Source organism: Neolamprologus multifasciatus, chromosome 19, assembly GCF_963576455.1.
Source record: "Neolamprologus multifasciatus chromosome 19, fNeoMul1.2, whole genome shotgun sequence".
Lineage (NCBI taxonomy): Eukaryota > Metazoa > Chordata > Actinopteri > Cichliformes > Cichlidae > Neolamprologus > Neolamprologus multifasciatus.
The window spans coordinates 25235706-25378723 of record NC_140457.1 but is presented as its reverse complement, the minus strand read 5'-3'; the positions used below and the strand labels follow the sequence as shown (position 1 = coordinate 25378723).

Below are 143018 nucleotides of genomic sequence, written 5' to 3'. Positions count from 1 at the left end.
ACAGTCGAGTCTTAATAGCTTACTTACAACTGGGCTCGTCAGGCACTCTTCTTGGCTGCAGTGGTTATTATTATATTTACATGCTTCCAGCTCCCGTTTCTGCTCGATGACAGCTCGTACTTTTCCTTTTTCTCCCTCCCTCGCTCACAGACACATAACGTGTATGGCAGTCCATTCTCCCTGCAGCACGGACTACACTGCCTATGATGCTACATTCTTTAGAGCTATACCTGTAGCATTCTGCCTATTAGCTTAGCACAACAACAACAGGCGCTCTCTCACCCAGGAAACACGCAGAGAGAGCGTCACCCTGAAACCATGGCAACCATAACGCTGCCACCTGGAACAACAGAACGTAGCTGTCAAACAAAACCCAAACAGTCCTGACCCGCCACAATATGAAACAGGGAAGTACCGCCGTGTAATCCATTTATTTCAACAAAGTAACTGTATTCTAAATACCACCTTTTTAAACGGTAACTGTAACGCAATACAGTTACTCATATTTTGTATTTTAAATACGTAACGGCGGTACATGTATTCCGTTACTCCCCAACACTGGTTGAAGCAGACTTTGGTGTTGTGCAAGTAAACAGTCCATGCTAAAATTGACTGACTCAAAAAGAAAAAAGGAATTAAAAAAAAATCAGGCTTTTGTGCAGCAGGCTTTTTCCTCATGTGGTGAGTGCATCAGAAGTGTTTGGCAATCAGCAGTAAATCAGCGTACACAAACGTCTTAAAAAGGGACACAGTCAATCAGGTGTTCAATGGACTTCAGTCTCCATTTAGATAAATGTTTTGCTATGTTTTGTTAAGGCTGAGGGCAACTCTGGACTTCCTTAAATACAGCCTTCAATTATGCAAGAAGGACGGGGCACTTGGTGGCCTGAGAGTAAACAGAAAACAACCCAAACCTGTGTATATAGATGCAAAAAAGATAGAATGAGACACAATGATAATGTAAAATAACCAGATGGCTCTGGAAAAGAAAGTCTGATGGTTGATAAACATTTCTTTTACTTGTTCTACCTTTTCGATTGATTATGTATGAAAGCTGCTTGTTTTAAAAGGAGGGCACCTGTTAAATATGGAAAGGTTTTCTTGAATTTGTCAACATTAGGCAAGACAGAAGTTAACATATCCCGAATCTGTAATATATTCCACCCTGTTACATTATTCATCTCTCTCCTCAGTGACAATTACTTGCACAAAGAAGAAAAACTGAAAACACATCTATCTCTTTTTTACCTCCTGGGTCTGGCACAGAGGGGGGAGAAAAAGAGAGAAATAGCTGGCAGAAACACAATTTGACAGAATACACTCAGGAAACAGTGTTTTATGTACATGTGAAGTTTTCCCATGAGCCGAGGATGAGAAGCTTCACCTCATCTCCTCCCGTCTGTCTGCTTCATTTCCTGAGCTGAAATAGAATTGACTTCCTGATACAAGGTTAAATGAGTTTGATGTCAATTCTCCACAGAGGCACGCACAGAGAGAGCGGGTTAGTCGGTGAAATTAATATGTTGAGTGATGGGTCGACATCATCCCGCTGGGTTTACCTGCATGTGTGTGTGTGTGTGTGTTTAGCATCCATGATTTCAAAGCAGCGGTGTGCAGTCAGACATCTTGCGATCTCAGCTCTCAGCTCGCACACCATAAACTGAGAATCATGACAGTGTCTCTAGTTTACGCAGAATAGTGTAAAGACTGAAGTGATGGAGCTGCCAGAGAGGCAACAGTAACTCAGATAAGCTGTTTGTTGACCTGAGCAGAAAAGCAGCTCAGGCTCACAACGCTCACGTCCAACCTTGAGCCAAAGCCTTGTGTCAACAGTCTGGAGCGCTGCTGGTGGTTTAACGGTGCAGCGAATGCTTTTTGGCACACTTTGTGCTCCTTAGTACCGATCGATCATTGTTTAAATGGCAAAGCCTGTCTGAATATTGCTGCCATAGCTGCCATGTGGTCACAGTTTAGGATAATACAATGTGTCAAAATTCATATCAAAATAGTCCGATGAACATGACAGAATTCAGCTGACTCCTCAATCACCTGAGCTTAATCTAGAATCACATGTCTGACATTTAGCAGCGTGAATGTGCAGCTAAGTGTGCTGAATGTGCAGAAATGTCATGCAGCCATGTCAGCTATGGAGAAGAATCCCAAAGGAAGGTGTTATTGTCATGGTGCTGGGTCGTTGTTCTAGTTATTCTGATTTTGGTATTCTGTGTCCTCCCCCCTTGTGTCTGGTTCGTGTTCTAGATTTCCTGTTTTATTCTGAAGGTCTCTGTCTGTTGTCATTGTGTTCAGCTTGTGTCCTCCAGTCATCGGCTGTATCCCAATTCAGGGTCTGCATCCTTAAATGCCGCATTTTAAGGCCGATTACGTCACAGCGACACGACGAAGGCTGTCCCAATTCGAAGGCTGCTCGAAATGCGGCCCTCAAATGCGTCCTTCATTTCCCTGAATTTTAAGGACGTGGCGGTGTAGACTTCATGGCCCAACATATCCCAGAATGCATAGCGCGGCGGTGGGTGTGGATAATTTTGCCGAAAAAAATGGCGGAGCGGAATAACGAAGAACATTAAAACATTACTGTTGGCCACATGTCGGCAACGTTATGTGACATTAGTGACATTTGTACTAACTTGGTTTTAAAACCTTTACTTTAAAATATACGCCGTTCAATAGCTGAGCTTAATCAGAGAATGATCAAAGCTCATGTAGAAACAAACAAACAAATGAACAAAAGATTTTCTCCTTCATTTCTGTCAAACAAAGCTGTATGAAACCTTTCCAGCTGTTAGTATCATGGTTGCTAGGCAACCTGGGCAGCGCAACGGAGGCTAGACCGTCCCATTTCACAGGCCTCGCACTTCCGGCCTTAGCGGTCTTTAAGTACGTGGCCCTTGAGGATCGTTTAGGCTGCGTACTTTAAGGCTGCAGACCCTGAATTGGGATACAGCCATCATGTGTATTCGGATCAGCTGTTCTTCCCTCCTGTGTGTGATTACCCGATTACCTTGTGTGTGTAAATATAGTGGGTGTCGGTCTGTGTTCATCTGTGTATCGCTGCGTTTTTGGTATCCTCCGTCAGGCTGCGTCTCTCTGCCTTTCACCCCGTGTCCTGAGGATTTCTAGTTGCTCTTTAGTTTTCCCAGTTTAGGTTTCCGTTAGTATGTCTCATGATTCGTTGTCTGTTCCTGCCACTGTCACCTGTAAATAAACTCTCACTCATATCATCAGTCGGCTGCCTGCATTTTGGGTCCTCCTTTCATTCCACAACACGACTGCTGCCCCAGCCGTGACAGTTATCTCGTGGAGTTGAACGCTCTCCTATTTTTGAATAGCTAGTTTTTTAGTAACAGTAGTTCATCTTAGACTTCTTTTTTCTTCCATTAGGATTATAATCAAGTGTTGTGATCCTGATTAGATTCATCCAGTGTGTTATTTGTAGAGAATTTTCAAATCAAAGAAACCAGGCATGGAGCACCAAAAAGCCCCTTTATGTTCCATGTTGCTGCAGGGATCATGGGTGCCTAATTCAGATCCCCAAGTGAAAGTAATTAGTAATTCACTGATGGAAAGTTAATCATTTATTCACAGAGAGAAGTTAACTATACACGATAAAACACAAAGCAGTACCATGACACAAATCCAATCCATGGAAAACAACCTCATTAGACTAAAAACAGCCTGAAAAGGATGCAGAACAACCAAAAAGACACAAAATAATACCAAAGAGATTTTTAAAAATGAGACGCAAACAGATGCAAAATTACCTCAAAGAGAAACCAATTAAAATTACCCTAAAGGTTTTTAAAAACCTTGTTTTAGTTCAGTCGTATTTGGTGGGGGGTCCAGACCTTTTGAATTTTGTTTTCTGAATCATTCAGAGGTGGCCTTATAACACGAGTGTGCTTGAGCTTGACAGCGCAGAATAATCCTTCAGGATCTTCTGGTAAAGAGCAGATTATGGTTTCATCAGTTATGACAAATCATCCAGATCCTGCAGCAGTAAAACAGCCTCAGACCATCACACTACCACTACCTTGTTTGACTGTTGGTATGATGTTGTTTTTATGAAATGCTGTTACTTTTTACGCCAGATGTAACGGGACTTGAACCTTCCAAAAAGTTCCACTTTTGTCTCGTCCACATAATATTTTCTTAAACTCTTGGCGAGTTTGGGGAAAAGTTAGATGACCCTTTGTGGAACTTTTATGGTCAGCAGTGGTTTTGGCTAAGAACTCACCCATGGATGCCATTTTTGTTTTGTCACTTTTCTTATTGTTGAGCCATGAACACTGACCATGACTGAGACAAGTGAGGCCTGGATGAGTCATCAATAGAGTAATTCTGGTAGGCCAACCACTCCTGGGAGGTTTTCTCCATTTGTGGATAACGGCTCTCACTGGATTCTCTGGAGTCTTAGAAAATAAAGTCACTGGATTATATTTGACTGAGATTCAAAACAAATATGCAAATAAAATAATAATTACGGAAGGAGGAAAATACTTTATCATAGCACTGTAAACGTTTTGTTTCATTTTGTATTCGTGTTACATCTATTTTACATGTAAAACGAAGCAAAAACAAAAAGCAGCCTTCATTCTTTTGTGAAAAGCAGAGAGGCCTTTGTGTACGGGCTGATTCACACACATACCGAGAGGGGAGGGGGAGTTCTCTGGAAAACTGACAGAAATCAGCAGACAACTCAGATAAGAAATCATTGTTCATTCCTTGTGTGAATGTGTCTGTGTATGAACCTGTGTCACTGTAATGCTGTGGGGATGAACAGAAATGTGCTGAAATTCTTAGTTGAGACGAGTAGCAGCGAATGTAAGGTCCTCTAAAGTGACAGAAATGTGTGTTTTATGTGTGGGTGTAGTTCTACGCCAACACACTCAGACATTTCACAGCTGTGGTCAACAGTTTCTGGCAGAGAGCGTGTGAGAAAAACGCCTGTTTTAACCCAAAGACTCAGTCTGGTCCTGTCACTGACTCCCTCCTCTTTGTTTTGTGCCCCTTAAAAGTCATGTGACTCTTTCCTGGTCAAAATAAATAAGATTTTAATATATTTAATGATTGCAGCTATCATTAATGAGCTATTGCACTTTAGCTTGTCTCTGAAGCCATTCTTCATCCCCATGTCTCTTTATCACCTTTACTATAGTAACAAGTTTGGGCATTTCCTAAAATACTGCAATAACAGCAGTGATTCAAACCCCTTTAAATAACAGCAGACATTTAGCCTGTTATAGCACGACACTGTGAACACAATGCAAAAGGTGAACCCGCGAATAAACAACGACTCATCAGTTTCACTAGAAGAATAGATTTTACAAGAAACCACATGTCATTAAATTGGCTTAACTCTGACTGGATGATGACTAGTATAGAAAAAGATGACCACAAACACACACACAAAATATAAAGAGGCACAACAAAAAGCCCCAGAGACACAAATATACACCAGAGACACAAATGTACACTAGAGACACAAAACAGCACTAAAAACACACAAAAAAGAACATCAGAAAGACACAAAACAGCCACTGACACACAATTAAAAACACACACACACACACAAAACAACATCAGACACACAAATATACACCAGGGACGGACAACAACACTAAAAAGACACAAAACAATCTCAGAGAGATACAAATGTACACCAGAGACACAAAATAATATAATTTTTAAAAACCACACACACACACACACTCGCAAAAACACACACATACACACAAAACAGGAGTGACACAAAATGACACAAAACAATTCTAAAGTGACATTAAATAATTAAAACAACACACAAAATGACATCACGAATACAAATAGGATAACAAAAAAGACACTAAATAACCTAAGAGAGGCACAAACACACACTGGAAACCGAAAACAACATCAACAGGAGACAAAAATGCACACCAGAGACACAAAAGAAAACACAAAACCTCAGACACAAAGAGTAACCACAAAGAAACACACTGACTCAAAACAACCCCAGAGAGAAACGCACTGACGGCGGAGATGCAAAAACGCCTTCAAAAAACTACAAAAGGACACCACCAAGACAGGAAACAACCTCCAAGAGACACACAACAACCTGAGAGATACAACATCCTCAGGAGACACAAAATGACACTGCACAGGCACAAACACCAGGAAGACACAAAACAACCTAGGAGCAAACAAGGACAACTCCAAAAAGAGACAAAATGTCCAAAAAGCAAACATACGACCTCCTGAAAACACCTCTGCAGACACACAAGAGAAATTGTCCCTATAGTCATTTGCCACATAAAAGAAATGCCTTTAGTTTCTTGGCCACCCCGATGTAAATACTGCCTGGGCATCAAACTCTTTAAATCAGCAGACAACTCAGATAAGAAATTATTGACTCTGAATCCTCCCTTAGTTATGCTGCAATAGATGTAGGCTGCCGGGGGATTCCCGGGGGAGTTTTTCCTTTCCAGTCACCTTTCTCACTCAATATGTGTTAACAGACCTCTCTGCATTGAATCATATCTGTTATTAACCTCTGTCTCTCTTCCACAGCATGTCTTTGTCCTGTCTTCCTTCTCTCACCCCAACCAGTCGCAGCAGATGGCCCCGCCCCTCCCTGAGCCTGGTTCTGTCGGAGGTTTCTTCCTGTTAAAAGGGAGTTTTTCCTTCCCACTGTCGCCAAAGTGCTTGCTCATAGGGGGTCATATGATTGTTGGGTTTTTCTCTGTATCTATGAAGCGCCTTGAGGCGACTTTTGTTGTGATTTGGCGCTATATAAATAAAATTGAATTGAATTTATCGAGTGAACCCTGACAGCATGACGAGGGAGACTTCTGACCTGTGTGGAGAAAAGATGAACACAGAATAACAGCCAAGAAAATCACAGAGTGGCCAGAAGAACAGCCAGAAAACAATATGTTTCAGGTTACACATCCTGATGGGATAGAAGCCAGTGTGCATTTATTTAAATGCACACAGCCCTCTCTGCTGGTTACTCATGGAACTGCATAAACCAGATGAAAAGGTCATTTTAGTACAGGATCTATCACTTTGACTCTGTATACAAATAAGAGAAATACTTCATAGAGGCAAAAATCTTTGATGCTTTTATTACTTTGATTTCTCACTAAAATGACAAAAACAAACCAGAAAAACAAATTCAAATTGACTGTTAAATCACTGTGTATATCATGATGCAGACAATTATCTAATACAATAATATTCAACGCTTTTGTCCGCAGGAAAAGAAAAGGAAAACAAGACAAAGGAATTATTATATTACTGTCTTTACTTTACTGGCATCCAGCTAATGTGCTGCCATTTATGGCCAGCAGCATGCAAGCAGATCAGAAAGGGTTAAGACTAGGGTTGTGTAGCTGACCGTTTTATGATATGCTGTCAGAGAACTACATGGACACACAATAAAAATACTGTTACAACATGGACAAGAATCGACATTCTTTTGTGCGTTTTGGACAGCAGATGACTTTGTGCGTCAGTCTGTGTTCTGTATACGTGTCATTCAACGTCTTCATGCGTCACCGGCTGACTTCATCTTGAAGCCGTCTGTCAGCTGACTTTCTGTAGTCTCTGGACCACAGCAGACGCCACCTTCCTGTATGCTGCTGCCTGGACAGTGAAAATAAAATCAAGTTACACCTCAGTGCTGGAGTGTAGCTGAGCAGGTATATGAACAGATTTCTACTGAAGCTGAAGAATAAATAACTAGGACATAATATTATATTTTTGTTGTATTGTGTTATCTGCTTTCAGTGAGTGGTTTACCGACAAAGTTTTACTCATACTATTTTGTTCATTTATAAAATAAGATTGAGTAAAACAAAAGAGAGAAATGTGGGGCAGAATAGAAAAAATAAATCAATATTTTCTTTTTTGAAAAAAAGAAGAGCAAAACAGAATACAATAGATTCAAACAGAGACCTCAGGGCTGTTGGGAGAAGAGATGACCACTGGCTGTCCTCTGTCTGATGTCTCTCTGATGGTTATGTGAAGAGGGATGTCACCTGGAAACAGTCACATATACATGAAATCACACGTTAAATATAAAAGAAATCAAAAAGTGGTTTCAATGTTTTCAGAAACAGAAAATCAAAAGCTTTACTTTGTTGTTTTCAAATGAAATAGTTCATAAAACCAATGTCAAATCATCCTTGTGACGGCAATGACATCCAAGTCACTCGGTTCATTCCAGATATGGGGGTGTTGAGGCAAAAAGCTTTTTTCTTTGCAAAATTAATGCCACTTTCCAGACAGGTCTGGGTTAGGACTCTATAGTAGTCTAACAGTCAAAACATAGCAACTAGAGGCATTTGCAAAAAGCAAGTGTTAGATCTTCAAGGTCATACAAACATCTACCACAGTGTGGATAAAACTGTCTCATGTGACAGGCCAGGTCCATGAAAGTTGTGTGCTATGACTATCCACAGCTTTGCCCCAGGGAATACAGAGAGTGCTGCTGAGTTCATGCTGTCAGGCTACTGTGGTAAATGTGAATCTCTAAGCTGCATTCCTGTTGGTAATCTATATGAACTATAGCTTTTGGGTGCCAGTTTAGCAGACTGATTGAAGAGGTACCCTTATTCCTTCCGACTGAATGTGATGGCCCGGGTTTGAGTCTGACAAAGGTAAAAAGCCCAAAAATAAATCTTAGCTTTTAACAGATAAAAGAAAAATCTGATTCCTGAGTCTTACTTTGTCAAAAGCCCACTAAAGAATTTAGGAATGACAACATGAATAAAAAAATTATTATAAAATATATATGTTCCCTCAACTTTATGCGTGCCACTTTTACTGCACCTAATGTCTTGGAGCATACGAGGGTTAACACGGACAGCAAACTACTTCGAGCACCCTCGGACATCACTAAAACAAATGAAATGAAAGTGTCCAACCTAAAAATGTGACTCCCAAAGTGTCTGCAAGCTGTCGGGCCCCATCAGAGCCGAAGATGTGGGTCTCATGATTGCATTTGGGGCACTGGAAGACGCTCATGTTCTGAACCAGACCCAGAACCTGCAGGAAAGAAAATATCACTTCCTGTTGTATTCATCCACCCAACCTGAATCCAATAGTTTATGCATCCACTGACACACACATCAACACATTACCGGCACGTTCACTTTCTTAAACATCTCGGCTCCTCTGCGAGCATCCAGCAGAGCGATGTCCTGCGGCGTGGACACAATAACCGCACCTGTACAAGACAAACATCACATGACCCGACTTAACTTTGAACTAAACGTGTTATTTACTTCTGGGGGCTACAGCAATGAGGATAGTTTTAAAAAGTGAAGTTATGTGTGTTTATATTAGGTGATGTGTGACAAACCCACCTGCTATGGGGATGTTCTGGGTGATCGACAGCTGGACGTCTCCAGTCCCAGGAGGCATGTCCACTACCAAATAGTCCAACAACCCCCAGTCCACCTACAATCACAAAACATGTTCTCATGTTTCATCAGCTTCCTTTAAATTCAATAAACTGACAGTGCAATCCAAACTGGTCTCACCTGTCTGAGCAGTTTCTCTATACCAGACATCACCATGAGCCCCCGCCACACTATCGGAGCCACATCATCAACCAGAAAACCCATAGACATGCTGGCAGAGAAGAAAGTGAATCAGAAGAATAGGTCACATAATAGACATGATTTAGGGCTATTTATGGGTATAACAAAAAGGTTGTGATGTAATGTTGATGACAGTCTCACCAAGGAACCCCATAGTTGGTCAGGGGGATCATCCGATTATCTGAAAGATATGTAAAAAAAAGAAAAAAAAAAACACTTTTCTGTTATAAAATGTTTACTGAAATTTTAGAAACCTTCAGCTGAATTGAACTAGCCATACTGTCACTGAGCTCTGGGTTTCCTTTCAGGTTCATAAGTTTGGGAATCGATGGACCAAACACATCGGCATCCAACAGACCCACAGACTTTGACTGGAAGAGAGAGAAAAAGTCATACAGTATAGCTCAGAGGAGGACAGACTAACAGCTCACTGTCATATGAACAGCTTTAGAACCCAAAACACTTTAAAGTTGTCTTCCAGTGAAAGGCCACTCTAACCCATTTGAAGTTATCTGATTAGAATTCTTAGTATGGGAATTACACATGGATCTGTGTTGTTTTTTGTTGGCTGAAATTACATACATATATAGTATATAAAATATATAATGATAAAGCAGATTCCTTACCATGTCATTGGCCATTAATCCTAGAGCCAAATTCACTGGCATGAGAGAAAAACAGACCAAATCAAATCAAATACTTCTCATTGAAAATGTTCAAACATTAGGCCACATGAAACATGATTTTCTTTTAATATTTTTCTACTTAAAGATCTTTTATGATCAGTGCCAAAGTAAACAGTATAAGATCTTACGTTCAAAATGTTTTCTTGTTAAGGAACGTTTAGCAGGAAACACTGCAATAGCAGATGAAATCTACATCACCAATTACTTTTTCATTTCAGAACTTTATTTCTTCCCTTTTTTTTGGCATTGCTCTATAAACTCCAAACAAGGCCATACCTAAAAAGGAATTCATTCAAAAGCACCAATTTTACCCTCTTAAATAAAATAGCTCTGGAAGAAAAAAGATGGTGAGAGAATTTTCCATTGTTTAGTATGAGTTTTACTGAGCACCTGCAGTAGTGGACTTCCCAACACCACCTTTTCCTGAAGCCACAACAATGACTTGCTTGACCCCTGGGATGGGCTTCTGTTTGGGGAGACCTCGGGCCATCTGCTGCTTCTGCCTCTCCTGCAATGCCTTACTGTCCACTGACCTCTGTAAAACAACAAACCAGTAAATAATGTAAACAACGCAAAAGTTTAGTTTGTGTTTGAGAGATTAAAAGACCAAAAGACACATTAACGCTGAAATTACAGATAGTCCCAGATGACACTGTGGTCTATGATAAATGGACTTTGATCTGAACATAAAATTTAAACAAACCTTTTCTTGATGCATGCTCAATCACGCAGGTAAGTAAATCCCAGAAGGTTGACTCTATTCATCTGGACATTTTTCAGTGGGAGAAATGTTTCATCACTCATCCAAGGGACTTCTTCAGTCTCAGCTGACTGCAGGTTTCCCCAACCTTATAAAAAGACCCCAAAGTCCATCTTTTAAATGAACTGCAAAAGAAATTTCCCTCGTACCAACCATAGCTGGACTGGCCATCGGGCATACTGGGCATCTGCCCGGTGGGCCGATGGGTTTTTTTTTTTTTTTGTAACGGTATAAACGATAAAAAGGTGGTGGATTGGCCAGATGCTGGCCGATGTGTAAAAATAACTCAGTTGTTTGGTGGTGGCTGTGGCGGAGCTTCGACAGAGGCCGGCAGGTGGATGAGGGAAAGGGGAGGCAGGAGGAGGAGATACCCGAGGCGGCCTCCGGTCCGAGTGTCAGCTGATCGGAACTTCAGGTAAGAAGTTGTGACCTGCAGTCTATCTGGGTCAGATGTAGGGATGGGTACCGGTATCCGGTGCCATGATGGCACCGGTTCTGACATAAACGGTAGTAACCAGACCGAAAAGCAGCGCACATTTCGGTGCTTTATTTCGGTGCTTTTTTTTCCTGAGATGTGATACACTTTGAATTCTAGCCAATCATTTTACGTTTCCGGGGATAGTAGGCGGGTCCAGGTACGTACGTTCTTTTAGAGCAGAGCTACAGATTAAAAATGCCCAAGGCGAAGCGGTCAAAAGTCTTGCTGTACTTCACAGCAAAAGATGCAAACTCAGCAGAGTTTGCATCTGGTGTGAAAGACCCCAGCCTCTATGGATCTTGTACTCAGAGCTTGTTCTTGTGTCGCCATGATTAGTGCCTCAGTATATAATACCCTGCAACAAGTGCTTTAAGGTGATACTGTGGAAAGGAGGTAACACCTGAAATCCGATGAAACACCTGGCGACGCATAGCGTTTTTTTTAAAAGCCGAAAAATGCGCCGTATTGGATAGCTTGCTGGGAGACCTCACACCGAGTGCATCTACTGCAGGTGTGGTGCCTGTTATCGGACGAAGAGTTAGCAACATCCCCCAAAAAGCTGAAGAGTAGAGTCCTGGCCCCTAGCCCTGCCAGTGTAGCAGAAATGATGAGGATGATGATGGCAGCAGCAGCAGCCGTTCTTCTCTGCGTGAGTAGCTTAATGTTGTTAGTGTATAATTTACGTTGAGTAGGCTAACCACGTTATTACATTAATGCATGTAAGGTGAACTAGCAAACATCATCATAGCTACATGCGGCTGTCTTGTTTGATGGCAGATACTCCCTTCACCCTGGCCAAAAAGGCTAAAATGACCAAATAAAAAGTGGGAAACAGTTAAACATGAGAGGTCTTTGGACAAAGTTTTTGTTTTTTCCATTGTTTAAGCACTGCTTCCAGCCAAGAGTGATACCATATATGCCCTATAGCTGCAGAAAAGGCTAACGTTGTTATCTTTTTACAAAAAAAACAGCTGAACATGAGAGGTTTTTGGACCAATTTTGTGTTCTCCATTCTTTAAGCACCGGTTCGAGCACCGTTTAAGCACCGGCACCGTTTCAAAAGTACCGGTTTGGCACCGGTATCAGATAAAACCTAAACGATACCCATCCCTAGTCAGATGTAAACCAAGTTTAGGTGTAGTTTATTTTCGTTGTGCTGACTTTTTACAGTCAGTTATAATAACTCATACTGCGTACTAGCTAGCATGACGGAGTTTCTATACATCTGGGTGGGTGCTATGATTTTATTGATGTTGAACTTTATTCATAAGGTTAGTTAGTAGAGTTGCCAACCATCCCGTAAAAAAACTAATCGTCCCGTATTCAGAGAAAATATTACACATTTCATATGGAGGTGAAAAGGAACACAGTTTGTCCCGTACTTCAGCTAGAATGGAAAAAGACACAAAGCTGGAGTTATTCTGTGTCTTTAAGCTGTCAGCTGTCTCTTCTTCTCTCATTCTCTCCCCCTCCCTCTCCTGTTTCTCCTTCTTTAGTCAAAATGCCTGGGCCGATTTTATATATTTCTTTAAGCAAGTTATTCATGACTGAGCCAAGTGTCCTCTTTTTTGGAAATCAAAGTATGGTCACCCTAGCATAAGGTTGGAGGAACCTGTAATTAGCTGAGACTGAAGAAGTCACTTGAATAAGTGACAAAACGTTTCTCTTACTGAAAACGCTACGTCCAGATGAACGGATTTAACCTTTTGGGATAAACAAACCTTATACCATCCTCTTCATGAGGATTAATTAGAGACTGCACAGAGTGGGATTACTATGCTTGCTACTATTCTTAGAAACATGTTCACGATATGTAATTGGTTGTTAATAGTATTACAGTAACAGTATATATTCCTGTCCAACACATATACAGTTGTTATATATATATATATATATATATATATATATATATATATATATATAGACACACACATAAATATATCTGTGGTTCTATAATTAACAGTCAAGTATTTATGAAATCAATAACCACTTCCGGTTTAAAGTTTCAAAATTATTTTTCGTGTTCTAGATGTGGGTGTTACAACTAAAGTTTAAAACGCTACATAAAGGAGAACAGCGACGTCTGATCAAGTAAAAGCATTTTAACTCTTGTGTGCGTTAAAATAAAGGTGTGTTCTGGATTGTTTAATTCCCTCGGTATATTTTACGATTGTCGATTTTATTCTGAACATGTTATTTCCGGTCGTGTTGTTGAGTTTTCGTTTAGCTTATCACCAACAGAGAGCTACATTAACTGAAGTCGTACGAAGAGAGACAGAAAAAAAAACATTACCTGGCAGCGTTTAAACTGTACACAGCACGTAGCTCCATGTTTTATTTCGCTCCCCGTTCGTAAAACCGAAGATTTATAAACGGATATTGTCAGTAAACGTGACAGTCTGCTGTATGCGAACAGGGCCATGTTTACTTCGTCTTCTTCTTCTTTCTTACATATGTATTGGCGGTTGGCAAACAACTGAAAGGTGCATTACCGCCACCAACTGGTATGAAGTATGGTCTGGAACGACGCTCAAAAAAAAAAAAAATCCTCAAATCCTTCCAAACAGGTTCCCCTCTTTTAAAAACTGAAATAAGCAGGGTCATGTTGAGCTGTTTAGATGCTCAAGTCGAGGCATGTTTTGCGCCATAGTTGCGCAAAATGCGCATGCTCGTGGCGGGTGGGAGTTTTGTTAATCCATCGTTAGTCCGTGAGAAGTAAATAAGCGCTTTTTAAAATTTAATATGAAACATTTAAAAATGTACGTTAAAAAAAGAAAGGAACTCGTGTATCAACAACACAGGTTTTAAAAATTATATTTTATTCTTCATTTTTTTCACCTTTTTGATCCTGAAACCCCGAACTAATTCTCTGAGTGGTGAAAGGTGCTGAAAAGTCAATTTAAGGACGACACGACAAGTACGGGGAGGAGCAAGTAGGTAAGGACGGTATGCGAAAATAGCGCGCAGTCGTGAACATTTCTGAACAGTTTCAGTTAACGTTGACACGGAAGTGGGTTAAATGGGTCATGTTTTCTTCTCATTCATTAATTTATAACAATAAAAACATATAAGGCACCATTAGTTATCCATGCATCTAAATATATACGGTTGAGCATTGCAACAGGCGAAAAAGAGAGATAAAAAACGAAAAATAACAAAAGAAAGAAAGAAAGTAAAACAGGGGCAGTGTAGAATCTGAGAACCTATGCATAGTGTGAACAGAAAGGGAAATCATGATCCACATCTCATATAGGGAGGAGGCGTCCTTTTAACATGAATTGAACTTACTGAAAAGTGTTCAAAGTTTATGGGCTTTGTTTCATTTACAAGTTTCAGCGACTTACTCAAGAGTTTAAGGTCATTCAGCCATCAGTTTTTTCTTTGAAATGTCTGCATTTAAGAATAAAAAACTTTCCCACTAACAAGACATTTCTAATCACCAATATACTGAATCTTAGCATTGAATGTCCAGTATATGCTAATCAGTACAATTTAAGCATTCACTGCACCTGTATATACACCTGTGCAGCAAATGTATGATAAAGATACAGCTAATGAAACTTAATTATTAATAAAATATACATCATGAAAAACAAAAGCTGAAATTGATTCAGTTTAGTAATATTTAGTGTGCTTATAAAGGCCCCAAATGCTGTGATATATACAGTAAATGATGTGGAAATAATGAATAATAATGAAATCACTGCTGATTGTCTGGTTGTTTATGTTTTCAAATGTTTTTGTGTGTCTGTAGGTCTGTTTGATGACAATTTGGACTCCTCTGAGAGATGAGAACACACCCACATCTGTTTCATAGATGTGGGGTGTTACGGTTCTGAGTCATGTTTGTGGCATCAGACACACACCCCTGAAAACCAGCACCTGGACTTCATGCAGGAGAAACTGCCTCAGTAATGATGGACTCTGCTCCTCTACTGTTACGTCCCCACGAAGGAGGTCTAGGGGTGTGTGTGTGGAGCGGTAACAAATGGGTCCGGAACAGAATGAAGAGGAAAACAGACAGGTGTTTAGCATGCAATATGGCTTTTATTGTAGATAATCTTAACATAAAGAGACGGCAACACCTTTAAAACCAAAAGGGTGAAGAGGTCACAACAAGAAAGGAAACAACCAAATCAAACAACTCCACAGCCAGGACACGCACGCACTGGGACCTTTCCAACACCTAGAACAACAGTGTAGAGTCACAGAAACAAACCAACACCCCATCACACAGTTCTTCCCCAGCCTATATAACCTCAGAGGTGATTGCTGTCTGGGTCCAGGTGCCAAACGAGGGTAACAAACAGCAGGTGCATTTTTTGTATTTATTCTTTTGTAGGGATGGGTATTGTTTAGGTTTTATCCAATACCGGTGCCAAACCGGTACTTTTGAAATGGTGCCGGTGCTTAAACGGTGCTCAAACCGGTGCTTAAAGAATGGAGAACACAAAATTGGTCCAAAAACCTCTCATGTTCAGCTGTTTTTTTGTAAAAGGATAACAATGTTAGCCTTTTCTGCAGCTATGGGGCATATATGGTATCACTCTTGGCTGGAAGCAGTGCTTAAACAATGGAAAAAAAACACCAACTTTGTCCAAAAACCTCTCATGTTTAACTGTTTTCCACTTTTTCTTTGGTCATTTTAACCTTTTTGGCCAGGGTGAAGGGAGTATCTGCCATCAAACAAGAAGACAGCCGCATGTAGCTATGATGATGTTTGCTAGTTCACCTTACGTGCATTAATGTAATAACGTGGTTAGCCTACTCAACGTAAATTACACGCGAACATTAAGCAACATCATCATCCTCATCATTTCTGCTACACTGGCAGGGCTAGGGGCCAGGACTCTCCTCTTCGGGTTTTTGGGGGATGTTGCTAACTCCGGGTCTGCTAACAGGCACCACACCCGCAGTAGATGTGCTCGGTGTGAGGTCTCGCAGCAAGCTATCAAATACGGCGCATTTTTCGGCTTTTAAAAAAAAAAAAACGCTATGCGTCGCCAGGTGTTTCATCAGATTTGAGGTGTTACCTCCTTTGACAGTATCACAGTACCAGCTTAAAGCACTTGTTGCAGGCTGCTGGACCCGCCTACTATCCTCGGAAACGTAAAATGATTGGCTAGAATCTAAAGTGTATCACAGCTCAGGAAAAAATAAAGCACCGAAATGTGCGCTGCTTTTCGGTCTGGTTACTACCGTTTATGTCAGAACCGGTGACATGATACCGGTACCCATCCCTATTCTTTTGTATTATGTACCACAGTCATAATGAATTACGCAGTGAATTTACATTTTATATATACATATATATATATATATATATATATATATATATAATATATATATATATACATATATATACACACATATATACTGAGGCACTAATCATGGCGACACAAGAACAAGCTCTGAGTACAAGATCCATAGAGGCTGGGGTCTTTCACACCAGGCAAGACCCAGGTGCAGGCTGTGTAAAGATGCTCCAGAGACAATCCAGCACATAACAGCAGGTGCAAGATGCTAGCAGGCAGGCAGGGCTCGCAAAATCGCTAGCCCGCGTCCCGGGGCTAGCGATTTTTTCCAGTTGGGCTACCAAAATCTAACTCAACCCTACCCGTCGGGCTATCATAGGAAAATATATGTCAGTGCTTTTGCATTCTTTCGCCAATGTAGCTGAGTAATTATGTCATTGGCATCGATGAGCCACTGTCAATATGTGACATATTGAAATCGCGTTTGAATTTGCGCTTTCTTTTTGCTTTCATTTTCATTTTGCGATCGCACGAACGGTGTATAGAGAGCGGCAGCACTGATTGGTGAGTGACGATTAATTGCGCACCAATTCCTCTGACATCGTCTTATCACTCATTAGCTTACTATTCAAACGCGACAAGTGAAATCTCTCGCAGCAAGCTTAAACATGTGAGAGGTTGAGTGCGCAAAGAATCGCTGATCATTATGTAAGTACGTGTGTAAAAGCAGCAGGATTTACGCTGGTATTTTAGTTCTGCAGAGCCAAATAAGACAGGTCAGGGTGAAGAAGTGGCAGCCAAAGAAAAGCCGATCACAAAACGGAAAAGATATGACAAATCGAGCCCGTTCTCACTCCCGAGGCGTAACATGGCGACGTTTTGTCACGTCCCGCGGCGTTCCTGAGGAACGCGAAAGGAGGCTTTCGGCGTTCTTATGGTACGCGGCGGGTTATGGCTGAAATCCAGTGCAATGACGCTCCCGCGGTAACCAACGTTCCAGCCTTGTATTCCAGCCCTAAACCTAACCTTATCCCTAGCCCTAACCATAACCTTTTTCCTCACCTTAAACAGGACTTAAATGATGTTAAATAGCGTGTTTCTAAGCTATTTGAAGGAAAAGAGCGAACATGTGTAGATTGAGTCCATACGGTTCTCATATTTCCTCATTTTTTCCGAGGTCGTCATTTAGGTATGTGGTGGGTAGCCGAAAACGTAATATGTTGACGATTTGTCACCTAGCGTAAAGACTATGAGGCAAAAAGAAAGTGCAGTTTTTTTGGTTTCATGGACAAAAGAATTTCTGTGGCTGGAATATGACGAGCTAAATATCATGATGTTCTGCCAGGTGTGTTGTGAGTTTCATTTGATTTCTGAGTCGACAAACGCCTTTGTTACTGGGACCAGTCATTTTAAGAAAGACCCCATCAGAACCCATGAGAAATGCAAGAAATGCATTATTGCCCAGTCTGCAGTATCTTTCCCAGAACAAACACCAATTGCAAAAAAAACATACTACAAATAAATCAAGCACAACAAGAACTCCTGAAAAAGCTGTTTAGAACAGCGTGCTATATTGCAAAGAGTGAACTACCATTGGCAGAATTTAGCAGTCTTTGCAAACTTCAAAAAGCAAATGGCCTAGATCTTGGTTCCACTTACTTCTTACCTGTGACTTCAGTGAAAATTTCAGATTCAGGATCTGACACAGACTGATTCATGTTCTACACAGTTCTTACAAGTTCATAGAAATTTCTGTTCAATTAGAACCAAGTATTTGAGTTGATGGTTTTAATTTTTATACAGTTGTTGTGATTTGTATTTTAACAATTTTTTTTAAATTAATTTTTGTTTCCGTTACAATATTATACTTCAATGTATAATATTGTAAAGGAAACCAAACGTAAAAAAAATTTCTTTTTTTATTCGGGCTACTTAAATTTATTTTGGGCTACCAAAAACTGAAGAATGCCTGCCCGAAGGGCTACCAGAGATTTTGAAATTTTGCGAGCCTTGGCAGGGCATACATGGAACGCCATAACCAAGTGGCCGGCATGGTATACAGAAACATCTGTGCCGAGTATGGCCTGGAAGTTCCGAGGTCAAAATGGGAGATGCCCTCAAGGGTGATGGAGAATGACCGAGCTAAGATCCTTTAGGACAGGGGTGTCCAAACCTTTTGCAAAGAGGGCCAAATTTTATAAAGTGAAGATGCCTTGGGGGCCAATGGTTCCTTTTGGACCTTTTTTTTTCATAACAAAAGTTACATGAAAATATAATGAAGAACAATTTAATAGTCACAATTACCTTTTATTTTTAAAATAAAAATGTACCTAAATAAAAGACACATCAGGCAAGCATTTACAACTCTAAAGACACAATTCCGCCTTTCATTTATATCTGGAGAATCAGACAACATTGAACAAACTGTATAGAATACCCTAAATTTCCATGAGTTTGCAATATCTTTGCCTAATGAACATTTAAAACAGGAGTTCTAAGTAATGAAAAGTGTTCTGTTATCAATAAAGTTTTTTTTTTTAAGTGAATTTCACCCTTTGACTTTTACAAGTCCTTTCAGGAAGCCAAAGTTTTTTCACATCTACTGGAAAGATTGCACAACTGAAAGTTCACTTGCCGCAAGAAATAAACACATTTGTAAATTTACACAATATGTACACAACACACTCAACTATGAATTAAGAGCATAACATCAACAGTTAAAACCAAATCTTAAGAGTTTAACAAAATACGTTTTCCTTTTGTGTATTGCATTAGCGTGCTTTATGCTTTTTACTGTTCAGGAACACATGCGTAATGCAGGGATGTCACTCCTGGAGGCCTGCTCTTCATTTGATTCAACCATGCTAAACCAGAAAGAACTAAAACATGCAAAGCAGCTCTCCAGTACAGAATTTGGGCATCCCTGGGACTAATGAGAGGGGTGATACTGAGATCTAGATTTTAATAAAGCAATTAGGTCTGGTTTGAGGGCAGTGGTTGAGATGCGTAAAATATCACGCAAGTGGGAGTCACTCATCCTTGATCTCAATCGGTTCTTGTTTAAGTTCATGACAGAGAATGTTTGCTCACACAAATATGTGGAACCAAATAAGCTCAGCATTTCTTAGCAAGAGATCGCACTTCAGGAAACCTGTCTTTGTCTAGCTGCCGATAAAAGTCAACAAGAGAACACTGCCGGTGTTTTCCGCGGGCAACTCATCGTCACACTGCAGCTCAATGAGCTCCAGCTGAAGCTGCGGAGGAGCATCATCAGGGTCCACGGAGAAGGGAGATGAGAAAAGCAGCATGTCTTTTTCAATAGCTGCAAAGTCCTGAAAGCGTTTATTAAATTCTCCAGAAAGAGACGCGATAGCTGTTGCGTACCTCTTCATTTGGACATTAATGTCCACTGGGAAACTGTCAATAACCTCTTTCAAAGCTGGGAAGTGTGCGGTACAGGGCTCTGTTACGGGACAAGTGTCTTTGGAAAGAGTTGCAGTTTGGTTCCAAAGGCCTTGATGTGAGCGTATAGTTGGCTCACCACTGCGTCTTTTCCTTGAAGATTAACATTCAGCGCATTCAGATGCTTCGTAATGTCAACCAAAAAAGCCAGATTTGCCAGCCATACAGGATCAGACAGTTCTTCCATTGGTTGTCCCTTCTCATCTAAAAACTGTCTGATTTCCTCTCTGAGAGAGAGAAAAATCGCTGTAGTGCAGACCCCCCGACTTAGCCACCTCACATCATTGTAATAAATTACGTCACGATATTCAGCCTGGATGTCATGCAGAAACTGCTGAAACCGTCGGTGTACAGAGCTTTAGAGCGAATAACAGTTGATTGTCTTTGCTACTGGTTTAATAACATCATCAAATTTGAGATGTTTTGGCACAGAGAGCCTCCTGATGAATGATACAGTGAAGTTTAACAGCGTTACCTGGCTTCTTTCGCTGACTTTATTGCGATCAGTTGTGGACCAATCCGCTTCGCTCAACCAGCCATGGCAGGTGCAACCATCAGTAATGATCCCAGAAACTTTACTCCATGGTAGCTTCATATCATCAACAGCTTCACAACAGAAAATGAATAAATCCTTCCTCTGGTTTGACCCTTAAGGTCTTTTGAGATCCAGCAGCTCCTCTGTCACGTTCATCTTGTCGTTGACATCCTCGTAAATAAATCAGCAGTTGCGCGGTGTCCAGATGCATCGGTACTTTCATCGCAGGCTAATGAGAAATAATCAAAATCCACTCCTCTGTGCCGCAGCTGTCTGTGAATGTCTGACGATATATCCTCAACTCTTCGTGCCACAGTGTTGCGTGCCAAGCAAGCATTCAGAAATTCTTGCTTCTTCTCGGGGCAAATGTTCTCCACCATCTTCATGACACAGTCTTTGACAAACGTTCCTTCAGTGAAAGGTTTGCCATGTTTAGCTATTAACATAGCCACTTCGTAGCTGGCTTTCGTGATATTTTCATGTGTCTCACAGGCCCGAGTGAAAAATCGCTGTTGCGAAGCCAGAGCAGCTTGGAGTTGCTTCACTTTTTCAGCGCGCTCACTCCCTGTTAGCTTGTTATATGTTGCAGCATGTTTAGTCTCGTAGTGTCTCCTAATGTTAAAATCCTTAAACAAGGCAACAGTCTCTTTACAAATCAGGCAAACACAATTGCCTCAAATTTCAGTAAAAAAAACACTGCAATTCCCACCGCTCCTGAAAGCGGCGGCCCTCACCATCAACCTTTCTCTTTTTTCGTACAGTCGCCATGGCAGAGAAGGGCGGGCTCGCAGCACAGGTGCATGTAGCAGAAAAAATGTGCAGCCACCATGTGGTGAAAAAAGGAATTACACGTTTAAAGCCAGGATTTATTTATTCAGACTTAGAAAGTGAGCCATAAATTATACATAATTAGACTGAAGCTGTGGGCCACATGAAATCTGACCGCGGGCCGGACTTTGGACATGCCTGCTTTAGGACTTCCATATACAGACGGACAAAATGGTGGTGGCTAACCAACCGGACATAGTGGTGGGAAATAGTGATGTGTCAGTTGCGAACGAAATGGCTCTTAGAGCAGGATCTTTGACGTGAACGACGTGAGCCGGCTCCTTATCGCGAGCAGTGGTTTTTTTTTTCTTTTCTTTCTCGCACTTCTTTCCCACTTCACTCTGCACGCGAGCCTTGTGCTTGCGCTGGGAAGAGGGGAGAGGGCCGGTAGTTACACTCAGTAGCACAGGAACAGAGCAGGAGGGAGAGACAGAGAAAGAGAGCCAGGGACAACAACATCACATTAGAAAGGTATAGTAATCATCCACAACTGAAAGTAGTTGTGGATGATTAAAGGATACAGAAAGTTTATTCATGCAGGTTCATATGACAGAGAATATGCATCTTCTTTTTGTTTTCATATTTTAATTTATATTTAATTGTGTTGTGGTTTGCAATGTTTTGTGTTGTTTCACTTTTGTTTAAAAGGAAAAAGCTGAAAATTTAAATAGTTAAATGTGAATAGTTGGTTTTTGTATTATATGATTTATTTATTACATTTTATGTGGAGTGAATAAATAAAAGTATATTTACGGTGGCCCCTCGAGACAAAGCACGTACAAAACTCCGAAGCACGTACAAAACTCCAAAACACGTACAAACTCCAAAACACGTACAAACTTCGAAGCACGTACAAAACTCAAAAAACACGTACAAACTTCGAAGCACGTACAAAACTCCAAAACACGTACAAACTCCGAAGCACGTACAAACTCCAAAACACGTACAAACTTCGAAGCACGTACAAAACTCCAAAACACGTACAAACTCCGAAGCACGTACAAAACTCCAAAACATGTACAAACTTCGAAGCACGTACAAAACTCAAAAACACGTACAAACTTCAAAGCACGTACAAACTCCAAAACACGTACAAACTCCGAAGCACGTACAAACTCCAAAACACGTACAAACTTCGAAGCACGTACAAAACTCAAAAACACGTACAAACTTCGAAGCACGTACAAAACTCCAAAACACGTACAAATTCCGAAGCACGTACAAACTCCAAAACACGTACAAACTTCGAAGCACGTACAAAACTCCAAAACACGTACAAACTCCGAAGCACGTACAAAACTCCAAAACACGTAAAAACGTACAAAAGACAACAGAAGTGCTCCAGGTTGCTATGCTAGGGGCAGTGTTGAGCTTTTGTTACCTAGTGGCTACACAAGCCAGCAAGTACCAACGACCGGATTTGGTGAGTAGTAGTAGCAGGTAAATGAACATTTTTTTTTAAAATTATTTGAAAAATTATTTGTGCATAATTTTATATTGTTGTTAATAATAAATTAATTAAAGCAATAAAACAACCTAAAGAGCCGGTTCGGAACCGAAAGAGCCGGCTCTCTAAAAAGACCCGGAAATCCCATAACTAGTGGGAAACAAACAGAAGAAAATGGCCGTAGTGATCGATGTAGCGGTTCCGAATGACAGCAACATCAGAAAGAAGGAACACGAGAAGCTGGAGAAATACCAAGGGCTCAGAGAAGAGCTCAAGAGGATGTGGAGGGTGAAGGTAACGGTGGTCTCAGTGGTAATCGGAGCACTAGGTGCAGTGACTCCTGTTATGTTTATATCAAACTTTTATCCTAATAATAAGAAGAGTCTTTCTTAAACATTCAGATCCTTAGAGATTATTTGAAAAGTGGATCAACAGCTATCACTAAATGAAACACTGTAAACCTGCACTGGAAAAATGTCCCTTATTTCACCTGTGATCACACACTTTGGTTTTCTGGTGCAGAGGAATGGCCAACAAAAGGAAAGACTGAGTGAAAAAGGATGAAGATACAAGATGCTGATGGTGCAGTGCAGCTGGTCTCAGGAGATGAAGACAAAAACAAGGTGAGTTTAATGTTGAGATTGATTTAGTTTGTGCAGGTTTGTATGTTACTTTAATTATAAACTGCTCATATTGCAACTGTAAGCTGTTATGTGTTTGCAACTCTACATGTATTTTAGGAAAATTAATAATGGTATTCCACAGCAGATCTAACCAAAACTAAAACTGTTCCTTCTTGCTGGCTTTCAATGGTAGCGTGTACAGATTAAGTTTATTTTGAAGTCATTTCCCACCTTACGTTTCTCAATACTAAACTTTGTACTTTTATTTTAGCTTAAATGTAAACAACAGCACCAAAAAACAAACTTCTCAAAATGTCTTTCTTTCGTTTCTTTTTTCCTCAAAATAAATTGTGACCGGGCTCATTGGCTGAGATGGTGGAGCAAAACAGCGACACGTTAAGTGTGATTGCTCAAGTTCCTGTATGAACCGAACAACTCTGAAAATCCAAGGAAAAGCTGAGTGTATTTTCTTTAAAGCTCAGATGGAATTTGATGGACTACCAGGACTTTATCACACAGGTATATGAAGAGTGGTATCACTAGAAAGTGTGCACACAATGTCTCACTTCATGGTTGCTCTTCACCAACCTCTGGTGTCACTTTGTAGTCACTTGTCTTATTATTGTCTTATTTGCTGCTTTTTAGGGTTTGTGAGCACAAGCAGAGGTTTTTGCTTGGGAAGTAACCGTGACCTCTTTTTGAGAGGCTTCTCTAACATTTAATGGTCGTGAAATATGTCAAACTTTTCTCCTCTACTTTAAACAGTTGAGAGCATTTTGAACACAGTGGACAAACGGTGCGCATTGAGGATTTTGAACTATGGCGTTTCAGTGTTGTCACTGCCGAGGATTTGTGAACACAGATCCTTATTCACTTAGCTGCTGATTACAGTTTAAAAGTCTTCATCAGAACAAACACTTATAGTTGTACTTTTCTCCTCAATGTCTTTGAAAAGTAAGAGCTGATAAACCAAATCCACTAAATGCACGTTCATCTTTAAGTTTGGTAAAGTAATCTGTCTTAAGCTATTTTGTGTTTGATTTATTATATGGGGAAAAGTCCTGTCAGCCATGTACTGAGAGGGCTGTGGTCGTCCATCCATCCAAATTTCAGGAGCACCTTTAGATCTGTTCAGTTTTATTCATAGCACCAGTTAACAGTCAACAAATCCTGTCTCAAGTAACTTTATATTGTAAAGTAAAGACCCTACAGTGTTAATGTAGGACAAGTATTCACTCCGATTCATTGATGAAGTGAATGCAAGTCAGTAATCAAAGGTGAGTTTTTGGCCATAACTGACTACATATGTATAGCAGATCATGGGCCGGTGTCCTGCAGGTTTTTGATATTATCAAATGATCAATTCATTACCAGGCCTCTGGAGAACTTTAAGACATGTTGAGGACGTCATTTAGCCATTTAAATCAGCTGTGTTGTATCATGGACACATCTAAAACCTGCAGGACACATAATACTTGTCCTTAGTTTAGTTCTGTATTATATGAGATGTAAGAACGCAGTCGAAAGAGAGCAAAACCTTTTATAATTGTGTGTGCCACAGGATCTTAGACAGACACAGTTTTCCATTCTTCTGAGCGACCCCCTCAACCCGTCTGTCTTTAAAATGGACATCAGGGACCAAAACAATTATATTTTGGAAACAGTGCAGTGGGAAGAAGCGCCTTCCACTCCTGAAGTTGGCATTCTGGGCAAACATCCTACCCTCTGCCTCTCCCTCCTTTCCCCACTGGGACACCTGCCCCCCCTCAGCCAGCATCAGATCCTCAGACTGGAGGATTCTTTAGCAACATCCTCCCAAAACCAGCTCCTCCTGTGTATCAGCAGCTGGTTCCACTCATGGTCTCAGCACCAGCTCACCTCTACAGTCAGCCAGGGACAGATAGCCAGGGACAGCTGAGACAGGTCTCATTGAAGTTTTATTGATAAAGATGCTTAAAACTGTTGCATTCTTCAGTCCACATGAAAGAAAAAGTTTTATTTGACTCTAAAATGCTGAACAGTAAACTTAGTCGCTGCCAGTGAAACATAATTCCAAAGAATAACGCAGGAGATCAAAGTCCAGCTATGTATGAAATGTAGTTTTTATGCACATCTTCTCCTCCCACTGATTACTTCTTCCACCGTGTGGATAGATCATAGCATTCCAGCTTTTCTCATCATCTGTTGTGTGTTTTGTGTGTTTCAAGCGTAATGTGCTCGGGATTCCTCAAAACATGATCCAGTACCTGCATCCTGCTGGAGAACTGTACGTAAAACACACAAACACACCAGTGAACACAGCTGCTGAACATCTGTATCTTCATAAACTCTGTTATCTCGTATCCGTCTCTGCATCTGTGTAGGCACGGTGTTCCAGTCTGGGATTTTGTCCTTCCTGCTCCCCCATCCAACACCTCCACTCCAAAGTAAGTTTCTGTGGTGCTTTGTGTCAGTGATCTGCAGGAATCTGTCTGTCTTTCATCTGCAGATGTTTGTGCGAATTATTGTAATCAGCTTCCTTTAATGGTGCCTCCTTACATTCAGTTTCACAGCTTTACTCATGTTTTTAAACTACTTTGCTCACAGCTGTACACAATGCTAACATGTGCTCTGAGTCTGTCTTTTATTCCTGTAGAAAAAGGAAATGTGAAGCCCAACAGGATGCAGACCGACTGTACATAAAGAAGCCACCAAACGCCTTCATGATTTACCTGAAGCAGCAGAGGTCAAAGGTGACGGCGGAACTGAACATAACTGGCAGTGCAGCCGTAAATGCAGTTGTGGCAAAGAGGGTAAGTGTGTAACTCTGCATATATTTATGCATCTGTTAATGCTTTATGCTCATGTTTGTGCATGTGTGCCAGCTGCCCTGTAGTAACAGTGTAGCTGAGTATTTATCTATGCTGACAGTGGCTTCTCATGATTGTCTGTCTTCAGTGGAGGTCTCTCTCAAAAGACCAACAAGCGAAATATTTTGATCAAATATATTGAGTCAGCACATGCTATATTGTATTTAGATAGAAGCTAGCGAGCTAACTTCCTGCTAACTTCTAACTCCGTTAAATGTCATAAATTCCGTTTTCATGGATGCCTGGATGTTAAACTCAATTGTTAAACCTTGTATAGCAGAACGCTGATCATTTCGTTCAGTTCAGTTCATGCTAGAAATGTGTTTTGGAGTTTGTACGTGTTTTGTCTCTAGGGGCCACCGCATATATTTATATATAAACATCCATCCATCCATTCGCTTCCGCTTCTCCTTTTCAGGGTCGCGGGGGGCGCTGGAGCCTATCCCAGCTGTCATAGGCGAGAGACGGGGTAAACCCTGGACAGGTCGCCAGTCTGTCGCAGGGCCAACACACAGGGACAGACAACCATTTGCGCTCATATTCACTCGCACATTCACACCTAGTGGCAATTTGGATTTTCCAATTAACCTATCCCCACAAGCTGCATGTCTTTGGACGGTGGGAGGAAGCCGGAGTACCCGGAGGGAACCCACACAAACACAGGGAGAACATGCAAACTCCACACAGAAAGACCCCGGCCTGATGTTGGAATTGAACTCAGGACCTTCTTGCTGTGCGGCAACAGTGCTAACCACCGTGCCACCATTTTATATTATTGTTAATAATAAATTAATTAAAGCAACAAAACAACCTGAAGAGCCGGTTCGGAGCCGAAAGAGCCGGCTCTTTTTAGTGAGCCGAACCTGACTGAAACTCTTCAAATAAGTCATTCCTCTGCAGATGATCTGTTAGCTGTGTGACAACTACTCTTTCAAGGAGTTTTGATATGAAAGGAAGGTTGGAGATTGGCCTATAATTAGCTAAGACTGCTGGGTCTAGAGATGCTTTTTGAGTAAAGGTTTAACTACAGCCAGCTTGAAGGCCTGTGGTACATAGCCGATTATTAGAGATAGGTTGATCATATTTAAGATCGAAGAATTAATTAATGGCAGGACTTCTTTGAGCAGTTTTGTAGGAATGGGGTCTAAAAGACACGTTGATGGTTTGGAGGAAGTAATTATTGAAGTTAACTCAGAAAGATCGATTGGAGAAAAAGAGTCTAACTTAACATCAATGGTACTAAGAGTAGCTGTAGATAATATTACATCTGTGGGATGATTATTGGTAGTTTTTTCTCTAATGATAAAAATTTTATTTGTGAAGAAGTTCATGAAGTCATTACTAGTTAACGTTAAAGGGATGGTTGGCTCAACAGAGCTCTGACTGTTTGTCAGCCTGGCTACAGTGCTGAAGAGAAACCTGGGGTTGTTCTTATTTTCTTCAATCAGTGATGAGTAGTAAGATGTTCTGGCTTTGCGGAGGGCTTTCTTATAAAGCAACAAACTATTTCTCCAGGCTAAATGATGATCCTCTAAATTTGTGACACGCCATTTCCTCTCCAGATTACGAGTCATCTGCTTTAGGGTACGTGTTTGAGAATATACACATGGAGTCAGGTACTTCTGATTAGAGACCTTAGTTTTCACTGGAGCTACAGTATCCAGAGTCGTACGTAGTGAGGAGGTGAAATTATTAACAAGATAATCGACCTCTGTTGGGGTAGCGTTCAGATAGCTGCTCTGCTCTATGTTGGTACAGGTCATTGAAGATGATAACAGTGGCTGGATTATATTCTTAAACTTAGTTACAGCGCTTTCAGAAAGACATCTACTTTGATAAAGTCTACTCTCCACTGCTGTGTAATCAATTATTGTAAATGTAAATGTTATCAGGAAATGATCAGACAGCAGAGGGTTTTCAGGAAACACTGTTAAATGTTCAGTTTCTATGCCATATGTTAAAACAAGATCTAGAGTGTGATTAAAGTGGTGGGTGGGTTCTTTTACATTTTGAGAGAAACCAATTGAGTCTAATAGCAGATTAAATGCCATGTTGAGGCTGTCATTTTTAGCATCTACATGGATGTTAAAATCACCCACAATAAGTATTTTATCTGAGCTCAGAACTAAATTAGATATAAAGTCTGAGAAATCAGACAGAAACTCTGTGTAAGGCCCAGGTGGACGATAGATGATAACAAGTAAGACTGGTTTCTGAGTTTACAGCTGGGGTGGACAAGGCTAAGCATCAGGCTTTCAAATGAATTAAAATTGTTAAAACTAGCAAATGAATCTATGCCTTTTAACTAGACAAAACTGTCTAAAATTTATGCTTAAATGAAGAAAATTTGACTTATTACAAGGAAAGAGACTGAATTGTTTCTTTCTTGATTGAGTTAAATATAAGAATTAAATCTCAACTCTGAGAACAATAATTAGAAAAAAGTGCTGAGAATAAGACACCATCTGCTCAAAAAGCTTCAAAAAAATATGGGACTTTATCTTAAAGCAAGACACCAGAAGCACTCTTATTTTCTGCACTTTTATTGACACAGCAACGGGTCAGTAACTCAACTTTAACAGTACTGAGGTCTAATTCCAGGAGACTCATGTCTAACATTACCTACATTTGCTGCAGCTTGAAGCAATCAGCATTCAAAATCCTAGATTGCATAACTTTTTAGAAGAACAGCTTTAAAGATCACACAAACAAACGTGTCTTACATGAAGATGCAGCGACTGAGCATAAGAGTGGAAAAGGTTACAGCACCTGGTATTGCATAAACAGATTATTTTGATTTTGTGCAAAAATTATGATTACTTCTCTGTCAGTGCGTTCCGGGGTGGCTGTGGCTACAATGTAGCTTGCCATCACCAGTGTGTGAATGGGTGGATGACTGGATGTGTAAAGCGCTTTGGGGTCCTTAGGGACTAGTAAAGCACTATATAAATACAGGCCATTTACCATTTACTTCACATTTTAATATTTTTAATGATAACATTATTAGGTTTTTAATGTCAATTACTGCAGAATAAAGATTTCTTATGAAAGTTTTGTTTTGTTTTTATCTTTAGCTCCATTCTAAGAAAATGACCAGTTTCAAGTGTCCTCAGTGTAGGACACATACAGGATGTCATGCTGAAATATAAAGCACTTACAATAGAAGCCACTAGAAACAAATTATTCCAGCCTAATTGATGACATTTATGGCATTTGTTTCTGTGCTGACTGATATGCTGCTCAGTGCTTTGCTGCCTGTTTTTAAATCAGATGTCACTCTGAACATAAACACAAGCTACATGTGATGTCTCTGATGTGTATCTGTTTCTACCCGTGCTGATGCTAGCATGACTAAAGCTAGCCAAGCAGCAGTAAATATGTGAAGTAAGGCAGAAGGATATACTCATCAAATAAACAGGATCATAAGAATATAAGACCACGAGCACTACAAATGTAACAGAAATATGTTGACATAAAATGGCATGTTATTTGAAATCTACACGAAACAATGACACAACTACTTTTTTTCAATTTTTTCAATTTATTTATTTTTTTACCAATTGTCCAAATGAGTCTGTGATTGGCCTTAGTGTGACAGAAATCATATTTATATACAACTAAATATGACTCAGCAAACATGTTTTAAATGGATGATTCCTCACTTGCTGACGAATGATCCATTTCCATATTTGCTGAGTCTTAAATTTGATGTCAGTGAACTTATCAGTGGTTGGTGTTAAAAAAAAAACCCAAATCCCCTATGAGCAAGCACTTGGCGACAGTGGAGAGGAAAAACCCCCTCTTAATGGGGAGAAACCTCTGACAGAACCGGGCTCAGGAAGGGGTGGCCTTCTGTCTCGACCGAGAGGGGTTCAAATGTTCACTGACAATTTAGTTGTATATAAATATGATTTTTAGGACTTGATGTTGAGACCAATTATGTGAAATTGGGGACGCACACAGTTCCGCTTCTTCTTGTTCTTCTTCTTACTTGGCGGAATCTCTGGCAGGCTCTTAACTTCACTCTCGAGTTCAGCCACCTTGACATTGAGCATTTTCTGTTTGTCTCGTAGACTTTGCAAAGATTCCTGTACAGAGAATGCAGCTGACTCTTCTTTTTCTATCTTCTGTTGTTCTGTGGTGTCTTTTTCTTTCTGAGGCCCCTGCAGAGACATTGCAGTGGATGGCAGTGAGTCCTCTTTTTCCATCTTCTCCTGTTCTCCAGTCTCGTTTTCTTTCAGAGGCTCACATTTATGCATTTCATTTGCAGCAGTGGAATTTTGTTCTTTGTGCTGCTGTGGGATTTTAAGTGAGGAAACTTTGGCCTCTTTCAGCTCTCGCTCAAGAGACTCTACCTTCAAATCATGAAGGGCCTTGTTGGGGCAGAGCTGGGATTTCAGGTCACTGATTTCCAGGTTGAGTGTCTCCTGCTCCTGCCTATGTTTAACGGCCTGCTCTTCAAGCTGATTTTGAGCTGCTAGGAGCTGTTTCTGGAGCATCTCAATCTGCTCTTGCTGAATCCTACATTTGAGCTCAAATTCAGCCTCCTTAGAGGACTTCAGTCCTACAGAGTCAGTGTGTGAAGCCTCTGTGGTTGGAGTGGCAGACTCCACACACTGCTCTGTGGTAGGGTGGCTGATTTGGTCCTGCAGGGTAGCCATCACCTCATCCAATATGACAATAGCTTCATTGTCATTTGCGAGAGTGTCTGTCTCACTGATGTCATTGGGCTTATTATTAGAAGCCTCTTCCAGCTGCTCTATGAGGTCTTTAATCGTTTCCTCATGATTACGCTTGTTCTCGTGAATTTGTTCATGAAGTTTGTTCACCTGAAACTGGTGATAAGAGGCCCTCTTGTTTGCACCTACCATTTTCCAGTAAAGGTTGTTCTGATGGTATTGGGAGGCTTCCAGTTGGTGTCTGAGAGCAGCAATCTCGTGCCAGGGATTAAACGGGGGTCTAAGAATGGGATAGGGTATATATTGCCAATTCCATTCATTAGGCACAGGGTTTGGTCTGCTGGGGTTCTTCCCATTTCCCTCTCTCTCCATGTCCTCCTTTGCATTTGAAATGGGGAGGGATTCAGCCTTTTCTTTTTCAGAAGTGGCTTCAGTGTTTTTTTGCATTTCTTCATTTTTCGGGTTTGCTCCATCACCCACGCTGTTTTGAGCTTCAAGAAGAGCCCGGGCATATGCCCGAGTAATTGGTCTTCTTGGTTCTTCAGCCACTCTTTTCTGTTTTTGCTTTTTTTGTTTCTTTGGTTTCACAACCATTTCCTTTGGTGGTTGTGCCACAGGAGACTTTTCAGTATTTGGTTGTGCGGCTTTATCAACCTCAGGTTTTGGTCTTTCTAAGATTTCTGGTGTGATGACCATTTCTATTTTTGCTTCTGCCATTGTAGATGCGTCAGCGTTTGCGTCTGCGTTTCTCTGCGTCTGCCTTGTCTTTGTTTTAACAATCAGGTTGTTTTGTGTTTCTGCCATCCGAGATCCACTAAAGTTGGTTGAATGTCTCTCCTATTTAAGGGTTTTTCCAGTAGAATGTGCACTGTGACATCACAGACTGTTCCTTTGATGTGCTGTTCCTTTGAAGTGCCATGATTGGAACAATTCAAAATAAAATGCCCACAAACCTAATGTAAAGGAAAGGCTTTTATTTTGTAGCACATACTGAATTAACACTATAAAAGCTACTCTACAGAAATTGCAGTAAAAAATAAAACAAAAGCAAAATATGTTTTTTAAATGGTTGTTAAAAAAACTAACCAAATTTGAAGACAACTGTTTAGTGGAAAGTATTTGACATTCTAGAGATTCTCAGGCATAATAACATATTTCATAATTTAAGCAAGGACAGGTAGAAAACGTTCATATTTAGTGAAAGATATTTATTAACATTATCCAATGAGAGTTACTGAATGTCTGTAGGCAGTGGTTGCCGAGGCGACAGAATGTCATCTATGTTTTGTTTTAAATTCAGTTTCAATGCTGAATCTAAGAAACAACAGACTGCAGAGGGAGATTTTAATAGAGGTTTACTAACTCTTACTATCATATCCATTGTGGAAAAAGTCTGTCTTTATTTAGCATAATATATTTGTTATAAGCGCTAAATATGTTTTATGATTAACTGATGAACACTAACGTACCAAGCTGAAAATTCTGCTCACCAGTCAGCAGCTTATATTCACAAAAAACTGATAAATCTGCGATCCATGCAACTCTAACCAGCCAACAAAAACATGTGTTCATAATACAAAACAAGTTTACTTTGTGAAATGTTAAAAGGTACAAAAAATAAAACAATAAAATCAAACAATATGTTTTCAAGACTTTTTCACAAGTTCCTATATCTCACTGAAATGTTACTCTGTAGCTGATTTCTCGTATTTTAAGTGTGATGAGAAATTTTGACTAGAAAGAAGGCAAATATACTTGATAAGATTTTGAGTTTTTGCAGTGTATATGCAGCTGATTGATTTGGTCTTTAACCAACATGGAATCATTTATGTTGGGCAGGTGTGGCTGTGTGTACTAATCAGTGCTTCAGTCTCCAATGCTATCAGTCCACACGTCAAAGGGCAAGATACTGAACCTTCGATTGTCCCCAATGCATTTGGGTGTGAATGAAATGTATGACTATGACTTCTAGTTCAAAAAGGGCTATTTATGTATTTAAGTCCAGTTGTTGGTCATTCACTGTTACCCTGAACGTGTCATGCTATCACCACTCTATGTAACAGATATTTCCTATATAAGCAAATATGTTTTACACTATTTACCTACTGAAATGAAATCGTAACACCAGAAAAATGTTTAACTGTTTATTTCTGGAATAATAATAATGCATTTCTTGCATTTCTCATGGGTTCTAATGGGGGCCTTTCTTAAAATTACTGGTCCCAGTAACAAAGGCGCTTGTCGACTCAGAAATCGAGGGAAAACCAACAACACGCAGAACATTATGTTATTTACACGGGTGCACATAAGTGGTCCGCAGGTGCGCATTCGCTGTCAAAATAAAAGACGCGCACCAGATAAGAAGTTGCAAAACGCGTTTGCGTCCATATAAAAGGACCTGTTTTTGTCCCCAGAGTGGGATTTTCACGGCACATTCTGCACCACATCTCTGTGCGTTCATCATTTGTTTGAAGCCAGCTCACCTCCTGCAACCACTTTTCCGAGAATACGCGCTTCTTTTGTGGTTCGGACTCCTTCTGACATTTCTTTGGAGGTGGAGGAACATCACAGTAGTTGCTTAAAGGAGCTTCTTCGACATCTTTAAGAGTTCTAAACAAATGTCTGTCCTCCTCCAGAAAATCTTATGTACGCAAACACGCGTTGCAACTTCTTATCTTGTGCGCGTTTTTTATTTTGACAGCAAATGCGCACCTGCGGACCACTTATGTGCACCCCTGGTTATATAGCTTGTCATATTGCAGCCACAGAAATTCTTTTGTCCATGAAACCATAAAGCTGCACTTTCTTTTTGTTCTTTTCCGTTTTGTGGTAAGCTTTTCTTTGGCTGTCACTTCTTCACCCTGACCTGTCTTATTTGGCTGAACTAAAATATATATCCTGCTGCTTGTACACACGCACTCACGTTGTCAACGATTCTCTGCACGATCAACCTCTCACATGTTTAAGCTTGCTGTGGGAGATTTCACTTGTCATGTTTGCTAGTGATGTGCGGATCGATTCTGAAATATCGATTCCTCCGATACCAATCATTTATGTTCTAGAATCGATTCTCACATTAAAATATCGATATTATAGTAACTTAGTAATTTGTAGTTTATCATTAACAGGAACACAGTGGAAAAAAACTATATCATTCAACTATATCAACTATATCATATCATTGTCTACATTCAAAGGAACTACTTCCTCTTCCGCCTTTCATAGTCATTTGCGAAATTACAGCTGTATAAATGTCTCGCAGCCGCTGGCGTGCGCACTCACAACAATGGCTGAGCGTAATTGGAGTCATATGTGGACTTATTTTACCTCCACAAACCGGTGAGACGTGGTTTGCGATATATGTGGCAAAAAAGTGAGCTGTTGTGGACATACTAGGGAGACATTCAAAAAGGCTGTTGGCATTTTACAGTGTTTATTTATTGGATAAAATACGTTAAATGTCACCGTTTTTATTGGCCGGCCCGGAAACAGCGGGGGTGTCCAAATTCAGAGGCTGCTTCCACCTGATGACCCGGAAAGCCGGGTAGTAGTGATGTGCGATACCACTGATTTCCTTTCCGATGCCAAGTAATATTCAGGGTGGTATCGACGATACTGATCCGATACCGATAATTTGTACAAAAACTTATTTTATTTATTGTATCTCAAATTATAGCGTAATATCAGATTACTTGTTCTCATCACTTAATAATGCAGAGTTAATCATATAGAAATGAAAAAACTGAAGTTGTGGCTATTTGAACACGTTGCCTGCCTGCAGCACTAAAGGACTCGTGAGGGACATCTGTCTCGCCCTAGCAGCACCTGTCCCTGTCCTCCTCTTCACTTTGCCTCAACATACACTCGTCATATTCTGTGATATGATTTACTCTGAGGTGTTTGACGAGGTCAGTGATGCTGCCACAACCATACATGCCAACCCTCCCGATTTTTCCGGGAGAATCCAGAATTTCAATGCCCCTCCCCAATATCTCCCGGAGCCACAATTCTCCCGTATTTCTCCCGATTTTCCACCCAGACAACAAAATTGAAAAACCATATCGCAGAATTCATAGCGCGGCCCAGCCAATTCCAGTTTCCAACAATGGCGGCAGCTACTTAGTTTTAATATTACTCTTATTTCTCTTTCTGGGTCGCAAAAAAACTTTTAACATATTTTCAGGTGAGAATGTAGCTGTGTAAACTTCAAATATCTGAGCCGACCGACACATCGTCTTCAAACCCCCGCGGTCTTTCACTACTCGGGTTAAACATGATATATAAGTCACTTTGATAACTTAAAAATGTTATTGTTTGGCTTTTTCAGTGTTTTATTTGTTCGTGAGTAAATCAGTTTGGCTGAGATTAAAGTTATTAGATTAAATTAAATTAAACTTTATTAATCCCTCGGGAGGGTTCCTCCGGGGTTTTCACACAGCAAAATAAACGTCAAACAGAAAACTGATTAAACATAGTGTGAGACGGTCGAGAGTTTACGCCAGTGCCCGGTTATATTTTAGATAGCAAGGAGCAGACGGCAGAGTTTCACTCCACCGAGGGAGCTCGTGACGTACTACCCGGCTTTCTTTAGACCGCGAAGGCCGGGTCCTCAGGTGGAAGCAGCCTCTGAATTTGGACACCCCCACTGTTTCCGGGCCGGCCAATAATAACGGTGACATTTAACGTATTTTATCCGATAAATAAACCCTGTAAAATGTATTTTGAATGTCTCCCTAATTCTGAGGTCTCAAGGTTGGCAAGTATGTCCACAACAGCTCACTTTTTTGCCACATGTATCGCAAACCACGTCTCAGCTGTTTGTGGAGGTAAAATAAGTCCGCACATGACTCCAATCCGGTTGTTAAGTAATGACGTGACGAATCCTACTTCTGGGCCTAAAGTAGTCTGCGTTTAATATGGCTTTTGTGTTGTTAACATGTTTAATGTTTTGTATTTTCTTCTATTTAATCTCAAAAAGCTCCTAAAACAGTCAGTGATCACTGTTGACCTCCCTCGGCTTTTATTACCGCTAATCATTCATTTAAGCTCAGTTTTTAAAACCTTAGGATGTAACTACAGCCCAGCCCATGCAGCAGTATATGAATGACTAACCTCGTATTGTGGATGGATTATCTCAGTTGTTCTCCTGCTGAAGTTTGGTCCGTTTACAGCATCCTGCCATGTGATTACATTTGTTCCTGACCACCGAGAACACTCACGTTAACTTTTATCGAGTGGAAAAAAAGTTAGCTTGTTTATATTATGCTAACATAGCTGTGTTGCTAGCGGTCACGTAGCACATCATTATATACCAGCTAGCCAAACTTCAGTAACCCTACAAACGTCACTGCTGTTTAGTTTTCTGTCTTCATTTATGTTGGAAGTGATAACAGAGCAGTACTTTTTAATTTGTTTCCAAAACCCCGCAGTCAGGACATGCTATATTGTATTTAGATAGAAGCTAGCGAGCTAACTTCCTGCTAACTTCTAACTCCGTTAAATGTCATAAATTCCGTTTTCATGGATGCCTGGATGTTAAACTCAATTGTTAAACCTTGTATAGCAGAACACTGATCATTTCGTTCAGTTCAGTTCATGCTAGAAATGTGTTTTGGTGTTTGTACGTGTTTTGTCTCTAGGGGCCACCGCATATATTTATATATAAACATCCATCCATCCATTCGCTTCCGCTTCTCCTTTTCAGGGTCGCGGGGGGCGCTGGAGCCTATCCCAGCTGTCATAGGCGAGAGGCGGGGTAAACCCTGGACAGGTCGCCAGTCTGTCGCAGGGCCAACACACAGGGACAGATAACCATTTGCGCTCACTCGCACATTCACACCTAATGGCAATTTGGATTTTCCAATTAACCTATCCTGCATGTCATGCAAGCTGCATGTCTGTGGACGGTGGGAGGAAGCCGGAGTACCCGGAGGGAACCCACACAAACACAGGGAGAACATGCAAACTCCACACAGAAAGACCCCGGCCTGATGTTGGAATTGAACTCAGGACCTTCTTGCTGTGCGGCAACAGTGCTAACCACCGTGCCACCATTTTATATTATTGTTAATAATAAATTAATTAAAGCAACAAAACAACCTGAAGAGCCGGTTCGGAGCCGAAAGAGCCGGCTCTTTTTAGTGAGCCGAACCTGACTGAAACTCTTCAAATAAGTCATTCCTCTGCAGATGATCTGTTAGCTGTGTGACAACTACTCTTTCAAGGAGTTTTGATATGAAAGGAAGGTTGGAGATTGGCCTATAATTAGCTAAGACTGCTGGGTCTAGAGATGCTTTTTGAGTAAAGGTTTAACTACAGCCAGCTTGAAGGCCTGTGGTACATAGCCGATTATTAGAGATAGGTTGATCATATTTAAGATCGAAGAATTAATTAATGGCAGGACTTCTTTGAGCAGTTTTGTAGGAATGGGGTCTAAAAGACACGTTGATGGTTTGGAGGAAGTAATTATTGAAGTTAACTCAGAAAGATCGATTGGAGAAAAAGAGTCTAACTTAACATCAATGGTACTAAGAGTAGCTGTAGATAATATTACATCTGTGGGATGATTATTGGTAGTTTTTTCTCTAATGATAAAAATTTTATTTGTGAAGAAGTTCATGAAGTCATTACTAGTTAACGTTAAAGGGATGGTTGGCTCAACAGAGCTCTGACTGTTTGTCAGCCTGGCTACAGTGCTGAAGAGAAACCTGGGGTTGTTCTTATTTTCTTCAATCAGTGATGAGTATTAAGATGTTCTGGCTTTGCGGAGGGCTTTCTTATAAAGCAACAAACTATTTCTACAGGCTAAATGATGATCCTCTAAATTTGTGACACGCCATTTCCTCTCCAGATTACGAGTCATCTGCTTTAGGGTACGTGTTTGAGAATTATACCATAGAGTCAGGTACTTCTGATTAGAGACCTTAGTTTTCACTGGAGCTACAGTATCCAGAGTCGTACGTAGTGAGGAGGTGAAATTATTAACAAAATAATCGACCTCTGTTGGGGTAGCGTTCAGATAGCTGCTCTGCTCTATGTTGGTACAGGTCATTGAAGATGATAACAGTGGCTGGATTATATTCTTAAACTTAGTTACAGCGCTTTCAGAAAGACATCTACTTTGATAAAGTCTACTCTCCACTGCTGTGTAATCAATTATTGTAAATGTAAATGTTATCAGGAAATGATCAGACAGGAGAGGGTTTTCAGGAAACACTGTTAAATGTTCAGTTTCTATGCCATATGTTAAAACAAGATCTAGAGTGTGATTAAAGTGGTGGGTGGGTTCTTTTACATTTTGAGAGAAGCCAATTGAGTCTAATAGCAGATTAAATGCCATGTTGAGGCTGTCATTTTTAGCATCTACATGGATGTTAAAATCACCCACAATAAGTATTTTATCTGAGCTCAGAACTAAATTAGATATAAAGTCTGAGAAATCAGACAGAAACTCTGCGTAAGGCCCAGGTGGACGATAGATGATAACAAGTAAGACTGGTTTCTGAGTTTCACAGCTGGGGTGGACAAGGCTAAGCATCAGGCTTTCAAATGAATTAAAATTGTTAAAACTAGCAAATGAATCTATGCCTTTTAACTAGACAAAACTGTCTAAAATTTATGCTTAAATGAAGAAAATTTGACTTATTACAAGGAAAGAGACTGAATTGTTTCTTTCTTGATTGAGTTAAATATAAGAATTAAATCTCAACTCTGAGAACAATAATTAGAAAAAAGTGCTGAGAATAAGACACCATCTGCTCAAAAAGCTTCAAAAAAATATGGGACTTTATCTTAAAGCAAGACACCAGAAGCACTCTTATTTTTTGCAGTTTTATTGACACAGCAACGGGTCAGTAACTCAACTTTAACAGTACTGAGGTCTAATTCCAGGAAACTCATGTCTAACATTACCTACATTTGCTGCAGCTTGAAGCAATCAGCATTCAAAATCCTAGATTGCATAACTTTTTAGAAGAACAGCTTTAAAGATCACACAAACAAACGTGTCTTACATGAAGATGCAGCGACTGAGCATAACAGAGTGGAAAAGGTTACAGCACCTGGTATTGCATAAACAGATTATTTTGATTTTGTGCAAAAATTATGATTATTCTCTGTCAGTGCGCCCCGGGGTGGCTGTGGCTACAATGTAGCTTGCCATCACCAGTGTGTGAATGGGTGGATGACTGGATGTGTAAAGCGCTTTGGGGTCCTTAGGGACTAGTAAAGCACTATATAAATACAGGCCATTTACCATTTACTTCACATTTTAATATTTTTAATGATAACATTATTAGGTTTTTAATGTCAATTACTGCAGAATAAAGATTTCTTATGAAAGTTTTGTTTTGTTTTTATCTTTAGCTCCATTCTAAGAAAATGACCAGTTTCAAGTGTCCTCAGTGTAGGACACATACAGGATGTCATGCTGAAATATAAAGCACTTACAATAGAAGCCACTAGAAACAAATTATTCCAGCCTAATTGATGACATTTATGGCATTTGTTTTCTGTGCTGACTGATATGCTGCTCAGTGCTTTGCTGCCTGTTTTTAAATCAGATGTCACTCTGAACATAAACACAAGCTACATGTGATGTCTCTGATGTGTATCTGTTTCTACCCGTGCTGATGCTAGCATGACTAAAGCTAGCCAAGCAGCAGTAAATATGTGAAGTAAGGCAGAAGGATATACTCATCAAATAAACAGGATCATAAGAATATAAGACCACGAGCACTACAAATGTAACAGAAATATGTTGACATAAAATGGCATGTTATTTGAAATCTACACGAAACAATGACACAACTACTTTTTTTCAATTTTTTCAATTTATTTATTTTTTTTACCAATTGTCCAAATGAGTCTGTGATTGGCCTTAGTGTGACAGAAATCATATTTATATACAACTAAATATGACTCAGCAAACATGTTTTAAATGGATGATTCCTCACTTGCTGACGAATGATCCATTTCCATATTTGCTGAGTCTTAAATTTGATGTCAGTGAACTTATCAGTGGTTGGTGTTAAAAAAAAGCCCCCAAATCCCCTATGAGCAAGCACTTGGCGACAGTGGAGAGGAAAAACCCCCTCTTAATGGGGAGAAACCTCTGACAGAACCGGGCTCAGGAAGGGGTGGCCTTCTGTCTCGACCGAGAGGGGTTCAAATGTTCACTGACAATTTAGTTGTATATAAATATGATTTTTAGGACTTGATGTTGAGACCAATTATGTGAAATTGGGGACGCACACAGTTCCGCTTCTTCTTGTTCTTCTTCTTACTTGGCGGAATCTCTGGCAGGCTCTTAACTTCACTCTCGAGTTCAGCCACCTTGACATTGAGCATTTTCTGTTTGTCTCGTAGACTTTGCAAAGATTCCTGTACAGAGAATGCAGCTGACTCTTCTTTTTCTATCTTCTGTTGTTCTGTGGTGTCTTTTTCTTTCTGAGGCCCCTGCAGAGACATTGCAGTGGATGGCAGTGAGTCCTCTTTTTCCATCTTCTCCTGTTCTCCAGTCTCGTTTTCTTTCAGAGGCTCACATTTATGCATTTCATTTGCAGCAGTGGAATTTTGTTCTTTGTGCTGCTGTGGGATTTTAAGTGAGGAAACTTTGGCCTCTTTCAGCTCTCGCTCAAGAGACTCTACCTTCAAATCATGAAGGGCCTTGTTGGGGCAGAGCTGGGATTTCAGGTCACTGATTTCCAGGTTGAGTGTCTCCTGCTCCTGCCTATGTTTAACGGCCTGCTCTTCAAGCTGATTTTGAGCTGCTAGGAGCTGTTTCTGGAGCATCTCAATCTGCTCTTGCTGAATCCTACATTTGAGCTCAAATTCAGCCTCCTTAGAGGACTTCAGTCCTACAGAGTCAGTGTGTGAAGCCTCTGTGGTTGGAGTGGCAGACTCCACACACTGCTCTGTGGTAGGGTGGCTGATTTGGTCCTGCAGGGTAGCCATCACCTCATCCAATATGACAATAGCTTCATTGTCATTTGCGAGAGTGTCTGTCTCACTGATGTCATTGGGCTTATTATTAGAAGCCTCTTCCAGCTGCTCTATGAGGTCTTTAATCGTTTCCTCATGATTACGCTTGTTCTCGTGAATTTGTTCATGAAGTTTGTTCACCTGAAACTGGTGATAAGAGGCCCTCTTGTTTGCACCTACCATTTTCCAGTAAAGGTTGTTCTGATGGTATTGGGAGGCTTCCAGTTGGTGTCTGAGAGCAGCAATCTCGTGCCAGGGATTAAACGGGGGTCTAAGAATGGGATAGGGTATATATTGCCAATTCCATTCATTAGGCACAGGGTTTGGTCTGCTGGGGTTCTTCCCATTTCCCTCTCTCTCCATGTCCTCCTTTGCATTTGAAATGGGGAGGGATTCAGCCTTTTCTTTTTCAGAAGTGGCTTCAGTGTTTTTTTGCATTTCTTCATTTTTCAGGTTTGCTCCATCACCCACGCTGTTTTGAGCTTCAAGAAGAGCCCGGGCATATGCCCGAGTAATTGGTCTTCTTGGTTCTTCAGCCACTCTTTTCTGTTTTTGCTTTTTTTGTTTCTTTGGTTTCACAACCATTTCCTTTGGTGGTTGTGCCACAGGAGACTTTTCAGTATTTGGTTGTGCGGCTTTATCAACCTCAGGTTTTGGTCTTTCTAAGATTTCTGGTGTGATGACCATTTCTATTTTTGCTTCTGCCATTGTAGATGCGTCAGCGTTTGCGTCTGCGTTTCTCTGCGTCTGCCTTGTCTTTGTTTTAACAACCAGGTTGTTTTGTGTTTCTGCCATCCGAGATCCACTAAAGTTGGTTGAATGTCTCCCCTATTTAAGGGTTTTTCCAGTAGAATGTGCACTGTGACATCACAGGCTGTTCCTTTGATGTGCTGTTCCTTTGAAGTTCCATGATTGGAACAATTCAAAATAAAATGCCCACAAACCTAATGTAAAGGAAAGGCTTTTATTTTGTAGCACATACTGAATTAACACTATAAAAGCTACTCTACAGAAATTGCAGTAAAAAATAAAACAAAGGCAAAATATGTTTTTTAAATGGTTGTTAAAAAAACTAACCAAAGTTGAAGACAACTGTTTAGTGGAAAGTATTTGACATTCTAGAGATTCTCAGGCATAATAACATCTTTCATAATTTAAGCAAGGACAGGTAGAAAACGTTCATATTTAGTGAAAGATATTTATTAACATTATCCAATGAGAGTTACTGAATGTCTGTAGGCAGTGAGATCTTGGTGACTGCCGAGGCGACAGAATGTCATCTATGTTTTGTTTTAAATTCAGTTTCAATGCTGAATCTAAGAAACAACAGACTGCAGAGAGAGATTTTAATAGAGGTTTACTAACTCTTACTATCATATCCATTGTGGAAAAAGTCTGTCTTTATTTAGCATAATATATTTGTTATAAGCGCTAAATATGTTTTATGATTAACTGATGAACACTAACGTACCAAGCTGAAAATTCTGCTCACCAGTCAGCAGCTTATATTCACAAAAAACTGATTAATCTGCGATCCATGCAACTCTAACCAGCCAACAAAAACATGTGTTCATAATACAAAACAAGTTTACTTTGTGAAATGTTAAAAGGTACAAAAAATAAAACAATAAAATCAAACAATATGTTTTCAAGACTTTTTCACAAGTTCCTATATCTCACTGAAATGTTACTCTGTAGCTGATTTCTCGTATTTTAAGTGTGATGAGAAATTTTGACTAGAAAGAAGGCAAATATACTTGATAAGATTTTGAGTTTTTGCAGTGTATATGCAGCTAATTGATTTGGTCTTTAACCAACATGGAATCATTTATGTTGGGCAGGTGTGGCTGTGTGTACTAATCAGTGCTTCAGTCCCCAATGCTATCAGTCCACACGTCAAAGGGCAAGATACTGAACCTTCGATTGTCCCCAATGCATTTGGGTGTGAATGAAATGTATGACTATGACTTCTAGTTCAAAAAGGGCTATTTATGTATTTAAGTCCAGTTGTTGGTCATTCACTGTTACCCTGAACGTGTCATGCTATCACCACTCTGTGTAACAGATATTTCCTATATAAGCAAATATGTTTTACACTATTTACCTACTGAAATGAAATCGTAACACCAGAAAAATGTTTAACTGTTTATTTCTGGAATAATAATAATGCATTTCTTGCATTTCTCATGGGTTCTAATGGGGGCCTTTCTTAAAATTACTGGTCCCAGTAACAAAGGCGCTTGTCGACTCAGAAATCGAGGGAAAACCAACAACACGCAGAACATTATGTTATTTACACGGGTGCACATAAGTGGTCCGCAGGTGCGCATTCGCTGTCAAAATAAAAGACGCGCACCAGATAAGAAGTTGCAAAACGCGTTTGCGTCCATATAAAAGGACCTGTTTTTGTCCGCCAGAGTGGGATTTTCACGGCACATTCTGCACCACATCTCTGTGCGTTCATCATTTGTTTGAAGCCAGCTCACCTCCTGCAACCACTTTTCCGAGAATACGCGCTTCTTTTGTGGTTCGGACTCCTTCTGACATTTCTTTGGAGGTGGAGGAACATCACAGTAATTGCTTAAAGGAGCTTCTTCGACATCTTTAAGAGTTCTAAACAAATGTTTGTCCTCCTCCAGAAAATCTTATGTACGCAAACACGCGTTGCAACTTCTTATCTTGTGCGCGTTTTTTATTTTGACAGCAAATGCGCACCTGCGGACCACTTATGTGCACCCCTGGTTATATAGCTTGTCATATTGCAGCCACAGAAATTCTTTTGTCCATGAAACCATAAAGCTGCACTTTCTTTTTGTTCTTTTCCGTTTTGTGGTAAGCTTTTCTTTGGCTGTCACTTCTTCACCCTGACCTGTCTTATTTGGCTGAACTAAAATATATATCCTGCTGCTTGTACACACGCTCTCACGTTGTCAACGATTCTCTGCACGATCAACCTCTCACATGTTTAAGCTTGCTGTGGGAGATTTCACTTGTCATGTTTGCTAGTGATGTGCGGATCGATTCTGAAATATCGATTCCTCCGATACCAATCATTTATGTTCTAGAATCGATTCTCACATTAAAATATCGATATTATAGTAACTTAGTAATTTGTAGTTTATCATTAACAGGAACACAGTGGAAAGAAACTATATCATTCAACTATATCAACTATATCATATCATTGTCTACATTCAAAGGAACTACTTCCTCTTCCGCCTTTCATAGTCATTTGCGAAATTACAGCTGTATAAATGTCTCGCAGCCGCTGGCGTGCGCACTCACAACAATGGCTGAGCGTAATTGGAGTCATATGTGGACTTATTTTACCTCCACAAACCGGTGAGATGTGGTTTGCGATATATGTGGCAAAAAAGTGAGCTGTTGTGGACATACTAGGGAGACATTCAAAAAGGCTGTTGGCATTTTACAGTGTTTATTTATTGGATAAAATACGTTAAATGTCACCGTTTTTATTGGCCGGCCCGGAAACAGCGGGGGTGTCCAAATTCAGAGGCTGCTTCCACCTGATGACCCGGAAAGCCGGGTAGTAGTGATGTGTGATACCACTGATTTCCTTTCCGATCCGATACCAAGTAATATTCAGGGTGGTATCGACGATACTGATCCGATACCGATAATTTGTACAAAAACTTATTTTATTTATTGTATCTCAAATTATAGCGTAATATCAGATTACTTGTTCTCATCACTTAATAATGCAGAGTTAATCATATAGAAATGAAAAAACTGAAGTTGTGGCTATTTGAACACGTTGCCTGCCTGCAGCACTAAAGGACTCGTGAGGGACGTCTGTCTCGCCCTAGCAGCACCTGTCCCTGTCCTCCTCTTCAGTTTGCCTCAACATACACTCGTCATATTCTGTGATATGATTTACTCTGAGGTGTTTGACGAGGTCAGTGATGCTGCCACAACCATACATGCCAACCCTCCCGATTTTTCCGGGAGAATCCAGAATTTCAATGCCCCTCCCCAAAATCTCCCGGAGCCACAATTCTCCCGTATTTCTCCCGATTTTCCACCCAGACAACAAAATTGAAAAACCATATCGCAGAATTCATAGCGAGGCCCAGCCAATTCCAGTTTCCAACAATGGCGGCAGCTACTTAGTTTTAATATTACTCTTATTTCTCTTTCTGGGTCGCAAAAAAACTTTTAACATATTTTCAGGTGAGAATGTAGCTGTGTAAACTTCAAATATCTGAGCCGACCGACACATCGTCTTCAAACCCCCGCGGTCTTTCACTACTCGGGTTAAACATGATATATAAGTCACTTTGATAACTTAAAAATGTTATTGTTTGGCTTTTTCAGTGTTTTATTTGTTCGTGAGTAAATCAGTTTGGCTGAGATTAAAGTTATTAGATTAAATTAAATTAAACTTTATTAATCCCTCGGGAGGGTTCCTCCGGGGTTTTCACACAGCAAAATAAACGTCAAACAGAAAACTGATTAAACATAGTGTGAGACGGTCGAGAGTTTACGCCAGTGCCCGGTTATATTTTAGATAGCAAGGAGCAGACGGCAGAGTTTCACTCCACCGAGGGAGCTCGTGACGTACTACCCGGCTTTCTTTAGACCGCGAAGGCTGGGTCCTCAGGTGGAAGCAGCCTCTGAATTTGGACACCCCCACTGTTTCCGGGCCGGCCAATAATAACGGTGACATTTAACGTATTTTATCCGATAAATAAACCCTGTAAAATGTATTTTGAATGTCTCCCTAATTCTGAGGTCTCAAGGTTGGCAAGTATGTCCACAACAGCTCACTTTTTTGCCACATGTATCGCAAACCACGTCTCAGCTGTTTGTGGAGGTAAAATAAGTCCGCACATGACTCCAATCCGGTTGTTAAGTAATGACGTGACGAATCCTACTTCTGGGCCTAAAGTAGTCTGCGTTTAATATGGCTTTTGTGTTGTTAACATGTTTAATGTTTTGTATTTTCTTCTATTTAATCTCAAAAAGCTCCTAAAACAGTCAGTGATCACTGTTGACCTCCCTCGGCTTTTATTACCGCTAATCATTCATTTAAGCTCAGTTTTTAAAACCTTAGGATGTAACTACAGCCCAGCCCATGCAGCAGTATATGAATGACTAACCTCGTATTGTGGATGGATTATCTCAGTTGTTCTCCTGCTGAAGTTTGGTCCGTTTACAGCATCCTGCCATGTGATTACATTTGTTCCTGACCACCGAGAACACTCACGTTAACTTTTATCGAGTGGAAAAAAAGTTAGCTTGTTTATATTATGCTAACATAGCTGTGTTGCTAGCGGTCACGTAGCACATCATTATATACCAGCTAGCCAAACTTCAGTAACCCTACAAACGTCACTGCTGTTTAGTTTTCTGTCTTCATTTATGTTGGAAGTGATAACAGAGCAGTACTTTTTAATTTGTTTCCAAAACCCCGCAGTCAGGACATGCTATATTGTATTTAGATAGAAGCTAGCGAGCTAACTTCCTGCTAACTTCTAACTCCGTTAAATGTCATAAATTCCGTTTTCATGGATGCCTGGATGTTAAACTCAATTGTTAAACCTTGTATAGCAGAACACTGATCATTTCGTTCAGTTCAGTTCATGCTAGAAATGTGTTTTGGTGTTTGTACGTGTTTTGTCTCTAGGGGCCACCGCATATATTTATATATAAACATCCATCCATCCATTCGCTTCCGCTTCTCCTTTTCAGGGTCGCGGGGGGCGCTGGAGCCTATCCCAGCTGTCATAGGCGAGAGGCGGGGTAAACCCTGGACAGGTCGCCAGTCTGTCGCAGGGCCAACACACAGGGACAGATAACCATTTGCGCTCACTCGCACATTCACACCTAATGGCAATTTGGATTTTCCAATTAACCTATCCTGCATGTCATGCAAGCTGCATGTCTGTGGACGGTGGGAGGAAGCCGGAGTACCCGGAGGGAACCCACACAAACACAGGGAGAACATGCAAACTCCACACAGAAAGACCCCGGCCTGATGTTGGAATTGAACTCAGGACCTTCTTGCTGTGCGGCAACAGTGCTAACCACCGTGCCACCATTTTATATTATTGTTAATAATAAATTAATTAAAGCAACAAAACAACCTGAAGAGCCGGTTCGGAGCCGAAAGAGCCGGCTCTTTTTAGTGAGCCGAACCTGACTGAAACTCTTCAAATAAGTCATTCCTCTGCAGATGATCTGTTAGCTGTGTGACAACTACTCTTTCAAGGAGTTTTGATATGAAAGGAAGGTTGGAGATTGGCCTATAATTAGCTAAGACTGCTGGGTCTAGAGATGCTTTTTGAGTAAAGGTTTAACTACAGCCAGCTTGAAGGCCTGTGGTACATAGCCGATTATTAGAGATAGGTTGATCATATTTAAGATCGAAGAATTAATTAATGGCAGGACTTCTTTGAGCAGTTTTGTAGGAATGGGGTCTAAAAGACACGTTGATGGTTTGGAGGAAGTAATTATTGAAGTTAACTCAGAAAGATCGATTGGAGAAAAAGAGTCTAACTTAACATCAATGGTACTAAGAGTAGCTGTAGATAATATTACATCTGTGGGATGATTATTGGTAGTTTTTTCTCTAATGATAAAAATTTTATTTGTGAAGAAGTTCATGAAGTCATTACTAGTTAACGTTAAAGGGATGGTTGGCTCAACAGAGCTCTGACTGTTTGTCAGCCTGGCTACAGTGCTGAAGAGAAACCTGGGGTTGTTCTTATTTTCTTCAATCAGTGATGAGTAGTAAGCTGTTCTGGCTTTGCGGAGGGCTTTCTTATAAAGCAACAAACTATTTCTACAGGCTAAATGATGATCCTCTAAATTTGTGACACGCCATTTCCTCTCCAGATTACGAGTCATCTGCTTTAGGGTACGTGTTTGAGAATTATACCATAGAGTCAGGTACTTCTGATTAGAGACCTTAGTTTTCACTGGAGCTACAGTATCCAGAGTCGTACGTAGTGAGGAGGTGAAATTATTAACAAAATAATCGACCTCTGTTGGGGTAGCGTTCAGATAGCTGCTCTGCTCTATGTTGGTACAGGGCATTGACGATGATAACAGTGGCTGGATTATATTCTTAAACTTAGTTACAGCGCTTTCAGAAAGACATCTACTTTGATAAAGTCTACTCTCCACTGCTGTGTAATCAATTATTGTAAATGTAAATGTTATCAGGAAATGATCAGACAGGAGAGGGTTTTCAGGAAACACTGTTAAATGTTCAGTTTCTATGCCATATGTTAAAACAAGATCTAGAGTGTGATTAAAGTGGTGGGTGGGTTCTTTTACATTTTGAGAGAAGCCAATTGAGTCTAATAGCAGATTAAATGCCATGTTGAGGCTGTCATTTTTAGCATCTACATGGATGTTAAAATCACCCACAATAAGTATTTTATCTGAGCTCAGAACTAAATTAGATATAAAGTCTGAGAAATCAGACAAACTCTGCGTAAGGCCCAGGTGGACGATAGATGATAACAAGTAAGACTGGTTTCTGAGTTTCACAGCTGGGGTGGACAAGGCTAAGCATCAGGCTTTCAAATGAATTAAAATTGTTAAAACTAGCAAATGAATCTATGCCTTTTAACTAGACAAAACTGTCTAAAATTTATGCTTAAATGAAGAAAATTTGACTTATTACAAGGAAAGAGACTGAATTGTTTCTTTCTTGATTGAGTTAAATATAAGAATTAAATCTCAACTCTGAGAACAATAATTAGAAAAAAGTGCTGAGAATAAGACACCATCTGCTCAAAAAGCTTCAAAAAAATATGGGACTTTATCTTAAAGCAAGACACCAGAAGCACTCTTATTTTTTGCAGTTTTATTGACACAGCAACGGGTCAGTAACTCAACTTTAACAGTACTGAGGTCTAATTCCAGGAAACTCATGTCTAACATTACCTACATTTGCTGCAGCTTGAAGCAATCAGCATTCAAAATCCTAGATTGCATAACTTTTTAGAAGAACAGCTTTAAAGATCACACAAACAAACGTGTCTTACATGAAGATGCAGCGACTGAGCATAACAGAGTGGAAAAGGTTACAGCACCTGGTATTGCATAAACAGATTATTTTGATTTTGTGCAAAAATTATGATTATTCTCTGTCAGTGCGCCCCGGGGTGGCTGTGGCTACAATGTAGCTTGCCATCACCAGTGTGTGAATGGGTGGATGACTGGATGTGTAAAGCACTTTGGGGTCCTTAGGGACTAGTAAAGCACTATATAAATACAGGCCATTTACCATTTACTTCACATTTTAATATTTTTAATGATAACATTATTAGGTTTTTAATGTCAATTACTGCAGAATAAAGATTTCTTATGAAAGTTTTGTTTTGTTTTTATCTTTAGCTCCATTCTAAGAAAATGACCAGTTTCAAGTGTCCTCAGTGTAGGACACATACAGGATGTCATGCTGAAATATAAAGCACTTACAATAGAAGCCACTAGAAACAAATTATTCCAGCCTAATTGATGACATTTATGGCATTTGTTTTCTGTGCTGACTGATATGCTGCTCAGTGCTTTGCTGCCTGTTTTTAAATCAGATGTCACTCTGAACATAAACACAAGCTACATGTGATGTCTCTGATGTGTATCTGTTTCTACCCGTGCTGATGCTAGCATGACTAAAGCTAGCCAAGCAGCAGTAAATATGTGAAGTAAGGCAGAAGGATATACTCATCAAATAAACAGGATCATAAGAATATAAGACCACGAGCACTACAAATGTAACAGAAATATGTTGACATAAAATGGCATGTTATTTGAAATCTACACGAAACAATGACACAACTACTTTTTTTCAATTTTTTCAATTTATTTATTTTTTTTACCAATTGTCCAAATGAGTCTGTGATTGGCCTTAGTGTGACAGAAATCATATTTATATACAACTAAATATGACTCAGCAAACATGTTTTAAATGGATGATTCCTCACTTGCTGACGAATGATCCATTTCCATATTTGCTGAGTCTTAAATTTGATGTCAGTGAACTTATCAGTGGTTGGTGTTAAAAAAAAGCCCCCAAATCCCCTATGAGCAAGCACTTGGCGACAGTGGAGAGGAAAAACCCCCTCTTAATGGGGAGAAACCTCTGACAGAACCGGGCTCAGGAAGGGGTGGCCTTCTGTCTCGACCGAGAGGGGTTCAAATGTTCACTGACAATTTAGTTGTATATAAATATGATTTTTAGGACTTGATGTTGAGACCAATTATGTGAAATTGGGGACGCACACAGTTCCGCTTCTTCTTGTTCTTCTTCTTACTTGGCGGAATCTCTGGCAGGCTCTTAACTTCACTCTCGAGTTCAGCCACCTTGACATTGAGCATTTTCTGTTTGTCTCTTAGACTTTGCAAAGATTCCTGTACAGAGAATGCAGCTGACTCTTCTTTTTCTATCTTCTGTTGTTCTGTGGTGTCTTTTTCTTTCTGAGGCCCCTGCAGAGACATTGCAGTGGATGGCAGTGAGTCCTCTTTTTCCATCTTCTCCTGTTCTCCAGTCTCGTTTTCTTTCAGAGGCTCACATTTATGCATTTCATTTGCAGCAGTGGAATTTTGTTCTTTGTGCTGCTGTGGGATTTTAAGTGAGGAAACTTTGGCCTCTTTCAGCTCTCGCTCAAGAGACTCTACCTTCAAATCATGAAGGGCCTTGTTGGGGCAGAGCTGGGATTTCAGGTCACTGATTTCCAGGTTGAGTGTCTCCTGCTCCTGCCTATGTTTAACGGCCTGCTCTTCAAGCTGATTTTGAGCTGCTAGGAGCTGTTTCTGGAGCATCTCAATCTGCTCTTGCTGAATCCTACATTTGAGCTCAAATTCAGCCTCCTTAGAGGACTTCAGTCCTACAGAGTCAGTGTGTGAAGCCTCTGTGGTTGGAGTGGCAGACTCCACACACTGCTCTGTGGTAGGGTGGCTGATTTGGTCCTGCAGGGTAGCCATCACCTCATCCAATATGACAATAGCTTCATTGTCATTTGCGAGAGTGTCTGTCTCACTGATGTCATTGGGCTTATTATTAGAAGCCTCTTCCAGCTGCTCTATGAGGTCTTTAATCGTTTCCTCATGATTACGCTTGTTCTCGTGAATTTGTTCATGAAGTTTGTTCACCTGAAACTGGTGATAAGAGGCCCTCTTGTTTGCACCTACCATTTTATAGTAAAGGTTGTTCTGATGGTATTGGGAGGCTTCCAGTTGGTGTCTGAGAGCAGCAATCTCGTGCCAGGGATTAAACGGGGGTCTAAGAATGGGATAGGGTATATATTGCCAATTCCATTCATTAGGCACAGGGTTTGGTCTGCTGGGGTTCTTCCCATTTCCCTCTCTCTCCATGTCCTCCTTTGCATTTGAAATGGGGAGGGATTCAGCCTTTTCTTTTTCAGAAGTGGCTTCAGTGTTTTTTTGCATTTCTTCATTTTTCAGGTTTGCTCCATCACCCACGCTGTTTTGAGCTTCAAGAAGAGCCCGGGCATATGCCCGAGTAATTGGTCTTCTTGGTTCTTCAGCCACTCTTTTCTGTTTTTGCTTTTTTTGTTTCTTTGGTTTCACAACCATTTCCTTTGGTGGTTGTGCCACAGGAGACTTTTCAGTATTTGGTTGTGCGGCTTTATCAACCTCAGGTTTTGGTCTTTCTAAGATTTCTGGTGTGATGACCATTTCTATTTTTGCTTCTGCCATTGTAGATGCGTCAGCGTTTGCGTCTGCGTTTCTCTGCGTCTGCCTTGTCTTTGTTTTAACAACCAGGTTGTTTTGTGTTTCTGCCATCCGAGATCCACTAAAGTTGGTTGAATGTCTCCCCTATTTAAGGGTTTTTCCAGTAGAATGTGCACTGTGACATCACAGGCTGTTCCTTTGATGTGCTGTTCCTTTGAAGTTCCATGATTGGAACAATTCAAAATAAAATGCCCACAAACCTAATGTAAAGGAAAGGCTTTTATTTTGTAGCACATACTGAATTAACACTATAAAAGCTACTCTACAGAAATTGCAGTAAAAAATAAAACAAAGGCAAAATATGTTTTTTAAATGGTTGTTAAAAAAACTAACCAAAGTTGAAGACAACTGTTTAGTGGAAAGTATTTGACATTCTAGAGATTCTCAGGCATAATAACATCTTTCATAATTTAAGCAAGGACAGGTAGAAAACGTTCATATTTAGTGAAAGATATTTATTAACATTATCCAATGAGAGTTACTGAATGTCTGTAGGCAGTGAGATCTTGGTGATTGCCGAGGCGACAGAATGTCATCTATGTTTTGTTTTAAATTCAGTTTCAATGCTGAATCTAAGAAACAACAGACTGCAGAGAGAGATTTTAATAGAGGTTTACTAACTCTTACTATCATATCCATTGTGGAAAAAGTCTGTCTTTATTTAGCATAATATATTTGTTATAAGCGCTAAATATGTTTTATGATTAACTGATGAACACTAACGTACCAAGCTGAAAATTCTGCTCACCAGTCAGCAGCTTATATTCACAAAAAACTGATTAATCTGCGATCCATGCAACTCTAACCAGCCAACAAAAACATGTGTTCATAATACAAAACAAGTTTACTTTGTGAAATGTTAAAAGGTACAAAAAATAAAACAATAAAATCAAACAATATGTTTTCAAGACTTTTTCACAAGTTCCTATATCTCACTGAAATGTTACTCTGTAGCTGATTTCTCGTATTTTAAGTGTGATGAGAAATTTTGACTAGAAAGAAGGCAAATATACTTGATAAGATTTTGAGTTTTTGCAGTGTATATGCAGCTAATTGATTTGGTCTTTAACCAACATGGAATCATTTATGTTGGGCAGGTGTGGCTGTGTGTACTAATCAGTGCTTCAGTCTCCAATGCTATCAGTCCACACGTCAAAGGGCAAGATACTGAACCTTCGATTGTCCCCAATGCATTTGGGTGTGAATGAAATGTATGACTATGACTTCTAGTTCAAAAAGGGCTATTTATGTATTTAAGTCCAGTTGTTGGTCATTCACTGTTACCCTGAACGTGTCATGCTATCACCACTCTGTGTAACAGATATTTCCTATATAAGCAAATATGTTTTACACTATTTACCTACTGAAATGAAATCGTAACACCAGAAAAATGTTTAACTGTTTATTTCTGGAATAATAATAATGCATTTCTTGCATTTCTCATGGGTTCTAATGGGGGCCTTTCTTAAAATTACTGGTCCCAGTAACAAAGGCGCTTGTCGACTCAGAAATCGAGGGAAAACCAACAACACGCAGAACATTATGTTATTTACACGGGTGCACATAAGTGGTCCGCAGGTGCGCATTCGCTGTCAAAATAAAAGACGCGCACCAGATAAGAAGTTGCAAAACGCGTTTGCGTCCATATAAAAGGACCTGTTTTTGTCCGCCAGAGTGGGATTTTCACGGCACATTCTGCACCACATCTCTGTGCGTTCATCATTTGTTTGAAGCCAGCTCACCTCCTGCAACCACTTTTCCGAGAATACGCGCTTCTTTTGTGGTTCGGACTCCTTCTGACATTTCTTTGGAGGTGGAGGAACATCACAGTAATTGCTTAAAGGAGCTTCTTCGACATCTTTAAGAGTTCTAAACAAATGTTTGTCCTCCTCCAGAAAATCTTATGTACGCAAACACGCGTTGCAACTTCTTATCTTGTGCGCGTTTTTTATTTTGACAGCAAATGCGCACCTGCGGACCACTTATGTGCACCCCTGGTTATATAGCTTGTCATATTGCAGCCACAGAAATTCTTTTGTCCATGAAACCATAAAGCTGCACTTTCTTTTTGTTCTTTTCCGTTTTGTGGTAAGCTTTTCTTTGGCTGTCACTTCTTCACCCTGACCTGTCTTATTTGGCTGAACTAAAATATATATCCTGCTGCTTTTACACACGCACTCACGTTGTCAACGATTCTCTGCACGATCAACCTCTCACATGTTTAAGCTTGCTGTGGGAGATTTCACTTGTCATGTTTGCTAGTGATGTGCGGATCGATTCTGAAATATCGATTCCTCCGATACCAATCATTTATGTTCTAGAATCGATTCTCACATTAAAATATCGATATTATAGTAACTTAGTAATTTGTAGTTTATCATTAACAGGAACACAGTGGAAAGAAACTATATCATTCAACTATATCAACTATATCATATCATTGTCTACATTCAAAGGAACTACTTCCTCTTCCGCCTTTCATAGTCATTTGCGAAATTACAGCTGTATAAATGTCTCGCAGCCGCTGGCGTGCGCACTCACAACAATGGCTGAGCGTAATTGGAGTCATATGTGGACTTATTTTACCTCCACAAACCGGTGAGATGTGGTTTGCGATATATGTGGCAAAAAAGTGAGCTGTTGTGGACATACTAGGGAGACATTCAAAAAGGCTGTTGGCATTTTACAGTGTTTATTTATTGGATAAAATACGTTAAATGTCACCGTTTTTATTGGCCGGCCCGGAAACAGCGGGGGTGTCCAAATTCAGAGGCTGCTTCCACCTGATGACCCGGAAAGCCGGGTAGTAGTGATGTGTGATACCACTGATTTCCTTTCCGATCCGATACCAAGTAATATTCAGGGTGGTATCGACGATACTGATCCGATACCGATAATTTGTACAAAAACTTATTTTATTTATTGTATCTCAAATTATAGCGTAATATCAGATTACTTGTTCTCATCACTTAATAATGCAGAGTTAATCATATAGAAATGAAAAAACTGAAGTTGTGGCTATTTGAACACGTTGCCTGCCTGCAGCACTAAAGGACTCGTGAGGGACGTCTGTCTCGCCCTAGCAGCACCTGTCCCTGTCCTCCTCTTCAGTTTGCCTCAACATACACTCGTCATATTCTGTGATATGATTTACTCTGAGGTGTTTGACGAGGTCAGTGATGCTGCCACAACCATACATGCCAACCCTCCCGATTTTTCCGGGAGAATCCAGAATTTCAATGCCCCTCCCCAAAATCTCCCGGAGCCACAATTCTCCCGTATTTCTCCCGATTTTCCACCCAGACAACAAAATTGAAAAACCATATCGCAGAATTCATAGCGAGGCCCAGCCAATTCCAGTTTCCAACAATGGCGGCAGCTACTTAGTTTTAATATTACTCTTATTTCTCTTTCTCGGTCGCAAAAAAACTTTTAACATATTTTCAGGTGAGAATGTAGCTGTGTAAACTTCAAATATCTGAGCCGACCGACACATCGTCTTCAAACCCCCGCGGTCTTTCACTACTCGGGTTAAACATGATATATAAGTCACTTTGATAACTTAAAAATGTTATTGTTTGGCTTTTTCAGTGTTTTATTTGTTTGTGAGTAAATCAGTTTGGCTGAGATTAAAGTTATTAGATTAAATTAAATTAAACTTTATTAATCCCTCGGGAGGGTTCCTCCGGGGTTTTCACACAGCAAAATAAACGTCAAACAGAAAACTGATTAAACAAAGTGTGAGACGGTCGAGAGTTTACGCCAGTGCCCGGTTATATTTTAGATAGCAAGGAGCAGACGGCAGAGTTTCACTCCACCGAGGGAGCTCGTGACGTACTACCCGGCTTTCTTTAGACCGCGAAGGCCGGGTCCTCAGGTGGAAGCAGCCTCTGAATTTGGACACCCCCACTGTTTCCCGGCCGGCCAATAATAACGATGACATTTAACGTATTTTATCCGATAAATAAACCCTGTAAAATGTATTTTGAATGTCTCCCTAATTCTGAGGTCTCAAGGTTGGCAAGTATGTCCACAACAGCTCACTTTTTTGCCACATGTATCGCAAACTACGTCTCAGCTGTTTGTGGAGGTAAAATAAGTCCGCACATGACTCCAATCCGGTTGTTAAGTAATGACGTGACGAATCCTACTTCCGGGCCTAAAGTACTCTGCGTTTAATATGGCTTTTGTGTTGTTAACATTTTTAATGTTTTGTATTTTCTTCTATTTAATCTCAAAAAGCTCCTAAAACAGTCAGTGATCACTGTTGACCTCCCTCGGCTTTTATTACCGCTAATCATTCATTTAAGCTCAGTTTTTAAAACCTTAGGATGTAACTACAGCCCAGCCCATGCAGCAGTATATGAATGACTAACCTCGTATTGTGGATGGATTATCTCAGTTGTTCTCCTGGCTGAAGTTTGGTCCTTTTACAGCATCCTGCCATGTGATTACATTTGTTCCTGACCACCGAGAACACTCACGTTAACTTTTATCGAGTGGAAAAAAAGTTAGCTTGTTTATATTATGCTAACATAGCTGTGTTGCTAGCGGTCACGTAGCACATCATTACATACCAGCTAGCCAAACTTCAGTAACCCTACAAACGTCACTGCTGTTTCGTTTTCTGTCTTCATTTATGTTGGAAGTGATAACAGAGCAGTACTTTTTAATTTGTTTCCAAAACCCCGCAGTCAGGACATGCTATATTGTATTTAGATAGAAGCTAGCGAGCTAACTTCCTGCTAACTTCTAACTTCGTTAAATGTCATAAATTCCATTTTCATGGATGCCTGGATGTTAAACTCAATTGTTAAACCTGGTAGAGCAGAACGCTCATCATTTTATTAAAGATGAAAGACTTTAGACAGTTTTTCAACTCTCAGTAATGCCATAGTGATCGTTTGAAATATGGACCTGCAGCGGAGTTTAGGCCCAGACACGGCTAGTGACGTCAGACTTAACGACCAGATTACGCTCAGCCATTGTTGTGAGTGCGCACTAGTGATGGGTCGTTCGCAAACGAAATGGCTCTTAGAGCCGGGTCTTTGACGTGAATGTTGCGAGCCGGCTCCTTATCGCCAGCCATCACGTGTTTTTTTTGTTTTTTTTCTTTCTCTCAGACTCTCTCTCTCTCTCGCACTTTTTTTCTGCTTCACTCCGCACGCGAGCCTTGTGCTTTACGCTGGGCAGAGGGGGGAGGGGCGGTAGTTACACTCAGTAGCACAGGAACAGAGCGGGAGGGAGAGAAAGAGAGCCAGGGACAACAACGTCACTTTAGAAAGGTAAAGTAATCATCCACAACTATTTTCAGTTGCAGATGATAAAGGATTCAGAAAGTTTATTCATGCAGGTCCATATGACAGAGAATGTGCATCTTCTTTTTGTTTTCATATTATAATTTATATTTAATTGTGTTGTGGTTTGCAGTGTTTTGTGTTGTTTCACTTTAAATTTGTAAAAGGAAAAAATTCAAAATTTAAATAGTTAAAAGTTGAAATGTGAATAGTTGGTTTTTGTATTATATGATTTATTTATTACATTTTATGTGGAGTGAATAAATAAAAGTATATTTACGGTGGCCCCTAGAGACAAAGCACATCCAAACTTCAAATCACGTACGAACTCTGAAGCACGTACAAACCCTGAAGCACTTACAAACTCCAAAACACGTAAAAACACGTACAAACTCCGAAGCACATAAAAACTCAAAACACGTACAAAAGACAACAGAAGTGCTCCAGGATGCTAGGTGCAGTGTTGAGCTTTTGTTACCTAGTGGCTACACAAGCCAGCAAGTACCAACGACCAGATTTGGTCAGAAATGAACATTGTTTTTAAATTATTTGAATATATATGAGTGCCTGTGTATAAATACACAAACAATACACACATGATTTCAATTGTGTAATTTAAGTGATCTAGTAGCTCTGTTTTGGAAGTTCAGTTCATGCTAGAAATGTGTTTTGGAGTTTGTACGTGTTTTGTCTCTAGGGGCCACCGCATATATTTATATATAAACATATATAAATAAAACCACTTTTTTACGTTAGTAATTCCTTTTGTGCATAATTTTATATTATTGTTAATAATAAATTAATTAAAGCAACAAAACAACCTGAAGAGCCGGTTTGGAGCCGAAAGAGCCGGCTCTTTTTAGTGAGCCGAACCGAAAGAGCCGGATCTCTAAAGAGAGCCTGAAATCCCATCACTATACAGCTGCTGTAGTGAAAAGCTTCGCGGAGTAATCTGGGTCCAAAACTCTGTCTGCTTCAGGTCCCAAAGTCAAACGAACACTAAGAGTTAAAAACTGTCTAAATTCTTTCATCTTTAATTAAATCATCAGCGTTGCTGCTTTATTGGGTGTAACAATTAAGTTTTACATCCATGCATCCATGAAAACAGAATTTATTAAATTTAACGGAGTTAGAAGTTAACAGGAAGTTAGCTCGCTAGTTTACACCTAAACATTTCATACCATGTTCTGACAGAGATTTTTGAAACTAATTAAAACGTACAGCTCTGCTACCACTTCCAACATAAATGAACGCAGAAAACTAAACAGCAGTGGTGTTTGTAGGGTTACTGAAGTTGGACTACCTGGTATATAATGTTGTGCTACGTGATTGCTAGCGACACAGCTATGTTAGCATAACATTAGCACAGTGAAGCTGGAGGATGAACACTAACTTTTTTCCCACTCGATAAAAGTTAACGTGAGGGATTCTGGTGGTCAGGGACAAATGCAATCGCATAGACACGGGCCATACACGGGCCAAACTTCAGTCAGGAGAACAACTGAGATTATTCATCCACAATACGAGGTTAGTTATTAATATATTGCAACAACATGGGAACAGAACAGCTGCGAGAGAATTCAGCATTAATGAATAAATGATACGGAAGTGGAGGAAGCGCAGTTTTTGGCTTTCCCCTTATTTCAAAAGTGCTTCATCTCTTTGCTATGACTGTCGCCCGCCATAATTTGCAGATGATAATGGTTTTAGCCGCTGCGATGCTTTCGACCAAAACAGGCGCAGCTTGATGACATCATCAACATGCGCTATCGCGACAGAGCGATATAGTCAAAATCTCTATCGTTGGCCAAATTTATATCGTTTATATCGCCCACCCCTAGTGTTTATTATTTAATTTAATGCTTCAGGTATTAAGCAGATTCCTTCTTTGCAGTTTAAGGCTTTGGGCTTTTCCTTTGCTTGTCTTTGTTAATAACTGCATATCATCAATGATTTAGAACTCGCTTTTTGTCAGTAAATGTGTGTTTGTCATTCAAATGTAATGATCGTCTTAATGTTTCCCCCTCGTGAATATTTTTCTATACTTATTGAAACAATCTGTGAAATAATTCAGTAAGGAGAGATGGTATGGAAAAGCTAAACCTGATTTATTGGGATACAGAAATTCATGAAGCTATTTGACGATTAGACTCCACGGAGTCTGGATACTGATGGTGGTGAAGTTGAAGATAGAGGCTTGCTTCACAGAAGGCAGCTGAGAAAATGATTGGACCATGGAAATGATAGTATTATTGAGTTTGACAGTGCAGGGAAATGGAAGTGATGGCAAGAATAAATAGCCAGGAAGCATCAGATGTTTGTATAGATCATCCTTATTGAACACATGCATAAGTTACATTTTCTCTGTCATCACAGTTTATGTGTGTTACAGATTTTTCTTTTGCATTTGTATTCAAACTGGAACATCTACAGCCCTTTATTGTAGAACAAAGATTTTGGGATGTCATCAGTCACTAATAGCTCTTTTTCCACTAGTACCTACTCTGATTGGTTCATTGTGTGCGACATGAACACTACAACAAAGGTGGATGTTGAGGCGATGTTATACCTGCTGCTTGGGGCTGTGACTGACTCGTCAGACTGTTTCTGTTGAGCCATTTCCTCCAGTGGTCACTGTCACTAACTACAACTCTCCACATACAATAATACTGACATTAGGACACATTCACTGCAGCGTTTCAGCACTAATGTTCATCAGTGAAATAATGACACTATATGTGAACACAGACATTATTAAACTGATAGAAACACTGACACTGTCAGCAGAGAGATACTGACTGATGACAGCTTACTGCCCTCAGGTGGTCACAGTGAAGAACTGCATGATATTAAACCAGTGACAGGTAGGGATGGGTATCGTTTAGGTTTTATCCGATACCGGTGCCAAACCTGTACTTTTGAAACGGTGCTTGAACCAGTGCTTAAAGAATGAAGAACACAAACCTTGTCCAAAAACCTCTGATGTTCAGCTGTTTTTTTGTAAAAAGATAACAATGTTAGCCTTTTCTGCAGCTATAGGGCATATATGGTATCACTCTTGGCTGGAAGCAGTGCTTAAACAATGGAAAAAACACAAACTTTGTCCAAAAACCTCTCATGTTTAGCTGTTTTCCACTTTTTCTTTGGTCATTTTAGCCTTTTTTGCCAGGGTGAAGGGAGTATCTGCCATCAAACAAGAAGACAGCCGCATGTAACTACGACGGTGTTTGCTAGTTCACCTTACGTGCATTAATTTAATAACGTGGTTAGCCTGCTCAACGTAAATTACACACTCACAACATTAAGCTACTCATGCAGAGAAGAACGGCTGCTGCTGCATCATCATCTGTCATCATTTCTGCTACACTGGCAGGGCTAGGGGCCAGGACTCTACTCTTCGGGTTCTTGGGGGATGTTGCTAACTCCGGGTCTGATAACAGGCACCACACCCGCAGTAGATGTGCTCAGTGTGAGGTCTTGCAGCAAGCTATCAAATACGGTGCATTTCTCGGCTTTTAAAAAAACACTATGCGTCGCCAGGTGTTTCATCAGATTTGAGGAGTTACCTCCTTTGCACAGTATCAGTTTAAAGCACTTGTTGCAGGCTGCTGAGTTTGCATCTTTTGCTGTGAAGTACAGCCAGACTTTTGACCGCTTTGCCTTGGGCATTTTTAATCTGTAGCTCTGCTCTAAAAGAACATACATACCTGGGCCCGCCTACTATCCTTGGAAAGGTAAAATGATTGGCTAGAATCCAAAGTGTATGACATCTCAGGAAAAAAAAGCACTGAAATAAAGCACCGAAATGTGCGCTGCTTTTCGGTCTCAAGCTAATTAAGCAGTCAGCTAAGATCTTCTTCAATACAGTGTATGAAGGTAGCCGTGGTTAAGCTGTTCCACCACTGAGAGCAGTGCTTCATCAGTGTCACTGACAAAAGTGGCCTGGAGCTGGACGGGTGCAGCAGAGGAGGCCAGTGATGCAGATGTGGAGAAATCCATACGAGAAGCTGGGAGGACCGGATTTACTTGACACACAGGTGCATCAACTGTTGCCTGTGTGTTCTGCAGCTGCACACACGCTGACTGCTGATCAGGAAAGTTGGTAACAGCTGGCTGTCTCTGTGGCTGCTCAAGAGGCTCCTTCGCAACTGAATAAGAAGAAGATGGTTGTGTCTGAGCTGGCGTCACACAAAGCCTCTTGGCCTGTTGATCTTCCTGTTTAGGTTCAGATGCTGCACAAACAAAGTAAGTCTTCTTTTGTTAACAGATTTCCGTCTTCTTTTCATCACATTTCCCATTTAAACAAAGTTATAATTCCCAGAAATCTCCTCTCACCTGTGCTCGAGGTGCAATTTCGTGTTCTCTTCCTCTAGTTTTCTTTGGTGGACCAGTCTGGATGCTCTGTGGCGTGACGGCATCTCTCGGTTTCAGCCTGATCAAAATATTTAGCTTGTTGGTCTTTTGAGAGAGACCTCCACTGAAGACAGACAATCATGAGAACCCACTGTCAGCATAGATAAATACTCAGGTACAGCAGAGTTACACACTTACCCTCTTTGCCACAACTGCATTTACGGCTGCTCTGCCAGTTATGTTCAGTTCCGCCGTCACCTTTGGCCTCTGCTGCTTCAGGTAAATCATGAAGGCGTTTGGTGGCTTCTTTATGTACAGCCGGTCCTCATCCTGTTGGGCTTCACATTTCCTTTTTCTACAGGAATAAAACACAGAGTCAGAGCACATGTTAGCATTGTGTACAGCTGTGAGCAAAGTAGTTTAAAAACATGAGTAAAGCTGTGAAACTGAATGTAAGGAGGCACCATTAAGGAGGACAAAATCCCAGACTGGAACACCGTGCCTACACAGATGCAGAGATGGATACGACATAACAGAGTTTGTGAAGATACAGATGTTCAGCAGCTGTGTTCACTGGTGTATTTGTGTGTTTTACGTACAGTTCTCCAGCAGGACGCACGTACTGGATCATGTTTTCTACAATCCCGAGCACATTACGCTTGAAACACACAAAACACACAACAGATGATGAGAAAAGCTGGAATGCTATGATCTATCCACTCAGGGGCTGGATCAACCTTCTCAGGGACCCCGGGGCAGTCACTTTATGTTGGGCGCCGACTGAGCCCACAGCACATGTCAGGGTCCTTATTGCATTAGTGACCAAATTATAAGCAGAGACACAAAACCATGCTCAGAAAGGTTCATGCTTGTTTTTTGTTTTGAGTGAATATTTCTGTTACGATATGCAAAAAGTCCATCAGTTATTGAAGGAAACAGCTGTCGGATGTTGCTTTACACTGTAAAAGAGAATTCTGTAGAAAAACAGAAAATGTCCTGGTGTTTCTGCCAGTACACTTCTGTTTTGGGGGGGAATTGACAGACATTTCTGTTAATGTGTTTATATACAGTACATTTATGCATTCAAGTGGCTTCAAAGTGTTTTCTTCAAACAGGACACATGACAAACGAAAAATGCAACAATATTTGCAGATTTAACAATATCCTTTTAAGGTAGAATCAGTGCTGTGGTTGTTTTGGCTCAGCCAAACAGTTAAGGTGTGGTTTACATCCATGTTTGTCCACTCATGATATGCTATACATATAGTCAGTTATGGCCAAAAACTCACCTTTGATTACTGACTTGCATTCACTTCATCAATGAATCGGAGTGAATACTTGTCCTACATTAACACTGTAGGGTCTTTACCTTACAATATAAAGTTACTTGAGACAGGATTTGTTGACTGTTAACTGGTGCTATGAATAAAACTGAACAGATCTAAAGGTGCTCCTGAAATTTGCATTTATTAGAACAGGATGGATGGACGACCACAGCCCTCTCAGTACATGGCTGACAGGACTTTCCCCCATATAATAAATCAAACACAAAATAGATTAAGACAGATTACTTTACCAAACTTAAAGATGAAAGTGCATTTAGTGGATTTGGTTTATCAGCTCTTACTTTTCAAAGACATTGAGGAGAAAAGTACAACTATAAGTGCTTGTTCTGATGAAGACTTTTAAACTGTAAACAGCAGCTAAGTGAATAAGGATCTGTGTTCACGAATCCTCGGCAGTGACAACACTGAAACGCCATAGTTCAAAATCCTCAATGCGCACCTTTTGTCCACTGTGTTCAAAATGCTCTCAACTGTTAAAGTAGAGGAGAAAAGTTTGACATATTTCACGACCATTAAATGTTAGAGAAGCCTCTCAAAAAGAGGTCACGGTTACTTCCCAAGCAAAAACCTCTGCTTGTGCTCACAAACCCTAAAAAGCAACAAATAAGACAATAATAAGACAAGTGACTACAAAGTGACACCAGAGGTTGGTGAAGAGCAACCATGAAGTGAGACATTGTGTGCACACTTTCTAGTGATACCACTCTTCATATACCTGTGTGATAAAGTCCTGGTAGTCCATCAAATTCCATCTGAGCTTTAAAGAAAATACACTCAGCTTTTCCTTGGATTTTCAGAGTCGTTCGGTTCATACAGGAACTTGAGCAATCACACTTAACGTGTCTCTGTTTTGCTCCACCATCTCAGCCAATGAGCCCGGTCACAATTTATTTTGAGGAAAAAAGAAACGAAAAAAAGACATTTTAAGAAGTTTGTTTTTTGGTGCTGTTGTTTACATTTAAGCTAAAATAAAAGTACAAAGTTTAGTATTGAGAAAACTAAGGTGGGAAATGACTTCAGTCTTATCAGAGGGCAGTGACACTATTGGTTTAACCCCAAAAAGATGATTCTGTTCATCTGGACGTACCTTTTGTAGATGGACGTTTTTCCCACTTAAAAAGGTACGTCCAGATGAACAGAATCAAGATTTCCATACACAGGGGATTGAGGTGCATTTAGAAACTATTGATTTACGTTAATAAGCGAGTGCACACATTTCCTCTTATCACTTAGATTTCTGAATCTTAAGAGTGAATCAATTTACAGCAGGAACTGCACACTTAGCCATCAAGTGTTTTGGTAAAGTAGCATGAGTAGTGTAAAGTTTTGTAGGGTCCTGTTAAAAATCACACAAGCATCACAGCACATCTGGTGTATTTAGTTCCATTTTATCCGGTACAACGTTAAAATTATAATCTATAAATTCCAGTTATCCACTTATCAGTAGTTTTTGAGTAAATGAATATCACTGATAAATCAGTGGTGATTCACCTGCAAGTGTTTTTATAAACTGTATTTTGTTTTTGTAGAACTCACCAGCAGCTGTATTTGAATATCTCCTGTTCCACTTTTCCTAACCTGGAAGCAAAGGATGGCTTAATTCTGACTAGGACACAAACCTTGGCGCTTATCACAGACGTTACATCATCCGTGCAGCAAGAGAGAGAGCAGTGACTGCTGATTAAGATCCTTCAGAAACGTGTCCCTTTCTGGCAGCGGTGGCAACTTCTAATAAGAAAGTTTGCATTCTTAGAACAATGCTGGGTCATGTGTGATGTGTCATCGTATGAGGTGTTACATTTTGACTTAATTCTGCTCAATTAAGTGTTTTGATCTTTCATTAAATATGGCAACTTTGTGTTGTGCTGCAAGTTGAAACCCACTGTCCTCATGAGCACAGTATCTAACAACTCACCTGAGAAAACTGATTGAATTCAGCTGGACACAATGTGGGAGAAATGTTTCATCACTCATCTGTGACACTGGAGAAGTCACTTGGATGAGTGACAAAACTATTTTCCTTGGAAACATCCAGAGGAACTAAACCTCTGGGCATATCCTTGCCTGTAATTCATTCATCAACAAATGTTTTTATGTATAAATCTTTTCTTTTTTTTTCAGATCTTGTTTCTCTTGGCTTAATTTCACAGAAGAAAACCTCTCTGGAGTTTAACACAAAAACTGAAGTCAAATAGTGAATTCACATAAGACTGGAATTTATAGGAATAAAAAGAAATAAATACTGCTTAACCTGAATAATTGTTGGGTTAAAGTTACTACTGAAGTTTTGTATTCTCTCTCTCTCTCTCTCTCTCTCTCTCTCTCTCTCTCTCTCTCTCTCTGTAATATATATAATACACACACACACACACACACACACATATATATATATATATATATATATATATATATATATATATATATATATATATATATATATATATATATATATATAATTTTTAATAACATTTTTATAAAAATAGTTTTATTTTAAATTAAATTGTTAAATAATAAATTAATTTAGTAATGTCTGAATAAATAAAGTTATTTAAAAACATATTTGTAAATGGATGTACAAATGCATAATTTATTGTACAATTCATTATTCAAAGACAGAATTCTTTATTTCGATGCATGTGGCTCCTCCATGGAGTACTAGCGATGCCTTGCAGAATAATCTTTGCAGAAAGGTGTCTGGAGTTACCTTGGGATATGCATTAGCCTCTCCTCACAGTCTTCCAGCAAGATCCTGCTGATATTCAAAGACAGGTGGCCATATTTCTGCAGTCTTTAATGTAGATGTTGATAAGTTTCTGTAAGACTGCTGCTTCACTGATGATGTTCACATTAAGGAATAAACAGCATTTATAAATTCATAAATAGTCTGAACAGCAGAGGGCAGCATAAAGCAAAGCAGTGAAGGAAGGGGAGATTTCAACAATTACAGAAAAAAAAGATACACATGAAAATATGTTATTTTCATACAGTAACCTGATACCCTATGGAGGGCCAGGTCTTTAAAAATATATATATTACGAAACACTTAAAAAATTACATAAAAAAAACACGTATCAACAACAGGGGATTAAAAAAATATTTTATTCTTCATTTTTTCTCACCTATTTTGATCCTGAAACTCCGAACTAACTCTCTGAGTGGTGGAAGGTGCTGAAAAGTCCGTTTAATGACGACACAGAGGGAAAAGGCAAGTAGGTAAGGACGGTATGCGAAAGCGGCGCGCAGTCGTGAACATTTCTGAACAGTTACAGCCAATGTCGACACGGAAGTGGGTTAAATGGGTCACGTTTTTTTCTCATTCATTTCTCTCAGGTGTTAGTGAGGTTTAGAGCTTTTAGGGAGAGACGGTTAATTAATATTATACATGTTAAGCAGTTTCTCCTGGACGCTAAAGCACTGTTTTGAAAAGTGGAGATTGTTAAGACGTATAAACAAAGGGGGAAGACAGGAGTTAAAGCCTGGCAGTAATGACGGAGAAAGGCTGCAATCCGGTGGCCCGGACGGTACTGCAGCAGTGTTTGCAGGCCAGGCTGCAGGTGAAACCAGCCGATGAACACTCCGAAGCGCAGTTTGTCCAGGTGAGAGACACATCTGTCACTGCTTTGCAGACATAAACCAATCAGCATTAGAGTGCTAGCAATAATGATAATATGCTTAAAAAAGTTGTCAATATAAAACAAAGACATTAAGTAAATATTGACAAAATTAATATCAGAGTTCAGAAATACAAAGTATATATTGATTCACGGATGTGTGTGTCAGACCTTTTCTTATTTTGACTTTATATGTGTTGCACATGATGCAACATCTTGGAGAAATGACATAATTTTTACTGTATTTAACATTTCTGCTTTTATCTGCACTCTCAGATTGAAAGAGGGATGGTGATCTACATCTGCTTCTTCAAAGGAGCCACAGATGACGTCCTACCCAGGATGGGTCAGTGAATTTTTTACTGTTTTCTTTGATCTAAATAGTGAACCCCTGCTTCCCTGTGAATCCCTCCACAGATGATAAAAATGTTGTGTTCTCGCTCCGTCCAGTGTCCACGCTGTTGAACCTGCGGCTGAGCGAGTCGGATTCTGGGAAGATGGTGTCAGTGTTGGACCTTCCCGGGAGTTTGCTGATTGTCCCTCAGGCCACGCTGGGAGGAAAGGCCAAAGGCAGAGGCATGCAGTACCACAACAATATCAGCAAGGAGGATGGGCTGCGACTCTACAGCGCATTCGTTGCTCTGTGTGAGAAGGAGCTGAATGCTGCTGTAGCTGAGAGCAGCGCTGAAGTGACAGTAAAACACGGGACCTATGGTAACAGACAAGTGCTGAAGCTTGACACCAATGGACCATACACACATCTGATGGAGTTCTGAAGCGGAGCTCACCATCTCAGAGACAAGATGTCATACTATTGTGTCTACCAATGCAGCTAGAAAGACTGATGTACTCATATCTGAGTTGTGCATCTTTCAATATAAACAAAATAAAAGAGATTTAGAATTTGTCAGTTGTTTGTGTAATCGGCCAAAACTGGATTGTGTATGAAGGCTTTCTGATACTGTGGGACACTACCAGTCACTACAAACACATGAAAAACTGAAAAATGAAGAGAGAATGATGGAAATCCCTCAGCCAGACACAGACAGAGTGCTGTATTGTTTTTATTTATTGTTTAGTTAGACTGGGAGGTGCTGCTGGCACTCTTTTACCACTGAGTCATGCCTTGGAATAATTGTTTTGCCTAACTGTACAATTCGCCATGCATGTTGTTTTTCAGTGAGGCTTAAAAATGCTCTCAAAACAATCTATGCCACATGTGATGATTCTCTTATATTCAAGTTTTATTTATATTTCTTCAGATGATAACATTGTGTGCCTTGTTAATTCTTCTAACAATCACTGCTTTGCCAAACTCGACCAAGTCGCTCAAAAATTGTTTCTCATTCACTGTGGATAAACAATCAATCTCATGGCCTACGAAACACCCATCAAACAACCGAATGACTGTGATTCTATGGGTTTTGTGGTCCATCATAAATATTTCCATAAACCCTTTTGATTCTTATAATGATTAAATTGTAATAATTATTTGATACAAATAAGAGCATTGCTTTCATTGTTGTTCTTTCCTCCACCTCAGCATGCTGTGTTACTGTCTGATGATCACTGGAATGCATTACTCAGTCACTTTGTAAACAAAGGGATGCACTTGAGATCCCAAATCTCTCTAACTTCCACCCTACTTTTAAAATACCTCCTAACTTTAATGTGTGTAAACTTGATGTTATATTGCTACTATAACACTTCGTTTTCTTGGTTATATTACCCTATTAATTCACATATAATAAACAAATATAATAGCAAATATAAAAAAACAAAAGTAATAAACAATAATATACCAATAAAATAATCATACACGTTTCAATAAAATTACATATTTGTGTATATTTACATGCAGGTATTTGCACAGCTGTTGCATTCAGATTGATGTGGTTCTGGCAAAATTTAAACATGATAATTACCCAGCTAACTACCTGCAGGACAACAGCACAAATGTGTACAATTCTAGGAACTATAACTCACAGACAGTAATCATGTAGCTATATAATGAAATCGTTAATACGATCTTGTTAAACAGTTTTTATACTACACTTTATCACTGCCATATAACATAAGATGTGAAACTTGTTGTACCATAACCATCTCACTATAGATGTAAGTAAGCTGGACTGCTGAAATATCAATACAATTTACCTCGTTCACCCATTCACGCTCACTCATAGAAGCACTTTTTGCTTTTCCAGTTTCCAACAGTTGTGATCATAATATAAAATAAATGTAGACTTATCTTTTTATAATGAGAGTTTACAGCACATGCTGTTTTGCTCTCTTCTCTGAAAGTTAAACGGAAAGAAGACAATAACAGACAATAACAAAAAAAAGAGAAAAACAAGACAAGAAGAAAGTCAATAAATGATTTCAGCAACTACAAAACCTGCTGGTTTCAGGAGCAGTTGCCATAATAATACAAAGTAATCATACACTTATCTTTTTCTAATGAGTTTACAGCATTTGCTATTTCGTCCTTCGTCTCTTCACTGAAAGTTAAATAAAGATAATAACAAAAAATTAAATAAATAAGAAGAGTTACTGATCAGAGTTACTGATCAGTCATAGAATAAATATGTGTCTACTTATCTTTTAAAATCGGTCATTGTTCTTGTTTTCTCCATTCTCTCTGAAAGGCGGACAGCAGATGAAGAAAGGTAAGTTAAACAGCAATGCAGACAGAACAAGTACCTCTCAGGATATCTCATAATGTGTGCATTTCTACTGGACACCTGTCCCATTGTTTCTCATAAGAATCGAATATCTTTGCCACCAAGCAACAGTGAACCATACCAACAAAAATCTGAGGCATAAGAGTAAAAACTAAATAAATAAAAATCACAGTCAATAATAATTTGGGACATAAAGTCTTCAAAACTAAAATAATACTGTCATTTGATGACTTCCTAATTAAAATACACAGCTGGGGGAATAAAGGCTCTGTATGCCTCCTTTTAAGCCAATGAGTCTTACTTTACCTGTTTTTTTTTTATCTAACTTCATTTTTACTTTTCTTTCTTTTCATCACGGTTCTCTTACACCAGTCAAAAGGTAACTACCTCATAAAACTCATTGAGAAAAGGCAAAAGGTTTGCAGTGCTGTCAACAAAGCAACAAGTAGTTACTTTGAGGAATCTATAAGACATAACTGGAGTTATTTATCAATCTTTTCTTTGCTACATAATTTCATATGTGTCCATTTTGAGGCCTTCAGTGAGAATCTACAATGTAAATAGTCATGAAAATGAAGAAAAACTAATAAATGAGAAGTTGTGTCCAAACTTTTGACTGGTAGTGTATATGTATTTGCACTCTGTCATGGTTTAAAGCTCATAGGTACTTGTGACATTTATTTTGACTTTGTTGATTACGTGCTGTTTATTGTAGACTGTACTATTTATATTCTTTATCCTGCTGCTGTAACACAATGTCTCTTGCGGGATCAATAAATTATCCATCTATGTATGTTAACTGGCACAGGTCAGTAACAGACCGGGTGTAACAAGAGCATCTTAAGCTGGGAGATTTTGTCAGGCATAAAGATGAACAGAGGGTCACCAATCTGCAAAAATAAAAAAACGAGAAACCAAACAAACAAACAAATAAAAACTGCATCTACAAATTGTGGAACGACTTCAGAATAATGCAGAGAATCAATATTGGATGGCTGTCAGTTTGGCAGTACTGCATTAAAAACGAGCATTGATCTTTGTCCCCATCTGGTGGAAACCAACTCCTCTGCCCTTGCTCCTTGATGGCTGGAAGTATCATTTACTTACTTAGACTTATTCGTCACGATCACATGACTCTGGTCTTGCAGAGAGAACAACGCGTCCTCCGGAGATGCGAGGGGCGCTCTTGTTTCTGTCAGAGAACGGAAGTGAGCTACACTCAGTAAGCTTGGGTTACGGCAGCTTCTGCAACCTGTGTCAAACCATTCTTCTGTCAAGTGATGACCATGTGACAGCAATTAAACTTCCGTTAAAATTGTTTCCTGTGAAAATAAAAGCACTGAAAACGCAAACAAACGACTACCATTCAAGAAATAGTTTTATAAGTGTACTTTATTTTCTTTTATATATGTATTTTCTTTCCATCACTACCCATCCGTAAAACGTTGGGTTTTTTTTGGTATAGCTTACTCATTTGATTCAACTTATTGTTGTTTGTTCAAAAATATCATATAAATTGTTTTTGAATGAAATATATCATTATAATGTAATTTATTACTATAGAAACCTTGGCATGACTCAGTCCCTGCGATCAACATAATACTTGTAATTGTTTCGCGAACATGAAAAAAAACAACTTAATAACCCTTATTTTGAAATTATCCATACCGGAACGTGAAAGAACGTTACTGCGGGACAAGTTTACACGGACCAAACGCCACAGTTAGCTATTAATTTGCTCTTAAAATATGTTTCTTTAGAGCACGTGTGTATAAATTCAGATAATTTGAAAGAAAAAGATTGAATTATTTGAAGAAACCTGTGGAAAAATAAGTATTTGCAGTAGAATTTATGTTAAAAGTTGGAACCGGTGTAACGAGGATTTGTGTCGAATAGACGAAAGATGATCTAAGGTAGGGAAACGTCTGCTTATTTCACGATACGTTTCCAGAATTAAAATAATGTCGGTTTACCTTTGCGCATGTGCGCGCGACAAGAGCAGGCCTAGATATGAGACTACGTTTTTTATTACAAACCTCTCGGCATTTACTTTTTATTTTTTTATTTTTGTACTTGTCAGTGAACTAATTGATTAACAGTAACTAAATGTTAATTGCTTGTTTTAAATAAACCACCGCCAAAAAGCCAAAGTGAGTCAACACATTATTGACAGAATACCAGTTATTTAATCATAAGCACCAAGAAAGAGAGAAAAATCATATTTAGCTCATAATTGACAGACCATTGTGAACTTGCCATTTAAATTTACAGTATTTAATGAAACATTTTAACTTACTAATGTTCAGTATGTATTGTACCTGCATTTTCTTGGATATCATTTATTACAACAAAACGTTATCATGTACTCATATTTTCCTATAGTGATGTCTTTAATTGACTTCTTCTGTCCAAAATACAGACCAAAAATTGATTTAAAATTCGTCATCACAGAAGGCAAAGCTTGTAATTGCAATATTATTTTGTGATTGTTAAAGTTTTAAATCACCTTTCTTAACCTCTCTGTCCTTGTTTCCCACTTTTCCACCTGCAGATGCCCTCTTATGCCTTTCTGGATTGTTTGGAGCATTATTTACTGACAGGAAAGTTTCAAGTAAATACATCAAAAAGCTGGAAAAAGCTGGTCTCTAAAGATAGCAAAAAGTTTACTTACAAAGGTACAGTAGATGTTACACACACAAAAACAGTTCTCAATGTTTGGCAGCATCAAACAAAATGTTTGTATGGTGTTGAAGAGACATTAATTGAAGTTTAGCCAGCGCTGTGACCCTGTGCTCAGTTTGGTGTCATACCTATATTGACCACAAGATGGTGCTTTGTTGCAAGAACTACTACTACTACTGTTGTGACTAAAATTTATATATAATTCATTGTGCTACATTTAGGTGGAAGTAAAATTTCTGATATGTTTCTAGATCATTTCATTTTAAGTTGAAATTTTGAATAGCTAATTAAATATTAAAATGTATGGATTGAAAACCATTGCCACAAAAGTTGTTCCAGTAACGTCACATCTTCAGAATCTATGAATTTCCCAATGTTCATACACCCATGAATATTTTGTAGATCACCTGGATAATGCATGAGAGAAAGCACTGCACTGAATATAGCCTTTCAGTCACTTATTAGGAATGTTGCTGAATGCTCAAACCTCCAGATGGCTGTTTGTGGCGGTCTTATCGAGGCCGCCTCCTCCGTGTCGTTAGGAGTGACGAGGAAATACGTGAGATCCTGATACAATACCACAATAACAACAACCATGCGCGCCGGGAACGGGCAGTAAGGGAAATAATGGTGAGTTTAAATGAGGTGTGTTCTTTAAGTCACCAAAATGGTTCAAATTAAGGCTTTCATAGAAAAGTGTTTAAAATCTTGATGTCCATCCAGCTGATGTATTACTGGGTTGGAGTGACTGCGGCCGTGAAGAAATGGATAAAGGCTTGTGACGTTTGCCAGAGTCAACCTACTAAAGAGCGAGCTAATCTGCTCGTCCAGTTTTGCCTGGTTTATGGTTGTGATTCTTCCAGTTACATACACCCTGAGATCACCTTCCACAGGTCAGGTTTACATGTTTTTTTTAATTTGTTTGTTTGTTTTAAGTTAAAAACAACAAAAAAAAAGCCTCTTCTTTTTTTTGGTAAAGTTTGTTCTGATTATCAGCCAAAAATATTGTGTTCTTGATGCTTGGTGTTACACACTGGGCTCAATTGTCTCAGATCTAAAACAATTTTTTTTTATTTTGCACAAAGAATGATTGAATAACTAAAACAGAATTTACCATTTATGTTGTAATAATATGTGAATGACAGGTTGCCATAATTTGCCGTAATTTGTAATTTGTGTTATGTGTGTATAAACTGACAAATAAGAACTTTTTCCAGTCAATACACATTTTAAAGATATGAAGATGTGAGAGAGATCTAGTGAAGAGGTCAGATTTCAGGCAGTTCTTTAAAAATAAACAAATGAATTTCATATGTAACGTTTTAACCGCAGGGAGGATTTTAATTTCCCAAGAGACATGGTATTAAGCATGCTAAGAAAATAACTGATTTGTTTGGCACTTTTTAAATTACAAGCAGAGATAGCAGAGGGCTAATAAAGCTTATGGGGGCTTTGGAGTTGAACCATTTTGAGCTATGAGCCACCCAGAATTTCACTTTGATTCAGCTGAAGACAAAGTATTGTTGGAACACAATATTGTTGTATTTTCCAGAGTGCATTTACTTAGAACTATAGTGGACCTTAAATGGAGCCTTGTGGTACACCACAGGCAGACTTGGCTTTTGCTCAGCTTTCTCTGTAAGTTCTCCAAAGCAAAACTGGCCTTTGTGCATCTGCAGGTTTCCAAAGGACCCCGAGCAGCGGCAGAAATGGCTGACAGTTGCGCAGAGGGATGAAGGCTCGCTGCGCTCAAACTCCTACATCTGTTCCCGACACTTTGACCCATCCTGCTATACCCTGAATGAGGACGGTCAGCCGACACTATCATCAGATGCTGTACCCAGCATCATGCCCGATGAGGAGGTGACACAAAAGACTGAGAGCACATTAAAAACCTGTCAAATGTAATTAGCAAGTCTGCGGATTTACTTTTGGTTTTTTTTTTACTCACTTCATTCTTCTTATTGTTTGGACCTGCATATTTACTCATTTCATTACAAAATTTGCAGTGCTTTCAGAAACTGTAACAGAATTAGGCAATAGTGTTTTTTTTCTCATCCAGTCCTGCAGAAGCGTACTAAGAGTGTGGACTTGAGTTAGTTCTCAGAGCTGATCAGGTAAACCTATTTGCTTTTCAGGTGCCTATTCCTTCAGATGAGGAAGTCCTGCTTTCCAACACGCTGGAAGACCTCATCTCTGCAGCTGCTGCTAATACCGAAACCGAAAAGCCCCCTCATCCAGCCACTGATCAGTCGGAAACCCCTATGGAGCTGCAGGAACACCAGTACTGCTCGTCAGCTCCAGACTCCACCGCAGTCCAGACAGTGAAGGAGCACACAAGAAGGAAGACTGTCATTGAGCCAACTTTCGCCACGTACAACCATATCGCCAGGTATGTGTTTGATGACACGAAAACTTCACACCCATGTGGCACATGTTTGTTTAAATTAGCATGTTTTCTTTTGCATACTTTAGATATCTGAGCCACAGGATTTTACCAACGCAAAGCAAGAAAAATAGAAGTGCCTTAAAAAGGATGGCCAAGCGCTTCGGCCTAATAGGTGAGTGGAAAAAGTTTTAAACACAACAAGCAATACTCATTTTTATTTGACTGCTTCAGTGCTCTAAAGCAGCGGTCCCCAACCCCCGGGCCTCGGACCGGTACCGGTCCGTGAGTTGTTTGGTACTGGGCCGCGAGAGTTGAGGCTCAGGTGTGAAATGTATAGTTTTCAGGGTTTTTATCGGTTTTCAGCGTTATTTTGTTATCGTTTTTATCGTTTACTGTCGTTTTTCTGGGTCTTTTCACGTGTGTTATGAATAAATTTTCTTTTTTTTTGGTACCGGTACTAGTTTTATTTTGTTGTATTTATCCGCGACACCTTAAAGGCCGGTCCGTGAAAATATTGTCGGGCATAAACCGGTCCGTGGCGCAAAAAAGGTTGGGGACCGCTGCTCTAAAGGAACACATTAAATCATTTATAAAGGTGCTGAAATGTTCATAGTCAAACTTTAGAAATATGTCTTTTCTTTTTAAGATGGAGTGCTGATGTACACACGGGCTTCTCGACCTCTCAGAGTGCCACGCAGCAGAGAGGAGGTAATTGCTAGCTTACAGATTTCAAATGAAGACCTTTTGTGCCGGTGGTCAGCGGAGGAAACACTTTGTTTTATGACAGTTTACGCCTTATTATAACACATCTGGACGTGTTAATTTCAGAGACTAAACACAACCGGTTTAAACCATCAACTAATCTGTATCTTTACATCGGGGTGGCTGTAGCTCAGGTGGCAGAGCGGATCAGCCACTAACCGGAAGGTCGGTGGTTCAATCCCAGGTTGCTCCAGTATGCATGCCAAATATCCTTGGGCAAGATACTAACCCCATGTTGCTCTCTGATGCATCCATCGGAGTGTGAATGTGTATGAATGTTAGATACTGCGCACTTAAGCTTAGAAGTGCTTGTGTGAATGGGTGTGATTGGGTGAATGAATTAGCTGTATAAAGCGCTTTGAGTGCTCGGACAGAGTAGAAAAGCGCTATATAAGAACCAGTCCATTTACCATTTACCATTTACATCACTGAGGATAATGGCATCTTAAAACTCTTTAAAAAATACTTTAAGGAGAAGAGATTTTCACTTTAAGTACAGGTTATATTCTTTATTTAGTTCTTGCAGAAGCTAACAACAATGAAAATGTGTTCAGCAGTTATAAATGGAATCAAACAAAACAATCAGCCATTAATTTCATCTGACCCGCATCGCTTCATCTGCTGCTCTTCTCATGACCTTCTGAGATTGTGTGAGCTGGCAGGTCCCCGTTTTCTGCAGGTTGTGGTCCTGTATGGACCAGCTCCGACTCATAGTCAGACCACATCAGGATCCTCTTCAGTTTGCGTTGAGAACGCCATCATCTACCTGCTCAATCGTGTTTACACCCATCCGGACTAGCTGGCGAGCACTGTGAGGGTCATGTTTTTGAACTTTTCCAGTGCATTCAACCCCATGAGGCCAAACCTCCTGGGTGACAAGCTGACAATGATGCAGGCGGATGCTTCTCTGGCAGATGTTGTCCAGGATAAAGACAATGCTGGACAATACCACCCACCCACTCCATGATGGGCTGGCTAGTCACAGGAACACATTCAGTGAGAGACTGAGATTACCAAAAAGCACCACTGAACGACACAGGAAATCATTCCTGGCTGTGGCATCTCCCTGTACAACTCCTCCATCTAATACACTGTAAACACTGCAACAGTTACACCCTTTTTGCACATGTTCTTTTCTACTCTGTAATATTCTTGTGAGTTATTGTTATTTATTTATAATGATCTCTGTTAATTCTTGATATTTATAATTGAGTGATTTGTATATATTAGCGCTATCTCTTTAAATTAGTAAAATCTGTAACATATTGTATTGTTTAAATGGCTTAGTCTGTTGCTGTTACTGCCTTGTAGCAACTGTAACCCACATAATTTCCTTAGGGATTAATAAAGTATTCTGATTCTGTATGGGCCATTTGGCTCTGTCACCTTTGCACCTGGAGCACTACACCAATGTCCTTTTTGCAATGAGCATTAAGGTGTCTTCGTGTTGTTGGAGGAAGCCTCCTAAAAGCTCCAAAATCCAGGATTTTTTAAATACTGTTAACATCTCTATTTGCACATCTTTCCTCAGCCCATGCCTCAACTATTACTCAGACTGACATTGCATGATCACATAAGTCTTATGTGATCTGTAATTTGCATAATGGTCTTACAAATACTATTAAATATCCAACCATGCTTTGCTAACCAACTGTGCTTCCTTTTGATCCCAGGTAAACTCAATCCTGCGAGAGTTCCATGACAGCAAGGGCCACTATGGTCAGGGGGTCTGCCAGCAAGAAATTTCAAAGCACTTCCACTGGGGCAGCATGACTCGAGACCTGGCTAGTTGGATCGCCAACTGCCAAACCTGCCTTAACAGAACCAAGAGGAAGTGGATGCGCTGCAGTGTTCTTGGGTGCACAAACTGCTGTGGGCCAGTAGAGAGACGCCTGGGCCTCACCTTCCACAAGTATGAATCGTTTTTTCTTGATTGTTTGCTGCTTATGCTACGAAAGTAAACAGAGAAACACAGAATTAATTAATGAACAAATAATAGTCCTAAAACCTTCTGGTTCTGGTGAGAGTTTAGTGTGCAGATTATGCTTTATTTTTGCTTATTTCTGTTATTTTATCATGAATGTGATGTCACAAAGGCAGATGTTATCCCTCTAAGTTAAAAGATCAGGCTTTTAAGCTAACTGCTGGGTTAGCAATGTTTTTATTTCATACTTATATGTTGAGCTGTTTTATTAAATAGGTTTATCTGCTGCAGATAAAGTACATGCACAAAGTATACAGAGTTTTGCTTATGTTTATACCAAGTGCATTTGGAAGATGGTCGATCAGAAAATTAAACTGGGTTTTAGAGAGGTTGTTATTGATAAGCTGCTGCTTTTGTTTTAGCTATAAGATGAACCTGCCCTGAGCCAGAATAAGATAATATAGTTTGTCTTTTTGAAATTTGAAGCATGGAGAACATAATAGAACCACTTTAACCACTTCTATATCTTACTTTGTTCTTGAAAGGACAAAAAAACCCCAATAAATATTAGTTTTTGTGCTATAGGTTTTATTTATTTATTAACCTTTATTTAACCAGGAAAATCCCATTGAGATTAAAAACCTCTTTTTCAAGGGAGACCTGGCCAAGATAGGCAGCAGCAGGTGTCTCACAGTTACAGAAATTACTCAAACACAGGCAGCAACAACAGACATGCAACAATAAGTGAAAGAATACAAATAAAATAAAATAAAATTCAATAAAATTCAAATAAAAATAAATAAAAAAATTAAAAAATCAGTTAAAATGACAATCAATCTAATTGAAACAGTTGCATGTTATGGACTTGGCCTCAAGGATTTGTAGTTTAGATTTAAAAGCACTTAATGAAATGAATTCAGTCATTTTCCTTCTTCAGTTTGTTCCAAGCCGAGGGTGCTAAATGGACAAAAGCTCTTTTACCAAGTTCAGTTCGGGCAAATGGAACAGAAAGCAACAAGTAACCATGCGGACGAAGAGAATACCGACCAGCATGTTTCATTACAAGCAGGGAACATAGATAAGAAGGCAGCAACCCAAGTATCGCCTTATATATAAAACTGTATAAATGAGAGTTCCTCCGACTTACCAAAGCAGGCCGTCCTACCTGAGTATAACTCACAGTGGTGAGTCTGAAATTTACGGTTAGTGATGAACCTCAGAGAAGCATGATACACAGAATCAACCATTCGAAGACATTGAATGGTTTAGGACCATTATACATTAGAAATCAGTAATGGTGCATTTGACTGAATCTAACTGGTACACTTAAGAATTGATGTTGCTTTTGCAGCACAAGGATGCCCAAATATTGTTCAGGGAAGGTTTGAAGAGCACAATAGCTTTGAGGTGTTGACTTGGTCTCCAGATTCAATCAATCCAACCAAGCATCTGTGGGATGTGCTGGACAAACAAGTCGGATCCGTGGAGGGCTCACCTTAAAACTTACAGCACTTAAAGGATCTGCTGCTAATATCTTGATGCCAGATACCACAGCACACCTACAGGGGTCTAGTGGAGTCCATGCCTTGATGAGCCAGAGCTGTCTTGGCAGCAAAAGGGGGACCAACACTTGGTGTTGGACAGGTGGTCATATTGTTATGCCTGATCGGTGTACTCTGACATGTTACTTCTTGGCTACTTAATGCAATACCCCAAATAAGGCTAAAGGTCTGCCCTTAAACCCATATTAATCATGTAGCTGTGACTTCAATGTGCTTTGGTAAAGTGTGTGTACTTCTTCATCATTAATATATTACCCTAGGTTTCCTCTTCACAATGCAACTCTGTTGGCAAAGTGGTTGAAGGCTACCGGCCGTCCAAACTGGCATCCTCGGCTCCGGTCTTCTATTTGTTCGATACATTTCACTGACGACTGTTTCAGCCATAGTGGGGAGGTCATCACCCTAAATCCAGATGCTGTGCCTGCACTCTCGGTCCACACTGACTCCGCAGTGAGCATCACAGTTACTTATATTATTAATGCAACAGTGTCACAATTCTAATAACTGATCTGTTTCCTCCAAAGGTCCCATCCAGAGGTCCGAGCCAGCCTGCGGTGGGGGAGGAGGTATGTCGTAGATTTGTCAGGTTGACAAAATTTTATTTGCTGCAGAGATTCATGAACCATATGTATTTACATGATCTACGTCTCTGTGTTAGCAGGCCATTTTTGCCAAGTACGATGCTGTGGAGCTCTACCTTACCAAACGCACTTACCCACCTGGACTGAACTATGTAGAAAAGAACACCTTTAGGAGGTTCTGCAAGAAGTTTGCCATTAAAGGTTCGCACAAATTTGTGTGTTCAAAACTCCTAAAAACAAAATACTAATAATGCCTGTGTAGTGCATTTTCCATGATAAAACACAGGCATGCAGGTATGCATAACAAAGGAGTTTTAATTCCAATATTATTTAGGAAAAGAACGTCAATATTTTATACTATGCAGTGCTGGGAACACAAACTTTAAAAAAGGTGGTGGGAAAAAACTCCTTAATAAAAATAGAACCCATTATTCTAATGTCCAGCTTCAGATTTCTGTTCTTCATCTTTGTATGAGTCATATTTTAAATTAGTGCTTGCTTATCTTATAATGGCCTTTGATGCATTCAGTCAGTTCATACACTGTCTGAAACATGCTGTTTTTACCTCTCTCTCTTTAAGGCCAGTCACTTAAGCCAATTTTCTTCTGTTTCGCTGCCCTCACAAACAAAAGGCTTAAAAGCTGAACTTTTGCTGTTCTAGTTCAGTCCTGTGGATTACAATCCATCTGATACCGAATGTATTTTTAAAAAATTCAAATATAATGATACAATATACACAATGGCACTTGTGCCTCTGCTCAAACATAACTGGAAAGACAAAGGTGTCAATTAGTCTGTTTCACACTGTGCTGTAACATTTACGCTACCACTGCTTTCCCAGACGGTGTTCTTCACACGGTGAAGGGAGACCAAATGCGTTTGGTTCTGAGGAACAGGCAGCAGGTTGAAACCGCGCTGGTGGACTATCACAACGAGCTCAACCACCTCGACGTCAACAAGTGTCTCAGACTGCTGAACGAGAGGTTTCCCCTCGCGCTGTTTCTCGTTAGTGACACGTTTCAGTCAGAATCATCAACACGGTCTCAGGTCTGAACTTTCTTACAGATACTTCTGGAGAACCATGAGGCCTGATGTTGTGCAGTGGATCAACAACTGCTCTCAGTGCAGCATGAAGAAGACGAAGAAACCGAATCACCAAGCGGAGGTGAGAGGTTTAGCGGTTCAGACATCAGCTCAACTACAGGAACTGACGTCTCATGACTTAGACAGGTAATTTCTATCTTAGTATCTAAAAGTACTAGTGAACTGTTGATATGGTTTCCCCATTTTTATGTATAATATCTACCTGCTCTTCTCTCACTGTCTGTATGTTGGCAGTGCGAATGATGAGGATACTGATAGTGATGGTGATGCAGAGGAGCAGCTGACAGTGAATTCCAAGGACACAGTGGTGGGTTTGCCAAAGCTTTAGCTCCTTGACTGACCACTTAGACAGGCTCCAAAAGTGAGTCAGAATTAAAAAGCACTTTTGCAGCTTCCTACTCAAACATTTTAGGATCATTTCTGCATTCAAACATACAGTGACTTGCAAAAGTATTCGGCCCCCTTGAACTTTTCCACATTTTGTCACATTACAGCCACAAACATGAATCAATCTTATTGGAATTCCACGTGAAAGACCAACACAAAGTGGTGCACACGTGAGAAGTGGAGTGAAAATCATATATGATTACAAACATTTTTTACAAATAAATAACTGAAAAGTGGGGTGTGCGTAATTATTCAGCCCCCTGAGTCAATACTTTGTAGAACCACCTTTTGCTGCAATTACAGCTGCCAGTCTTTTAGGGTTCGTCTCTACCAGCTTTGCACATCTAGAGACTGAAACTCTTGCCCATTCTTCTTTGCAAAACAGCTCCAGCTCAGTCAGATTAGATGGACTTTATGGTGGTTGATTTTTATGTGTGTTTATTTCAACATCCATTTGGATATTGGTAGCTTTTGGCTCCAAAAACCACAACAACACAGTGGCAGTCAAAATGCTCATATAGGAAGCAATTTTGTGACATCATCAGTCTCCTATGCCTGATACAAACATTTTTATTAAAAAAAAAAAGAAGAAAAATAATCTGTCAGCTTGTCTTGGGATCCAAGTTTTTCTTGTGTTGGAGCTGTTCAGTTGTTGGGCTGCTTCAAGCTAATTGGCCTTTCCATCCAGCAATCACTGGATATAAATCAGAAACCTCATAAGAGATAAATATGGCACTCAAAAATCCTGATTTGATAATTCTGCAGCAGTTCGTTGAAGAAATTCTAGAGGAAAAAGAAGCTGTTCTAAAAATCTCAGACAAGATCAAATCTGTCGCCGGTCAGCTTTTCTGAAAATCTTGTGAATGTGATAACTTAAGAACGAGCCAGCGTAGGATTTTGAAATTGATACCATCGGTGTATCTGCTAGGAGGCTGAGGGCTAGCACTGGCAGCTGGCAGTATTTTTCAATTAAGATTAGACAGATGATTCTATGCATGCACATTTTCTGAAACAGAAGTTACTTAGATACCAGAGCTCAGATAAATGGCTGCAGGTAGCACGAGTTGTTTCTAGAAGAACAAAACAGTAACAGTTCAGCCTCTAGTAGAGAACTAGCTCATGCTCTGCCACCTCCATAATTATGTTGTATGTAAGTTATAAAGCTGAACTGACTTTGTCTCACATCTCACTTGTAGGATGAACCTTCTTCCAGTTTGTCCTCCCAGACTGAAATTCACAATAATCCTCAGCCCAAAATCCCTATCCTCCTTCACCTGAAAAATCCCATCAACTTACAGCCCAGGTCTCCCAAAATCCCCTTTGTCACAAAGCTCTTGTCTATGAAGAGAATGACTTCTTCGCATTTTGAAATACATAAGGATCCTGAAAGCTCTAAGAAGCATAAAAGGATAGAGAATCCGATAAATCCCCAGCCAGAGAAGCCTGCACAGCCCCAAGAACTGGAAAAAACAAGTAGCCCTCAGGGCAACAATGGGACACAACACTGCATCCAAGCACAGCTTGTTTTAGAGCAGCATGCTCCACTGCAGCACATTCAGGCTCCAAGTCAAAGAAGTCCTCCAGAGGCACATACATCAACACAAATCCGAAGTCATTGCAGTGCCCAGCGCACAGTGAAGAAGAAAAGAGGCCCAGAGGCAGATTCTTCAGCTAAATGGAGCTCTAGCAGTGGTCTGGAGCCTGTGATGGCCCTGAGCACCAAACCCTGGCCTGTCTTCACCATCGGTAGCTCTGCTGTGGAAAAAACTGCAAAACCCTCGCCTAATGCTGACAGGTGCAGCACAAAATATCAGTCTTTTTATACCTATTTTCATTATTCTGATTTTGCTGGCAGGTGGTGTTTGTCAGAGTTTTAATGTCAGAGGTTTGTCGTCTGTATTTGTGTGTCTGAGCAGCTCAGCTGTTTTTTATAGGCCCATCAGGCTTCAGGCCCGAACTGTCATTCAGCAGTGTAGTCACGCAAAGATTAAGCTCAAACCTGCTGTGGATGGAGCAGATGCTCAGTGGGCAGAGGTGGGTGCGTTTGTTTTTCAATGTATTTTATTTAATTAAGTCTTTTGCTTGTCGTGGAAATGTAATAATCATGTCCTGCTGCCCACTGCCTTGGATTTTGGTGTACTTTTATCATACATTTGATTAATACAGTACATTATATTTTGTGTGATGGTGGTTTATTAACAGTTACTGGATTAATTTAATCAGTTCTCATAAAACTACTGTATTTAAATCAGTCTAGTCACACACTGTTCGGTGAGTATAACCCCATCTCGTGTGGATATTGAGGTTTATGACTACTCAAACCTTTTCCATGTTCAAAAAGGATATACAGTGTAACAGGCTGAAGGACGAGGCATAATGTGGCACTTTATTCTCATAATTAATGAAATGTAAATGCTTACTTGAGGTTAACAAAACATTAATGTGTGAGACTTTCTCTGTTTCTTATGTGGGATCCTGTAAAGTACCCAAGTAATTATTATTGTTTCCACACTGTGCCTCCCTCTCCTTAGATTCAGCAGGGATTGGTTGTCTATGTGTGTTTCTTTCACGGAGCCACTGAAGATGTGACAAATGAGATGGGTGAGTTACTGCTGCACATGTTAGCTGACTCACAGTAGCTAATAACCAGAAAACGGTAATAGCAGCTTAGACAAATGAATTTAAATTAACTACTGAAAGTTGCTCACCTTAAATTTCTTATAGAGATCCAGAAATTGGTCTTTGAGCCAAAGTGGAAAAAAAGCAAACAAACCCACAAAACATGTAAAAGTTATCCAAACAACTCAAACACAGTATGTACGCTCACTGCTCTTAAAGGCAACGATCTTATCAGCAACATGAACGTGTGGATCCTGCAGGTTGGTGTGGGTGGTGCATGCGTGAGTGTAGGATATTTATCTTGGCACCCTCTGAGCTGCTTGGTACCAACTGAGTGTTGTTTAAACACCACAGCCAACCTGAGTATTATCCCTGACCATGTCCATCCTTTAATGATCACGCTTTACTCATCACCTGATGAGGAAAGTGTGATCATGTGCGATTGTGTTATGTCGCAAAGCTCAGATCATCTTAAATTGGTATCTTGAACATAGCATTGAGTTCATTGGATGAGGTGGAACTGGAGATTCATATTATGGATCAGCTGTGTGATGCTTGCATGTAAATATGAACCAAAATCTCTGAAGAAGTTTTCCAGCACCTTCCTGAATTTATGCTAAGAATTAATCCAGGTCTGAAGGCAAAGGGGGATCCAAGCAAGGTGGACCTAATATGAATTTAAGGGGTAATCTTATGTTAACAGGATGATAAATTTATGTATAACTAAACGTAACAGTCAAACAGATTTCCATCTTGTGGCCTAAGGCTTTGTCTGTTTTCCACCGTGTCCTCAACAGCCAACACTCTGATGACTACCAGGCTTTTCCGGAAACATTCCGGGCATTGTGTGTCCCTCCTGGATCTTCCTGGAAGTATTTTATTTGTCCCCCAAGACTCCCTGCTTGGAAAGCCAGCACCCAACAGAAGGATGCAGTACAAGGGTGGATGCGAGCCGTGGTGGGGTGCTCAGCTCTTCTCAAGTCTGGTCTCCGCCTGCAGAGAACTCATGACAGGTTCAGCGAAGTGCACAAATGCAGGTGTAAAGGTAGAACATGGACTCTATGGACGGAAACAAGAAATCGCCCTGAACTCTGTGGAGCCGCAATCTGTGCTCCTGGAGTTCTGAGGTACATCTTAACATCAGTGTGGGACATTCAGTACTTCATCTGAGCTTTCTTCCATCCCTCATGTAAAGGTTAAACTAGTGTTGTGGAATTTTCCTGTTAATAAAATCTGCAACAAGGTCAGCTGTGGTCAAGCTATTTTAATTACTGCATGAAGGAAAGACAACACATCAAATATCACAGTTCTGCAGAAACTTGACTAAAATACTCAAAACAGTTGGAAGTTCTATATCAATTTTTTAGGACTTTTCCATATTGTACAAATCACAGGAAAAAAAAATGTTCTAATGAATTTTTATTCATCCATAAAAGTAAAACACTCAGCAAAGAAATGTAACATTAACCCTGTTGAACAAAGGAGTTTTTAAAACTAACCCTTCTGCATTTCTTGCTACATTCAAATTGTAAAGCTAAAGAAAATAAATAAAAATCTGCAGACATTTAGAAAAATGTTGCTCTTCAGAAATAACTGTAGGGCTTGTTGAAAAGCAATAAATGAATAAGAAATGATTAGCTTAAAAATTCAAAAATGAAGTCACCTGGACTCAAAACGTAACAATGATGCGTTTTTGCAGTAACACAGAAGCCGTTTCTTGTTTCAAAACAAAAATATTTTGACCACTAGACAACTTTGATCCTGAGGTTTTTCTTCTCTTACTCAGTTTAGTTTTTTTTCTCATCATTTCCCCACAAAGATCTCCATTATTAAAATAATGAACCTATTTTAGAGTCTTTTCAGCTCTTCAAACTATCTTTAATTATTCCAGAAAGCAAAACTCAGATGACCCAACAGATGAACATTTGCCTCTGACAGATGTGTCAGACACACAGGCTGATCCCAGCACATCTGTTTAAGAAAGAATTTTTTAAGGAGTTTTCAACATAAACTGCCTTCTCAAAACATGACTTGCTGCTACTGTTCTTCATGTGTTACATTATAGTAAACAGTACTGTCAGATCTTACAGAACAAAACAGGCTACTTGAATCAGTCACTTTGGGAACTGGAATAAACTGACAGATCTGATTATTTAACAGCTTCTTGTGCCTTTAAAGACCATGTCTGAACATGTAAGGCATCGTTTAATAATGAACATAACTAACGTATTTTGTATGTTGATTGCACCATTTTACAAACCAGCCAGACATAACATGATGCAACTGCTACTCTGCTCTTCTGTTTGTTGCCAAAAAATGTGTCACATTTCGGCCTATTTATTAGCTTTATGACCGAGAAGACCTTCAGTACTCCTTATCCACTGTTCCCTTCATACGTTTTCCTTCAGACAACGGGTGGCTCTTACCTCAGGTCTTCTTGACACTGCTCATTCTGGTGCAGTGCTTTTGGGAAGAAAAATAACTTAATTCCCACATTTCTGCCTCGCACCCGTTCAGTCTCCTTCCCACACACAGTCACATTCACGCAGTGGGTTCCTTTGCCGCATCGTTGTTATGACCGTGATCTTGTTCTCAGACAGCTCCTGCAGCTCACTGATCAGCCCCTGCACAGATGGGCTCGGCCAAGGGTGCCCGTTGAGGTAATCTCGGAGGATGAACGAACGCTCCACGATCAGCTCCAGCCGCACCAGGTGTCGCAGCTTGTGGAGGCTCAGCAGGTCTTTCTCTGGTTCCCGGCGGAAAAATCTGCAGGAAACAGGACAGGACTCGTTAACGTACCTCAAGAGCAGGTTCACAATATCTTATAGGACTGTAATAAGGTCATTTTCTCGTTTGCTTGTTGAAACGTCTTTAAACAGTAAATGGACTGGTACTTAAATAGCACCTTTCTTCCTCAGCTGCGAACTCAAAGGTCTCATTCACCCAATCGAACACACACACACATCCATACAAGTGCTTTTCTATGCCCAGGCGGCTTAATCCAACATCTCTTACACACGCACACATTCTGATTAAGGCATCAAAGCAACTCATGGTTCAGATTCTTGCCCAATGGAAATCTGACCACTGACTTCCTGATTGGTAGACAATCCACATCCTGAGCCGCTGCCACCCTCATTTACTCATTAATAGGTCTATTGTAGGTCTTTGGGTCATGTGGACTTCATACCCTGTTATACAGATACTAAAAAAAAAAAAAGGCCTGCAGCTTTAAAAAAAAAAAAAAAAAAAGAGACAAAAAACAAACAAACCAGGAAACATTTTTTTCCAGAAAAAAAAAAATCTTATAGTTAATTTAAAATAGCTGATGCTAACTGAGCAATTGTAGGGGGGACTTCCCGATGGACACAAGAAACAACTTGCACAAATCAAACTGCCACATCCGATCACCACTGAGCGGACTACGATTTCATCATGTATGGATGCTTTAGTGCCCTGTATATTTTGAGGCAGGTTATATAGAAGAGAAGTGCACATTTAAACAATCAGCATTTCTTAAATGACTGATTAATGCTCATTTTCATTTTTAATTAACAGTAGTTTGTTGACACCTCTTCACTGGGATTTTATCCAAATCTTCCCTTACTTAGATCATTACATTTCTTGAAAAATAATTTTATTACAGGGATTAGACACATTTAAAAAAATAAAAAGAACAAACTGTTCATTCACTGCAGAAAGCTGTCCCCACAGATTAGTTCCCTGTAAAATCTTGAACTGACCAAATTTATCCAAAGAATTTTGGGTAACCCAAATTTTCATCATCTTATGGGATAATCTGTTAGTTGAAAATGAATCTAAAATGTTGTTTTTAGCCATTCTTACGGAAAAACCTAATGTTCTCAAATGAGAAGACATTATGCTTTACTTTATGATAAAGCATAATACAGTCTGATCAACATTCTCCTGCTTAGACTGCCAGGCAGAAAAACTAGGATGAACTAAGGCTCACCGTATCCTGAGTGTCTTGAGTTGAGGAAACAGCATAGGGATCCGTCTGCAGAGACTGCCGCTGGAGCGGTTCTGTTCAATGTCAAGGTGCTCCAGTCCTGGGACTTTAGGCGCAATAGAGTCCATGTCTTTCAGCGTTATGGCTACTCGCAGCGTCAGCCTGGTCACACTGGGTGGGATGGTGGTGGTATAGGTAGTGAGAGAATTCCCACCTACAAGGACAGAAAGCAGCACCAAGAGTTAAGGAGAAACTTGGATTTCGGGCGATCATGCCTCGAGAGTTGGGAGTTCATCTTGTAGTCGGAAGGTTGTCAGGTCGAGCCCCGGCTCGGACAGTCTCAGTCGTTGTGTCCTTGGGCAAGACACTTCAACTACCGCCTACTTGTGATGGCCAGAGGGGCCGATATGGCAGCCTCGCTTCTATCAATCAGCCTCAGGGCAGCTGTGGCTACAACTGTAGCTGCCTCCACCAGTGTGTGAATGTGAGTGAATGAATAGTGGAATTGTAAAGCGCTTTGAGGGTCTTGAAAAGTGCTATATAAATGCAATCTATTATTATTATTATTATTATTATTATTATTATTATTATTATTATTTCCCCAGCCTGAGGCTCAGTTCTGCTTTGAAAACCAGGAATTAAGATACACTGACATTGCCAAATAAACGGCATATAACGATGCAGAAAGATGCTTTTTAAACCTGCGCAAAAAATATTAGTTGCCTAACAATTATGCAGTTGTCCCAGACCAACTAAAAGAAACCCACACAAACTGCAGAACAGCAGAGTTACTCACCGATGATAGCGAGAGATTTTAAGTGTTGCAGAGGATTCAGCCAGGCCTGCAGGCGACACTCAACGCCCTCTCTGATGTACCTGTACCTGACAGACAGCGACTCGAGAGAGGTGAGACTTCTCAGCGCATTCTCTGACAGGGTGGTTTCTGGGTAATCCACCAGTTCCAGAGTGGTCAGCACAGGGCCACCGTAGCAGAACACTGCAGGATCAAAAAGTATGTTTATTTCTATATCCTAGCACAGGGGTGTCCAACTCCAGTCCTCGAGAGCTACTGTCCTGCAGCTTTTAGATGCATCCCTACTCCAACACAGCTGAATCAAATGATTGGATTACCTCTTCGGCATGCCATCAAGTTTGGCAAAGTCCTGGTAACAAGCCATTCATTTGATTCAGGTGTGTCAGAACAAGGATGCATCTAAAAGCTACAGGACAGTGGCTCTCGAGGACTGGAGGTGGACACAACGGACTTTGACCACAGTGCTGCACAGCAAATAAAACCATCTGCAGTTGTAATAGTATAAAACGTTGGGTAAAAGTTGCAGCAATTAAGTAAGAAACAGAACACTGCAGTATGCAGTAAGGGAAGCTTGTCTTTAGTCACTATTTGTACATGACCTAATCTGCAGCTTGGCAGCAGGAGTATTTTTCTTTTGTTTAATCATCCCTTTCAGGATATGTTAGTTTGTTGATATAGTGGCACAGCCATCTCATTATACTGGATACGTGTAATAAAAGCATTTACACAAACTAGTCTGTTTGGCTTCGTTCTTCTCCTGGTTCTTACCATTGTTGCTCCGCTCGTCCCTCTGGCCCTCGTTTGGAGACAACGCACACTGCTTAAGCTGATGCAGTGGACAATGAGGCCCACTGTGTCAAATGCAGCACCGAGATACAGTAATACTAGCACAGCAGATTGGCCAAGATCAACAATAAAAGGTCATTAGAAAATATTAAAAACAAAACTAAACAAAAAAAGCAGATTCTACACTGTGGTGCAGAATCAACCTAGACTGAAGACTTATCAGTATCATAAAACTGCGGTGGCTGGAAAACAAACTTCTCCAACACACTAAATTAAGTCTAAAATTTGGATTTTGAGTCACTTTCCTTTCCACTGCCATGTTTAAAACAGGCTGTCCCTGTCACTAAACAAATATTTGAAATTGTCATTTGAGGTAAAGTGAACTGACCAGCAGTAGTTCGTGTGATTAGGCTAGATCGCGCATTGCATTTAAGGTTTATCTATGTGTAAGAGTGCAGGTACGAAGCACACTTCTACAAAAAGTTGTTTCAACCTAGACAAATTCCCAGGAACAACTCAGGGCTATGTGGCAACTTCAGCGTCGTCTGTACTGGGATTTGTAATGCTGTAACATAATGTACACTTACAAATAATAGTCATAAACATTATCCTAAACACACTGCATTGGTGTTACTGGTGTTCCAAGTTTGCAAATAGGGCATTTTTATGTAATTTACAAGCTAGATCATGTCTATGTGCAATATTAGAATATTTAAGGATTGTTAATAGTGACCTCCTGAGCCAACGTGCGTTAGGTCTCTTGATGGATGTGAAGGATAGCATAGAAAATCTTGAGGACAATGGCACAGTTTTTGGCTTACCAGCTCTAACGCCTGGTTTTGATACTTTGATAGCCTCTATACCACAGCAGTTTCCCGTTGGATGAGTGACGAGACTCACCTGGTTGGTCCGGGTCCGCGGGGTTGAAATAATCATCTGGCAGGGGCTCCGGCGGCTCCCCTTTCATCCCCCAGGATAGGTGTTTGAGCTTGGTCAGGTTCAGAAGCAGATTGTGGAAAACACTGCAGGGCACCGGCCTGACCGTGTCCAGCCCGTAGCCCTCTCCCTGCTGGTGGAAGAGCAAGTACCGCAGGTTGACCAGGTGCGACACGCTGTTGATGAACTGCACCGTGTTGGGCAGACGGACGTTGCACACGCTTAACCGAGTCAGCCGCCTCCCCAGCTGGACTGCCAGATTGTGCCCCAGAACCGGCTCGTCCCAGATAGCGTTTCGCACCCCGACACCCCTCAGGTCGGGGAACCTGGAAAGGGCGTCCAAGTATTTCTCCTTATACTGCCGTCCTCCGTCCACAAACACAATGGTGGAGAGTGACGGGAGGAACTTCACGAGGCGTCGCCACTCTTTGCGCCCCAAATGCCGCACCGTTACTCGAGTGAGACTGCGGTAGTTTAAAGTGTCCCAGAAGCCGTACGTATAACGTCGGAGGTCGGACAGCACTACCGTGTAGTCTCTCCACAGAGACGGGTGGTCGACGAGATTCTTTAGGTGCTTGCAGCAGAAGCGGACAGTGTGTTTTTCCTCCGTGTTCAGGTAGCTGAGGACATAGACCCAAACTTCTGGTGGCAAAACCTGTATCTGTTCCATAGTTAAGCTAGGAATTAACAACCACGGCTCAGTTTAGAGTTTTGCGTTAGCTCCCGCCTACTGGTGGAAATTCAACCAACGGGGAGGGTGTATCTCTTCACTGGGCCAATAACGTTTCACTCCTGGAGGTCGAGACTATGTGAAACTCAAATGCCGATTGGTTTAAATCTTGGTTGGAACCGGAAAGGGAATAGTCACCAAGTTTAGTAGAAGAAAAAAAACAGATTTGACACAACCAACTTTAAAAAAAAAAACTACGTTATTAATTTTCGTGGTTATTCAGTTGTTTGCAAACCGCCAATAACATTTTGAAGAAGAAGAATTTTCGCGGTTGTACATCCTCGAATCTGTAACAGTCGTAGAATTTATGCTAACAGATTGCAAACTACCAACACTGCATATTATTTCAGATCCATAATTTTTATTTTTATTTTTATAGTGGTTAGAGCAGGGGTGTCGAACTCCAGTCCTCGAGGACCGGTGTCCTGAAACTTTTAAATGTGTCCCTGCTGCAACAAACCTGAATTAAATTAGTAGGTCATTAGCAAGACTTGACTGTATGCTGAGGTGGCAAACCCCTAACCCCAGGGTAAATTTAATAAATGTAAGTAAATTTCAGTGTTTGGAAAAATGTACTTCTAAGAGTACTTTTATTGCACTATGTTCATTCATTCACGAGCTGCCGTATCATGAATCAAATGGCTGAACTGCCACCTCAACATGCAGTCAAGTTCTATAGTCTTGCTAAAAAAAAAAAAAAAAAAGACTTCTATAAATTATTATTATCATTTCGTTTCAACAGGTATACTGGAAACTGATCTGCAAGCATAGATTTACTCCTCATAATGTTGTATTTGTATGTTGAATGTGGTATTTAGGAAAAAAATCTTTATTTTAATGAAACAGGCCCAAAAAATGAATGTGGTCTGAAATTCAATAACCGAATTAAAGTCGCTCAACATCACAATCTGGAAAGTTTTTATCAAGGAATTATAATTTATTTTATTCAAGCAAAACTTTTATTAAAAAAAACATTTTTAACATATTTTTCTAAAACCTTTTACTATTTTACAGTATTTCACCAGAGATTAATCAGAAAAAAACTATGATAAAAATGAACCAAATTTCCTATTGGACCAAGAACATAGGACATCCACTTTACAATCATTAATGATGTTTTTCCCTCTTTGGAATTTTTACAACATTATTTTGCTACAGTTCATAGTAATGCTCAGAGCATTCAGACAACTCAACATTAGTTTTCTTTTCAGGTTAATGACCTTAGGGAAAGTTTTCTATGTAAAAAGTGGATTAAAAAACACACAATGAAACTATTTTTCATCAGAAATTATTTCATTACTTTTCATTGAAGAAATTCATGTAAAGTAAAAATGCAGTAAAATGCTTTGAAGCTTTGAGTGGTAGAGAAACATTCTAAGGAGGCCTAGCTTTCTACCCAATAATTTATTAATGTTTTTTTTAATATATATTTATTTATGAATATTTTTAGTTATTTTAATTAATTTCATTTATGATGTCTATGTAGTCCTTTATTTCTTGTCGAATGTCTGATATGTCCTTTGAAATTATTATATCATATATATTTATATGGGGTTTGTTTTAGTTTAGTTTAGTTTTTGTATCAACAGCTATTTTCACCCTGGGAAAAACGCGTGAGGCCAAGCAGCCAGACCCAGCTAGGTCTGGATTCATGGATCCAGAAGTTTCTTCCCTTTCATGGATTATTCATTATAATATTTAGAATTTATTCAGTGTATTATGAGAACTGCAAAGATGAGATAATGCTGCAGGTTTCCATTCAGGTTCAGTTGTGCTGCACTGTAGTCACCTGCAGGAAACCAGAGCAAAACAGAAAGAGGCATTATCACCAGTATTTTCATCAGCTGCCTTAATGTTTGACAGATTAGTACTTGATGTTAAGCCGTATAGAGTACTGCACATGTAGGCTAGATTTGTGAACAATACATCATTAAATCATTCATTCTGCCTTGAAACCTGAACATTTGAAATAAACTCAGTAAAAACAAACAAACAAACAAAAAACCCACAGCTGGCTTACAGTTTGTGAGTGTCAGCCGAGAATACTGTGAGAATATTTACAGTCCTCTCAGTAATTCATCTTTTTTAAAATTCTGTGTTAAATCTGGCGCTAATACGGGATTGTCGAAGTGTATGCTTCGATTTATTTTAGTGTTGCTCTCCTTAAAAGTGTGGAGAGAGGCAGAAACATGTTGCTGTTTGCAGATCTTTAATAGTCCAATCTGCACGGAAGCTGAAGAAGAGTCCAGCATAATATTCACAATAAGTGCAGTAACAGTTATTAGTTAGTGACCTGGCAGGCCCGATGACTCTCTAGTTGTAAACAATTATTAGAAGCGAACATGCTTCAGGTTAGTAACAGTCAATAAAGTACAGCTAATGTTTGAACTTCAAACAAACTTCATAGAATTCAGTGTCTGGTGGGACACTCCCATTGAGCTTAAAATCTCCACCAGTTGCTCTTAGAACCAGGGGCGATTCTAGGATCAGAGCTTTGGGGGTGCTGAGCACCCAGAGAGCTGCCCATCCAGGCAAGGTAAACTTTACTCATCACAATGAGACTTCTTCCCCGTCTCTGTCAGTCCCTGCATCCCTAAATGCCTCCAGTTGTCCCGAGTTCTCTCTGACTGTCTCCTTGGTGCATTTAAACCCCTGTTCCTCCCTGTCCTCATCGTCTGTTGTCTTCATCTTCATTATCAGTCATCATAATTTTACCCTCTCTGTGCAAGTCTGCAAATTTATTTATTAAATCATAAGTTTCTTAAATTCATCAAGTCTCTCTGTGCCTGGGTCCTCGTCACAAAACATGACATCACTGTTTTGTACATTTTAACACAATTTAATCCCCACATTTTTGAAAGAATAGCAAAACCCTTTTGAAAAGTCTGTAACAAAACCATCAAATCTGATCAAGGTTATTAAAATGCTGCCAAAGAAGAATGGATTGGAATAAAAACAAAAAAAAAAACATATCCTAACCTTAATTACTGGGGGAAAATGATAAATGATGCTCATAGTGAGTAAAAAGTAAACTGTGTGCATTTTTTGGACAGAGATTCACTTCTAAAGTGTATGTATAATACAATACAGATACATAAAAAATACACTCCAAAAATAGAAGAGTCCTTGAAATATACAAAATATTATTAGAAAATGGAGACACTTGGCCTTTGGTACAATGTATACAATGTATGAAAAGATCTTTACTGCAGATACTACTATGGCTCTGCAGATTTTTTCTTTTCTTTTAACCTATGTCGCCTCACCTTGAGGTTGGTAAATCTGTCTATCACATTTTGGTGGTCAAGTCTCTCACGCATCTCTTTCTCAACTGACATCACAACCAGGTGCTGGAGTCTGCTTTGACCCATGGTCCTTCTCAGCCAGGTATGGAGCTGACTCAAGACACTAAAAGACCTCTCACAGCTACAGCTGCTAACTCGGTTTGTTAGGGCAACCTGAATAACAGTTTTCAGTTTGGGGAAGATCTGATTATACAGAAGATTGTACAATGTTAACATATCTGGAATGGCACCAGCCTCACTCTTGAGCTTTATAAAGTCTTTGGCAACCGTGACTTCCTCTGACTGAAGCTCAATATGGTAATGCAGTGCCAGGGCTGACAACCCAGTTTGTTTTGCAGATTCTGTATAGCAGCTTTAATATAGGGAGAACACAACTTCCAGATTGTATGAGTTGTTTGTATTAGTTGTTTGTCTTTCTTTTTCTTTGCCAGTTAAACAGTTACTGTTTTGCCTGTTAGTACTCCCTGTCTGTTTTCTTACCTGGTACTTCCTGATCTTGTACTTTGTCCTCATGTTCCCCTCTTTCCTCTGTACACACACACACACACACACACACACAAAAGGAGTTATAAGGTTAATGGGCATCCAGTCAGTTAGCTAGTTAGTACCTTGGATTCAATATCGGCACATGCACATATGGCAAAATAACCAGTTTCTCTCATTATATTTCAAACAGGACAGTGGTAACAACAGCAGGCTACGGACAATGTTAAGTTTTAGATTTTAAATAGGCTGTATACATTTCAATGAGATCAACAGGGCAGTCAAATATCGCTAATTTTACTACAGAGCAAACATCGTCGGAAAACACGTTTTCAACTAGGGCTGCCACAAACGATTATTTTGATAGTCGACTAGTCACCGATTATTTTTGCAATTAGTCAACTAATCAGATCATGCATCCATTGGATGTACAGCGTACAGCTTATTGCACCAGCATGCGTCTGCTCTCATATAACTATCATTAGCTTACAGCTCTAAGTGTTTAAGGTATGTGCTAACTAAAAATAAAGATAAGATGATAGTTTATAAATTTGAATGAAATTTGCAGATTGTTTTGGTGAAGTTTAATAAACTCATTGTTATCTAAAATATAACGGGACACCGGAGTATATTCTCGAGCATCTCACACTTCTGATAATCAGTTGTCTGCTTGACGTTTATTCAGCTGTGTAAAAACTATAACTTTAATCTCAGCCTAACCGATTTACTCAGGAACAAATAAAATACTAAAAAAAGCCAAACAATAACATTTTTAAGTTATCTAAGTGACTTATATATGTTTAACCTGAGTAGCGAAAGACCGCAGTGGGTTTGAAAACGATTTGCCAGAGTCCGGTGTTCTCACGGGCTCTAGTGAGCCTAGCTCCCGGCTAGCTATCAAGCTAGTGGGTAACAGACATCTCCGAAAACATCGGAGCGCTTTTGAAAATATGTGGTGTCTTGATAAACTGAGCAGATATTTGAGGTTTACACAGCTACATTCTCGCCTGAAAATATGCTAAACGTTTATTTTGTGACCCAGAAAGAATAATAAGAGTAATATTAAAACTAACTAGCTGCCGCCATTGTTGGAAAGTGAGCTGGGCTGCGCTATGAATTCTGGGACACAGCTCCTTCTTCTTCTTCGGGGTTTACGGCAGCTGGCATCCTTGTACATGCAGTGCTGCCATCTTCTGTTTCAGTCCGTTATTACACTCTTAAATTCTACTACTTGTTCCTGCGTCTTTTGTGATCTTACAAAGCTTCAAACGACGTGTTGACTATTAAATCAGTCGTCGATGATTTTGATAGTCGACGTAATCGTGACTAGTCGACTAATCGTGGCAGCCCTATTTTCAACACAGCAGGTTACCTGGTGAAACATGGTCTGACTCCTACCTAACTATATAAAGCGTAACTTAAAGTTAAATGCAGCTAATATGTCCTGTTTTAAGCCAGGCACTTCCACCTCTGCTCCGCTGCATCTCAGCCACCATTGCTCTGGCAGCAACGGTGCTAAAGCAAGTAGGAGAGAGCCGAGCTGGAACAAACCATTTTGGGAGGGGGGAGGGGTTATCTATACTTTTGTTGTTAAAATGTTCCATCTCAATTAAGTACTGTATGCTTTTTATACTTTTAGTAGTGTGTCCCACAAACAGCAAATATTTTCAAAAAAAGTAAGCCATCTTTGGGGGTGCTTTGATTCATTTTGGGGGTGCTGAAGCACCTCCAAAACTGGGCTAAAATCGCCCCTGCTTAGAACTGAAGAAGCTTCTCAGATGAGAGGTGAAACGTCTTGAAGGAAGCTTAAAGAAGTCCAGACGCTTTTCTTTCAAAGCTCCTTAGACTACAATGACTGATAGCTTTCTTGACAATTCAGCGTAAAAGTATGTCCTCCGAGCCGGATTTGAACCAGCGACCTAAGGATTTCAGCTACTGCCTCTACAGTCCTCCGCTCTACCAACTGAGCTATCGAAGGCACGTCGATGTTTCCCCTCACACAGGACAGGCTGATGGGTTCAGTCAGGGTGACGCTATCCATGCGTGTGGTTTGGCTAATGAACGCCGGCCTTCACCTGACTGCTCGTCTTTAGCTAATGATGTTTCCTTTTTCCTCCAGCACGTTTGAGGTTTGTGGTGATGACCACGTGACTGATTCAGGAAGTGGTTCTCAGGTTTGGCGTGCGATTCAAATTCTTCTCTTTTCTTGGCAAATCTTTTTTGTGTGATGAAACCAGCAAGAAAGCGGAGATTTTCCCCTCTCTGGGAAGATTTTGAACTGATCTCGCCTGATAAGGTATTGCTTAATAAGGTCATTTATTAGTAATTAAACTAAGTAATAAAGTATAAAGAACACAGCGGATCCCGTGTTGTTATTTATTTCTTCTAATTTCTGGTATATTAAAAGGCGAAGTGTCCGTTGTGTTCAAAAGAACTTGGATCTGGAGTTAGTTCATCAGATATGTGGACCCTTATCAACACTGATGCATATCTAGCTGTGACATGCCATTTTATACACGCAAGCAGCTCTTTGCATTCTGTTTTCCCTGCAGCAAATGCTGCTGAAAATTTAGCAAAAGTAGAAGCAGCACTTGTGTCAGAATGGGGTATTACACACACTTTTAATGCCTTGTGACTGATGTGCGTGGCACAAATTATTGTGTGGCGCAAAGATTAAATTGACACATTAAAAAGGGCTCCTGACCATATAACTCTGTTGCCTGACATCTGGGCAAACTGTAGGAAGACAGTGGGTTATTTCAAGAGCACTTTCCACTGGAAACATCACTTTACTTATTTTGTTGGATACTCTACACAACACCATGTTGTTTAGGTTGCTGCTGCAATGACACTGGAAATAATCATTTTTTGTTGGCTACTTTTATAGAGGAGGCTGACACAAGTGCTGGAGCAAATGGGCCAGCTAGCATTGAAGCTAATTCAAGAGGAGGATACATGCTAGAACAGCACATAGCATAATGCGCCGGCGTGTTCATGACCTCAGGGAATGTGTAAAAGTAGCTTTGGCAGACTTACACACTGACATTGCTCCACTCTCATCAGAACACTATGAAATAATTGCAGGATGTCTAAGAGTGCCGTCCATATTTAATGATACCACAGGTAAGCTGTTAGAGGAGAAGAGAGGGTCATCATCAAATTTCAGTCATTCAGAGGTTTTACAAGGTAAAGCAGGAGATGCAGGGAAAAGTACAGTACAGTGGAAAAGATGTTATTTTTGTTTACAAATTAATAAATGTTGTCCCTATTTTACTTGTAACATGTCCTTAATAATAAAAGCACATTCACATCACACACAACTTTCTCCCTAGTTTGTTTCCACCATATTCATAAGTTCAGAATTCATGTATTGGCATCACAAACATTCATTTCATCAATTCAAAGCTCCCTCCTGGACTCCCACTCTCTGTTGGGCTCACTTTTTTTTCTTTGCAAAAAATTCGTCCCTCAAATTTTTACAGGTGCACTTTCTCTCAGGTCAGTAGTGATAGTTTCATTAAACTCCCTCTACTTGCCGATTACAAGTCCTTATATTAAGGCTATGAATATTATTATACTGAGGTGATGATTGTTTTTTGCTCACTGATAAATTTAAAAACTGGTGAAAAAGTATCTTGAAATGCACAGAGGAAATCAACAGCAGGCTGGTTACAGTGTATCTACATTTCATTTAACACAGAATCATAAGTCCCCCATCTGTTTCCTTGGTAACCAAATACCAGTCGATCCAGGTGGTGTCCTGTGATGCTCCTCAGATGGGTCAGCGCCACATGTTCATATGCCTGCATGACTACAAATGTCAGTGATACAAGCCTGTAGTTATTTAATGCTATGACGGATGTGTTTTTTGGGGATTAGAATTTAGGTGGACCTTTGAAAGCATGATGGCGTTTGACAGGGTTGAAAAATGTAGATAGAAGCCAGCGGGTCAACACAGATGTGGAGGGGTGAGGTCTGTGGCTCCGCTTCAGAGGAGGGGGGGTGACAGGGAGGCTGGCAGGGCATCTGGGAACTATTTGCTAATCATGCTCTCCCTATTTCAGTAGGGACACGACAGCTGGAACGTTGTCATGAGCAAGAGCAGGAGTTTTTGTGGTGCAATCACACTGAAAAATAAACCATCACTTCCCTGCAAACACAGGCTGTGTGTGTGTGTGCGTGTGTTGTACTTTATTTGTGTGTGTTGTAAAATTAAATGGCAAAACTCTCCCTGGGCATGATACTTTCCTGATTTTCTGTCACTGGAAGAGCCAGCTCACGTCTACTTCACTTGTTATGTATGCAGGCTGAGTTTCAGGAGGAAGGGTAATGCTTGGTTTATGCTTCAGTGGGAAATCTACGCCATACCTTGCACCATAACCGGAAACATCTTTTAAACCTATGACGTAACCTTCCACGTAGCCTGAAGTGCACCTCCACAGAAATGTGGGTCAATGCAGCCTTAAATGACCCAAATGGCATGAAAGGTTGCGGTGTAGGGTTAGAGGAGTTTTTGGTTATGTCGTAAGTGAGAACATACGTTTCCTGTAGAAGTCTAAATCAAGCTTAACAGAGGCGTATTCTTACCTGAGGTGGGGTAGTGTGTGGACAAGGGCAGGAATGTGTCGCTTTTAAAAGTGCATTAGAACATGTTCTACAGTTCTTGGCTGGAGGGGGATGGTACCTGTAGTCCTGTAGGCTTTTCCACACTGATGCAGGGTCATTACTCAAGAAACCTGCTTAAATCTCCTTTCAATTCCCCAGTTTGTTGTCGTCTTGGTGCTTATTTTATCGAAATGAAATTATCATGTCTTTTTTTTCTCTTTCTCTGAGAATTTGGAGGAATGGAGATGAGGAGTAGTCAGTGCAGAGCAGCCTTGAAATAGTTTTCTTACCAGTGTTTCATATCTTTATGCAGCTAGATGGAAATAAAACGACCACGGAGAGATGCAAAATGTGTTGGGGTTTTTTAATTTTGTGTCTCTTTCAATCAGTCTGTGTCACAAATACCAAAATAGACCAACATATGCAGTGTGTGTGCTCTCTTACTGTCATAAGTTGCCTGCATGTTTGTAAAACCAGTATTTTTCCTTTCGTTGTGATGGGAAATGTGTGTAGACACCTGACGTAGGAAGTCTTTTATTGAACCTACAGTCCTAAAGGACAGTCCTTCGTCTACTGACTGGTCACATAAATTAAAAGGGTGAGATTGTGTTTATATAAATTTAAAGACACAATCATTGTTTTGTTTCTTATCAACTTAGTTTCAGTTATTAATTTCCTACCTTCCCCAGAATGCCCGTTCAAACCCAAAAAATACAGCTGCAGTACAATGTGGTCTTAAATTTTCCATTTATGACCCATCATCATTATGCTGCAACAAAACGCTTATGAATGAAGAAGCAGTTGGTCAGGTGTGTAAAACTAATACAATTCTCTTTCACTGCTAGTTCTCCCACAGATGTGACTTACTTGATCCCAGCTGACCAAACCAACCAACCAACTTTCTTATTTTTGCTATTAGCTCAACCTTGAAGTTAATTTCTTTATTCATATTTTTTTTACCTTTAAAAAACAAAATCCATATTCTAAGATCAAACAAAGTCCAAATGATTACTAATATTTTTAGTCAAGAGATAAATCCTGATTAAAAACATATTTTAAGAAAGAAAATGATGAAATAATGATTCTCTACATTTCAAATGGTTATATTTTTCTCTTTTATAATTTCTTAAAAATTTTTACTTGAATTATTTGAGTCAAGTAAATTTATTATTTTACAACAACTTCTTTTCTATTGGCATACATGGTCTTCCACACTTATCATCATGCCTGTTTCACAGGAAATACCTGCTTACTACTAAAAAATCCAAGATGTGGGCACAGATTTTATCATATAGTTTCTTTATTTATAGCTGATAAACCCCCGTCTATCACTTTTACTCAACTGTTAAATAACTGTATCCTTAACTGACTGTAACTGTCAGTAATAAAGCCGGATCTGGCATTTTTATGGTTTGCTTTGCACGGTTTCAAAGAGAAAACATTGATGAAAAAAAAAAAAAACACACAAAAAGCTCAAACCAGTCTACCTATAATCATCCATGTCAACTCTCCACTGTCCACTGAGACAAAACCCAACAAAATACAAAAATAAAATAAAAGAAGACTTAGTGAAGGAATTAGTCAAGCTGCATAATCAGATCAGCTAAATGTTGTTAAAAATTAATTCAGTGTGAAAATGTGTGCTGTCCATGTTCTTAAGACAGGAGATTTCACACCCAGAGAGATCAAGAGAGAAAGAAAAATAACCATTGTAGCCCTGGTAGTCCAAACATTCATGAAGGATTTCCACATACACGTTTTTTCTTTTTACACAACATAAACACATCAGCGAGACAAACTGGAAAAAGAAGAACATATTCATCAGCTTTTCCACTCTGCGGCCCAACATTCCCCTCTACTCCAGAAAGAGTCCTAAATTTGGTGTCCTAAATGCTGTTTCAGAATTGCTCACAGTCAGTTCAGTAGTTATTCGTCTTTGTTCAAAGGCAGATTCTGGTATCTGTCTACGGTTGTGGACGTTCCAAGAAAACCTTTCGCCTACTGTTGCGGCGAGTATGTCAAGATCATCCACGCAATCACAAAGTAGAAGAGGAACACCGGGTACACCACCAGTGCCTTGCGGTTGGGAGGCTGGCTGTCGGCGAGGAAGGCTGTGGACGCGAAAGTCGACCAGCCGAAGGACGCCGTGACCACCGCCAGCCGCACTGCGAATACGACCCTCCCGGAGCTGATGACCAGCACAATCCTACACACTACCATGGCCACTGTAAGAGGCATGATGCAATATCCCAACACGCACAGGCTCTGGAAGAAAGAGATGGTGCCACCCAGCAGCTTGGAGTTGAGGGTGATGATGATGGAGCCAAACCACACGATGACGAAGACCTGGGAAGAACGAAATATGTTTGTTAGCAGGGAGTCAGCAGAGGCATTTACTTAAAATACAGAAAACCTGCACATTTAATCCCTGAGGTATCTCAATATATTTGAACAGTGCGTCTCAGCTGTTCTACATAGTAAAGAAATGGTGCTGTGGTAAATGAACGCAACAACTCTTTGGGCCTAAATTGTAAGAAATAAATGTTTAAAATTACAGAAATAAATTCTGGAGCTCAATGCCCAGACTTTCCTTTTTATTTTGCTAATTCAATTCACATTTTCCAAAGACGTCCAGTGGGCTGGACTGGAGTCTTTGCTGGGCCAATTTTGGACCCTGAGCCTTATGTTTGACTCCCCTGCTCTAAGCTATTGCACTTTTGGCACAATCTTACACATAAAAGGAAAAACACCGCCACTTTTCGCCTTTTATATGTGTTCTCCCTTCATTTTAGTCCCTGACACACAGACACTGTGATTCACCTCCTCTCAGAAGCTCTCGATCTGTAATCCTGTCATGAATAATGTACGATTTACATTTAGCTAATAATACTTTTAAGAATTTTCATACGACACAGTGTATGTTGCTGTTCGATATTAGTAGTAATGAGCAGAATTCACTAATAACTTTATAAATGTGGTTGAAACGGCTCATTAATTCATGGAGGGATACGCAGTAAAGTTTGAACTGTTGGATCCAGAGATGATGAACCCTCTAACCTCAGCGAACTGCGGTCCTCCCTGGTCCTCGTGGTCGGCCGCACCGCCCTGCAGCAGCAGAGCCAGCGTCACGCAAAGCAGCAGCGGGCCCCACAGGTCCCAGTCCCGCAGCAGAGCCGAGCTCCGCTTCGGGTAGAGGACGTGGATGAACTTGTTCCCCACCGCCCGCAGGTCCCTCATGATGGTGTCCTTAACCGGTTCGTCCAGAGTGGAGAATTCATCGTCTCTTCTGGCGGGGCCGACGGGCACCGAGATGTCCCCTTCCACCGGGATGTCCTCCGAGATGGAAACGTCTGACAGTCCGGCGAACGGTCTGCTGGCCTCCTCCGATGCCGCCATCTTACCTCGCTGAGAAGCTTTGTGAAAACGTCGTCAGAGCTTCTGGGAGATTAGTCAGAAAACTTCATTTAACTTATTTAAAAGAAAAAAAAAAGCAGACAGAGCAGCAGTTACTGGTGAGTTTAAATCCTGTTCTGTGACTTGGTCTGACGGCGTATGCTCCACGTCAGCTGAGGATTGTTTACTTCCGGCAGACGCTGGATATCCGTGTGGTACGTTCAGGTTCACTTGCGTCAGTTCCACCAGCTATCGTTAAACACAAAACTGTTCTGAAAGAATTCGAGACTGAGGAAATTAAATTTATACGAAGAATAGATATATTTACTTCCCATTCATCCGAAAGTAAAAGAAGTAAAGTCCAAAGTCATAAATGAGATTTACCGAATAAATGAATTCCTAAAATGAAAATGTTATCTACATGGGAACACATGTATAATCTATGAAAATGAGAAGTCTGGATCACTTGCTTTTCTATTGTGAGTCGGGGAAAGCTGGAATGACACGTGTAGCTGGCTACAGTCCAGAGGGATTCGGTTACCACATTTAGCAGTCACTGTAAATTAAATTGATGGATATGTATTTCAAATCTAAATTTGGAGTCTGTTATCAGTACTGTGTTGTTATTAGGGAGATATTTTATTCATAAATGTGGATATTTTAAAGCTAAACCATGTAACAAATGACTGAACAAATATAAACTCCCGATTAAGAGTCAAAAACTTGCAAATAACACGGTTTGCTCTATTCAGTAATAGTTTCTCTATTCAATAAATTAAATTAAATTTTAAGACCTTTTCCAGATACAGTGCAGGATTTGTCATTTTTTCACATTTTGTGTCTATTTTCTCACGTTTCTCTTTTTGTTATTCTTTTTTCTTTCCTTTTTAATGCTATACTTTGTGTATATTAGTTTCTTGAATAACCATTGTTGGTGCCTTTTTGTCTGTAGCGAGGTTCATAAATAAAGTTCTTTAAAAAAAAATGTGACCTCCATTTTTCAAGACGGTCAGTGAAGGTGTCGTCAGCCGTCGAGGACTGGTGACGTACTAAGTGGTCGACGGTTGTTTAATCTTGTGTTTAAATTTCGGTCTCGCTAACCAAGAGACATTTTCTCGCTGCAGAAGCTTGAAAATAAACGTAAATAAAAATAAAAGTCGATGATGTCCACGACGTAAGCTCTGTGACGTTGTGTTTTCACGTTGACTCGTGTGTGGAGGCATCAGGACGATGGATTTCTGCGGGAAACAGGTGAAAGCAGACTGCGAGCAGCTCCTGAAGCGCTTCCAGCAAACACAGTCCGTCCGCTTCGAGATTTTCGCCAGAATATGGAGAGAGATGAAGTTCTCACAGATTTTCTAGTAGGTTTTCTGCTCAAAACGTCCCTTTGTTTTCCACCAAAGGGGTTTGAGTCTTCTTACACAAATTCTTTTGAGGTTTTTGTGTCAGAATAAGAAATATTTTCTTTAAGTTCATGTCACCCTTATTATCTTTATTATTAAAAGGCAAACATTTCACACACAAGTGTCCAGTTTACAGACACACTTAATTTCCAGGAAAGCAAAGTACACAATAATTAAGGTGAAAGGGCCATGAACAAATAATCTCAATGGTGAAAACATGGATAAACACACAGGAAACAACAGAATAAATTACATTTAAAAAATTAAACTTGAGATCATGCATCACACCAGCAGCAGCACCACTGAGCTCTTAGACCCCTTACTGGTGAAATCCTTTCTCAGTGTTGTATGTTTCTCCCGCTGCAGTGGCACTGTGAATCACGAGAAGCGAAAATTCAGTCGTCTGATACTGGACGTGGCCTCTGTCTTCTTCCTGCCACCCTTCAGCTTCCAGATCCGAGTAGGAGGACTTTACCTCCTGTACAGCTTGTATCAGTGCCAGAATGCGTCACCCTCTGAGCAGGTCAGGACCGACAGCACGTGTACTTTCTCTTTAAAGTGATCAGCAAACATGAAATAAAGCTCTTGCTGTGTCTCTGGCTGCAGATCCGTCTGGCACTGAAGGACTGGGTGGACGTGAAGAAGTTTGAGAAAGACGCTACAGTTGCTCATCACTTCGACGTGATCTACATCCTCCGGCAGCTCATGTTCTGTAAAGCTTTCCACTTTACCGCCACACCCTCTCTGGTTAGTTTCCTGTCTAAATATTTTAAGTATATTTAAGGTGGATCTATTTTATTTTATTTTCAGCTTCCATGATATTGTGCCCACAGCAACCTCAGAATTCTGCTCTCAGCTGACAGGAATTGTGGTCCATCCAAGGCTAGAAACATTACATCACTAGTTAGAGTAGCTATATCTTCTTTCCTTCCCCCAGCTCACCTACAATAAGAAGAGGAAGGTGGAAAGGTCGCCAATGCATGAGGAGTTCATGGAGCGAGTGTCCCGTCCACAGGAGCTGGTTAACATCGAGCTGCTGGAAGTAAGTCGACCCTTCCTTCCCCCTACTACCCAAACCCCACCAAATGTAGTTACATAGCAGTCAAGCTGCATCATATTTCAGGCTGCATTTCTCTGCAGAAGCATCCTATTCTCTCTGTGACGTTGAAAGTACTCAACACAAAGTGATTTTAGCTGCATAGAAGGGCAGGAAAGTGAACACAGGAATAACATGGAGCATCCTTTTAGATTTCAAAATAAAAATACTGCAAGCAGACAAAATGCGTCACTTCTAAAGGCTTGTTTATTGGTGTGTGAAAAGGGGGGTGGACATCAACGACACAACATCACAAACAGGTATCTGTTGTCTTGCAGGAAATGGACAACATTCACCAGCACTATGAGAATCTGAAGGCATCCACCCTCTCTCTGACATCAGCACAGCAAGATCCGTCCGTCAGCCTGATCCGTCAAAACCTCGTCCCTCAGCTTCGCAGCGCCGTGGTCGACTTCTACAATTGGCAGAAAAGGAAGGTCTGAAACAGAACATATCTCCTGTTGTTACAGTTTATTTTACCATGTTATAGCTTCACTTTTTGTGTGTTTTTTCCCACCTCTGATGTGATGCTGTGTCATGTTTTGTCCTGACAGGACAGTGTGGATGAAGAAGAGGACAGCAGTGAGGGAACATCATCCCAGCAGGAGGTGAGATAGCTATTTCAGTGTCTTACCTCATGTCTCTTGCAGGTTTAGGTGATGAATCACAGGAAGTCAGAAAGCTGTTGGAGTTTTCCAAAGATGCTGTAACTTTCTCCAGAGACGCCTCTGTTGACCCGCTGTCTTTGTGTGTGTCCTCAGTGCTCCAAAAGGGCGGGGCTCCTTGCTTCCATCAAATCGAAGGCGTACGGACAAGCAGCAGAGGTTTGTGTCAGTGGATACAGTCTTTACTGATTTTTATATTTATTGTGACAATTTATTATTTTATAAATGTTTTTTTCCCTCAGGCTTCCAAGTCAAGGCGTCACCGCCAGGTGGAAGTGGATTTCACCAGTAACGAGGCCAGATCCGCCCTCACGTTAGGTCGCTCCAGAATAACCAAGCCGTCACTCAAAGCCAGAACCAGTGAGAATCTCCATATTTCAGGTAATCTTCCTGTAACCACTAAAGATAAACATTTCACACTCGTTCCCAGGCCCTGACCTTGACATTGACAAACTGGTATCAGCATGCTTTAAGATGCCATATTTTAATAAATAAATAAAAACCTATTATTGCTATCCCCCTTCTGTTCTTTATTGCTGATATAATTAAGTCCTCCGAGGCACCGGTAAAATTAAACAGTGACACTGAAGTGCTAAAAAAACACACAGAAACAGCCTGGATTTAATCTATAAATCACTGCACATGTACACTATGCTTTATATTTTCCATCTGCTGATTATTAAAATATAATTAGAATAGAATTTTATTACATGGAAACTAGGGATGCAACGATACCAATTTTTTCAAACCGATACGATACCGATACTTGGATCTGAGTACTTGCCGATACAGAGTACAAAAACCGATACTTCTACCACACACACACACACACACACACACACACACACACAAATGCAATGAACTGGAAGACAGATTTTATTTTATTCTCTGCCGATAAAAAATAAAATCTTAATAAAAATGACCACAAAAAAATTTCAAGTGAAAAATAAGCACTTCTGTTAAATTATTGCAGAGTCTCCACATTGTAATTTAACAAAATATCACTGAACTATTGGCACTGTCTCGAGCTTTCAGAATAATAAATAAACACTTCTGTTTGGAATAAAATAAATACAAATTAGATTCGAGAATAAAATAAACTTTTAAATTGTTGCAGAGTGTCCATATTATAAACAAACAAACAAAATAACGAAAGTATTTGGCGTTGACGAACGAACTCCCCATCTGCCCGTGGATCATCAGTCCACTGCGCCGTTAAACCAAGGACTGACATCGCGCACACACTGCTTGTCTTTACCTCTTTAGAAAGTTTTGGCACCATTATCTCCCTGATGTGTGGGCGGCTGGGAATTTCATATCTCAGCTCGAGTATGCTGAGAAAAATCCTATGTCTTCCACGACCGGCATTGGCTGGTCATCCAGAGCGATAAAATGAGTCAGAGCCTCTGTTATTTTAACTGCCCGTGGATTTTCTCTTGACATTTTTCTTCGCTTTTCCAAAACCTGAGTTAAAGTTGGTTGTTCTGGTCCACACTGCTGACATTTTGTTTAGCCTAGCTACAGCAGCCTCCAGTTTCTCTTTTTTATCTGGAGCTGCCAGTCTCACTCGTCTGACCCTGTGCCTGTTTAGCGCGGGATGTCCCCCTAGTGGCCAATCTAAAAAACTACAACAGAAATGACAAGCCACCCTCTGATTAATGAAATAAGTTGGTATCGGTTAACTTTTACGAGTATGAGTACACACACATTTTACAGTATCGGCCCCGATACCCGATACCAGTATCGGTATCGGTGCATCCCTAATGGAAACTCTTTATGAATGAATCCTTTGTACTTCTCAGGTGACTTGTGGACGGAGGCAATGACGACCACTAAGATCAGTCGGCTTGCACAGCTCGAGTCTGCTCGTGATGGTAAGCGTGATTAGGCTCTTTTATATTTCATGTGTTTGCTCACTGGCCTCTGCTGTGTTTTCATTGGCTGGCTTGTGCTCTTTTTGGTCTTTTTCTTGCAGATAAACCGAAACAGTACAAAAAGTTCAAGTGGTCCTGAAGAAACTGCACAACACTGGAGCTGCTGTTCAGAGCATCCACTGAAGTCTGATATGAGCTTTGCTATTGTAATAAATCATGTTGACATCTTTACCTTTTTCAATCATGTTTTTAAATTATTTTTTAATCAGTTCATTGGTGGTTACATTACAGTTACAGTAAATTAATAGAAACATTGTTCATAGTAAAGCTTATCGCCATGTAGCTTTCTCTCTGAAGGAAACGCCGTCTGCTGAAGCATTTTCATTCATGTGTTTATATATTTCAATATTTGATCAAATTTGATAGTTTAATATAAAAACTCATTTTTTACAGTTACAGTTGTCTGTCTCTTTCTTGTGTAACATTCCATGTGTTTGAAAATGTGGACATCTGGTTTTCAGTAGCCTGTCTTGCTATTTAGTATAACATCAAATTTGTTTTTCATTATCTTCTTTTTGCTTGATTTGTTTTTCCTCGCAGTGCTTATAATTTTTGGGCAAATGCCAAGATGTCAGCTGGAGGGAGGTTTGTAAATGCAATTTTAGCCTAAGCTATGTTTAGCAGCTTTAGAACTGTAAATTTACTATTTAGCATTTTGTTTTCATTTTTTTTTGACATTTTTAGTAATTAATAAATTAAGTAATGGACTAATTAATAAATAATGTATGACAGATTTTTTAAAATATGACTTTTATATGCTTGAACTATACATTTTGACAAACTGAGAGCCCAGACCTCAGCATTAGGCAGCAAACATCCAAGAAAGCTGTGGTGGAAAGTCTGCAACGAGGTCAGCTGTGGTCAAGCTTTTTAATTATTGCATGCAGGAAAGAAAAACAGACATCCACCATCACAGTTACACAGTCAGGAGAGCTCTGCCCTTGAGACGTCGCAGCTCCCTTTTCACACACAACTCTCTGTATTGTTTCAGTTACAATAGTTTCTTGTCGACCTGCGCTGTTGCTGGGCAGAGATCTTCCACACTATGCTCCAGGAAGCACCCGGCACTTGCCTCCCTGGGAGTTTCATACAGTCAGCAGATAACATAGTTAAGCAAAGCTAAGCAGGTCATATTGACACATGCATCCTTCACCTAAGAAATAAAAGGCTATGCAAAGTTCTACAGTGAACTTGTAACCACTTAATCTAAATGTAAGAATAAACTAGAATTTTGCCTTCACGCGTTTTTAAAATGTCTCTGAAGAAGCCTGGAGAACTGTTCCTGAATGTTTAAGGAAATTCCAAGAAAGCTCGCCTAAAGAAGTTCAGGCTGTGTTGAAGATTAAAAATTGTAATATTAAATATTGACTTTCAACCTTATTAGAACTGTACAAACTCTGCATTTTGGTGTGTTTGCACAAGACTTTTACATAGTACTGACTGTATGTGTGAAACAATATTGTTAACTCATTATAACTTACACCTATTTGGCTAAAAATAAAATAAAATAACAAGATCACAAAATATTGAGTTGTAAAACAAATAACCGATAGACTATTTAAATTATTCAAATGTCCCACAGTCAGTGAACGCCTCACCGCTCACCGCTGTGTGACTGCAGATCTGCGGGTCTGGAGGATGAGGAGCGGCGGGGATGCTTGCTGCCCCCTCTCCTCCGATGATACATCCGATTCTGCTCGTAGTCTGAAGGGAAACAGCCACAGCCATGGCCTCTGACAGTAAGTATACCCACCTCCTCACCGTGTGACTGCATCTAATGTTTTTAGTTTGCTTTTTTTCTCCCTGTCTGCTGTTTTCAGGCTCCCCTCCTGGTTTATTTTGACTGACTGGGAGCGCCAGTACATGAAGGCCAATTTATCAATTCCTTTGATTTGCTACAGATATTTTTCATATGGAGCGAGACTGTTGCTCTTAAAGAACCTTTTCCAGTCATCATTTAAGCGAATTTAATTAATTATGTCAATCGTTCTGCTGGGGCTTACAGCAAATTTGTGATACTCCGGAGAGTTAATAGTTGCCTCATCATGGCCACTTCAAGGACGCCTATTTTGCTCGCACAGTTGGGTATAATAGCTAATTGCACATGAAGAGCATATAATATGAGAGACATTGCAATATATATATCGGTAAGGACGTTGATAGAATGTAGCGGGATGTGCTGGATGTTACACGGGGTTTCCCTTTCTTCTGCCAGTGGGTTTCCCAAAAGCAGAGCCTCCCTTTAGGCTGCTCTGTCCGTCAGGCGGCGCAGGTGGTGGAGACAATGATGGTTTGTCAGGTAGCGAGAGAAGTGGTTCAGAAACAGACACGGAGACGTCGTTTTGTTTCATAAATTAAAGCCAGAAACACGTGTCATATTTACTATATTTAATTTTAATGTAAACTGTTGCATAAAAATAGTTTGCAAGTTCAAGTTGAACTGTCGAGTTACCCTGTGTCTTTCAAGCAGAGTATTAGAACTACAGAACTACAACATGGCATATTCATTCATTCATTCATTCATTCATTCATTCATTCATTCATTCATTCAAATAGAGAGTAACTCAACAGCTGTACATATGATATCTATGTGAGGCGTGCTCTTCAACGACTTTAAAACTGTAGCCCTTTGTATGTAGAAATATTTTGATGTTACTATTGTTAATAATAAAAATTGATTTTGAGGAAATAGATGTTGGTGAAATGCAACAAAATGCAAGCCATGTTAGGGTAAAAAAGCATAAAGGCTTATGTGCAGGTCGGTTAAGTCGGTATCATGAGACTTCAGATGCAGCTCCAAAAAGCTGATTCTGTTCATCTGGGCATAACGTGAATATCCTGCAGCAGTAACGCCAAATGGCCATGTTAGGTGACAGGCAAAGTGTTGTTATTTTTGTTGTAGAATTTAGTTTACTGATAACATTTTATTTAATATATTTTAGTGTGCAGTCGATTTACTTAGACAAAACAAAAAAATCATGGGCACTGATGCATGCAGGAGGACATTGCAAAGCATAAGTGTGCTTCCTCATGCTCAGGCCACATTTGCAATAGGTATTGTTTGCTCTGGTATATTTCATATTTGTCAGGAGGCTTGACTACTAAAAAGATCCTTCTGTCAAGATTTAGAGGACACTTACTTTGACAGAAGGAGACCAGAATATTGCTTAAATACATGCAAGTGTGGGCTGTGTGAAAGACCACAGGCAGGTTGTCATGTTAAGATTTAGTGTCTTTTTTTTTAGCCTGGTGATGCTGGTGTGAGTAGCCGTTGTATTAAAATCCACCCCAGGTGAGACACCGACCAATGAATAGGCTTACTTCCGGTTAAATTGGAAGTTGTCCTACATGAGCTGCCAAAAAACTTTCACATACAGTTTACTGTGTCAGCTGTGACTTTGAGAATGAAAAACATGTTACTGAAAATGAGAAACTCATCTGTAAGTCACAAATTATTGGGAATCATAAAAAATCTATAGATGTGTGGAACAGCAGCCAGAGACTTTTTGAGATGGCTTATACTGGATGTTTACATCTTAACCTGTCAGTGATGCTAAGACAAGCATCAAAGCAATGCTCAGCATGCTCCGCAAAACCGTAGGAAGCAGTTAGCCATGCACGAGAGGCTGTTTCTGGTTATTGTGGCCTAGTTACAGACTGCTTCAATGTCTTATTCATGGCTCTCTCCTCCCCGCTGTGGAGGAGGGCTCTCAATACGATCTAATGTTGCTGCTGCTGCTGCTGTGTGTTGCTGTGTGTGAGATTAGCAGTATTAGGACATTTAAACTGCCTTGAAACCCATTTCCCCTCTTTTTTAAGAATAAAGGCCTAATGGTGGAGTTGAAAGCAGGCTACTAGAAAGCAGGCCCACATAGCCAGTCGCTGTTGCTTTGCCTTACAGGCTTATTGAAGTCACTAAAAATTTCTTGCAAGAGTAGATATTAGTAGAAAGTAAACTGAAGCTACAGCAGGTATCGGCCACAGTCAAAAGTGTCCACAGGGGGGCACAAGAGTTCTTTTTTGGCTGTCCGGCAAACAGAGAAAATTTGGGTCCACTGTTCTCTCTGGTTTAATTTTGTTTGGGGGGCTTTACACCCTCTGATGGAAATATCTGACTTATGATGAGCTCAGTGTTCCTCTGTGCTCAGTAGTCAGTCTTTAGCTGTCTCTGCTGCTGAGCAGGTACTGTGTGTGTGGATGATTTATTGGCGTTTGTTTGCTGCTGCTCGAATGGTAAAACCTACGACTGATGCCCACATTAACAATGAATAATGGATGAATCCTGAACTATTTTTAATTGCTGACATGCGTCCTGCTGCATCTGAGGGCTAGCAGCACCTGTCCAGTTTAACATTGAGCTCAAAGCCTGGTTAACCTGTGCGTCATGCTGTTTAGCGTTAGCGCGAGTATCAGTTATCATGTAGCAAAAGGGAAAAAGCTTTGTTTTTACATGTCCTATAAAACTTGTGTCTGATACCGTAGCGTACTCCTGTGGCCACTTCAAAAAAACATTTTTTTAATAAGATAAAATGACATCTACACTGCATCATGGACCTCTCTTGCATTATCAGTTAATCCATTTTAAATGTGCCAAGTCATCAACAGCATTATTAATAATTTAATAATATATGAATTATGTTGCCTAATTTAATGACATTGTTTTGATTATACTGTTTACTTACAAAGCATAACAGCAAACCCTGGGAAGATGTTGCCAAGGCAGAAACTAATGGAAGTCCTAATGATTAATAAACAAAATCCAAACACTAAATATTCCACATCAGCTGTTGTTTGTGCTGCCCCAGGTGGCCAAAAGTTGTTATTGCATGTTCAGTCACAATGCCTATGTTTGGGGAGGGGGGGGGGGGGCATATTAAATGCTGTTATTGAACTTAAACTAAGCTTCTCATCCTCACTCACCTTCCTGATTCTAAATATAAAAACAAATATTACAAATAAGCGGTTGTGAGCTCTGTAGTCCAGTTGTGTATTCGCTTTCTCTGCCTTCCTCCTCGTTGTTGTGCCTCGGTGGTATTCAGGAAGACACATCTGCCTCGCCCACTGGGAGACAGGAAGGCTGTGCTGATTGATGGCTCACACTGGGCACAAAGCAGCTCAGACTGAGGGATCCGGTTGCATTTACAGGAGCAGGAGGACTGAGGGATGAAGGAGGGAGTGAAGCAGGCAAGTTCTTCACTGGTCAAATTGTAGAGAAGATTAAAATTAGAGTAGAAGGAAGTGAGGAAGAGGAGAAACAGCATGGCCAGGGAAGCAGGAATCACTGAAACTCCACCGCCAGCAAAAGAAAGTAGGTTAAAAGTTGGAGAGCTTTAATTTCTCAACATTTTCCTTTGATGTATTCTGTTCATTAGGGATTTATACTCGGTATTACGGTTGGTGAACGTTACAAAGACTCCAGAGCTTGTTTTACCCTGAGACATTACCTGTTATGCCTCTAAACTGCGCGGTCAAATTATATCCCCTATATTTTCTAACTAAGTTAGAAATGATCTTAAATAGGAACACAAATCAAGGAGTCCAGAGATTCTCAAGCTGAAACGTACAAATCAACTACGAATTATGTGAAATCGGGACAGTAGAAACAAAACAAAAGTTGAAGTCAGCACAGTGAAACAGACCAAATGAATCCAGGTTGTTTTTTAGCTGGTGTGAGGTGGACGGGGAGACACAAGCTTCTTTGGCTTATCCTCACCCCATCTCCTCTCAGACCTTACCTTCTCCCAGCATGTGAGACTCACCGCAACCGATCACAGCAGATGGCCCCGCCCCTCCCTGAGCCTGGTTCTGTCGGAGGTTTCTTCCTGTTAAAAGGGAGTTTTTCCTTCCCACTGTCACCACAGTTCTTGCTCCTAGGGGGTCATATGATTGTTGGGTTTTTCTCTGTATGTATTATAAAGCGCCTTGAGGCGACTGTTGTTGTGTTTTGGCGCTCTATAAATAAAATTGAATTGATTTAATTGAAAGGATGTAATAGATAAACAGGCCAAATAAGCAGTTCTTGGTTCTGTAGTGTCTGCTACCAGCGATGTACTTCTGTGTAAGAGCTCCTCCAGAACGCTCCTGGGTTCCTCAAGGTGCGTTTTACAGGTTTGAATATCTTCAGTGAGCAGAGTGGGAAATATTTCAGGTTCACAGGAGGAGAGAGCAGGTCAGGAAGCACAAGTTAGCATGAGAAACACTCGGCAGGTGCCTTAATTAGGTGCTGAACCACTGCTGTGGCCACTTTCTGCCTCTTTTTATTTATCTTCTATTTATTTCTTTGATGCTTGTCTTATGTAACCTTTAAATAGTGTTGCTTTTCTTAGTGGTTTGTTAGCGGATTTGTTTAGTAGTTCGATAGACTTTGCAACAAGAAACTTTGGAAATTTCATTTAGATTTTTGTTTTACATGATATAAAATATTCTAAAGTGTAGGTGCTGTTTTTCAAAGAAGAAAAGAGAAATATTTATCTGTAGTAACAGCAGAGTCGTTTAAGCTCTCATTGCTTCCGTGTACATGTAGTTACCAGTATGGGAGTAAGAGCGAGGTGGCAAAGGCTCTGTGTAAATCAGTGTTGGTGCACAATTGAATAGATAATGTGAGCACTGCTGTTTTTTATGTTGTAAAGTTGATCGTGTAGTTGGAAAACGGAAAATACTCAGAGATTCAATCAATATTTTCACTTCTATTTACATTTACATTTAACATACCACTTATGATCTGTATTTGGAACATGCATTTACTTCTAACTCCTAAAATCATAAGTATTAAAATAGTCAGCATTTGTGCTTGATTTTTTTTAACTGTGTGGTAAAGGTTTTACACTGAGAAATGTAGCTAATCATTCAGTTTGACTCAAGCGAGCGAGTACCGATGATATAGTCAGTAGTGAAAATATAGCAACTTCAGTCATGCAGTTGTTTATCTGTTACTGAATTACTTTGGTGTGTATGAATGGCGTTCAGTTAGTTCTTTATCAACATAAAAAGCCGTAAAACTTATGAAAATACAGTTAAAAGTCAAACATCTGCCCTTTCTTGATATTTTCAGCTCCATCCGATCTTATGTCTGACACCCCTAATGTAAAGATTCACAAATGTCAGCAAATTCCTTGAGTGAGATTCCTGAAACTCCTGGAGTGGACGTGAGGGAATGTACAAACGTGGTGAAAGCTGGCTTTTCCGTCTGGCAACAGAAATAAACTTACCACAACAAAGAGTGGGCACTCAGGAGGGAAAAGTCCCCAAATTTCATATGTTTCTATCAGAACTGGCAGCACATATACACACTGGGACACAACCACACTTTAATTAACACATAATGCCGGCCACAGTGTTGGCCACTTGCGTAGGTTACGTCATAGGCTCTATAAAGATTCCCGAGCCTCCGGTGTAGCAGCGGAGTCCTCTGGTGTTGCCGTGGTAATGCAGCATTTTACCAGCAGATGGGAGCTCAGCACTAGTATTGTAAATCCTGGTTTCCCAGCAATGCACGAAGCATTAATAGTTTTGTTGCTAAGACATTTCAGGCTTAGGATACGTCACAGGAAGTCATATTCAAAGACAATTTCACAGTACATCGCAATATAATCAAGTTATTCCTCAGTTAGACAAAAATATGTGCCATTGAGGGATATCTTAGATTAAAGTTAAGGCTTTAACAGCTTCATACAGCTCCTGTTCTTTAAAATAAGACAAGCTAGTGAGCCACGCTGATTGAAAAATGTTACCTGAGCGTTTCCTCACTGACACATCTAACCGAGACCAGCTCCTTTTAGAAGCTTTTTTCACCTCACAGGGATAGACTGGCTCAGCACACATGGCAGCTTCCCTGTAAATATGGCTTTGTTTTGGTTTTTGATTTTTTTAGTATGTTTCAGATAGCTGGTGAAAAGCTGCATATGGTTAATAATTCATTGAATAATTCTTTGAATCTTTAAATCAGACAAACTAAGACAAACTCTCCCACCCCATGCATGTAAATGTTGCTGAACTGCAGAGCTCCTTCAGTGACAGACTGCTGCATCCTCGATGCATGAAGGAGTGTTTCCGCAGGTCCTTCCTCCCTGCAGCTGTCAGACTGTACAATCTGAACTGCTCCCAACACAAATAGATGTTTACATCAATGCTGTAACTGCAATAAGTTAGTTAACCAATTCGCACTACAACCTGGTTTGCCTCTTACCTGTAATTATTTTTATTTAATTTAATAACTGTACAGTACTCTCTGTTTATAGTAACCATTGTCCTTAATGTAAATATGTAAGAAAAATTGTGTATGTTTCTGTTCCGTGTCCTGTGTACTGTTTGTTTGTATATTTGTCTTTTTGGCTGCTGTTACAACCAAATTTCCCCTTGTGGGACAATTAAAGGATTATTCTATTCTATTCTATTCTATTCTATTCTATTCTATTCTAAAATAAAACTGGCTTTACTTGAATATATTTCTCTTATCAAAAGAAGATGTCATAAAGTGGTAAAGCTCGGTGGTGTTATCACCATCATTTAGGTTTGCTTAAGCTCAAAACAGCTACGGCAGAATATTTCAGTAAAGCTCTAGCTCATCAATTTTGTCTCTACAAAGTATTAATGAGGGGAATTTATGATTCTCCTTCTTCTTGCGGTTAAAAATGCTCAGATTTGCTCAATACGTTATGGTGAGTGTGTTTGTGCCGTCTCCTCACTCGAGTTCACAGGAACCACATTTGGGACCTCAGGGTTGCATGAATAGAGCATTTGCACCTGGCTCAGTTCTGCATATTCATAGACCAGTGAACCCAGAGCCCCGGCTGTTTGACTGTCGTTCTTGGAGCTCCGCTCCAAATGAAACCACGTTTGACTTGTTTTTTTCTTCATCATCTCTCAACCCCGAGATGTTCTTGTCCTCCCAGCCAATCAGGACAGACAGATGGCACCATGGTAACATGAGACCTTCTTACATGTGGGTGGGAAAAAACACATTCATTATACCATAATAGAGCCAATGGACTGTTTCCAAGGAAACTATGATTTTCAGGTGTGTGTGTGTGTGTGTGTGTGTGCGTGCTCTTTACCTTGTGGTCAGTGTGTTTGACAATGAAAACATGCTGTGCTGATGTTTCTGTGTTTCTTAGGCTCCTCGTGGTTGGTGCTGGTGGCTGATTGCTTTTTGTCAGGCTGTTGAACCACAGTTCAGTGTCTCGCCCTCTATGTTCATATACATGTAATGTGATTACTTTGTTGAGGAACAGGTAGTGCACAAGGCAGTTTGAAATTTGTGATGAAATTTCAGTTCCAACTTTGTTTTCTTTTATAAATTGTTGTGTATGTGTGTGTGGTGTTTCCTAATGGCAGTCTGCTAGGGACCGGGACTTTTTGCACAGCTCTCAGGCCGACTGAGCACTTTCCGTGAGCCAGACGTTACGGGAGTTAGCGTATGTGCCACTGAGCAACCTTTATTCAAAGAACTGAGCCATCTAGTATCTAGTTGTGCTTAATAAATTGACTGGACAAAACATTACTTTTAGAGGTGTTTTGTGGTCTGTATAGAATAATAAAAGAACAAGCAGGGAAAAAATGATGATAAATGTAGCCCTACTGGGATACTGAATGGAATAAAACAGGTTTTGATAATTAGATTGTGCACGGTGTTGCTCAATTCCAGACAGAGAAATAATCATCAGGCGTCTGCCTTCATTACAGGGAGAAGAGAGCATTCAGCTGTGTGTTAAAGTATTAATCTGTAGACAGAGGATAAGGAGACACATAAAGAGGCCACAAGTCTTGAAGCTAATTACCCACATTAATGAGTGACCTTAGAATGAACTGAGAGAGACAGCATGTACTCCTTATGCTTTATTCATGGCTAAAAGAAGAAGAAGAAGAAAGGAAAAACTACAAAGCAGCATGTTTTTCTTCTTCAAGACCACTCATATCCCAACGTGGCATTCGCTGCCGCTGCCGCTGCTGCAGTGTGACTTCTTTTTTTTTAACTTTCTTTTCGAACGCTCAGATCAAAGTGCTCTCTTCTCTCCTCTGGAGCTACTCACTTCAAAGGCGAGGCTGGAAAAGTCAGCAGCTGCATATTAATCAGCGGATAAAGATTTAGCATGCACTGATGCACAAACAGTCTTTCACAACAGAGGTCTGCCGCAGATTAGCGATTGGGAATTTTTCGATTTCTCCATCTCATTACTCGGATCTGATATCTCGCTAAGATCAGCTTGTAAGAAAATTAATAAATAAATGAAATGAGGTCTTGCCTTTTATAGGTTTGCATGTTCAACAAACTGTTTTTAGCCCTTGATTCAATGAAGAAAATCATCTTTCACAGAGATTATTTTAGATTATTTTCTCATGCAGATATTTTTATGCTTGAAATTCTGCCTTGTTGAGTGGCACACATGTGCGCTTGTGTGTGTGTGTGTGTGTGTGTGTGTGTGTGTGTGTGGCAGGTGTGAGGGCAGACTTTGACCAAGGGTTTCTTCCTGTCCATCTGCATGTAGACAGTGGGAGGCTCTGAGTTTCCAACACTGAGCTCAGTGTCTGACTGTCAGAGCAGCTGAGAGGGAAACTCCAATTTACAGCCACACCCGAACACACCATCCAAACATTTACCGTCACACTGTGTTCACTTCTGCATCTCTTGGGAATTAATTTATTAGGAATTCGTTACTTTTCGGGGGTAATCAATATTTGTATAATTCCATTGAAAGGAATTAGAATTCAGTTAGCATAACATGTATCGTATATTATAAATAAATGAGGAGGAGCTGTCTGTTAGCTTCTCCCGTTTAAAAGTAATGTAACACTGATAATGCAGTGAGGTGCGCTCTCTCGGTCGATGTCGTCACAAGCCTGTGAGTGGAGAAGTGAGTAGGTGGCGTGATGTCTTTCAAAGTGAAATTTGGACGGCGTTATAGCCAGAGCAGGAGTGTTCCCGTGCTGCATCTGTCATGCACACTTGCACACTTCTCTCTCTGTGGGAGTGAACAGAAGATGAACATGTAGAAAGCTGGTGGCCTGTCTGCAGAGACTGTGAGGAACTGGTGACAGCAGCGTTTCTTCTTTGAAAAAGAAAAAAATGCACAGTTTTGTTTTTCTTTGTTACAGTGGTTACCGTTGGCAACTTCACTGAAATAACCCCATATTTATCCTTCAGTCTCTCAACCTTGAGAGACAGAATCATGTGGTGAAGCCTTGCATTGTACAAACTAAGAAATTTGCTTCTGAACACAAATCAAGAATTAATACGTAATTCCCTTTTATGGTTTGCAAGCGTGGAGGATAAGTTCAGTAATTCTGCTCGTTATTCTTGAGTCTTACTTGTGAGATAGCAGCTGGTGAACAGGCTGTGGCTGTGGCGGGCATTTTCATAGTAGGCGTTATCCTCTGCACAGACACCAAAACAACATCACTGGTGGTACGCAGATGTCGTCTCCACATTGTCATGTCTGCAGTTTGCAGTTCAAGTGGAACCAAGTGAAAGAAGGTTTGGCTTTCTCTAGTGTTGTTTACGTGAACCAACATCCAGCTGTGGATTTACTGGCAGAACATCGTGCTTTTAATGATGTTAAGTTGAGCTGAGAAATGGTGCTCCAACCTGCTGCTGATATATTTATATAGTTATGATCAGTGTTAAGGTTGTCACTCAAAACAATTAATTATTATTCATATTTGTAGTATTATTTAATAATAATTGCATTACTTTACTTAATTACTCATTTTGCAACAAAGTAACTAGTTGTTGCACTACTTCCCAAAAGGTTGATTCTGTTCATCTGGATGTAGCGAGAAACGTTTCGTGACTCATCCAAGTGAGTGTACAATGACTGAAACTAGCACCACTGAGTGAACAATGGGCTGTGAGGTCAGTTCCTTGATCATTAATATGCAAATTGTCATGACCATTGATCAACAACCACTGAGCAAAGCCCATTGATTACATACCATTGATCAAAGACCACTGATCAATGGTCACGAGTACCATTCACAGAGAGTTGGGGAATGGCTGCAATTATAGCATTTTAAGATGGTGACAGATGTACCTTTAGGGCCCCTACTCGATTCCCTTATCACGTAAATAACCTCCTTGACTCCGCGCTCAAACCAGCGTTCCTCCCTGTCCAGGATGTGTACATCCTCATCATTGAAAGAGTGTCCACTGGCCTGTAGGTGTAAATAGACTGCACCTAAATAGAATAGTCCTGGCCTGACGAGGTAGCTCTTCTGTGTTGAGCCATCTGCTTCATCAGAGGTTGTTTGGTTTCCCTGATGTATAAATCAAAGCAATCCTCCTGCACTCAACAGTGTACACTATGTTACTCTGTTTGTGTCGGGGGACCCGATCCTTGGGGGTGGGCCAGTTTTTGGCGCATCATGTTTTGGCGTTTAAAAGCCACAGAGACACGGTGTTTAGAAAAAATGTGTCTCAACTGTTCTGATACTCCTGACACATACGGGATCCCTGAGGCATTACTAGGCAGCAGTTGTCCTTTTCTCCTGGATCGGCTGGAGCGTTCTTTAAGTGCCGTCCCAGCTTTGACAAATGTCCAGCTGGGGATGTAAAGGGTCTTCTTGATGTGCTGTTCTTCTGCCTCCCTGGCTGCTGTGTCTGTGGGGATGGTGTTCGCTCTGTGTTGTAGTGTCCTGATGACACCCAGTTTGTGCTCCAGTTACATCACGGAGCCCTGCTCTCAAAAACTGACGTAGATGTAACACTATCTAAGGAGCAGGATTTAAGAAATAAATTTAAAAATGTTTATGAATTTCATGTTAGGAAACCAACGATGTACTGTCCACTTTCACTCTCTGTCTGTTTTTCAGTAAAGTTGGTTGGCTAGCTGCACTCAAACAGGAAAATCCATCTGTGAGCCGTAATGTTTGGGTTTGTAAAGCACTTCATAAATGAGGACTGTGTGGAGGCCTGTTTGAGTCAGGTTACAGGTTTTTCACCTGGACCGGCAAGTTGGAGTCAGAAACTCTGATTTTGGCTGGCTGTACTGAGCAGTGCAATCAGGTGATGTGATCAGCGCTATTTTATGCAATGAATTCTCTTTCTTTGCCCAACCCATTTCAAACTGTTTACTACATACACAACTACACCACACCACAAACGTCCCATCAGCATGTCTGCAGGAAAAACACGATGTATGCGATGCATTTTCACTTGTCTTCAATAAGAAGCAGTTATGTTTTTCTTGTGATATGCATCTAGTAACCTGTGATATTGTAAACTGCTTGTATTGGTAAAAGCGAATATTTTATTGCATAAAATTGTGCTGATCGCATCATTCAAACATCTGCTTTGCCAGCTGATTGCTGGCACACCTGGTCTGGTGAGGAAAAGCTGGAGTGTTGGACTCCAGCTTGTTGGTCTGGTGATCAAACAGGCTCTCCTCCACACTGTGCTCATTTATAAAGTGCTTTACATACCCGAACATTACAGCTAACAGCTGGATTTTCCTGTATGAGTGCAGCTAGCTAAACAACGTAGAGCCACTTACTGCTAAAGAGACAGACAGTGAAAGTGGACATTATGTCCTCGATTTCTTAACATAAAACTCATTGTTAAAGCCAGGACAGCACAAAAGTCTTTTAGCTTTAGTCTTCTCATTTTCTTTTGAGTTATCGATTCTGTCTCTAGCTGACTAACATAAAAAAAATCTTTTAGCTGCAACCAAACAACCAACAACATGACGTCATGTTCCACACAGACAGAAGATGGCGTTAAACATGTTTTTAAAACGGAAACTTGAAGCGCTTATTTGTTAAATCCAGCTTCACTGATAGTATCAAATCTGTGTCAGTTTTTAAGAGCAGGGCCCAATGATCCAAATTAGCCTTTATATGTGCAGTGTCCATGCAACAACATAAATCCACATGTATAGAAGCTTCATTTGGGCGATCGTGGCTCAAAGAGTTGGCAGTTCGTCCTGTAACCGGAAGGTTGCCAGTTCGAGCCCCGGCTCGGACAGTCTTGGTCGTTGTGTCCTTGGGCAAGACACTTCACTTACCGCCTACTGGTGATGGCCAGAAGGGCCGATGGCGCGATATGGCTGCCTCGCTCCTGTCAGTCTGCCCCAGGGCAGCTGTGGCTACAACTGTAGCTTGCCTCCACCAGTGTGTGAATGAATAGTGGAATTGTAAAGTGCTTTGAGGGCCCTGAAAAGTGCTATATAAATGCAATCCATTATTATTTTAGTTTTTACAATATGAACACAAGTTGAATATCGGCCCAAAACAACTTTAAAGTGAGAGTGGTTCTACTGTAGAAACAATGCTGCACTCTGACTGTTCATCACTGCTTTTGTTATTTGTTGGTGTTCAGGCTCTGGCTGCTGGACTGGAGTCAGCATGCACTCAGCTTTAACGTCACTCTGGGTTTTTTAGGTGTTAGCATGCTGCCTTTGCAGATGCTTTCAGTGAGCCAAAGTTGTGTTAGCAGTATTATTCAGTCAAAGCATCAACTGCATTTCCCCATCATGCTCTTGTCCTTTCATGCAGTACAAATACAAGTAATAAATACATCAACCCATTCCTCATAAGTCGTAGACCATTCCACAGTTGTCTTCTTGAATACGTATTTAAATTAGCTGCTTGTAGTGCAAATGTGCAGGAAGAAAAAAAAAAAGTTTGTTTAACTTTACCTGTACCTATAATGTAATTACTGAATTTAGCACACTACATTGCCACGTTACTGAAAAATGTGAGTACAGTAACGTGTTACACGGGCAGTGTTGGGAAGGTTACTTTTAAAATGTATCCCACTACAGATTACAGAATACATGCCCCAAAATGTATTTTGTAATGTATTCCGTTACGTTACTCAATGAGAGTAACGTATTCTGAATACTTTGGATTACTTAATATATTATCATGCTGTTTACAGCTACATGAATGTACTATTGCTGTGATTTATTACTGTTACTGAAGGTCCGCGGCTCCGAACCGTAGTAAAGGGACCTCTGGCTCATACGGTGGGTTCTGTGTCGGCTCGTAGCCGAAAACTAGCTTTACTTTGTTGTCTGGGTCAACTTTGCTAGCGAGAGACAGAGAGAGGCGTTGAAAGGCTGCTCCAACGGAACTTATTGTTTTTGGAGGAAAACACGAACACGGTGTACAGTCGAGTCTTAATAGCTTACTTACAACTGGGCTCGTCAGGCACTCTTCTTGGCTGCAGTGGTTATTATTATATTTACATGCTTCCAGCTCCCATTTTTGCTCAATGACAGCTCGTACTTTTCCTTTTTCTCCCTCCCTCGCTCACAGACACATAACGTGTATGGCAGTCCATTCTCCCTGCAGCACGGACTACACTGCCTGTGATGCTACATTCTTTAGAGCTATATCAGTAGCATTCTGCCTATTAGCTTAGCACAACAACAACAAAAAGGCCTCTCTCACCCAGGAAACATGCAGAGAGAGCGTCACCCTGTAACCATGGCAACCGTAACGCTGCCACCTGGAACAACAGAACGTAGCTGTCAAACAAAACCCAAACAGTCCTGACCCGCCACAATATGAAACAGGGAAGTACCGCCGTGTAATCCATTTATTTCAACAAAGTAACTGTATTCTAAATACCACCTTTTTAAACATATTTTGTATTTTAAATACGTAACGGCGGTACATGTATTCTGTTACTCCCCAACACTGTACACGGGTTACGATTAGTCTCATGTTCCCTATTACTGACTGCAGTTCTGGGTTCACACCAGCCACTGCTATTGTCAACAACATTGTTTGCACATAAAAACTAGAGAGCCACAGTTGCCATAGTGACGTCACCTTCTCTAACTCAGTTGCTTACTTTGCATTTCTTATTGCTTCTTAGGGAAAACTGAAGAATGTTCCTGGAGTTTAATTTTCACAAACTTTTTCACTAAATAGTTCCGAAGGCTTTTCGTGAATAAATGTTAAATGATAAAATGAATTAAAAATATTAGTTTGTCTAGCAAGATAACTAACTAGCAGAAAAGATACACAAGTTGGGGTTGTGTTACAACCCGGCTTACATTAGACTTAAAAATGCATCAAAGCATAATACCAAAAAAATATAGAGAAAAAATACGTGTCTAATACACTACAGTCTTTATATAAATAAGAACTAAGCTGCATCACTTTGTTGAGAAAGGCTCTGTTCCAGTGATGCTTGTTTACTGAATAGTTAAAAATAACTGTGAAGTTTTGAATAAGTGTTTCTTATTTCTGAAATATAGCAATGGAGCTCTAGTTTTATGTCTTCTCTCTATAACGAGAAGAAAGGAAAGGCTCACGAGTCACAATAACAGTATTAGAATTTCTTAGGAGCTAGATCCTAAATAGGAAGAAAGTAAATAAGGATTAAAGTCTCTTTAAGCAGTCAAAACCTCTTCTCAACAGAAACCATCTGCTGTTGTTGCTCATTATTTTGCCGTCGCGTAGGAACACACGATGTGGGTGGAAGTCTACGGTGTAGATGAAGGTACATCAGGTACGTCTGTAAAGCGTGGGAGTTTAGGTTCTCATGAATGAAAGTTAAAGAGAGGCAAAAACAAAAGGTGGAGAGTTTTAAAAAAGGTGTGTTGAATCCTCGCCACCTACACTGCCGAGTGCTTTCTTTGGCGTCAGCTCCCAGTAGAATGTGTACTCATGTTCATTTGGTTCCATTGATTTTTGCTCACTGAAACGTTACCGTGGAAACAGGAAAAGGCACCTTGTCCCTCATCCCTTTGCATTTCTTTTCATCGTGCTAAAGGAGACTAAGGCACCTCATTGAGAGCAGAGCAGAGTAGTACACCCTCGCGTTTCTCTTCATCTCTCCCCATGTCTACCTCAGTTTGCCTGTCTGCTCACCCGTTTCTTAGTTTTGACCAACTTTCATCACTACTTTCTTACATGACAATGAAAAATAGGTGCACTGATTTATTGAGGCATGTGCAAACATGAAAATAGAACACATAAAGCAGAAAAAACTTCAAACAAGCATGAAAACAAATATTTAATGATCACCTTTATTCTTCAACAGCCTGAACTCTCTTAGCCAAGATGTCTTCTGATTTCTTTAACCCTCTCGAGGCAGGCGTTGCCGATTTCCAACAGTTAAAAACTAACAACCTGATTACCCCACATACTTATTTTATGAGTTTTTTTACTCAGAAGTACCACTGCAGGACTTGGTTGTGCATTAGCAACAAAAAGTTAATTTGAGCCTGAGAGGGTTAAGTTATTTCTTAAAGATTATTTCCCCCAGGCTGATCTCACACTGCTTCAGTAATGTCGAGGTCCAAGCTCTCTGGGGAGGCCAGTCCATGTTTGATAGTGTTTAGAATTGTGTGTGCATGTTTTGGGTTTATTTCCATACTCAGATATGCTTTTTCTGCATTGCAGTGTGTTTGAGAACATTGTTATGCTGAAAAATGAAGCCACTGACAATCATATGCTTTTCAGAAGGGATTGCATGGTGGATTCAAATATGATGGTAGTTTCTGCATTCATGATTCAATCAATTTGAATAAGATCTCCAAGACCACTTGCTGAAATGTAGCCCCAAACCATAACACTCACTACCTCTGTCCTGAACTCATCTATGCATATTGATAATGATTTGTACCAGAAATTTCCAATTTAGATTATTCTCTCCATGAAACCTGTTGCCACTGATTTTTAGTCCATTTCTCAACCTTTTCTCCCTGTTTTCCTCTTCACCTTGCTCAAGGGATTCACACAGGGATTCATCTTGTTGGTGCAAAAATTAATGCGAACAACTGACACGTTTTTGCAACAGGATGGTGGTATCAGAGTGCCTAACGATGCTATTTAAAGTTTGTCCTATGTTAAGTTCCCTGTTATTTACAGCACTAATCCCTTGAGCTAGGTGCCTTTTTTATACTTAAATGATTCATAGCTCAGTGTTAAATGGTTTAACAAACAAAATATTTTCACTGAAAATGGTCAGGTAGGATTTGAAAGAAATAATTGAATGAACTGCAGCAAATAAAAGAAGTTCTGGAGAACTGTTGTTTAAGCTTAAAAAAAAGCTTTAAAAAGTTTTTCAAAAATACAGATCCTGGGAAACAAAATATAAAGAAAGGGGAACTGGCTTACTTATGTGTAGTAGTGTACAGGCAGTATATAGATTAGCAATATACAGCACATAAAGTGTTAATGCACACATCAAAGATGGTAAATGAATGGGCTTGTGATAAGTATTTATTTGCTGAGAGCTTGCTGTGGTGTATCTAGGCTATTTATTGATCCAACAAAGTCTCTCCAGTTAATCATTCTATAAATTCCTCCTACAACAATTAAATACAGACTTGTACTGTAGCTCTGCAGTCCTGATCACACACAACAACATGTTGTTGTGTGTGATCAGGACTGGATCGTGATTCTTGCCACTCTTTCCTTCTTTATACTGACTCTGTTTTTTTTAACGCTATAAGTTTTAAATACTTCAGAGGTATATTAGCATCATAGACCATAATGAAGGTTAATCAGTAGCTTTTGTCATCCACACCTGCCTCACCACATGCAAGCTGCAGTGCTTAGCATGGCCAGCTAACTAGCTTACTTACTGTATATTCTTAGCCAGATTCTAGCTGTTACGCTAATGCTAGCACTTTTGTCCTGCTATTCATTCAACACAGGCAGCGTTTGAAATCACTCACTAGTCTCTGGACCATAGACTGTTTTTATTGTTTTCCTGTCCCATTTTACAGTGAATATAAATTATATAGTGCACTTGGAATATTCCAAAAATACTTAGCATAGCATACATTTAATAAATGCCAAAAAGATCACTCAAATCATATTACTGTTTTTTCTTACTGGTAATGGGCTCACCATTACATGGTCCTTCTCACAGAAGTCCTTATAGAGGGAGTAGGGACTTAGTGAGTGATTTTGGACACAACCATACTGTAGCAATGAACTTTGACCTGTAATTGGCATAGAACGGACCAGCACAGACTATGATGCGAAAACTGGTTTCTTTAAAATATGCTTCTCAGTGCTCTTGATTTGCTGGTTAAGCAAAGGAAAAAACTGTGAAACTGTTTTTACACTGACTCTGCTCTTGAGCAAGGCACTGAAGATATTTCAACTACTAAAGTTTCACCTGTCTGTCTGTGTGTATCACATGTACCATGCGTACTGTTGCGTGCATGTATGTGTGTGTGTGTGCACGTGTGCGCATGTATCCAGGCTGTCTGTTTGTGTGGTCTGATCAGTGTGTCATTGTGTGTCCCCTCTCCCTCTCCCTGCTCCTGCCAGTCACCCCAGAGGCCATCGGCTTCCTGTCGGCGGTGGGTGTCTTCATCGTGGCGTTGGCCGTCCTCTTCCTCTTCATCAACAAGAAACTGTGTTTCTCACGTGTCGGCGGTCTGCCCTGCCTGGAGGTACACGGTCGTCGCAAGAAAGGACGGGCTGGAATCCGCCAGGGCCTCGGTGAGTGACTGACAACTCGATGACAGTAACATGCCTACTCGTGTAGGAGAGCCAGGGTCCATAATGATCACATATATATTTTGTTATAAATTCACAGGACAGCTTCCAAAAATGATACATTTTACTGAGAAGCAGCAAAACTGTGGTGTTTGAATTTTAAGTTTTACTAGCCAGTGAGTCCTGCCACACTTCAAGGTTTTTCTCAACTAGAAACATCTCAGAGAGAGTACACGTCTCCTGTTTGCAGTTTGACCCCAATTAAAGTGTTCAGCAGCAGAGAGAGAACGTGGGAGAGTTTGTATTTGTCCAGTGATTTCTGTGGGCGAGTTTGTATCTATGAGAGAGGGAGTTGCGTGACTCAGCCGCATACTGCTACAAAGCTGTTCACGATTAAAAAATGTTAACGCTGCGAAAGCTTTATGAAAAAGTCCACCTCCGAGGAAATTCAGAAAGAAACACAGAGTGCAGTACTCAGGGTGCAGCTTTTGTTCCCATTTTTGTCACCCACTTAAACTTTTTTCCTTCCTCCCACTTGTCAAACAGTGCAAACACGCAGAGCAAAGGTTACCATAGGTTACCTTTTATTCAATGTCCCATAACCTGTCTTGCAAACATGACCATGAGTCACGTTTACATTGAAGACAACACTTCAAAATCAATACTGTGTACTCGGTTAGAAATATAAAGTAGATGGGATATTTTTACAACTGTGCTACTTCTACTGCTTTATTTTCTAAACTATATAAATTTCAAAGCTTGTAATTTGATTAATGATTAATGTTTTTGAAATTCACATTTGTATGACGCAGACTTTAGTCAAGATGGAATACATTTGTCATTATTGCTAAATAAAGCTGTGCCTTTCCTACTTTGACAAAGGCCTCTACCACACCAGAGTTCCTGCTGTGAAAACATCTATTAGACCTGAGCCAACTGGGAAGACGCTAACATGGTGCCAGTTACCTGTTTAAAAACCTGTTTTATTGCACCTGACCCATCCTCACCTGTGTCCAGTCCCAGTGTATTAATAGCTAACATATTCCCACTGGTCTTTGGCACATTGTTCTTGTTATTCCGCTGGGTTTCATTCCCAACTGCTGCTTTTGATCTTTTATTGCCACGTGAACTGTTCACGACCTTCCTGGTCAAACCTTTATCTTCAGCAACACATCACTGAATCACCAGAGTGGTTTAAGGTTAGCCCTGCAACAGATTGGTGACCTGTCCATGCAAGGTGCTCTGTGCCTTTCGCTCTATGATGGCTGGGATAAATACGAGCCATCAGCAACCCTTAAATTTATACGTGGAAGAAAACAAGATGATTCCGGAATTTCTTGCGTAGAGTTTTTCTTCAGTAGTAACAATTTCTTTCCTTTGCCTAATTCTTAAATTGAATATTGATGAATGTAATTATTTAATTTGTATTAATGCTGACAGAAAAGACCTGCTGAGAGCTTCCTGAAGAGGGTAAATCCTTCAAACCAGCTCAGATCTGGTTGAGAGCCTCTGAATCATCTTAGCATTAAGAGCAAATTGAACAAGTGGTCAGCAGAGGTAAACCCATATTTGCTCTTATTAAGGAAGCAGAAATGAAAGAAGGGCATGTTCACATTTGCTACAGTAGGATGGTGGAGACTGTGAGTCAAACTGTGAGCAAACATTGGCTTGTTAGTTTTTCACCTGTAACAGGTGGAGCCTCTGCTATTTCCAGCTAGTTTCCTGAACAAACAGCATATCCTGTTTATAGTCTCTTCATAAGATTCAGCTGAACGTCTGTGGACTGGATGAGGTAGGAGCTGTTTGAAAACTCAGGTTCAGTCAAACTGTGTGTGGAAACAGGTTTAACTTAAACTCTAGTCTCAGGCTTAGCACAAGGTTAAAGGTTTAAGGTTAATTTGACCTATATTTTCATCAATATTCCAATACTGAGGGCTAATAAGCTTGAGTTATGGATGTTGTTGAGAAGTGACAAGTACAGTAACAGTGAATGTCCTGTTAATTAAAGAGCTTTTCTTTATCCTATTCTACAGAGTAAAAAACTGAATCACACTGAAGGAATTAAGTAATAAACAAATGTATTTAAAACATTGTGTTTTATATTTTGTATTCCTAGTAGCTTAACCAGCATCTGGCAGTGTGATAGCCGCTGTGTTTTCTGTGTGGGGCGAAAAATGTTTTCATTATAACGGAATAAATGTATAAATAAATACTTTTATACAGCAATAAATAAATTAACCAAAAAATGGAAATGAGAAGAGCATTGAATTAAATGAATGTCTTTTCCTCACAGAAACAATTATTGTGGCTATTTCGTGATTTTTATTTTCTGTTATTTCTTTTTTTTTTTCCTTTAATGTAATTTCTTTGTTGTTCTGTCTGTATATGAATTAGCTGGGTAGTCCTGATCGTAGTCAAAAGCAGAATTCGTTTTTTCTGGGTGAATCAGACATAAGCAAATAATTCTTATCAACTACACATGCTAATTCTTCACCTAGCCTTTTGTAAACAACAATCAATGGCTTTGAGGTCAGGCTAGTGTTTCTTACCTTATGAACACTCAGACACAAATAAACAAATGTATAAATTTAACATAATTAAATATAGGATTCTTTATAAGGTTGGGGAACCCTGCAGTCAGCTGAGACTGAAGAAGTCACCTGGATGAGTGACGAAACGTTTCTCCTGAAAACGCTGCGTCCAGATGAACAGAATCAACCTTTGGAGATAAATAAATACAGCGACATGTGCATATGTGCAAAAAACAAACAAACGTGTTGAATTATGTAAAATTAATACATCAGTTCTTTATAAATAGAAATAGAATAGTAAACTTAGTAAGACATAAGAAATAGAAACACAAAAATTGCTTTGAAAAAAGAAAGAAAGAAAATAATGACGTGACCTATAAATATATAACTAAAAAAGAAAATATTAAATACAGATCTAATGAACAGAACAACAAGTAAGGCTATAAATACTACAGTAATGATACTTACAGTCCTGCCCTGTTTTAATACATTTGGATAGCTGTTGAACTCAAACAGACAAGCTTAAAACCAGCACAACACCTGAGCTAGCATGTTGTATTTTCCTTCATTTACCATAATCAGCTATGATCTTTCCAGGCATCATCATCAATGATGAGGAAGATTTCAGCACCATATTGGTGTTTTTTTGTCACTCAGAGGATTCCTGTACGCACGCTGCTTACAAGAACACCCAAGTCTCTGTTGCCATAGCAGGCTCACTCATGGTGACCTGTTCACAGCATAATTTAACACTGTTCTTTGCTATTTTAAAGAAATCAGACAAAAATTAGAATTAAGGACTGAAAACAACAGGACTGTAAACACATCAACACTGGAAACTTAACAGTTTTAGTCCAGAACTTCCCTTAAATGGAGGTCCCTGCAGATTAAAATCTTTGTATTATTTCATTTTGAGTAGTATTTCACATAATACCACATCATTTTCATGCTGTTTAATATGCAGCACTGAGTACAGCAAAACAAGTAGTAGGTGTGGCTTAGGCTGTGGAGCATTGGGCTTTCTTTAGCCTTAAGTTTGGACCAGACCTCTCTGAAAAGTTGCTTTTTTGTTACCAAAATATTTCTTCTTTTAAATTTTGCTCAGTATTTATGTTTATTTACGTCTTTGAATATTAAAGCTTCCCACAAGAACAACAACCTTTAAAAGAGATAACATTTGTCTTTGTTAAGAGGATTGTGTATAATGAATAAAAATGGAAAGAAAAAAGTTTTTCAGTTTAAAACAGAAATTTAAAGAAAATATTTTATTCTGCATAAATGTCAAAATCATAGTGGCTATCCACACATACGAGCATCTCCCTTCAGATGCAGTTAAAAACCTATTAAAACTATTCTGTTAGTCAGAATTATCCCAGGTTTTATGTTTCTAGCAGACAAGCTCCTCAGTTGATCTGAAATAACCCATGTGTTTCAGCCAGTATAACCACTGAGTCGCATTGCTTCACTGTAAAAGTCTGCAAAAAGAGAGAAGTTAACAGACCAATCAGCCTTGCTCGCCCACACAGCGTGTACAGCCTTGTTTTTGTTCTGTATGTAACCATGGCAATTGCTCAGGCAGGTACGGTGACCTGCACTTTAGAGAAGAGGGGGCTGATTGCTCCACTGCCGCGTCACTCATTCAGCTGTTGCTATCTAGTTATGGTGAAATTATAAAGGTAGTGAAGTGACCCTCAACCCCACTAACGCTAATACGCGTCGTTATTTTGAACAGACCGAGGCTGAGCACAGCTTTAAATGTGATCTCGCTTATTTACCTCTCGTAGAGGAATTATTTTCCTCCTCCGCAACACTGAATGGTTTTAACATGTTGGTTGGTAGGTGGTAGTTAATTGTTCTTTCACAAAAAACCTTTTGTGTTTTTGACAAACACACAGACAACAATGGCCATACAGTCAAGTGCAATTCAATCATAGTTACAGGCATATGACAGAGTAACAGAGTAATTAGACTTTAAAGTCTTAACTGGCGTGTACACCAAACTGGAGGCTCTTGACCTTCTTAGTTCTGTAGGTGTCCTTTGGGTCTGTAGGATAGTCTGTCCAAGAAGTTTCTCCTTTAGTTTTGTCAGTGTCTTTTCAAATGTTTTCCTTTCATCTGGATTTCCTCTCCTCCTCTCCTGAACTCTCCCAGCTTTTCCCATTTGTGAGTCCCTCTGTTTCCCTGTCTTTACCTCCCTCCAGTGAACAGCTATGGCGACGACGACGACGATGCCTCCAGCTCGTCAGACAGCGAAGATGAGATCCTGAGGCAGTTTGAGATGTCCGTGTCTCGTTCACAGAATTTTCGCACCGCAGCAGCAAACATCGGTGAGCAGCAGCCCCAGCAGACTCACCCGTCACTGGGTCGACGACACAAATTTACCCGACTATCAGACCAGGAGGAGGGCAGCACTGAGCCATCAGACTGTGAAGGTACTCATCCAGATACTGATTTGGGAATAATGATAGATAAAGACTTAGCCAGCAGTAGTAATCTACTAATCTGTCCTGATGAATCCAAAAAGCCTCAAATACTGTTTTTCCTGGAGATTAGAGGCTGTAAAGAGCTCAGGGAGAGAGCGTGGAAAGATGGAGGCATATGACACTTTGTGCTTGTTGGTTTGTTTGTTTTAAGAAAAGCCCGAGGATAAGGACGAATTAGAACGTTGCAAACAAACCAGCTCTCTTTTTTTACACTATTTTATTTACTCTATTTGTGGTTTTTGTAGATCAAATGATCAAAATCACTCATTATCACTATCTCATTCACACCTCGCTCAGCTGCTACATAACTTACTGCACGAACAGCACCCTTATTTGCTTTTTTACAGCAATCACAGACAAATATTTAGAAAAATCCTGAACTTACTCTTCGTTATAACATGAGCAGCAGGTGGTTGGTGGGGGTGGTGACATGGTTTGGTCAGGGTCACTCTGATTCAGCTTCTGTTATATATTTCCACCTTTATAAACAACATACACACACACACACACACACACACAGGATGACTTACCTCAGCTTGTTGCTATGGTGAACTCTCTATGCAGCCATTGATATAACAGTCAGGCCGACCTTAATGACAGAGAATTGGAGATAATTGCTATTGATTGGTCCGAGGTACGGCTTGTTCTCCGAGTGTTCCTGCGTTAGGAAAAGGCCAAGGGTTGTCAAATTGCACAATATCCCTCCTGTTAACACACTGCTGTGCTAAACAAGGTTAGAAAACTGCATTTAGACCTTTAAGACTAAATTAAATGGTATACTAGAGGAGATATTCACGTCCACCTAGGTCTAATTTCAGTAATTTGTGTTGATGTAGGTGGCAGCTATGTTTACATGTTCACCTCGTTCTGTTAGGAAGAGTTTCACTGCTGGATCACTGCACAGAGAGCACATATGTTAGGTGAGGATACATACACATACATTTTACATTCATGATGGAAGTATAAGTTTCTTAATCAAGCTGAAACATTTGAAGCACCAACTCACAGTTTTCCAGTAATTTGCACCTGATGTGCAAACATTTCCATTGCATTTTGCCGTAACATTTCTGAGCAGGGTTTTAAGGTTCTTTTGAGAAAAGTCAGTCTTTCTCGGTCAGCGCTCTCTCGATCCATGATGATGTAAAACTTATTTCAAAGGGAACATTGATGCTACTAGTTTACAAGTAGTTTCGCCTCATCTGAGGGTCCCAATTTTCATTTTCTTCTAGACTCTGGCAAAGTGGTCACACATCTAAATAACTTGTACTTATGTATAGTTGATGATCTTGGAATCGGCAGTTGTTTTAAATAGGCTGTAAAAGACCATATCTTCACTGACTTCCTGGGACTTTCCCATTGTTCTGAATATTGGTCATACAGTGAATGCTGTCAAACAAACTACCAGTTGTAGTCAATCATTTAAAGGACATCGTAGAACCTTCAGCACTACTAAACCACTAAAGGATTTAGGAGAATGTATGTATATATTTGAGTCTGTATGTGTCATTTTGGCCATGTGTGGGTTAGAGAAAATCCCAAATAAATTCAAACTTGTGCATGCAGTTCTTGCTTTTTGAAATAATTAAAGATGTGTCGTGCAATCATTTTAACCTGGAAAAAGAACAGTTCAACAAAATAATTAAAAGCCATAAACGACCATGACATACATACATTCTACACATTCAATTAAAACTAAAAATTATTAGTAACTGCTTGTACATCTTCAGTGCTGTGAGTGCACAATAATAACTACTGTAACATTTTTGTTACTTTTTTTTGTTACTTGTCCCATTAGGAATTTTGCACTTTTAACCATAAAAGTGAGTGAGATAAAAGTAGGACGATGAAAAGTTCCATCTCCAGCGTAAATATAAAGTATCCTTTCACCACCAGTTTAAAAACAAGTGCTCTTGTTCCTGCAGAAACGGCAGCTCAAAGCCAACAGGGTTTCCAGGATCCGCTCTCTGCGGTGGTAGAAGCAAAAGAAAGGGCATCCATGCTCTCTTTGGACAGACCTGCAGGAGACCACCCACTGGCCTCCAGTGACTGTCCCACCGTGAGTATGGACCAGCAATCTACAGAAGCAGTGGATCATGACAAGAATGAGGTCACAGAAAGCCCCTCCGCCTGGACCCCAGAGGTACTACAATCAGACATTAACCATTTCTAGTCATTGGTGTGTTTGATAGCACTGGACCTTGTAAAAGTGGAGACAAGCATTAAGTTTACACTGCTTTACATCTATTTAAATGAGAAAAGAAGCATTTATTGGATAAACGCATCAGAGAATTTTCTTAATTTCAATCAATCAATACTGCAATACAGTACTGTGCAAAAGTCTTGAGCCACACCTCATGTCTAGGAAAATGGGAAACAAATGCAGTGATTTATTCACATCAATGACCAGAAAGTTAAAAGTAAATAAATGAATAAATAAATAAATGAAGTGGTGCATGGATTACTTAACGGGGTCATTGAGCTCACCGCGGCCCTGCTGTTCCCATCATGCTTGGCAGAGGTATCATCGTCACTCAGTTGTGAGAGGATTACCACTCTGCTGTGGTAAGCTGCTCAGGTTCACTTTGGAAGAAACAAACCAACCACGGCTCTCTGAGATTTCACATAAATTGCTGATACATTCTTTGCTTATTCATTTGTGAATAATGGTGTCGTACAATCCAAAGCAAGACTGTAGATCCACTGATTCAATATCATCCTCCAAGGAGGTGAATGACCACCTCCTAGATCTGTAATGGGACACCTTTTACCTGCAAGACAAAATCACAGGCGGCCATACTGTTCCCAATACCTTGGAATTTTGGAGTGATGTCACTCCTGAGTTAGCACGTTCCTGAAAAACAAGGAAAAACAGGATTTGTTTTGGTTCTTATCAAGATAGATCTATTCAAGTATTGCTAGCATCCCGAGTTATGACTAATCCAGGAATTTACCAGTTATTGTCAGGCTCTGTTTCACTCCTACCTCTGTGGTGGGAAGCCTGCTCTTCACTCCTATGACCTCTCCAAGCTCCAGAGCTTCTGATCGCAGTCACTAGGAGCAACAACAGCAGAGCATGTTAGCTCAGAGTGCTAACGCAGCTAACAAAGAGAAGTTCGCTGTGTGTCTGGGCCAGCTGAAGTGGAGCACAACGCTTGCTTGCTCGGATCTAGCACATGGAGTATCACTCTGATCAATGACTGATCCACGATCTAGTAAACCTCCCTGGTACATCATAGTTTTTCATAACACATGGTAAAGAGTATGGGCTTTCATTTATTTTATGATGATCTTCTTAATGGTTTAGTTCCTGCATTTGCTACATACACCAAGGTCTTGCATGCTAACTACCAACTTTTATTATTGAGCTGACACCATTATTGCACATAATCACACCTTTGCACATGGTGAGGAAACGTAAGGATCCTGCCACACGTGCTCGTTCTTCTCTTTGGTCACTTGTTCAGCTATGTTGCAGAAGAAAGACACACAGTTCTCTCTCTGTCTGCCACACATACACATGCTTCTTCTTTTAGTCTCAGTCTTTAGTGAGATCTTTGTACTAATTACTTTAGTAAATCACCTGTCTTTAATGCCGTAATCAGTGTTGTATAGCAGTGAATGTTGCCAACCTCTGCTTATGCAGAACACTCGAATCCTTCAACCTCAGTGACTATTGAGATATAACATTGATTGTAATTATTATTTTAGTTATTAACCACTTTCTAATCAATAATGTATTTTATAAGACTGATTATACTAATAGCTTATCTTGATTTCTCATTGATTTTGAGGATTTTAGTTATTAATTTATGTCCACAAGTTAATGGTTAATCATTTGAGAGGCTAATTGTTTTATCAGTCACTAACATTAATGTTAGTGCTGTCACAGTTATAATTGTGTTAGGTAATATCTGCTACATTGTCTGCATATGTATGTGTGCACGTGTGTAAACAAAGCATGCATGCATATGCAAATATTCCTGCTCTGGTATTTGTGTTTTTTGTATATATGTGTATATCGTTTTTGTGTGTTTGTAGAATTCACAACCTCTTAGTGACCAAATCACACTTTGAAATTGGGCGCAATCTGTGCTGTAAACACCTCCCACACACACACACACACACACACACACACACACACAGGGTGATACTGAAATCTAGAAACGCTTCATAAATAACAAATGAGGTTGGATCAGAGGGGCTGCAGAGCTACAGAAACCCAGGAGAGCCTTTTTTTTGTTAGCAGTTTATTTATAGAGTTATATAACAGCCCCGCTCGTGGTTAAAGATACAGCAAATATTACAGCTGCTAATAATGCCACCCTTTCTGCTATGTTTACTGCCGTTATACCTGTTTCATACTACCTTCAAGTTTCAGGTTTGTCTGGAACCCACAGACACAACCATAAAATGTTTTAAATCTGTAAAACCACATCATGCATCAGTAATAGATTAAACTATTATCACGTAACCAAGATAACCATCATCGCCCACCAGTCAACTCTGATTATAAGTATTTATGGAATATGGTTGTTACACGGCAGTGTGTGAAGCCCACATAAGCAAAAAGCATCTATAAAACACTTGATGGCAAAATACAAGAATGTATAAAGGAACATTTTTTAATGTAGCCCAGTGCTATTTTTTTTAAACGTTCAGTTGTTGAAGAAACTATCAGTGACAATTACACACCTTTACTTCACTGTGTGGACACCAACAGCTACAGTTTGTTTAAACTTGAAACCATGGCTTGTGCAAGTCCAGTGATGAGCAACCTGTATATTTAATGGGAACCTTTCCTATTAAACTATTAAGCATTAAATTGGCATTTGTAAAACTGAAACTGCTCTCCTTTTAAGCTGACTTTCTCCTGATTGGCTGCCCCTCTCAAATAAATTTGAAATATAGATTACATGGATGGCGGCTGCTGTTCTTAAGAGCAGGGTGCTATGACCAAATTACTTATATTGGCTCTCAGTGCCATCATAAAAAAACAAGGACATGTAGAGATATAAGCATTTAGAGCAGTCTGAATCTTGTGTTTTCTTTTATTTTTGCCTAATAGGCCGTCTTTTAGGTTGATAGCAATCAATAACCTTTAAATATGTGGTATTCTGAAGTTCACAGACATTGCTTGTGTGTTACTTAGGATTATTAAAGATGTCTCTGATTTTATTTTTATCTCAACTAAATAAAAAATAAAAAATATGTTAAAAACAACAGCTAGTGAACAATTAGTAGGAACAAGTGGTGTAAAACTTAATTCTCATATTTTAGTAAACAAAATAACAGAAATGTTTTTTCGTGGAGATCGCTTTGTAAGGTAATATTCCTTCATTTAACTTGGGCCACTAATGATAAAGGTCTGTGATGTTTAAATTGAAAGTTATGCTTTTACTGTTTGCACATTTATACTGATGCCACCCCACTGCTACATTGGTCACATGAGCTACTACTTCCTGTTACTAGCAGCAGTAAACGTTAATGCTTCTTTTCAGGTGGAGGTCCATTCTTATGTTTTTTTATGTGTGCATCTCCTGACCTGCACATCCGGTAGACCTCGGCAGCCCTCTGATTACCTTATCTCCCCAGTGGTTGCCATGTCGACAGCAACACTCGGCCCGCTCTGTCAACACTTGACACAATCGATGTTGTGTTTGCTGACTGCACGGGAGCATTTAACTGCAGGGGTTGGGGAGAAGCAGGGGGGGGCTTATGTATGCTTCAGGATCGCATTTCTGCTCACTTTGTCTCTCTGGACATTTAAAAGAAAGTGATTATTATGACTGACAGGTGAATAAAAAGCCAGAAAATCCCTTGAAATAAGAAGGTGACAATCAAATTTTTTTGTACTAACATACTTTTGCTTATTTAAGTCATAAACTGGTTACCACTAGAATCCACTGACTGCAGCTGTCCTCCTTAGCAAAAGGTTAAATTACAGGTTGGTGTAGTGTGTTTGTGATGATTTCTCTCCTTACTTTGCCAGGAAGAGCCACCTCCTCTTGGCGAAGTCTCGTCTCAGCCAGGCTGTTCTTCCCCTCGAACTCCTATCTCCAAGTGTGGAGATCTGGTCCTCTCCCTGGAGTACCGTCCTGCCGCAGAAAAACTGCTGGTCACTGTGATTTCGGCCCGAGACATCCCCGACAAGGCTCGAAGTGGGATGAGCGCCTGGCAGGTGCATGTGGTCCTGCTGCCCTCCAAGAAACAGCGACACAAGACCTCCGTGCAGAAAGGCTCACTCCCGCACTTCAACGAGACGTTTCGCTTCTCGCGCCTGGAGCCATCCGACCTGCAGAAGTCAGCTATCAGGTTCAGGCTGTATGCGCTGGGTAGCAGGATATCACGCGAGCGAATGATGGGGGAGAAAGTGCTGCGTTTACGAGGACTTAACCCTGACGGGGGGACGATGGAAACGACACTAGTCCTGGAGCCTAGAAGTAACCTGAAGGTAAGTAGGAAAAATGCCGTCAAGTTTTGGGTGTAACTGAATTTAAAAAGGATTTTGGGAGGTTTCTGTTCAGCGTACCTGTAGCCACCACGCTTGTTTTTATTCCTCAGAGTGTCGACTCCCAGCTCAGCCTGTCTGCCGTTTCTCAGAGCGACAGCGCCTCATCAACCCAGTCTCTGACCCACGGTGGCGTCCCTGAACTGCTGGTGGGTCTCTCCTACAATGCCACAACGGGACGCATGTCTGTGGAGCTCATCAAGGGCAGCCACTTCAGAAACCTTGCCATGAACAGGCCACCAGGTCTGCAGGGAGCCTCTCTCACACATACATACAAACAATCGAATTATATACATTTGGTACACATGTTCACTGTATACATGCAAAAACATCCAGCCAAACTGAAATGGCATTCATAACAATCTCTTCTTTTCTTCATCACTTCTTCTCTTCCCTCCTCCCCATTGGTCCAGACACCTATGGACGACTGACTCTGCTGAATTCAGTTGGTCAAGAGATCTGTCGGACTAAGACGACAGTACGCCGTGGTCAGCCCAACCCCGTGTACAAGGAGACATTTATCTTCCAAGTTGCTCTGTTCCAGCTGTCAGATGTCACTCTGCTGATCTCTATCTACAACCGCCGCAGCATGAAGCGCAAGGAGATGGTGGGTTGGATCGCTCTGGGCCAGAACAGCAGCGGCGATGAAGAGCAGCTTCACTGGCAGGACATGAGGGAGGGTCGAGGACAGCAGGTCTGCCGCTGGCACGTCCTGCTAGAGGCATAAAATAACTGTCAGGCAGGACTTTACTTTCCTCTGTGGTTTTTCTTATATTTTTTTATTCTGTAGTTAGACAGATTTAGAGCTTTTGGAAAAGAAAAGAAAAGCCTTGATTTAGAGAGTGGATTATTATGGTTAAGATTTCAGGCCTCAGTGATTCACAGAATCTCCCCAATTTTTACATCCAGCACAGATGGTTAGTTTGTGTCAGCATGCAGGACAAAGTCATCGGTCCTCAGGCTGTAATCAGTTTAAAATACAAGCTTTCAATTCATGTTTCAGGAAAGAAAAAATATTTAAAGACTTTTGGCTATAAAAAGACATTGAAGGCATTCAATTTACTTCTGAATTGGCAGATAGAAGTCAAATATTTCTGTCTTGTTATCTCTCACACTTCACTGCAGGACATTTGTCCTCTGTAAACTAAACTGCAGAGAAGAAATAGGGAGATTCGACATTCTGGAAATATTAGTGGCACATCCTGTCAGAAGTGTCACAGATTTGCATTTTTGTTATGGGTCGAGAATGATCAATGTTATATGAGGAAGTTCATTTAGGTCACAAAAACTAGCAAAATTATTCAGTAAGTGTTCAGTGAGCTCTGCAGTACATCAGACATCTTTTCATTAAGATCTTATGATGTAACGTCATTTATATCAGAGCACAAGCACATGGCTGCCCATCAGTTTAACCAATTGTATACTCACTGGTTAAATCCCACTGCTAGCCTGAATGGAGTGATTTAAAAGCATAGAGACTTGTGAGAAATACATTCAAGTGAAATGTTACTGCAATTTACATCCTTCCACTGAGCTTAGAGAGCTTGGTTAGCTGGTAAAATGCAAATATCTGTAACTGTAAACACAAAAAAATGAAACTATTACTAAATAGATAATTTATATATAAATATATGTTAGCTTCTCTCACAAAAATTAAAATGTTATTATTTTCAAATTGGATGACATCAGTTACCTGTGTCTATACTTCATTGGCATTTGTTAATTAGGGGGGCTTTGTTTTGTTTCTTTAACCAGCCTCCGAAGTTTTCTACACCGTCTCAGTGGATTAAAATCAGACTTTTTAATAAGGCTGGGCGATCGGACGAATATATCGACTATTGACAAATAAATAAATAAATAATCCAAAAAGTAGCTATAGTAATACTGAAACAAACAAGAAGAGACGGTAAAATATTCCCTCCGAACAAAACGTATAAATTCTAAATGTGCAAATCAGTCCGTGCATGATTACTTTGTTCTGCGCCTGCGTGAATATATTGTCTATCGTTGGATCGTCAGATTGTCGGTTGGAAAATTTTTACATATCGCCCAACCTGACATTTTAACTAAAAAATCAATTCTATTTATTTTAACTTTATCAGAAATTTGACAAAAAAACTTCCTGAAACTGACAAAAAGCAGATTTGTTGGGAAAAGCTGGTGGTAATTTGTGGATTCAAGGGCGCTGCTGGAGAGCTAATCCCACAGAAACCAAACTGATGGGGTTTTCTTAGAGTTTAAGTGACAAACGACAAAAAAAGTAGCTAATCTGACTCATTTGGATTCCTGTTTAGCAGGTCAAAAATCAACTTTTGTGCTTAGTCAGGGTATTGTTTACTCCAATAACTCCACATGATCAACAATACTAAATCCAATGCAGTAACCCTTACCCCACTACCTGCAGGCAAATTGTTATGTAATCTGTAACAAAAAGATACAAATTTAATTAAGTCATCACACAGAAATTTAATGATTCAAATAAAAAAGTTTCATGCAAATTGGTGGTTCTTAAAATTAGATATTAAAACCTCTAAAGAATGTCAATTTACATATTAAATCATAATTTCTGTAACAACAATTAAGCCAAAACGCAGAAGTCTTTGTGAAAAAATTCACCTTTGCTGCTTTTGTAGGAATTAAGAGGGAAAGTAGCAGTTAGGTGCTGCTAATCAAACGCACAATAGTAAGTGTGAACATCAATATTAAAACAGAAGAACATGCCAGTATGGTTTATCTTTGCCAAGCTGCATTAAAGCAGAAGGCTCCTGGAACAACGTATTTTAGACTGATGAGACCAAAGTAGAGATGTTTGTTTATGATGAGGACGATCACGTTTTGGTGACAACCGAACAGCCGCTCAGCACAAACAAGCACGGTGGTGGCGAGGTGGTGATTTGGTAGATACCAAAGAGTTCTAGAGTACGATCATCTTTGTATTTACATTCTCTGGATTGCAGCTGTTGTAAACATGCTAAATGATAAGATTAAAGGGCTAATTTAATCTATAAAGTTTACTCACACTTTGTGAAAAAGCTTTGTGTAGTTTAAATAAACAAGATATAAACTTACTAAATATTCAAAGGTGATTACGTTCAAACAGTGACCTAAGCAGTGCAGTAAAGGAACAGATCACAAGACAAGTTTTTGGGCAAGTGGTACTATAACCGCAATAACATTTGGTGATCTATTTATGTCTTCTTTTTTTTGTTTTGTTTTTATGCTTACCCTAAAATTGTAAGGCAGCTCTCACTGACATTTTAGTTGCGTTTTTCAGTGCAGAAATATGACTGAAGGATCACGTACCCGTGACATACTTGAAAAAGGAACCAATATTTTCTGATTCAGTTGGAGAAGAAGGATGTCTCATTCACATTCAGCGCTCATTCATATTCTCCTGACGCTCGTGCTACAACAGGCAGGAAGACCAGCAGCTGGAGGCTCTTAAACCCATTGGGATGAGCCTCATCAATCCTGAATGATGTTATTTGGCTTCAGCTCAGTCTCCTTCACAGGGCAAAGCTCATTTCAACATCCATCAATGCTGAGCTCAAAAGAGGCTTTAAATATCTCACTGCAGCTGTTAAGGACCGCAAATGAATTACCCTGGAAGTGTGTGTGTGTGTGTCTGTTTTTTCCCCCCAGTCACACTCTGTGTTAATTGGTAGTTATGGCAGTGAAACCGTACAGCGTGATGGTGATGAGGGTAATGCTGCTGCTAATGCTCTTCCTTTTCCCATCTGAGCATCTTTGAGTCATAAGGCAGCAGCGCAGCCTGAATCGGGGGATTATTTTTGTTTGTGTGGAGAAATACTGTAGCTGAACCCTCAGGGGTCCGCACACTGAGAGCAGAGATGTGTTTACTCGAGCGTTTGTTTTCTTTGGTCAGGTGACAACACAGTCTCTTTAGCAATTAATAAAACTGTGATCAGAAATGACTCGAGGTTGGTGGCCATGAGGCGACGCCATGCATTAGAAATCAGGGCCGATTCGTTGTGTTTAATGTGTTAGCATACCCCCTCCCCCCTCCAAAAACAGGACTTTCACCTTTTTAACATACTTGCCTAGTTTTTCCATTATCCATGACCTTTTTGTAAATCTTCAGAAAAAGGAAATGTCAGCATGTGAACAAGTGCTTATCAAGAAAGTAAGCCACAATATCTGAACAGCTTCTGATTACTCCGTGATTTGTTATGTTTCGTTCAGGGACGTTTCCAGCAGAAGAAAGTCAACTTTTTATCTTTTTTTCCTTTTATATGAACATGAGTCACTTGTTGAGGGACATAGGTGAATGGACTCATTTTGTATCAATTTAGCACAGGAACCAAGCTGTAAATGCTGTAAATGCTAAGATTGTAGATGCGTAATGACAACTACTTCAGGTGTACATTATACGAAGCATGGATGATGATTAGGAGTGCTGCAGTTACCTTACATAGGCATCCAGATAATTTTTTATTTTCTACACTGTGACGTAGTTCAGTTTAAACCCTCTAAAGACAAAGCAAACCAAATCCCATCAATGTTTGTTTGATATAGACAGCTGCGATTCACCCATAAATATTTTTAATTGAACTATTTTTTTTCTCAAATGAATAGTCATTTTGAAAAGTATAACAATGTTTTTGAGAAGAATGTACAAGTTTTTATATATGTGGAAATCACGGACTTTATTTGGGTGTAACAAGCAAGTAATTGTGATTCATAGAAAATGAAAAACCTACCAAAGTGTCTTAAAACTGCTGTAATGACATGTTA

At 40.0% G+C, this 143018-nt stretch overlaps 9 protein-coding genes and 1 non-coding gene across 15 annotated transcripts; 4 read left to right on the top strand and 6 right to left on the bottom strand.

The window, feature by feature from the left end:
- Positions 1-7095: 7095 nt before the first annotated feature.
- On the bottom strand, positions 7096-14197 carry nubpl (nucleotide binding protein-like). Of its 2 annotated transcripts, none has more exons than XM_085143192.1 (11): positions 13820-14197; positions 10679-10823; positions 10229-10263; positions 9874-9973; positions 9744-9783; positions 9543-9633; positions 9366-9459; positions 9141-9226; positions 8925-9045; positions 7954-8036; positions 7096-7641 (listed from the first exon to the last, which is right to left on the bottom strand). In XM_085143192.1, exons 1-11 carry the CDS (start codon positions 13946-13948, stop codon positions 7582-7584), a joined length of 984 nt encoding a protein of 327 aa, XP_084999318.1. In that variant the 5' UTR covers positions 13949-14197; the 3' UTR covers positions 7096-7581. The 2 variants fall into 2 exon arrangements, with proteins under 2 accessions (XP_084999318.1, XP_084999319.1); XM_085143193.1 differs by having other exon boundaries at positions 9883-9973; positions 13820-14183.
- A 25347-nt stretch (positions 14198-39544) lies between these two features.
- On the bottom strand, positions 39545-42199 carry LOC146496708 (uncharacterized). The gene is made up of 2 exons (XM_085143502.1): positions 39998-42199; positions 39545-39773 (listed from the first exon to the last, which is right to left on the bottom strand). Exon 1 carries the CDS (start codon positions 41978-41980, stop codon positions 40412-40414), a length of 1569 nt encoding a protein of 522 aa, XP_084999628.1. The 5' UTR covers positions 41981-42199; the 3' UTR covers positions 39545-39773; positions 39998-40411.
- Positions 42200-49531: 7332 nt separating this feature from the next.
- On the bottom strand, positions 49532-52196 carry LOC146496707 (uncharacterized). Its single transcript, XM_085143503.1, has 2 exons — positions 49985-52196; positions 49532-49760 (listed from the first exon to the last, which is right to left on the bottom strand). The coding sequence occupies exon 1, from the start codon at positions 51965-51967 to the stop codon at positions 50399-50401; it is 1569 nt and encodes a 522-aa protein (XP_084999629.1). The 5' UTR covers positions 51968-52196; the 3' UTR covers positions 49532-49760; positions 49985-50398.
- A 13965-nt stretch (positions 52197-66161) lies between these two features.
- dtd2 (D-aminoacyl-tRNA deacylase 2) lies at positions 66162-68072 on the top strand. Its single transcript, XM_085143195.1, has 3 exons — positions 66162-66508; positions 66800-66869; positions 66974-68072. The coding sequence occupies exons 1-3, from the start codon at positions 66398-66400 to the stop codon at positions 67297-67299; spliced, it is 507 nt and encodes a 168-aa protein (XP_084999321.1). The 5' UTR covers positions 66162-66397; the 3' UTR covers positions 67300-68072.
- Positions 68073-70915: 2843 nt separating this feature from the next.
- LOC146496705 (uncharacterized) lies at positions 70916-84810 on the top strand. Of its 2 annotated transcripts, none has more exons than XM_085143179.1 (19): positions 70916-71120; positions 71759-71882; positions 72383-72519; positions 72613-72782; positions 73569-73752; positions 74028-74281; positions 74365-74450; positions 74925-74986; positions 76714-76952; positions 78787-78976; positions 79051-79092; positions 79188-79308; positions 79949-80090; positions 80173-80337; positions 80446-80518; positions 81795-82393; positions 82515-82632; positions 83130-83199; positions 84015-84810. In XM_085143179.1, the coding sequence occupies exons 2-19, from the start codon at positions 71759-71761 to the stop codon at positions 84341-84343; spliced, it is 3105 nt and encodes a 1034-aa protein (XP_084999305.1). In that variant the 5' UTR covers positions 70916-71120; the 3' UTR covers positions 84344-84810. The 2 variants fall into 2 exon arrangements, with proteins under 2 accessions (XP_084999305.1, XP_084999303.1); XM_085143177.1 differs by having other exon boundaries at positions 70917-71120; positions 79185-79308.
- A 295-nt stretch (positions 84811-85105) lies between these two features.
- LOC146496704 (uncharacterized) lies at positions 85106-90676 on the bottom strand. The gene is made up of 4 exons (XM_085143189.1): positions 89688-90676; positions 87984-88184; positions 87191-87401; positions 85106-85983 (listed from the first exon to the last, which is right to left on the bottom strand). The coding sequence occupies exons 1-4, from the start codon at positions 90391-90393 to the stop codon at positions 85731-85733; spliced, it is 1371 nt and encodes a 456-aa protein (XP_084999315.1). The 5' UTR covers positions 90394-90676; the 3' UTR covers positions 85106-85730.
- Positions 90677-96132: 5456 nt separating this feature from the next.
- On the bottom strand, positions 96133-96219 carry trnay-gua (transfer RNA tyrosine (anticodon GUA)). Its single transcript is given in 2 exon segments — positions 96133-96168; positions 96183-96219. It is a non-coding gene; the product is annotated as a tRNA-Tyr (tRNA).
- A 3909-nt stretch (positions 96220-100128) lies between these two features.
- On the bottom strand, positions 100129-102456 carry yipf6 (Yip1 domain family, member 6). The gene is made up of 2 exons (XM_085143194.1): positions 101904-102456; positions 100129-101192 (listed from the first exon to the last, which is right to left on the bottom strand). The coding sequence occupies exons 1-2, from the start codon at positions 102240-102242 to the stop codon at positions 100845-100847; spliced, it is 687 nt and encodes a 228-aa protein (XP_084999320.1). The 5' UTR covers positions 102243-102456; the 3' UTR covers positions 100129-100844.
- Positions 102457-103262: 806 nt separating this feature from the next.
- Positions 103263-107726, top strand: snapc1b (small nuclear RNA activating complex, polypeptide 1b). Its single transcript, XM_085143191.1, has 10 exons — positions 103263-103600; positions 104009-104165; positions 104249-104389; positions 104580-104684; positions 105017-105175; positions 105293-105346; positions 105500-105562; positions 105646-105784; positions 107206-107277; positions 107379-107726. Exons 1-10 carry the CDS (start codon positions 103470-103472, stop codon positions 107414-107416), a joined length of 1059 nt encoding a protein of 352 aa, XP_084999317.1. The 5' UTR covers positions 103263-103469; the 3' UTR covers positions 107417-107726.
- A 1206-nt stretch (positions 107727-108932) lies between these two features.
- On the top strand, positions 108933-142283 carry syt16 (synaptotagmin XVI). 4 transcript variants are annotated; one of them, XM_085143182.1, is made up of 7 exons: positions 108933-109076; positions 126571-126744; positions 131474-131704; positions 133678-133895; positions 137745-138206; positions 138317-138506; positions 138677-142283. In XM_085143182.1, exons 1-7 carry the CDS (start codon positions 109064-109066, stop codon positions 138988-138990), a joined length of 1602 nt encoding a protein of 533 aa, XP_084999308.1. In that variant the 5' UTR covers positions 108933-109063; the 3' UTR covers positions 138991-142283. The 4 variants fall into 4 exon arrangements, with proteins under 4 accessions (XP_084999308.1, XP_084999306.1, XP_084999307.1 ...); XM_085143180.1 differs by having other exon boundaries at positions 126502-126744; XM_085143181.1 differs by lacking the exon at positions 108933-109076 and adding an exon at positions 109083-112645.
- The last annotated feature ends 735 nt before the right edge of the window (positions 142284-143018 follow it).

Excerpts from the sequence above, each read along its gene's own strand:
- LOC146496707 (XM_085143503.1), bottom strand. The coding sequence starts at position 51,967 with ATGGCAGAAACACAAAACAACCTGGTTGTTAAAACAAAGACAAGGCAG.
- LOC146496704 (XM_085143189.1), bottom strand. The coding sequence starts at position 90,393 with ATGGAACAGATACAGGTTTTGCCACCAGAAGTTTGGGTCTATGTCCTC. Across the intron at positions 88,185-89,687 it reads CGCGGACCCGGACCAACCAG|TGTTCTGCTACGGTGGCCCT; the intron begins GTGAGTCTCGTC and ends TTGATCCTGCAG. Across the intron at positions 87,402-87,983 it reads AAAATCTCTCGCTATCATCG|GTGGGAATTCTCTCACTACC; the intron begins GTGAGTAACTCT and ends CTGTCCTTGTAG.
- syt16 (XM_085143180.1), top strand. Across the intron at positions 126,745-131,473 it reads TGGAATCCGCCAGGGCCTCG|TGAACAGCTATGGCGACGAC; the intron begins GTGAGTGACTGA and ends ACCTCCCTCCAG. Across the intron at positions 131,705-133,677 it reads TGAGCCATCAGACTGTGAAG|AAACGGCAGCTCAAAGCCAA; the intron begins GTACTCATCCAG and ends TTGTTCCTGCAG.
- LOC146496708 (XM_085143502.1), bottom strand. The coding sequence starts at position 41,980 with ATGGCAGAAACACAAAACAACCTGGTTGTTAAAACAAAGACAAGGCAG.
- LOC146496705 (XM_085143177.1), top strand. The coding sequence starts at position 71,759 with ATGCCCTCTTATGCCTTTCTGGATTGTTTGGAGCATTATTTACTGACA. Across the intron at positions 76,953-78,786 it reads CTGGGCCTCACCTTCCACAA|GTTTCCTCTTCACAATGCAA; the intron begins GTATGAATCGTT and ends ATATTACCCTAG. Across the intron at positions 79,309-79,948 it reads CAAGAAGTTTGCCATTAAAG|ACGGTGTTCTTCACACGGTG; the intron begins GTTCGCACAAAT and ends CTGCTTTCCCAG.
- dtd2 (XM_085143195.1), top strand. The coding sequence starts at position 66,398 with ATGACGGAGAAAGGCTGCAATCCGGTGGCCCGGACGGTACTGCAGCAG. Across the intron at positions 66,509-66,799 it reads CCGAAGCGCAGTTTGTCCAG|ATTGAAAGAGGGATGGTGAT; the intron begins GTGAGAGACACA and ends CTGCACTCTCAG. Across the intron at positions 66,870-66,973 it reads TGACGTCCTACCCAGGATGG|TGTCCACGCTGTTGAACCTG; the intron begins GTCAGTGAATTT and ends CGCTCCGTCCAG.
- yipf6 (XM_085143194.1), bottom strand. The coding sequence starts at position 102,242 with ATGGCGGCATCGGAGGAGGCCAGCAGACCGTTCGCCGGACTGTCAGAC. Across the intron at positions 101,193-101,903 it reads GAGGACCGCAGTTCGCTGAG|GTCTTCGTCATCGTGTGGTT; the intron begins GTTAGAGGGTTC and ends CGTTCTTCCCAG.
- snapc1b (XM_085143191.1), top strand. The coding sequence starts at position 103,470 with ATGGATTTCTGCGGGAAACAGGTGAAAGCAGACTGCGAGCAGCTCCTG. Across the intron at positions 104,390-104,579 it reads TTACCGCCACACCCTCTCTG|CTCACCTACAATAAGAAGAG; the intron begins GTTAGTTTCCTG and ends TCCTTCCCCCAG. Across the intron at positions 105,785-107,205 it reads TGAGAATCTCCATATTTCAG|GTGACTTGTGGACGGAGGCA; the intron begins GTAATCTTCCTG and ends TGTACTTCTCAG.
- nubpl (XM_085143192.1), bottom strand. The coding sequence starts at position 13,948 with ATGGCCCTGTTCGCATACAGCAGACTGTCACGTTTACTGACAATATCC. Across the intron at positions 10,264-10,678 it reads TGGGAAGTCCACTACTGCAG|TGAATTTGGCTCTAGGATTA; the intron begins GTGCTCAGTAAA and ends CTCTCATGCCAG. Across the intron at positions 9,046-9,140 it reads TTAAGAAAGTGAACGTGCCG|GTTCTGGGTCTGGTTCAGAA; the intron begins GTAATGTGTTGA and ends TCTTTCCTGCAG.